This window comes from Parambassis ranga, chromosome 6 (assembly GCF_900634625.1).
Source record: "Parambassis ranga chromosome 6, fParRan2.1, whole genome shotgun sequence".
NCBI lineage: Eukaryota > Metazoa > Chordata > Actinopteri > Ambassidae > Parambassis > Parambassis ranga.
The window spans coordinates 13,096,681-13,225,299 of NC_041027.1; the positions used below are offsets into that span (position 1 = coordinate 13,096,681).

The following is a 128,619-nucleotide window of genomic DNA, read 5'->3' on the forward strand; positions in this document are numbered from 1 at the left end:
TTTTCTTGCTTAACAACTTCCACCTGCTGACTGACAGCACAAGCTGACATCAGTAAGACAATGAGAATGCACAGTGTAGACAGAGGTAGTGGCTATGAGACAGTCAGGAGTTCATGTCTGTCAAGCATCACTAAAAGATCTGTGATATAAATATAACCAAGGGACCTCACCAAGAGCTGGGTTCATACCAGCATCCACTCAGCCTGCTCTGTCTTTCCTTGATCCTTTCAGTGGTCTCTGGGCCATTCACTGACAGAGGCCAGTCCTATGGATGGTGGGTGTACCCCCAGTCTTTCACCCTGGACTCCTCTGTGTGAACACATCCACTGGAATAAACAACACATCTGGCCACAAATACAAACACAGGCTATGGTCAGGACAGCTCAGGCAAGGTCTCTTATCACAGGAGGCATCAACTTGTGTGGACGGATGATGGAGATGAACGTTTACAACCAGTCTTACTGTTCAAAAAACTATTTCTTATACACTCACAGTGGTGGAGGAAATACTCGAGTAAAAGTACAATTACCCAGCAAAATATATACTCAAGTAAAAGTAGAAGTGCTACATCAACAATCCTACCTAAGTAAAAGTCTTAAGTACTTTTAAATGTACTTAAAGTATTAAAAGTAAAAGTACTCACACACTGAATATATATGATTGATTTCCATTGCAAAGGATCTGAACAGGTTGAAATAATCAAAGAAATCATCTTAAATGAAAATGGACCATGTGTAGTTAATGTCCATGTTCAGTCCAGAAGCAGCTATGGACAGGTCTGTGTGTCATGAGGCAGGCTGTGGGCATCAAGTGAACAGAGAGGCTGCTGATAACAAACAGGCATTCAGCATGTTTACTGTGTCAGTGTTCCTGCTGTAGATTCATGTTATGATTCATGTTCATCAGACAATAATGGATGGACCTGTGTTAGCAGACAGCAGCTAACTAGTTAGCTCACTGAGCCAGAGCACCGGCACCATGACTGAGGCTCATTATAGAAACACAGCTGGCAGCGTGACACCACCTCCATGCAGAGTCTGACCTCACATCAGTCCAGCACTGTGTTCATCACATGGAACAAGGAACTACAGACACTGTAGAAATGTAGTGGAGGAGAAAGTACAGGTGTAATGGAGTAAAAGTAAGAAATACATAAAAAAATATACTTAAGTACAGTAACAAAGTACAAATACTTAGTTACTTTCCACCACTTTACACTAAACAGGTCACAGTAAGACTGATCACACTGCCCTTTTGTTGCTGCTCTAAACACTGATAAAGTATCTGGTCCTTTTGAAAATATAGTCTGTAGATTTGTTTTTAAATTACAATATCAGCTACTACTATAATTCTTGCAGCATTTCCACACAAGCCCCGGTGTGAATGAATTCTGTGATAATCACTGCCATTATGGGCCGCAGCGAGCTGCTAACATGCGCGGTAGGTGCTGCTGCTGCTTCTGCCTGACTGCTCAGAGAATGTGCCCCAAATCGCCATCCTCTCTCTCTCTCTCTCTCTCTCCCCCTGCTTATCTCGCCACATGCAGGACCCAACCCCAGTTATTTGTAATAATCCACAGATTGTAGGCAGCTAACAGACATTTGTTTTACGACAGATGCCAGATTCAGATAAACATTTAATTAGCAACTCATCAGCTCTGTCAAAGCTAATTACCCTAGTCTCCAGCCCTTGCCAAAAACTGCTCCTCTCGCAGTTGGTGCCGCGCAGCAGCTGAGTCTGCCGGCTGCGGCGGGGGTTACGAGGAGCCAGAGGCTGCGAGGACGCCGAGGCCCTCCCGCCAACAGGATCACGATGGCCTAATCCAGCCATTCTGCCTCGGCTGACTCTTGTAGGTCAGAGCGGTGAGACAGAATTACAGGCTGAGACAACATGGTGCCATTTATCAGCACTTTACACGCCTGTTGTGAAAATTACAGCCAGAGAGGCGACTCTGCAGCGCTCGCTGTTGTCACTACAGCACATTTATTAGTGCTCACAAGGAGTGTGGAAGTCTGGGATGGGAAGCAGACACCGTCCGGCTGTCAAGTGGCTTCTGGTAGAGTTTGAAGCAAAGAAGAAGTATCAGAAACAGCTCAGCAGGAGTCTCTCCACTGGAAAAGTCTGTGGATGAGAAACAGCTCAGCAGGAGTCTCTCCACTGGAAAAGTCTGTGGATGAAGAACAAATTCAAGACATTGTCTGCATGATTATCACAAAATTCGACTCCTGCATGCTTACACATTAAACACACCAAGGCAACATTCACATTAGTAGCTTCCCTGGACTGACCTGTAACCTAGCAACCGCCTGACGTCTCACACAAGCAGATGATTAAAGGTTCCTTCTTTTCCATTCCGAGCGTGAACCCTTTGATAGATCCCCTCCCCACACTTCCACTTCGACTGCATCCTCTCCTCAGTAGCACGACGCCACAAACACTCATGTTACCTACAAAGATGAAATATGAGTCTCTGTGTTGTTTTTAGCCTTCTGAGACCAGGGGTCTGCGGCTGCCGCAGCCCGCAAAGCCCCATCATTGACCGGAGCTCTGGAGAGCTGTTACGCATCCGGCTTTTCATGTCACAGCAGGAACGGCGGCTGATCTACAGGCAGAGCACTCTCTGCTACAAGGTGGAGTGAATATTTTGGGCCTGAGCTGAAGTTTGAAAGGTGACTCCAACAAATATTTAAAAACCATACAACACTGCCATGACTCATATTCATGGAGCACACCATTAGCTTAAGCATAAGAAATCCCTGCAGTGTCTGTCTGAACTATTCAAAAATATTGAAAAGGGAGACAAGAGACGTCTGAGGACAACATCATGGATCATCAGGAAAAATGAAAACACTGAACTCCTTATCCAGCTTGTGAAGCACGGTGGTGGTGGTATCATGGTTCGAGCATGTTTTGTTGGGTCTAGCCGTGCCATCATTCAAAATTAAAAATTAAATAGATAAATAGAGATTGTTACGTTGCTTTGGGAGCAAGCGAGTGCTTTCAGTCCTTGTGAATCACGTGGTGAGTTCATTCTGCATAGAGACATATTTTGAGGGTAACAATTTTTGGATTTGGGAGAAATATCACAACCTACTCAGCAGAAACTGTGAGACCATGACACCGGCTTTAAAGGTAGGGTAGGAGATTTTGAAAACTCAGTGAGAGTCAGCCAGATTTCAAAAGTAAACACACACCCCTTTCTCTCGGAGCTCACCCCGAAGCCACGCCTCCCAATCACATGGACGCACATCACCTGAAGACGAGCTGCGGTCTGTGACTTCGGCCATCATGGAGCAGGAAGAGAGTGACAACCAGCCAACACTCCGTGCAGGGTCCACCCGAAGGATTGGCTGATGTTTTTAGTGTTTTATAGCTTCCACAGATGATTCATATTCTTCGTTTTAATGCGAAACTGCCGAACTAATCGGTTGCTATCGGATTGTAAAGAGAAGTTACACTAATTTAACAAAAAGTGCATCAGAATGAAATCTCCTACCCGACCTTTAATTTAAGACAAACTAAGTCTGTTTTGGTAGAGGATTAAGATAAGACAAAACTTTAATAATCCTGAAGGAAACTCTTTTGCCAGTGGTATCAAGTTACATTAAATACAGTGAGTGTCAATAAAACAATGCAAGAAGTACAGTAAGCAGAATAACTGAGCACAATATATTATATATTACATATATATATATATAATATATATATACATATATATATATATATATATATATATACATATATATATATATATATATACACATATATATATATAATATATATATATAATATATAACTCCCACATCTGTGTCTTATAAGCTGCATTGTAGAAATGTAGTGGAGTAGAAAGTATAAATAATAGCTGCAAAATGTAATAGAGTAAAAGTATAAAATTAAAAAATTATTTTTACTTAAGTAAAAAAGTACAAATACTTATAGTATTAATAGTTAATAGTTAATAGTTATATTCTACCACTGATGGCAGTGATGTTCAAATGCCCAAATTAACCCTTCAGGTATTCAATATGGCTTTGGAAATACTCAAAGAAAAGCCTGTACTTCCTGTACTCTGGGCACTTGCTGCTTTCCTGTCACTGTAAACAGTTTTGTGCGCTGAAAATAGCACGATTCCCTCTATGTAGCTGACAAAGAGAACACAGCTTTATAAAAGCCTGAAAGATTCAGACACACAGACGGGCTTTTCCTCTTGCTGCTTGTATCTACAGGTGATAAAATGATCATGAAATCTAAGGGCAATGGCTTCAAATTAAAGTGTCTAAAAAAATTCAGCGCTGTGACACATTTTCCACAGTCACAGTGAAGAGAAATCCAGCGCCAGTATGTGAGGAAGAAGAAGACAGGGTTTAACAAAGGGTCAACTGGATGTGTTACATCATTACTGCAGCTGCACTACAGGCCAAACAATTCTCCCTGAGAACACACACACAGACAAACACACACAGAGACACACACACACAGACACACACACACGGGGGGTATGTGTTCACATTTAGGATGTTTTCACAGAGCCACCTGAAGCTATAATTTGGGAGACCTTCATAAATTGCCTCAACCTGCATCAATGCTATCCTCCTCCTCGCCTACTCTTCCTCCACACGCCTCTCTGTCTCTGAGCGCATTGTTAAGGCTCTCCAATAACCAGATAAATGAGATGGCGGGGAACCTGGGAGACAGCAAGAGAAAAGGGAAAGAGAGGGAGAGAGAGAGAGAGAGTGTCCCTACTGTACATGTTGTTGAAGGATATATCTATGAGGCTCCACACTTTCTGCTTTGGAGAGGGTTTTTTTTAATCTCAAATGGGGAGGAGGAGAGAAGAAAGGAGTGAACTGGAAGGAGGAGGAGAGAGTCGGTCTAAAGACTTGGAAGAGAAGACGCAGGACTGGGGGACTGGAAGCAGGAGATAGGGGAAATGACTGCGTACTGGCACTAAAATGGGATATATATGAAAATAAAACCACATGCACAATCTGGAAAGGCAAGATAAAGCATCTTTATTCTGGAACTTTTCAGAAAAAAGTAAAGATGAGTGTCAAGTATTTCCACACACACACACGTATATAAACATACATATATAAAGGTATTAATTAAGACGTGATTATGAGTGTGCTCAGTGTAGGTAGTTTTACTGCTGTTGTGGATTCAGCGGTTAATTTTATTCTGTGATATTCCCCAACCAGCTCCATGGTTATAACACCTCCTCACACAGTGACTCACACATGCATATTAACAGAATGTCTCCACAAACTCTTTATAGACCTTCAAAGTACGAATCATGCATGTGCACAGAAAGATGCAACACACTCAAAGCAGCGATTGCATACAGTGCTGGAAAGTAACTAAGTATTTGTACTTTACTTGTACTGTACTTAAGTAAAAATAATAGTGCGTACTTTATACTTTTACTCCATTCCATGTTGCAGCTGTCACCTGTACTTTCTCCTCCACTACATTTCTACAGTGTCTGTAGTTCCTTGTTCCATGTGATGAACACAGTGCTGGACTGATGAGAGGTCAGACTCTGCATGGAGGTGGTGTCACGCTGCCAGCTGTGTTTCTATAATGAGCCTCAGTCATGATGCCGGTGCTCTGGCTCAGTGAGCTAACTAGTTAGCTGCTGTCTGCTAACACAGGTCCATCCATTAATGTCTGATTAACATGAATCATAACATGAATCTACAGCAGGAATACTGACACAGTAAACATGCTGAATGCCTGTTTGTTATCAGCAGCCTCTCTGTTCACTTGATGCCCACAGCCTGCCTCATGACACACAGACCTGTCCATAGCTGCTTCTGGACTGAACATGTACATTAACTACACATGGTCCATTTTAATTTAAGATGATTTCTTTGATTATTTCAACCTGTTCAGATCCTTTGCAATGGAAATCAATAATATGTATATGCGGTTAGGGCGGGGCAGTTAACCGAAAATATATCGAAACCGACATTTATGCCCAGTAACCGCTGCAATGCAACGCATGGTGATTAATCGCGGTTTTGTGGTGGCTTTTGGTGCCGGCATAATAACCGATGAACGAGGACAAAGCGTCAATTAATTGCGGTTTTGATTTCAGGCAATATCGCCCAACCCTATACTCGGTGTGTGAGTACTTTTACTTTTAATACTTTAAGTACATTTAAAAGTACTTAAGACTTTTACTTAAGTAGAATTGTTGATGTATGACTTCTACTTTTACTTAAGTACCAAGCTTCAGTACTTCCTCCACCACTGATTGCATATAAAGATGACATGCATGTTCATATAAGACTGTGTGTGCATTGTCTAGGACAATAACGTGTTCTCAGCATCACTTTGAGTGTAGTGTTCTTAGCCCACTTTAACCTGAAAGAGTCTCTGAAAGCTCCTGTGATATTTTTTTTCCGCTGTCATGGTCGACATAAATATCTGACTTAAAAACAAGTTCACAGGGTCTCCTGACATCTTTACAGCAGAAATGAAGACGGGAGAACATCTGTCAGGCAGCCAGGACCCGCAGCTGTCACAGATGACGAGCTCAAAACGAGAAAGAAATAGAAAATGAAACACAGGAAATTATTCACAGCGCCTCATAGGAGAGAGCGAGTCTGCGACTTATATAAAAGATACATTATTGTGGTTTAATGTTTTATTTAAGCACGCATTATAAATGTTTACTGACAAGACGAGACAAGGAAGGTGATGGTCCACAACTTGCAGATGTATCATTAGCAATCTGATCAAACAGACTGGAAATAAAGATGGATGAATCTTCACTATATCTATAGAAACCAAAACTATGTTTTAACATCTTCCGCCCCAGAAGTTGAGTCTTAACCCCAACAAACTTTGTTTTGTGTTTTAGGCTATGCAACAAATGAGTAAAAATATGTCTTCCTGCATAGTTTCAGTCCAAATATGATGCCGAACATATGTAAACTGATTCTATGACTCACAGTGCAAATAAATAAACATGGAGGATTAAAGAAAACAGAGACACTGCAGGGCCACCCTGCAATGCAAGCAAGCTGGAGGTTCTAATGTTTACCAACTTCAAAATATGCTTTTGGACTTGTTTCAGTGTCAAATGACTAATGAGGTGTTTTTGCTGCGGTAGCATTGAGCTGTCCGTGTTATGTTATGAGGGTGTTTGGACCCAAATGCAGACACGAAGGCTGAGGTGAACGAAAAGTGAGCTTTTAATAACAAAAGCCAGAAGGTCAAAAAACATAACACATGACACGGTTGAGACACATCAGGGCGGGGCAAGCAATCCTAAAGGCGGGAAACACAAGGAGAAGTAAAACACACAGGAACACACAAGGGGAAACATGGACTTTCAAAATAAAACAGGAAACACAGAAGAAGACACAGTCCCTCCTCATTATCTGGTTTCTGTCCAGACATTCTAGGTAGTGCTGGAGGAGCAGACACACATGAAAGTGGTGATAATAAAACTGTTAAACAGTGTAGAAACACACCTGAGACAAAAAATAAAATGTGATTATCTCCTCCTAGATCTGCAGAAGCAAGGCCACGCCAGCTAATGTCCACTTGGAGGGTTTTTCTTTGGTCTTCAGGTTAAAGGTCCAAACATACGTGGGCCCCCTCTGGCGGGTCTTGTAGACGGGACACTGGTAGAGGTTTCTGGTCTCCTGCTTGTCCACGGGGATGGCCTTGATGAACATTACTGGCATGGTGGGGGTGAGCTCTTTCAGGCGGGCATCTACAATCATGCCAGTCTGAAAGCAAAAAAAAAAAAAAAAAAAAATGGAATGACAGAGGGGAGAAGGGGAAGGTAGGGGAGGGGAGGAAGGGAGGCAGTGAGGGGGCGAGTGGCAGGGATGACAAGCCAGTCAGCCACAGACAGAAACATCCGACAGAGCAGGAGATAAGTTGGAAATTAGTTTAAAGTTTGCTCAGAAGCTGCGTTCGCCTCTGAAGCTGCACTTTGCAATAAAAAAAAATACAACAGATCTCAGACTAATGTCGCGCGGCGGCACGAGCAGCAGAACACGGCGACGTTCGCCTCCTTGAAAAGTGGTGAAAGTCAGCGGAGTTTGAGTGGAAGTGCAGCCGCCCTGCTTTAGAACAGGCGCTCTCTCTGAACACAGTGAAACAGAGTGGTCCGTCTCATTAATTAATCCTCCTACACTCGGCGCCTGACAAACACAAGTTTCTCCATGCGTGCACAGTGACTTTCAGGAATGAATGTAAATCCTGTCGACTTTGCAGAGCTCAGAGGACAAAGCCCCTAATTGCATCTGCAATCGCTATGGAACTTTAAAGCGCTGTTAAATACCAATAAGTGTGGTGTCTGTTTGGGTAAATACAAACGATGGAGCGGGCTCGTTATGAATGAGTTTATGACTGATACTACAGTAGCAGATATCTGTTGTTATTGTTTGAACACATTGAGGGAATAAAAATGCGTTCGGCAGCAGAGCGTGGCGTCCATCACATGCTTCCTCTGTGTTATATCCATTCAACACACAGGGTGTTTATCATACACAGCATCCAGCAGTCTTTGATGTCTGAACCCCCCCCCCTCTGAATAAAATGCAAGGTTCATTAATATAGATGAGTAGGTTTATCATAAATCTTTGACTTTTATTGCTGCACAGAGCTGTGTCCAGATGGAGTGCTGCTTATTCTCCTATTCACACTCTGCTACTCCCCGCCGCCAGTGGCACAGAACTGGCCTTGGGGCTGAGAGGAGGAGGAGGAGGAAGAGGAGCAGTGAGAGGAAGCCGTCTGTCCGCCTGTCTATTTGCCTCTTTAATGAAGGAAAAAAAAACAGGACCCACTCCTCTAGAGGGTGATCTAAGTGTTCAAGTGCGCACTCTGCACATTCCCTAATTAAGAAGTCTATAGGGATGATCCCTGAAAGCTGGGTGCATATACAGAAGTTGAATGTATGTAAATAGACAGAGCCCAGGGAAGCTGAGTAATGCAGTGTGTACTGAGAGCTAAACACAAGCAGAAAATGAGGCCACAGAGGGAAAGTGAGGGGCCTTTAGGTGTGAAATATTAAAGATACTTTGCTCAGAGTAAAGATGCATTTTGAGGTTCGGTCGCCATATGTTCACAGATCTGGTCTGTACGTACACGTTCCCCCGGAGACGTCATGTCAAAATCATCTGCTCTCTAGCTCAGCTAGGAGGAATCAGTGTGTAAGGCGCGTGCGTACCTGTGTGTCCCAGCGTGCACCCTCCATGTACAGCCCATGGACGTAGGCGCCTTCGCGCGGCGGCGAACTGAAGTCCTCGCGGTTCTTCTTCGTCACGTCACACTGCAGGGTCATGCTGTCCAGAGGCCACTCGTTTCTGTCACCAAGGCAACGAAAAGAGGGGGTTACTCCGTCACACGTGAGCGCTCTGTGTGTTTGTGTGTCACATTTTTCAAATGTCCTGATGAGGCCTACCTCCGAGCCATCGCCTGCATGATGGCTGTGAGGAAGGACTGAGGGTTGAAGAAGCCCGCCAGCCACACCGCTGCAGGTAGAGAGAAGTCCGCCGACCAGACCTCCAGCTCCTTGATCCGGCCCAGCAGGTCAGTGAACCACAGCGCCAGGCCGCACATAGAGGGGTACGCCCGTTTGGTCCAACTCTCCGGCACCATGTCCAGGAAGATGGCGTTCTGAAGGTTCTCCATGTCAGAGGTCATGGTCAGCTCTCCCTGGTGACAGACAGCAAGAGCTGGAATCATCGATCGCCTTATTTGCTTTAACAGAAACTGATCAGTAATGCTCCCTTTGAGGAAATGGTACAGAGGATTTCAGGCAATGAGCCTCCTCTTTCATAAGCATTTGCAAAAGGTTTAATAAAAGTGGACTGAACAGCACGGCTAATAAGCTACAGGAGCTTTTTCTGTTTTGGACGCTGACTCTCAAAGGTCAACACTGTCAAGATCATTTGCTGCTGGTCAAGCGCACAAAGGATTTTTCTGGTTGCTGTTCACCGAGAGGGTTCCACTGAGATATCCAAGCATGCTGACACACACGCTGGCTCAGGGGACCTCCTAGAAACTGCAGAAGAATAAATTTCAGTCAGACTGAAAAGTTTAAAGTTAAAATCTGAGTTTTCCATTGTTTGCTGCACTCTGATGAACAGACTGCCTGCAGATATCAGACAAATCTGTTGTATAATTTGGCTCTTTCTGATCATCTGGAGCTCTCTATTTCAATTAGAACGACTGTTCTCTGCGCTGGCAGATGCCTCCTCAAAAAAAAAAAAAAAAACAACTTCTCAGCAGGAAGGAGCCGCGGAGTCCAGCGTGTCACTTCCTGTTCGGCATCTGCAGACAAACGTTGGACGGTAACAAGCCGGACAGTAGTGAGGCATGCATAAACACGGGGACAAGCATGTCACGCCAGATAAGGAAACAAGCTTGTAAAGATAGCCGAGAGAAGAGTAATGACAAGGGAAAAACAGCCGCGTCCTTCACCTACTGATAGCACAGCTGATGTATAGATAGCCATGTGTGACAGTCATAAGAATTCTTTATGAGGGAGATAAGGTTCTGTAGATTTATCTACATCGGCGCGTTTGTCGTGAACCTTTCACCGCTCAGCGCTCCTGATCCATCAGTTCAGCCGCAGCACTGCCCGACACGCTGCAGCGCCTCCTCCTCACCAAGGCTAACATTCTGATACTTCCTATTTTTTTTCCACTATAAAGACGAAATATGATTCCATTTGCTGCTACAATTTCTACATGGCTTTTAAATCACTGAGGCGATTTATTGAGGCTTGTAGTGCAGGGGGATCGAAGCCTCATAACTCCTGACAAACGCATTTACACACCCCCCCCACCCGCTTTTTTTTTTTTCCGTTTGTTGTTAACACATGACTGAGTCAGGCTTGACACAGAGAGCGCAGACGTCTCATTCCTCTCTGCTCCCTCTGTGAGCCAGAACTCTGAGTCACTCTTAAGACTGGGCCCCTGAAGAAGAAGAAAAAAAAAAAAAGGTTTAGTTATGCAGGCACACTAATTCAGCAGCCTGTTGGTGTCAGCGGCCGCCAATGCAGCGTGAATCATCGCTGCTGAGGGTTTTTCTGGTGGGAGTCACAGTTTGCTTCAAGTTCACTTGTTTGGAATCGTGGCGCCTGCAGGGGCCGGCGCTTCTTGGATACACTGTGGTCGTTTAGAAGACGGATGATTTAGTCCCCAGCACTGTGTAAGATCACACTGTGTTGGCTTGTTGAGCTCTTCCTGGCATTTTTCTCTTCTCGCTTTTTAGAGACCAAGGGAGAATACACGGTGTGCCAGCGGGCGAAAATTAGATTTTGAACCCCATCAACAACCCAACAAGTTCAGCGTTTAAGCACTGTGTTCAGAGGACTGCTGGAAACTTTCTGCAAGTGCAGCTAATCCTGCAGCTGTCTGTTCATTCCACACACTTTCCCTATTAATCCCATTAGCCAGTGTCATGCAGTGAACCTGGGAATCAGGGTGGGCCCATGGGAGCGAGGACCCTGGGCCGTCAGCTTAGTTTGCCTGCCTGCTAATGCAGCCTTAGAAGGATAATAGCTCACAGGAGTTCCTAAGCAGTTATAATCATCACCCTGCGCCTCTGTTAGCATCTCCTAACCTTTAGTCCAAGGTTCAGCTCATGGAGCGAGCGTCTCATCTCCTGGGTGAGCATGTTCATGCGCTCACACTCCTGCAGCGCCACCACCTGGTACGGAGTCCTCTCCTCTGCCCTCCCTAGAAGCTCAGCCATGTTGAACTCCTCTGGGAGCTTCTCCATGATCTCCTCCAGCACCGCACGCACCTGATGATGTGGCAAAAAGAAGAAGGTACAAATGAAGAAAGAATACACCTTTAAACCAGACGGAGTCCTCTGTCAGGCTGAGAAACTCTTAAAGTATGAAACAGACACTTCCATAAATATTCATGAAGACATACCAATTCTGCAAACGCCAGCTTTTGTTTTCAATAACAGTCTAATCCCTGCAGAAAATCAGAGCCCACATCATATTTTTTTTGTGGGTAAGCGATGGAAGCTAATGTCTGTGTCAACATTTTCCCAAGACAGCTCGCATTAGCGATCAATCAATGGATTAGGTGCAGAAACAAAGGATATGAGGTCATCATATGTATGGATTTTTCTCAGTTCAAATATCTGATGTGGGTTTGGCAGCCTGAATACAAAGCAGACCTCGTTGTTGTTAGGCTCTGCATGGCTGTCATCTGTTAAGACAGGAGAACCTTCAGGCTTCGGAGCCAGAAAGGTCACACCGAGCGGAAACACCCACACACACACACCACGCAGGGGCCAGCAAAGTAAAAACGCTTAGTTTAACCTAACCTGGATAAGTAAACACATGAAATCTCTCTATTCTCCTCTACTGGCTGGATGTTGCTGTTTCATTTGTACAAGCAACATAACAGCCTCCAGATGGTGGAGATGCTGTTTTAATTGGCTGTCTGCTCCTCTGCTTTTCACTGCAATTAACTGATTTTATGTCAGTGATATTTAAAGACACACCGCCGGACAGCCGCTTCAGATTCCCATGAAAATAACCTTAATAGGCATTTCTCCCCGGCTATTCAGACACCGCGGGGTGTTTGTTCGTCAGAGAGACTGATGATTACATCAGTGATTTGTGATGTCATGCTAATGCTAAGGAATGTCCATTCCAATGTAGGGAATAAAACGCAATTACTTGGATTAATAGAGTAAGATTCATGCCCGAGAAGTAGCCTTTATCACAGACAGCAGAAGCGGATGCTAATAAAAAAAAGAATTCTTGCTGCTTGTTTCAAGCAGCAGTGACTTTTTAACAAAGCTCACACTCAGACAACCAAGACCCCTTTATTTATGATATTAAAAAAAAGTGACACTTGCTCCATTGAGAGAGTGCGCTAGGCTGCACCCTCTCTGACAGGATATTTGTTTGAGCTTTAACACTCAAATAAGCTTTGTTTCAGAGCAGTACTGAAGCAGAAAATGCAGCCGAAAATGTCATCCTGCTCGAAAATCACACGGGGTGCTTTCAGAGGCCCCCGAACAGTTGGTCTGCAAATTATTTTCAATTCAGTGTGCAGGAGCAACAGAAAGTGTCACCTGTTGTCACCGCGCGTTTAGGAAGTGCCGCGTTCGCCTGGAGTTCGCTCAGACAGTTGGAGGGAGGCTTCGGTTCACATGCTCTGCTGCATGCGCGAGCGCTCGACTTTTCATCATGCAGAATAATATATTAAAAAAAAAAACTATCATCCGAGTTCAAACGCTGTGGTTTTATCCTGGTGAATACCACTGACCTGCGAACAGGTCTGTCATGGGAGATTCACGCAGTCAAACCCAGACAGCCAGTCACTTTTATACCCCGTTCACACTGGGGAAATAAATCTGGCTAAAGCGGGATTAGGGTGGCATCCAGATGTATCCAGATGTTTTTTTTCTGAGTGTGAACACCTTGAATCCGGCTGTATCCAGTTTGATTTCAATCTGGCTAGATCCACCAACGAGAGGTGAATCTAGCCGGATTGGCTCAAATGTGGCTAGCGAATCCGGCTATGGCGATGTGCTACTTCCGGTTAGCGATGTGCTACTTCCGGTTCACGGGGCGTGACACGGGACAAAAAAAACGGACTCTGTATATTACGAGGCGCCACCTAGTGGTTTGGAGGACAACAAACACGCTGGATGAAGCCGGATTGAGCGCGGACACAAGTGTGCGCTAGCCAGATTTGAAAATAGGTCTGAACGCATCCAGCTTAAAGGCTGTCTGGGTTCAATCCTACTCTAGCTGGAATGACTTTCTCCAGTGTGAACGGGGCCTTATTAGCTACACCGGCTAACACTGGGCCACCGTGCAAGATGGTGGCAGCAACACCGATCACCACCGTACCACCCGCGCCTCTCATATCCAAACACACTATACATAATTCTACTGATGTCGCATGTTCAACATCATATTTTAACCTCGAAACAGCATTAGAGGAAAACAGAGGTTGTTTTTTAAGGGTTAACATCTCTGGATGGCACTAATGAAATGAAAAGTTGATATGAATAAAGGTTTGAAGCAGCTACAGAAACAGAGACAGCGAGCAGCCCCGAGCATAAAGGAAGCAGATCTCCAACTAGGTCTTGAATGACTTATGAATGGACTCCAGAGGCAAGAAGAAGAAGAAGAAGAAGACGAATGAAAGAATATTTATGTTTTTGTCGGAGTGAAAGGAGTCACACAGCTTTAGAACTGGCATGTATCATTCATCTTCGTCATCTTTACCTTCTCCTCTCGGGTCATCCCGCCCCCTTCGCCGCCTCCTCCGTCTCTGGGCTGCATCTCCAGCACGGTGCGGAACAGCGTCTCCGACGTCTGTGTGAGGAAGCCGATCTCAGCGTTGGGATGAAGGCCGTACAGATACGGGGACTCGGTGGGCAAAGTGTCGTCGATGTACTGGAGGAGAAGACACATGGTGGAGAAATTAAGAAAGGTGGTGTTTTTGTTATTTTTACCTGAATGAGATAATATTTAAGCCCAAGTTCCAAATTAACAGCGTGGAAGAACTCCACTTACATCCTGCCTTAAAAAAGCCCCGTTTTCTTCTAAAGCAATGCTGACAAAGGACGAGAATGGAACCATTTAAAGGATGAGATATTTCTGGGTGAGATTCAAACACTCTGGATCAATTGACAGGCTGCTAATGACCATAACAAGGGGGAAGGAAATGTGGCATTTTCCATCTGCTGGTTCATAATGAATATCAATATGCTTTCAAGTTAGTGCAGATGAAAGTGGAAGCTCAATTGAAAAGAGGAGCTTTTTGTGGGGCACTTACATTAAATAAAAAAAGTTCTTCTAATCATAATGTCCTGATGAAAGTTCTGATAGAAAATATCCTGGCCTTTAATACAGGAACACTTTGTAGTCGGCTTGTTTGATCTGCTCAGTACTTCTCTGCCTAACTTTTACTGATTGCATACACCTGTAATATTGTTGAAAGAGGAGTAAAACTGCTGACTCGTTGTTTCTTTGTGCTCGTCTCCTCTGTCAAATGACTGTAAGTTTGCTCCAGATGGCTGTGAGGGAGGTCTGACAGACCTCCAGAGACCCACAGGGGGTTTAAAGGCCCCAGTTTTTGGGGTCAAATCTCAGCCCCCTCAGCCCGACAGCGAACTGTTCAAAGCCGCAGTCCGTCCCGCTGGAGCTGCTGCTACAACAACCAGGATGCCCCCGCTGTACAGCACCCCGACCGAGGGGAAAAAATGAGATACAAGTCGTGCTCCCCGCTCCCTCCGGCTGCCCGGGGGGAGCCTGTGGTGGGAAACCTTGGATTGATGAGTATTATTCATATAAACGCTGGCAGATGTCAGTGAAGCTGGTTGCTGCTGTCACAGAGTGGAGAGTTAATAGAAGCTGAAGTGACCACAGTATGCTCGGCCCTGCTTATTCATTCACATGAACCTTTCCCCCCTCCCCATTCTGGATTCCGCCCTGTCAATCAAGGTGTGTGTTAAATGATAAACAACAACAGATGACAGACGAGGTGAGACAGACGGAGGTGAAGCGGCAACAGGACGGACGCCGGGAGCTGTCACGACTCGAAGAGCAAAGTCAGGCTTTATCATGCACACACACACACACACACAGGTGATGGAGGGACCGCACTACAGTATGCTGCACGAAATCTTAATGTTGAAGCATCAGAGCAGGCTCAGGGTGAGTGCAGCGGGTTTGTCTGCTCACACCAGGGCGTGAAGGATATTACTATGTACAGCAGAAGGTCCTTCCTGATGTGGTGACGCCCAGTTTCCCAAGGCTATGAAGAGAGCTGTGCTCCTGCTGAGGCATTTGCACATGTGCAGAATGTAGTTCACACTTTGTGCAGTGAGGTCTGAGGACGCTAACCACGACCTGTACTTCCATTTTCTTCAGAATCAAACCCAAATCATGCCCAAACTTTTAGCTGCTTCCCATCCATTCTGTTGTGCATGTATATAAATATTTTCATGACTCACTTAGTTTCACTCAGTTTGACTTTCAAGTCAGACGACTTTGTAATCAGACTCACTGGCAACAACTCTTTCCACCCACAGAGCGGCTCCACCTCAGCAAAACATTTATATAACTCCAACTACAATCTGTTATTTCCCAGGGAACCATATGGGAATAACAATTTTATTGTTATTGATTTAGCATTGAATTGTACAACTCCACGCTGTACATGGGGAATAATGATGGTAAAAAACCTTTTAATTATAGTGATTCAATTACAGCCATATTAAAGTGCCATTAATTTACAGCAGGCTTGGTAGCACCGAGACAACCTGATATTTCACCGAGTTAACACTCTGGTTGATTCCACCATGTAAAGTCTGGGCATGGCCTCACCTGGTGGTAGCTGTTATAATCCATGTTTCCAGGCAAGGGGAAACCAGGCGCCAGGAACAGATCCCCCTCCATCATCTCGGGCATGATGAACTCCTCCAGGTAGGTCCGACACAGGCGGCGGTCCCAGTCGTCCGTGATGTGACCTCCGTACATGATCTCCCCGAACAGGTAGCGCAGGTCATCATAGGGGACCTGGGAATCAGAGAGCGAGGGGTGGTCTGTGTGTGGTCATGTGCTCTGGTTTCCAATTAAGATTTAGGCTTCATAACCCTCTACACGGGAATAACAGAAACACAGAAACACAGGTGTACCTTGGGGTTGGCCTCCAGGTAGTTGTAGAGGACGTTAACAGAAATGGTGAGGTCCCCCGTGTTAAAGGGATACGATCTGTTCCAACCCTGGGGACCAAACTTCCTCCTCTCTGCCACCACTGCATGAAAGTAGCACAGGGCGAACAAAATGCTCTTAAACTCGTTCTCCCGTGCACACATTTCCAGCGTGTCCTGAAAAACAAAAAACACATAAAGAGTGACACATTTGAAACGCTTCCTGAACTGTGCGGCCGTGTTACCGCAGCCCTGTCGCAGGTTAAAAAGATGTGGCAGGCCGCCCTCTCATCTGTTTTAGTATGTCACGTCCCCAGCGGTGCGGCGTGGCGCGGTGGCGCGCTAACAGACAGACAATGAGATGACTGGATGGCACAATAAAGGCGGCGATGAGATTCCTTTTTAATTGTCACAACTTGTCAGGAGCTTTCAGCCTCCAGCCGTCTCCTGGTCTCATTATTCCACACAGGCAAATAAAAAAAAAAAAAAACTGGACGTAAATGGCATTGTAATCTCCAGGGGGAGAGACAGTTAAATAAGCATGCCAATAACCCCCTATGGAAACACAGAGGCTAAATTCTCTTTATTCCTGCATGTGTCATGGTGAGTGCCGGCGCGCTGAAGGCCCTTTCACTTCCCCTGCTGCAGTGCCCTGGGGAGCTGACTCCTACGATGCACACGTAGAGTGCAGCCTGACTAACCCGCACACACACACACACACACACACTTTTGGAGATTTAGTTAATATTCTGCATGGTGCCCCTCTGCTCAACACAGCTGAAAGACATGCACAGCCTCCCTATTTATGACCTGTGGACTGGAGAGAAACGACATGCAGTCAGACCACTGCGAGAAACACACACACTACAAGCTGCACAAAAATACACCACACTATCTAGAATCTGAGTGCTGAGATTAACATCTGGCAACAAGTCAGATAAATACACTGATCGCTTTCTGCAAACAGGGGAAATTGTACATAATACACAACAACATTATACAAGCGCTATCTGAGTAAAGGTGTGATATTGTGCCACATGTTGCTTCAGCCCACCAACCAGTCATTTCTCTGGCTTAGCTCTGGCTTTAGCCGTGCGGGTGGGCTATTACAGAGCGTTAGCCTAACATTGATTAGCTCTCACTAGGAACACATGACTGGAATATTCTCCCCATGCTTACCTCACAGGACCTCCCCACGGTTCTGCATAAAGCACGGCTCACAAGCACTTATCAGGCAGATAGACATCGGCGAAATAAGAATGGTGGGAATGGCGAGTGCTCAGGTAATGGTGCGGAGGAAGATGCATTGGCAGCAAAGCACTGAGGTAATGGTGAGGCTTAGATAGAGACGAAGAACTGATAAGGTAAAGAAAAGCTAGGAGAGGCTGATCCACTCTAACCACGGGGGCAGGAGCAGGGCCTTAGGAGCATGATATTATCTGGAAGTAGCAATTTGACTTTGCCGAGATGTCTGTCCTAAAACTTTTAGCACATCTGTCCTCCGCAGGTCAGAGGCAATTCCAGGGTGAGCGCAAGGTGACTCCACCAGCTGCTGGCTGCAAACACTTGTGCAAATTGGTAACTTGATGAGAAATCTGGAGTGAAAATTGGCATGTGTTGTGTCAACCGTCACTCTAAAACTAAATGAGCGCTCAGCTCAGAGGGAGGACCAGAGGACCAGCACTGAGAATCTGTAGCAACCACTTCTAAAATAATTTCATACAGATGTATCAACAACTTGTGTGGAAACCACTTGCAGCAGAAGTGCCCATCACGGTGGCACCAGACAACAGAATAAAGGGCTTTGTTTACAAAGAGGGAAAACGGAGGACTCCCAGTGGCTGGAAACCTGATCACGGCCAGGTGGCAGCTGAAAAACCTCCACATGAGACGCAGAGCAGCTGGAGTCAGATTACACTGGACCAGGATGATTTTGTATCAAAACAAATGCAGACAACCTCAATATGAAGATGTGTATCTAATGACCACTGGAGCTGCTCGTACCTTACCCTTTAAAATGTCCAGCGTAGTCATTAACAACCACATTTACTGCCTGTCCTCACTGTGACGCCCCTGACTTGCACTAAACATGTGCCAAACAGGAAGGAACTGATCACACACAGCCCTCCGGGTTACCTGGTTGAAGTTGTCCAGGGCCTTGTGCAGGTTGGCGTGCATGCCTGTAGGTGGCTCATTGGTGATCTTGATGGAGTTCTCCAGGATGCCCTGGGGGATGATGTGGCCCTCGCGGCTGGAGGAGGGCTCGGCGCTGACGAACACCCTGAAGTCCTGGTGGCTCCCATCTGCGTGCTGCTCCAGGAGCTTCTCCAAGGAGCCCAGCCAGCGGGCCACCAGGTGGATGTTCTGCAAGAGAGATGAGACACGATGAGCCCCGTGAGCAGCTAATCTACTCAAAGATCATTTTTATATCTCTGCTCAAATGGATAACACCCAACAGCTTAATGAGCTACTTGATGCTGGGATCGCTGGTAGAATTTATTTCTGTAATAACAACTAGCCAAAAAGGAGCAATTAAACGGCTGCGTATCCCCCTCCTCTCGCTGTGACTTTGATGTGGCACCAAATTAAACGGTACACAGCACTTGAAACCCACATCCAGGTTGCTGACATTGAGACAGTTCTTTGGCGTCACTTCAGCCCGACTTTTTCTGCATATTCATCTATCGGCGCCGGGCGGGCAGAGGCACGGACTTGTTCCATCACACAAGCACGGATAAGCTCAATTTTCCATCTCGACCGTCCTGACACTTACAGGATACCCCCGTGAATGATAAGGAGTCGGCCACACATCTCAGCACGCGGCGCTGCCCGGTCCCTAAATCTAATTACAGCACTAATAACTCCAGTCATTAATTCATAAGCCTCTTTACTTTCTCATTTCCCTTTGCTCTCCATATTTAATCTTCCTTATGATGGCTGAAGTTAGCCCTCTTTTCCGAATGACGGGACATGACAGGGAGCGGAACGTCAGTTTTTGGGAGGAGGTGCTGAAAGAAACATGAGGGGGTGAGAGTTTCACATGCACTTTGAGAAGTCCAGGAGGAGCTGGAAGCCATGCAGGGGGATAGGTTAGTTTGCCTATTGATGCCTAAGAGAATAATGGACGGTATACAAATTAAAAGTCGGAATTCAAGCCCTTTTTCATCAAGCCAGAGTACAGGCCTTTCTCCTGGCATGTAAATAGTTTGGCAATAAAGAGAGCCAACAGAAGAAGTGAGCGACCGCCGCAGAGCTTGTCACTGTAATGAAACCATTCATCCTCTGGCTGCAGGGGGAGACGATGGGGGGAGAAAGGAGAGAGAGACAGACCAGCAGGCTGACAGACAAACAAACAAGACAGAGGAGCAGCCACTATTTTATGGCTTTTTAATTAACTTTCAGGTGCGACATTTTTTTGTTCCCTCAGCGCCTTCTTGATAAAGGCCTCGCAGCCCCGGCGATGACTGCACTGATACTACATCAAAGCGTCATCTATTTACATAATAATAATATAAAAGTTGAATCTAAAACCCATTAGAAGACACCACTGGCAAGGTCTTTGATGCATTGCTATCAAACAGAACCTGAGGGTGGGTGGGGGCTCGCACGCAGGCAAACATCGACACCAGCAGGTGCACGAACGCGATCGTTCTCCATCACACATGCAACAAACACACATTGGTCAAGCAGCAGCATGGAGGGGGGTGAGGGGGTGCACAGCTGGGGCTCCAGCACTGAGGAGGCGGCCCCCGCAGTGCACAAGCACTCGACACTGAGGGACAAGCAGGACCGCCGACATACTGCAGGGACCGACAGCGTGACAGGCTGCCGAAAAACTCACACATGTGGAGGACGCGCTGCATGTGTGGATGGGTTTTGAGAGACAAGGAAGGACAGATAGAGTGTATGCATGTGGAAAAACCACACAGAGTATGAATATTGTGGTTCATTTGTGTTGTCATCATTCTGTGCTGAAGGTTGCCTTGGTAACCGTTGCAGCATCTCTTTTTAAACGTGCGAACTTGAGATCAAGTGTGCGTTGTGAAATGTCACAAATTAATTAATATGCTAGTTCCAGGTGATAACTGCTGTTGCCTCTTATGTGCAAATAAATCACATACAATAAATAACACAACAAGCTGCAACACAGAAGGAACGCCTGACGATGGGAGGCAGCCATCTTACACTACGTTTTGCATTACTTTCTCTGTAGCTATACAGTTAGCCAATGCTAACCTAACGTTGAACCCAACGTTCAATGGCAGAGAACGTAAATATAAAGGTGATTATTAACATTTAAACACATAGCGACAACAATAGATGAACCTTTTGCATTTGTGTTGCGGGTTGTGTATTCATTTTGGAGGTTTTTTTATTCACGTGTTGTGGCCCTTCTCAGCCACCGTAGATTTTGAGACCTCGGGGTGTAACATCAGGTGTGTAGTAGATGACGTTTCGTATCGAATGTCCATATAATCTGTTTGAAGGATGGGCGACTGCATTAAAAGTCGATCATTACAAGCTTAATTAGTCTGAATCTTTAGTCGGTTCTCTTTTAAATTTCTGGCGTTTGGATTTAATTTGAGCCAGAAAAAGCAACACGGAGCCGGCTCAGGCAGATCAGTGAAGTCACGCTTTGCGTTCTACTGTACGACGCGACCCAACCTCCTGCTTTATAGTTTTTATTAAAGGAGGATTAGCAGGACCCGTATTGCTGCTTGGATTAGTCTCAACTCTGTTATAAAGAAGATGAGTCACTCTTTCACCGCAGGATAATTCAGTAATTACTCAAACAGGGCTGCAATATTGATATTCCAAGTACAGTTTACTCCTTGTAGGTTAAAGAGGGTCATCTCCACATCAATACTTAAAATGAATCCTGTCTCTGTCTCCAGGTAAGATTTTATTTCTCATCGAGGAATGCATGAATCATTTAGCTTTCTATCTGGCCCTGCCTCACAGAGTAAAGTGAGGAGAGGGCTCTCTGAGCGTTTTCCTCAAATTGTCTCTCCTATCTGCACTTCTTTCTGCCGCTGCCTGCAAATGGGGTGGCTTTAGCAGTAAATGTGTGAAGAGGCTGGCTAGTTTAGGCCACTCGATTCTGACTGCCCGGCCGATGTGGGATATTCAACTCCAATCTGCCCGACTGATTGCCTCTCCACCCCCGCCACCACCCCATCCTTCCTCCCTCCCTCCCTCCCTCCCTCCCTCCCGATGGGCTGCTTCAAAGTTTCTGCATCCCCCTGTCTCCCAGGCCTGTCTGAGCAGGAGCTGCTGTTCTGCAGTATAATTACCCGTCGATGAAAAGAAGCAAGGGGGCCAACCTGCCATTGAAATGGCCCTCCTCGGCTGATGGAGCCGGGGGTCTGGCAGTGGCGGAGTAAAAGGTGGACTTGTGAGACGACAGGGGAGGAGATCGGACAGGTGGGAGGACGGCTGAGATGAGATGGCAGAGGGTGAGAAAAGCAGGTTGGCGTGGAGAGGTGGGAGGACACGAGGATTGATAAGAGGGTAGAGAAAACGATAAGAGAAATGTATGAAAGGGTGGGAAGAGGAATAAAAGAGAGAAGATGGAGAAGATACTGTTGCAAAAACAGCAGAGAGAGAGAGAGAGAGAGAGATGAGAATATGATACCTCCCCTCCATCCCCGACTATAGTGCCACGGGGGTGGCTCTCAGCGGGGCAGACAAACAGACAGTCGATGATAAAGCGAGTGGGAGGTTTGTTGCCACGGGGACAAGGCCTTCTTAAAGCCTATCGATTGGGATTCTTATGCAAAGGTAATTAAAACAACCGCTTGTCTGTGCTATCCTGGATGTGGAGCAGAGTGATGTCGTCCCAATCTTTTTTTTTTCTTTCTTTTAATTCAACCAGCTGTGTGAATAAAAAAGAAAAGGAATGTCCCACAGCGCCCCCGGTCTGCGGTTCATATCTGTCGATACTTCCCATTAGAATTCCACCAAGGTTTCCACTTAAAATGCAAAAGCCAGCCTTGCCCTCCAGATAAGAGAAGAACAGACACCGCGGCTGTAGATATTGTACTGTATAATGCCGCGGCCCCCTTTTCAGTTAGGAAATTTCCGCGGAAAATTAAATTCACTTTTTCCATGCAGACAGACCTGGGAGGAAAAACCAAACATCCCGGCGAGTCTTGCAGTGGGAAAAACAATGCGATAATACACCGCATTCACAACACGTAGAGATAAGGGAAATGCCACCTCAAATCACTCCCGAGCAGAAAATCCTTGACATGAATGAACCCTGTATTCATTTTGCAGAGTGTGTTTTAGATACGAGTGTTTGCTTGTGTTTTCCGTGCGCCCTACTGTATTGTAAATATCACTTTTTATTGCAAACATATTTTTTTGTGTGTGTCATTTTCTACATTTCATATTCAAATACTCTCAAACTATAATTGGATCTACCTGATATGATGGATGGACCGTTCTCATGAAAACAAATCATGTGTGGTGTGTGTGGGCTCACTGTGAATGGTGACTATATGGCACTATAATAACACAACAGTCCCTGCATGGCTGTACTGTACCTGTAATATGACCCAGTGGCCCTCTTTAGCAGCCAGGTTGAGCGCTTGTTCGGCTATGACCTCCTGACCTTGACCCAGAGACACATTGTGGAAGTTGTTGTTGTCAAATGTGAAGCCCAGCTTCTTTCCTGAAAGATGAACATGAAAAAAAACATCGTGTGGGATTCATACATTATGTAAATTTTAAACAAAAGAGGTAGCTGTGTAAAGTGTGTTTAGCCTAGCTTAGCACAACAGCTAGAGTCAGCGTTAAAGCCTTAAACAAAGCTTCCACGGATCAAATGAATGAATGAATACAAAAAATAAAACACAAAAGACCTTCTTTAACTAATGCTAAAGCTAACATCCAGCAAGCTAGAGAGGCAGTGTTACCATGGCGACTGGTTGGGATGCTCATCTTTACATCCTGCAAACCCGGAGCCTGAGTATGTCAACATCTGTAGCAGCTGCTGTTTCGTTTCAGCATCAGTGACGACATGCATGCAAGATTTACTCACACCCCACTCTCTGCAGAGCTGTGCCAAAGAAACCGACGCAGAAACACGATGCCCTACATGGTATGAAATGGTACTTACTGTATTTTGCAATACACAAAAATGAGCTAGCTTGGACTTAAGCTGCCAAATTTTGCAACACTGTGACTGATGAGGCGACAAAAATCCTCATCTGAAATCATGTTCACTTCTCTAATTGGAATCAATAGACTTAAGGATTGCTCTGCTAAAAGGGGCGGGGCATAAAAAAGCCATGTGACACAGATTCAGGAAATGTCTTCACAGTCTGTGGTTATGCTAAACAGTTACAGTAAAAGGGGTCAATCCATTTACAGGACACAGAATCTTCAGGATTCCTGGTTCCCTGCATCCTTTCAGCCAAATGCAAACAAACAAACAAACAAACCATCTTTTCTTGATTAAATGTTCAGTGATAGACCACAAAAAAACACAAGACAAAGGCTGTTAACCCTGAAAAATCAGCTTTGCATCACAGCAGGCGGTGTGTGTGTGTGTGTGTGTGTGTGACTCAGCCTGATGTTCCCACCATGAGTCTGCAGGTGGAGGTGTCACTCAAACGTGACAATGATTGCTGCCTGTTTCATTTAAACTCAAGCTTAAAACTGTGAGGCTTTGTCTTAGAGATATCAGTCCCCTGGAGAGCATACCAAATCACATCATCTATCTAATGAAAATCTAATTGAAGCCTAATACCGATGAGAAACCCAATAGTCACAGATATAATAGCTAAAAAGCTCCTCCCTCTCCACTGGGCCCGCTGCTGCTGCTGCTGCTCATCAGCACCGCTCTCTTTCTGGATACTTTTCGCTTTGATGTGAGTGACTACGCTTAAAGTGAGGGCGTTGATAATCAATAATCACACCCCTCACAGGCAGTTCCAGTAGGAGAGCTCGCTCCCTCTCTCTCTCTCTCTCTCTCTCTTATCATATTAGGAGAGGATTTCACATAGGGTCCAAGGTCTGTCTACGGCTGATTAAACCCCCTGCTGCTGTCTGAGGCATCGCACAAATAATACAGCGTATTATGGATAAAATAGCATTAACTGCCATGCTGGTAGTGAATGGATCTGTTTTAAAGGGACCTTCACGATGGAAGGGAAAGTCAAACAAAAACAACAAATGAATGGTAATGATGAAAACGGACGGGGATTTGGTTTATAGCATCCCTTTGTTCCAGTAACTTGATACAATGTGAATATTTCATCGCGCCGACTGTGACTTCAAATACCAGCAGACTCAATTATTTGGCTGTGGATTCAAAAGTGTCGGGCTGTGATGGTGCCCCGTTCCAGGTCAGTACAGAAGCCTCGACTTTTGGCATATTTCTGGTCACAAATCAAAACAAGCCCCGTCCTGCTGCCGTCCACATTATTCACACCGGAATGTAAAGTAACTCTAAAACCACTGACATTTACTTTCCGCTGCCCCCTAATACACCAATGGTGTCGTCTCATATATTTGTGACCTTTCCTATAATCCCTTCAATCTACCCGGAGTCTGTTGTGCATTGGCACAGTGATGGCTGATATCACAGCAGAGACACAGAGCAGATGTGTCGGGACGGCTGCTGTTCCGACGGATAATCCTCTGCAGCAGGAATCCTGCATGCAGGTGTGTATATATACGCTTGCACTTGACTTCAATAAGCTGTTCCAACATGAAGAAACGGCAGAAATGGTACACTGGAGATATGCAAGACCAAGAACATGGCTCTTATTAAAGATGAAACAAGTGAGAGAATTACCATGTTTCTCCACATCCTTCAAAGGGTCAACTCCGGGAGAGAGGATGAAGAACATGGGCGTAGCTGGAGCCGATTCTTCAAAGGAGACGGCGAAGTCCAGCGATCTGCCAATCACGTACTTGCTTCCCAGTTTCTCCTCTACAAAGTCTCTGCAGGGGGAGAAGAGCACTGTTTTTTTTAGCATCTCTGACCAACACGTTGAGTAAGTTGGAACCGTCTGTAGTGCAGAGAAGAAGGCGAACAGCTTCTTAGGAACTATTAACTCTATTCACGGCTGTGAGGCCAGAGGCTCCATGTGAATCCATTAGCTCTGTTTATGTTTCATTTGGCCACAGTGATGTAAACATCCTGTCTGTATGGTGTGGTACTTGTTATTGTTGCTGCTAACTCTGTCTGCTGTTTGGTGCTGGGTAGGTGTTTAACCCTCCTAAAATGGACATGCACTGTTCAAACCATAGCTCAGGTTATGTTCGCACTATTGAACGGATTCTGAAAGCTGAGCTCTTTCGATCGCTATTACATTCATTACGGTAATGAAAACATTGCCTGTGTACCAGGGGCGGAGTTTTGTGGAGCGTAGGAGAGTTGATGTAAAATAGCTTGAGTTGAATTTTTGTAAACTCTTGTTGTCTTGTTGCTGCACATGTATAGTTGTTTTTTTGACTTTTCTTGTTATTACACACTGTTCTGAGCAGTTATAACATAATAGCAAATATGTGCCAGCTTTTTTTTTAATCGCAATCACTCCAAGCGGTGACCTCTGGGGCAGAGAAATGAAGCAAACGCAGAAGTGTCAACAACTGCAGTTCGACCTCTGACCACTGGGGGCTCCATAAGTGGGAGAAATAAACGTGTTCACGGCCTGGTACACGTAACACCTGTGGGTAATCATGTGTAAAGGTAAAGCATAGCATCATCCAGATATATAACATGAGTTTTATTCTACCATCCTAATTTAAATTTAAACAATTTCCCCCCGGGGATCAATAAAGTATTTCTGATTCTGATTCTGATTCTAATGAGGCTGGCTGATGGCACCTGCTACGCTGTGTAATGTCTGAGCACATCCACCTTTAACCTTTCACAGAACAGCACAGGTCAGGGAAGATCCTCCACCATTCACGGAGCCAAAGGCCAAAGCAATGAGTCTACCGCTCACCTGACAGCGTACGTCATGCGGTCCGGCCTCAGAGCTCTCATCATGCACAGTCTCTGCAGCGAGTTTTTGCTCTTCCACTCCTGCGGGAACTTCTCCTTCTCTGGACACTCACACTCTGCAAACTTCTTCCATCGTTTGGCCGAACCTTCGATGTCCCTGTCCAGGTTTCTGAATTCCTCCATGGAGCACAGGGACTGGTGGCGAAGACAGAGAGGGGAAAAAAAATGATTGGGGAAGGAAAAGTGCTGCTTCACTGTGATCACTGATGTACAAGAAAGATTCTGACCGCTTCAGAATTTCACAATACGCAGCAAAATGACTAACTTTGTTTGCAGAAGTTGAAGGAGGAAAAAAAAAAAAACAGATGACTGCTTATCTTTCCTCACGCCTATACAAATAATATTTATTCAAACGGAAATGCTGAGTAAACACGATCTCTTTCATAACTTGGGGGGGGGGGGCACTAAATATGCATCCGCTGCAGAAGCAGTGGGGGCTTCAGTACGACGCCCCAGCTGACAGACACCTTATCTCATCTGTAGGGAACAGCGGTGTCACGCAGTGCCGCCTCGAGCAGGTATAGACTCCCTGATGAGCGCACACACACACACACACACACATAATAATAATAATAATAAACACGTGCAGTGCGCCTGCTGTCTCCTGTACTGTATGAAATATGAGGAAATCTTCCCACGGCAGACACAGACAATACACGGTGTCACAAAATCCCAACTGAATCCATCAAATCTGCTCCTCCACCAGCAGCCACGAGGGGTTAAAGAAGGTAGAGAGGGAGACGACGGCACACAGGCCTCCTTCACTCAGTTCAGTTTGTTTAATTAGCAAAGGTGTTTGGCAACCTCCCAGCCCCCCTTCCCCCCGGTAAGGTGGGGTGGGTGGGGGGGCAACGCAACCACGTCCCCCGGGGACTCCTGCTCTGCTAATATCATCAAGAGGGGCCAAGTAATCAGAGGCATCTCATCCTCCTTTAAAGCTTTCCAACTGATTATGTTTCCAACTGCGATAAGAAAAATCAAGTGACAGTATTTGATTAGCAGGACCTTAAATATCCAGCATGCAGCTTCAGAAACGCTGCCTCTGAACTCTCAGGAGGGTTTAGGTTGAGATAATATTGTAGGCGGCGCAGAGTGAAAAATTCATGAGGCTAAAAAAAAAAAAAAAAAAAAAAACATGCTGCCGTTAGGGGTTTAGTTTGCTGCTAAACTGATCTGACAAGAGAAGGACCCTCTGCTGTCGGACGTTCACGGGGCCTGCATTTCCTGATGTCTGATGTTCTTTAAGAGACTCTATGAGTATGCAGGGCCTGTTCTGGTGCCCCTCTCCATAGAAACCAACAGCAGCAGGGCCCCCACCCCCCCTGGAGGATCACACAGCAGCCTGTCCGACCGGGTGAAAACGGAGACACACACTTAGGCCCCGTTCACACTGGAGAAAGTCATTCTAGCTAGAGTAGGATTGAGCCCAGACAGCCTTTAAGCTGGATGCGTTCAGACCTATTTTCAAATCTGGCTAGCACACACTTGTGTCCGCACTCAATCCGGCTTCATCCAGCATGTTTGCGGTCCTCCAAACCACTAGGTGGCGCCTCGTAATATACAGAGTCCTTTCACGCCGCGGTAGGACCGCGTGTGTGCATGCGTCGTGCGGTTTTTTTGTCCCGTGTCGCACCCCGTGAACCGGAAGTAACACATCGCTAACTGGACGTAGCATGTCGCTAGCCGGATTCGCTCGCCACTCGTGGGTGGATCGAGCCGGATTGAAATCAAACTGGATACAGCTGGATTCGAGGTGTTCACACTCAGAAAAAAACACATCTGGATTGATCTGGATGCGGCCAAATACTGCTTAAGCCACATTTTTTTCCCCAGTGTGAACGGGGTATATAATTATCCTGAGTGTGTTTTCACTTGATTTGTTGCTGAGAGACTCAGCTGCACAAATTACATCACAGGAAGCAACAGCACAGTCTGCAGCGAGCAGCTAGAGGCTAGAAGAAGAAGAAGAAGCAGCAGCGGAGAGAAATGGTGGATATCAGTCAAGCCTCTCGTACATGACAGGCTGGAGGAAGATGTAGTTTGGAAAGACACGGCAGTCAATTAATTTTTTACTATCTCTTAGAGATTTCAACAAGATGAGATTCTAAAAATGGAGCCGATCCACAGTTTAACACTTTTATGACTTCTTTAAGAATTCCATTTTCAAGAACATTTTATTTGGATGAATTTATGAACATCCTGTTTTGTACAGATGAGGCTGGAAACTTTTCTACTTTTCTTTTTTTTTTTGGCACTAACTTGTTTGCATTTCAGCCAGCCAGCTCATATGGAATTATCTGGATGTACAATATGTACAGCATTAATATTTCCCATGTAGTCTTTGACCTTGTCGCTCCCCGAACAGAATTGCAAAGCTCAGCACAGCAGGCAGGCGGTGGGGAGTGACGATAACACCACCCCCCCCCCCCACCATCCCTCCACCAATCCCACCCAGCAAAGTAGACTCAGAGTCAGGGTGCACTCTAATTAACCGCATTAATTAGCTCACAGCGACCGCCTCATTCAGAAAAACAGTTTACTAAATGAATGTAAACAGAACGTGAGTGGAAGAGTAAATCCGTTCACAGAAATTCACTTTTAATGCACAGATTTTAACCACGCAGGCCGACAGCCAATAATGTAACAGTGGCGTCTTAACTTTTCCTCCAAAGCACTGTTAATATTGTTGACGAATCATTTTCGTCATAGTTTTCGTTAACGACCTTTTTTTGCTGATAAAAATGGGATGATAACTAAATGAACGGAGACGAAATGTATTGACACTTTCGTCATCGAATAAAAACAAGACGAAGTTTTGTTTGTGGAAGGGATGGACGAATCAGGAAACGGCGGCAGAGAGCCAATCAGAAGTGATCTTTCTGCGTCGTAAGGATGTTACGCACACATTTGACGTAACCCCGCGATTCTGGAAGAAGGCGTACTCATGAACGGTAACACAGAAACGGGAGAAGAACAGACACACGGACACGTTTGTCAAGACAAACAAGGTGGTTTGCGAAACCGTGTGGAGCGACCATCAGCTGTAAAAACACAACAAACCTGAAGCGACATTTGCAGACGAGTCATCTTAACATCCGTTCAAAGATCAACGTGACAAAATCTATAAATGAAGACACCGCTGCTGATGGTTTTACAGCACGTGCACTGTTTCTAAGTTGTTTCTAAGTTGTCATAGAATTTTAGATTTTAGATACATTTTCGACTAAATCCACGGCAGATTAGGTCGACTAAAATTCTTTTAATAAAAAAATATTTTAGTCACAAGACTAAAATAAAAACTAAATCAAAAATTGCTGCCAAAATTAACACTGCTCCAAAGTACAGCGTAGAATATGATGAGCTTGCAGTCATCACAATCACTGATGTTCTGCTATTTTAAGTGCTCATCCCAGCGTTGAGCGTGATGATGGATGCTTCCCACTCTCAGTGGTCACCATAGTCCCATAAATCTTAACATTAAAAGACGGATTACCCTTTAACCCTCTGGAGTCATATGTATAATGGTCCGTTTTGACTACTTTTAATTTTATCTTTATATTTCAGCTTAAAAATGGTTCACCTTGCTTTGTTTAGTGTCATTCTTTTCAGTACAACCCCACAAGTGTGACTATGGTGTTATTTTTTCATTTTGACATACTGTGTTAACACACTGGACCTAAAATCACACAAAAAATATAAAATCCGAGTGGGAAAAAATTAGATTTTTTACTGTGCAAACCACACAACATGTTTAACAAACCATTTTTATAACTTAGAATGCTTATGCAAATTGTAAATGTCAAAAAAATATGTACAAATGTAGCAAAAAACAAAATTATTTACAACTATTTACCCTTGAATGCAGTAAATGCCTCAGGCGTTTTTTTGTACAGCTATTTACAAGTATTATACACAGTACAGGTGTCACACAAATTATTTGTGCCACTTGAAAAAGCAGTTCCTGTCCACCACAACACAGAGGGGCACATCACAGGCCTGACACTTCCAGGGTGTGTCACTCCTCCTGGGGAATGGGGAATCGCTATCACTATCTGTCATTCGCCGGCTTTTCTCCCACAATCTTCCCTTAGCAACTAAATACCACGTGGTCCCATAAACATTTCCTGATTGGTTGACGTGGTGCATTTTTCCACCAATAGCAAAGAGGGTGTCATGTCACGTCATGCCGGTCAGAGCTGCTCTTACGCCGGTGTTTCCTGTATCTGCTCGCATAAAACTCAGCAGTAAACACCCAGCGAATGTGGCGAAAATGTTCATGAAAAAACGTTTATATTTTTTTATCATAACTCGGGTTTTACTTGACATATTAAAACAATTTAAAAACCTGTATATAGGTTGAAGTCCCCACTTTTAACACAAACTAAAACAGAGACTCAGCGACGCTGTTTCTTGCTGCCACGTGATCTTAAATTGGCCATGTGAAAAAGACGCGCAGGCGCGTCAATTGACTCCAGAGGGTTAAACATTGTCTGTGAGGCAGGATTAAAATAACTGCGCTGGCTTGGTTGCCATAGAAACAGTGGCTAGCATTAGCTAACCAGCAGTGACAGCTTTGACATTGACTGCTGAGCTAAAAGCAATACAAGGGAGTCGCATCTGTGCTGCCACTGGATGCAGGGAAGCATTTTAGAGTCAACAGCCAGGGACCGACTGTCCACCGTCATGCTTTGTCTCTTTTATGCCAGTTTTTTTTTTTGTTGACATGAGAAAATCCTTCTGTTATTTCCCACAATGCAAACGCAGTGGTCACTACAAATGCTAGCATTGTGGCTAACAGAAGGGCTCTCCCTCTGTTAAGAGACAACGGGATGAGCTTTTCCTGGCTGCCGACTTTAAAACATTCATCACTAAAACCAGTGTCAGTACTAACGTGACCTAGCTTGCGTTGCTTTTAGCGATGCAGTTATCATCAAAGCTGTCACTGCTGGTTAGCTAATGTCAACACCAACTAACCCAGTGATGCTACCGTACCCGCTACGACAAGATGGCGCTAAACATGTTATTGTCATTATTTGAATCCTGCCCTTTTGCTTGCAGCAGCTAGCGTTAGCTTGGTAGATTAACCAGTTGAATGTTGTTGTCATCCTTTCCTGGTAATGGCTGGTTTGCTGTGTTCAGTTTGAGATGAGTGCTGTTGTAGGTAAGTACAGTGCACACACAGAGCGCTGAGGGAGCACTGAGTATTATGATGTCACAGTGACCTTTTGTGTTATAAAATGTCATCCCACCATCATTTCGGTCATTTGTGTGACTGTGAGTCATAATTAGTGCAGGAATTATGTGTAAAATTAATGTGTGAGGTCACAGTGACCTTCGAGTCTGAACATTTGTACCAAAACCAAGGTCGAGCCCGATGGTCACGCCGTTAAAATGATGACCTTCAATTTTTCTTTCAAATATTTATGCTCAACCTTCTGATCCGACATCGCTGCTCTGCCCAGAAACTGTGAGAAATAATGATGTGCCGGAGCCCCCGCCTACCTTGATCCCTCCCCAGGAGTGATTGGATAGGAAATCCACCGGCGATGATACACCTGGTTGGACAGGGTATCTCAGAAGGAAGTCCAGCTCTGCAGGGTTTATTTCTTTATTCATCAGCAGGATCTGGGGGACACAACAAACAAGGAAGAGCACTGCAACAAACCACATTTCCTTTCCACTTGATTAGATCCAAACAGGGCCGCTGCTCTCAGGAGCAGCTGATTCAATGGCGAGCTTGTTCTCAAAACAAACCATGCAGAAGATGAAACCCCGGCTCTCCCTACCTTCCCCCCTCCCTCCCTACCTGGAACGCGAGCTGAGCGATGTACGTGAGCTTGTCACACTCGAAGAGGCCCCTGGTGGTGTACTGAAAGACTGAGGAGGTGATGTTGTCAATTAGGTTGGACACCCGCTGCTTCAGAACCTCGTCCGGCTCGGCCTTCAGAACTGCTTTCTGGAAGACCACGCTGAACGCCTGAGGGCACACACACAGGAACAGGTACAGCACTGACTCATGTGCTTACTGACACGTACACATATCCAGAATAACAACACACACAGGTCGGAACACCAGCCGATAAATCAATAATCATATTGTAGAAATGAGATGTCGTCTGTCATTTCTGCCCAACGTGATGGATATGATAAACTAATCAATACTTTATTATAGCCCTGTGAGGGAGGCCTTCAGCTGTAACTGATTGAAATGTGTTAGTTCATATTTATGAATATTCCAGTTTCCCTATGAAGTCCGTCTAATTAAAAAAAAAAAAGCACCAAAAGCAGCCGAACAGCTCACTGTGAGCTCAGCAGCTGCACAGGCTGATCCTTCACTCCCACGCAGTGGTGGAGGAAGTACTGAAGCTGGTACTTAAGTAAAAGTACAAATACCCAGCAAAATATATACTCAAGTAAAAGTAGAAGTGCTACATCAACAATCCTACTTAAGTAAAAGTCTTAAGTACTTTTAAATGTACTTAAAGTATTAAAAGTAAAAGTACTCACACACCGAATATATATTATTGATTTCCACTGCAAAGGATCTGAACAGGTTAAAATAATCAAAGAAATCATCTTAAATGCAAATGGACCATGTGTAGTTAATGTACATGTTCAGTCCAGAAGCAGCTATGGACAGGTCTGTGTGTCATGAGGCAGGCTGTGGGCATCAAGTGAACAGAGAGGCTGCTGATAACAAACAGGCATTCAGCATGTTTACTGTGTCAATGTTCCTGCTGTAGATTCATGTTATGATTCATGTTAATCAGACATTAATGGATGGACCTGTGTTAGCAGACAGCAGCTAACTAGTTAGCTCACTGAGCCAGAGCACCGGCATCATGACTGAGGCTCATTATAGAAACACAGCTAGCAGCGTGACACCACCTCCATGCAGAGTCTGACCTCACATCAGTCCAGCACTGTGTTCATCACATGGAACAAGGAACTACAGACACTGTAGAAATGTAGTGGAGGAGAAAGTACAGGTAACAGCTGCAACATGGAGTAAAAGTATAAAGTACGCACTATTATTTTTACTTAAGTAAAGTAGAAATACAAGTAACAAAGTACAAATACTTAGTTACTTTCCACCACTGCTCCCATGACACTCACACATGTAACAGGAAGTTTCCTCTTGCACCTCTAACTATGCTACATCCCAGGCAGGACAGATATGAAGCACGTGTTACTTCTTTATCTACATTATTAGTCAGAGCAGTGCTTATCTTTTGATGTGTGGCTTGAGGAGTCAGCAAGTGTAATACATCCACATTTAGCTGCTGAGGGAAGCGACTTATGTGGATATTATTACACACACACACCCCTGGTGTTTAATTAAACAATCTTTAGAATTATTTATTTATTTAACTTCTTTATACCTCATTGTGCTGCAGTTCCTCTAATGATTTATGATTTATTGATCTCATCTTTTTTACTGGCTCTCCTTTATTACATTAGTATATAGTCATGGAATTTCTTTTAGGTTTTATTGATTTAGACTTTTTATTCTGTACGTCTTATTGATTTTATTATTTTAATGACTTTGTTTTCTTTACTTTAGGTTTTATCCCAATCCTCTCCCTTTTCTTTAGTGACAAGCAGGTGATGTTATTAATGATGAGGTATCCTCGGACCCTGTTGTTAACATGGTAACATGGTGTGTGTGTGTGGGAACTATCTCTGGAAAACACTTGTACTGCAAAGTTTATTGCATGTATAAATAAAGATGGCTGGTTGGTTGACCAATTAAAATTAGATTCTTCATGGATACAGGATTTGACAACCTCTAATAAGGTTATATGTCATAACCTGTAACATGTGTGAGCTGTTTTCACACTTACTGAAACTTTAACCAAAGGATCGAGCAGAAAGAGGCTAAAACTCAAGAGTCATGCTTCAGTGTCTCTTAATTCATTGATCGTTGTAGATGAAGTAACACCTGTGCGGCTCTGCTGTCTGCTAAATAAGCAGGTTTACCTTTTTAAACTTGCTGCTAATGTGAAGTGTCAGTATCAACAAGACCAACCCTAACCCTGTGAGGCTGCTCTTTAAGGGTGGGGCGGGGCTTCTGGGAGTGAAATGATGGCTCAACTGCCCTTGAAATGATTTCATTAGATCTGAGTTGTGGCTGTTCTCTGTTGTGATTAAAGCAGCACACAGATGTACATTTCACACACACACACACACACACACACTGTTAGCAGTTAAAAGAGAATTTTCTATACCTCAAATTGAAAAAAATACTAAAAAAAAAAGATGTAACTGTATTGTAATGTATCATTTCTCTCAAAAATGAGTCCCACTGTGCTCTAACCCGACGTGTGAGGAACATATTATAATGCATTTCATTCCATTCACAAGGTCAAAGGTGTGCACACACTCTAAATGTGTTTTCATTAGATTATGCTGGGAAATAACTTGGACCGGCGCAGCTACCTGCAGAGTCGGGAGTGATTGCAAACCATATCTCAGGCTGCCTTCTCTCAGCGCTTGCTGGCTGACAATATGAAAGACATTACGCTCTACATAACCACATTAGGGAGCCACAAACACAATAAAAGCGGGGCAAAGAGCATAAAACACGGCGAGCAAATGGGAAGAGGAGGAAGGAAAGGAGGAGGAGGAGGAGAGGAGCGAGCATAAAGAGGGGTCTCAGTGGAGGCTGCAGAGGCTGGTAGGGAACACGGTGGGTCAATAGACGGCCTACCTTGAGAGAGAACTGGTACATGGGGTGGATTTTATTGAGGTCGTTCATTATGAAGTACAATAAGGAAGCCCGCGCTGCTGCTGGTCGGTAGTGCTCCCGAGTCTCATTGATTTTGGCCTCCGTTACCTTGGCTTCTTTTACCTACAGCAAAAACGGCATCACACCCATATGAATGCATCTGCAGAGATACTCAGTGTTCATCAATCAGATAATCATGAACATGCTCAGCATCCAATAAAACATAACAGCAGACATTCCAATTTCACGCTTTCAGCCAAAATGTTCTCACACTGCACCGAACATGACGATTAAAAAAAAAAAACTAAACAGCAAATGTCTTTACAATTATGTTTAACAATGAACATCTGCAGCACTCAGACAGGATCACTCTCACACCCTGAAGTGCACTGAAGTACCAGAACATGTCTGAGGGATTCGCCAACATGGCTGCCACATGTGTGGTCATGCTGAGTGCTGCAGCTGTGTGAAAGGTTTCTGGAGCCATTTAGACCCCGTTCACACTGGGGAAATCAATCCGGCAAGAGCAGGATTCGGGCCGTATCTGGATATATCCGGATAGTTTTTTTCTATGTCTGAACAACGTGAATCCAGATACATCCGGATTGATTTCAATCCACCTATCGGGGGTGGATCTAGCTGGATCGGCTTACATCTGGCTCAGGTCTGAATGCAAATGCAGCTAGTGAATCCCGCTAGCGACGTGATACTTCTGGTTCAAAAAGACAGTTTCCGGGTTGTGTACAAAAACCATATGTAAACAACCGTCGAACTACGACAGGCTTGCCCAGAGTTTATTTTCCACAGGGCTACAAAGGAATAAACTGCTTTTGGAACCGAAAAAAACATGCACACACACGGTCCTACGGACTCCGTATTTTATGAGGCGCCACCTAGTGGTTTGGAGGACAACAAAGAAGCCGGGTTAAGATGGATTGAGCGCGGACACGTGTGTGTGATAGCTAGATTTGAAAATAGGTCTGAATGTATCCAGTTTAAAGGCTATCTGGATTCAATCCTACTCGAGCTGGATTGACTTTCTCCAGTGTGAACAGGGCCTTAGAGTCTCTGTGCGAGGCTCAGATTGTCACTATGTTGCCCCCACAGTTCACCTAAACTCTAAATACAGGCAAAGAGTTGGAGTGTAAGTGGAGAAGCTGTCACTCAGAGTGGTCACACCAATACTCATGCATAATTTTAAGTGTCTAGCACCCAGTAGGCTGATGGCTGCAAAGATCGTAATAAAAAGCCGGACCTTCTCTTCTATCTCAGCTGCAGTGCGCTTGGTCGTCTCCAGGTTTTCCACCAGCTCTGTGTCACCCAGGAAGTTCCCCGAAGCAGAGGACAGACGTGACAGCAGGTTGTCCTCCAGCGTCTTCAGCGTGATCTTAAAGCCGTTCTGCTGCTTCGTCAGGTCAGACTGAAACACACAAAAAAAAAACATATCCTCAGAGGCACCGCCATCATTGTCTGAGGAGGACGGGAGATGTTGAAGGTGTGGGTCAATATGAGGACGTGGATACTGAAGGGCAGCTCAAAGACAGAACTGATCAATACGCTCTGCATCAGCTATCCGGACACATGAAGGCAGCGCTCTGGGCTGGATTAGCTGGCTTCCGCCTGGGTGCCAACATCAAACCTCTGCTGAGCGACCTCGCCCTCCGTGTGATGAGACCGTCCATTCCAACAAGAAGCAAAGGAGCTTTTGATGGTGACTCACACACACACACACACACACACACACCTATATACATCTATTATGAATCATCTGTTATGAGATATTATGTTTTCAATTACAAACCAATTCACACACACCACTCAGTCATAATGGGTTTTACTCCTCGCCATATGGATTAGTGCGCCCTGTTTTTTTCTGTCTTTTCTGGCTGAAAAAACAAAAGTGAGACAAACGTTCACTTTTTCAAAGCCGGCTTTTCGAGTGGCGTTTAAGAACAAAGTGGACGGGGGGCCACACGTTCTCCTCTCTTTACTGCTTCATCCCGCTCTGCCCTTCATTACTTTAGCTCCTTGCTCCTGCTCGATAATGACTTTGCTTTATTGAAGCTTCCTTTAACAGAAGCCTTTGTGACCTTTGAATCGTCGTAATTACTGGAGGGTTGTGAGATTCGCCTGCTCTGACTTGTTGTTGGTGACTGTTGTTTTTTTTGAGTGGCGTGATTCCAGACAGGCGGCGGTGGTAATACAGCGTTTTCACCCGTGTAATCGCAGAGGTTGCCATTGGGATTGGCGGGGGAGTTTGGGGGGTGTAGCTGATCTTCCTCCCTGCAGCATAATGCGCCCCGTGACAAAAGACATACTTAGCTCAGATCGCGCCAGGGGAGCAGATAGCGAGATAGTAAGAGATCACACTGCTTAATTGCTCTCTTTATGACAGTATTTCCTATTTCGGTGATGAGAGGTATTTTACACCATTGTTAAAACTAATTGAGCCTCTGCCTTCTTCAGTCTAACATGCTCTAAAATTGATGTTATTACCCGCTCGGCAGTCTGCACATGAAAGGAAAAAAAGGGAGGAGTGGCATGATATGTGTGTGTGTGTGTGTGTGCTCTGGGAGTTTAAAAAACAGGTCTGAGTGGTCGGACATTTTAAGCGGAGACATCTGCCTGCTCGAGTCAACTGTGACCTTCTGCTCGCCCGCCCTCGCTGCTCTGGAGAGGAAGAGCTCTCCACACTAAAACATTCCCAACTGGATCCAGTAATGAGTCAGTTTTTTACGATTAGCTTTCCTCTGGCACATTGTACTTGTAATTACCCTTGCATGGGAAAAAACAAACAATTAACCAGTCAGCAGAACACCCTAATTGGGATTAAAATGAGATTATATATCTATCTTTTTTTTTTTGAGTCCCTGTTTAAGGTAATTTGGGACGTGGAGCGTTTTTAGTTCTCATTAACACCGAAGGTCTGGGTAAAAACTGAGCAAACACACAGTCACACTGGTGCAGGGGGAGGGCCAGACGAGGCAGGTCCTTGTGGTAAAAGGTTGTAGACTGATCCCCTGCGCACTCTCCAAAAAGGCAACTTGACATTTTAAGCTCCTTAGCCGTGTCGTTGGCTCGGTTAAACGGGGGTCCCTTCACCCGGCAGTCATCTTACGGCTCAGTAGCAACGCTAACCTCATTAAAGGTATAAATGGCACAGAGTCATTTAAAGAATATAAACAGGTACAGCCAATTTGCACCCCCTCCTCCCCCCTACACCTCCACCTATCAGTCTGATGATTGTTATCAGTCCGGGTTGTTTACTGACAACAAAAAGCCATTCTGCTCTTCACTCATTCTGCAGGGCTGTGTTTTGATAGGAGGCAGTGTACACAGCGACATCCCCCCTCCCCTTCCACACACACACACCACCTTCAACTTTTCAGTGTTAATTAAAATGATAAGTGAGTTCCAGATCTTGTTTTTTCCCCCTCATCTTCCCATCTCAGTGAAATGCTAATTAAACAAGCTTCATTAAATCACATTTTACTTCTTCTCCCGTGGATTTTGCTGAGGGGACATAAGGCTTTAAATAACTCTGGCATTTTGGCACTTTTTTTTTCACTCCCCCCTCTTTCCATTTATTAAAAATGCTGATTTGTCCATGGATGAAAGCCTACAGGTCTGAGTAAAGTGCTGCCTACAGAGGCCCAACGCAAACATGGACGCCTCCAGAAAACCATCAAAATGCAAATCGGATTGTGTTGGTGTAAATCTGCCTGACCCCCTCAACAGAGTTCCCACAATATCTTCCGTCCCAGTCTCAGTGCGACGCCGTGTTCTGAACAACGAGGAGGTTTTTTTTTTTTTTTTTCTATGATATCCTCCTCGACTAACAAGAGCTGCGTTTAAAGAACAGTGGAAGTGTGTCAATGTGTTGTCTAATTGCCGCGGTACAGTAGCACCACCGGCCAATCCGATTCAAATAGCTGACATGAAAAGAGCAGATTGTCGATGAGAAGAGCGGGAGGCATCATTAAGAGCCGCAGCTTTGATCAAGTGAATTTCCACTTAATTGCGAACATTTACATTCACTCCGTGGATCAGGCTGCGGGGCTGTCACGCTGCTCATTACTTCAGGAAAGTTAGCCGGGAAACCTGCACTTACTGTACACATGGTACTGGGCCGACCATTAACTCTAAGCAGTGATGACAGCTTAGAGCTGCAGCCTCGCTGATCAACAGCTTCAGAACAAAGGCAGGCGTTTACATTACAACAAACACACCTGAAAGTGTCTCCTTTACCTGCCTCGGCTTTGATTCTACAGACTTGGATGTGAACAAAAATGAGTTCTCCAAAGTGGCGATTAAAAAAAAGAAAAAAAGGATGAAACTCCCTTGAGGATAGCATCAAGACACAATTACACAATTCCTGGAGCTTGATGATAAATGGCAGCACGTCACAGCAGCAGAACCCGGAGTGACTGCAGCACCATGCTCAATTGTTAGCGCTTCAAAACTTAATAAGATTTTTTCATGATTGCCTTTATGGGTGATTTTTCATGCTATATAAATATAAATACTTTCATACTGTCCATCATGTAATGATTTATTGATGCTGCTAACACCAAGAACCAAACCAAAACCCGCTGGCTTCCACATCACAGACAGAAATTCTTCTGTCTTTTGACCTTTCGGGTCCTTTTAAAAACTGTTTAACATGAATCATTTGCACTAAGAAGAATAAACATGTTTAAAGCCGCAGAGAAGCATCATCAGCTTTGCAGTTCTGGAACTTTTTACAGCGTATATCTCTCCCTCCCGGCTGCCTTGTAATACACTTGCAGGAGCACACATGGACCGCACGGACGTGTTTGATGCAGAATTGTTCCTATTAAACGTCACATGACCACAAATCATACAGACAGACTATAATGTGTAAATAAAGATGGGGTCTGCCTCCACCCACTGCACAAAAGCCAGAGCAAAAACACACCATGTTGGAGCCAGAGGTGAAGCTGCATCACCAAACACCCACCCTGTCAGACCAATCCTCCACAGACCCTCCTCTAACTCTTCATGTGGTGTGGCTGCTTCCACTTCTGACATAGAACCACATCAACTGATCGCACTTTTATGCTCTGACAAATACTCGAACTAAAACGTATCGTATCTCTGGTTTTACTGGGTGTATCAACATAAAAAAACTGGGTGAACGTTCGAAATCTGTACTTTCCAAAGATGGAAAGATCGATGGATCGACAGCATTGTAGATGGCAGGGGTTTTTCTGTTACGACGTGTTGAAAATGTCACGTAATACAATCACGCCGGCGTGATCTGGGACTATTGAGAGCTACATATATTACACTGCAGCCAGGCACCGGGTGGTCTCAAAGCTGGAGTCTATGCCAGCTATCCATGGGCGACCAAACAACCGTTTACACCTGCACGCACACCTACGGGCGATTTAGAGTCTGTTGTCATGTCATCCATCTTTATATATATATATATATATATATATATATATATATATATATATATATATATATATATATATATATATATATATATATATATCTGGCAGACATCCACACAGAGGATCTCACTGACATCCCACTCCTGTGTACTTTAAAATGTGAGAAGTGTTCACATGTTGTGGCACTGGCAGTGTTTGATGTGTGTGTGTGTATCAGGGATGGTGGTCTGAGTGTGTGTGTGTGTGTTTCTGTGACACTGAGGGTGATGAAAAATAATTCAACAACAAAAAAGCCAAAGACTGATTTCTGCATCTAAAACGAACTGCGTCAGTATCATCTGATCATTTGGGACGTGGCTTTGGGCAATGTTTGTGTGTCACATTAATTCAAACAACTCCCACAAGAAAAAAAATGGATGTTAAGAAATTGTGAAGTCATGCATAACTATTTGAAAATTGATGTTAATATACTTTGAATTTAAAAACACCAGTCCGTGCGCATTTAAAATCTAATCTAATCTAATTTTCTGATTGCTCCGTGTTCATCCACATGCCACGCACGCACGCAGCGTCCCCGTCTCTCTCTCTCTAAGTGAACATCCTAAGACCCAGAATTATCACACATCCAGCAGCCGTTAATCAAAGGCGCCGGCTGATTGTTTTGGAATCAAAGAGCCAGAACCTGCTGCCTCTTGTGATGTTTAAAGGCAGACGGCGTAGCCTTAAAAATGGATAATGACGAGCTGGAGTGCTAACGCCCGCTTTCTGGAGGCCCCTGACTCCTCTGACTGTTCCTTTTAATTACACCTGCACAAAAGAGATGTTAGAAACTCAGCGTGGAACGCTTGTTTATCCTCTGATAGCGCCCGAAGAGAGTGACAGAGAGACTCCCCCTTTCATGTCTGCTCTGGTTTTACACATCCCGCCACATATCAGATGAAAACCAGCCTGTCAGAACTGCACCGGGGTACAAATGCTGCTCTCCGCCTCTTTACCTTGAGCTCTTCCAGGTCAGGTCTCTCCATGCTGACCACCGCCGCCAGCAGCTGGTCCTCCAGACCGTCTCTGGTCACTGTGAAATTAATCAAGGTGCACTGGGCCTGCAGCTCCGGCTGGTAATGAGGGCTGGCCAGCTTGGTGTGCAGAATGAGGCGGAAACTGGAGTTGTACTCGCACTCCTTGTCTCCAATCTTTATATACCTGTGGAGGTAAATGAGAAGCAGAACACTTTGATCACTGGGCACCGCAAACAGCAGGAAATCAGGCTGTTACCGGTGCTGACTGTAAACTAAAGGTCCTGACCTGATACATGTACGTATATATTATGGAGTCCATTATAGCTGCTAAGTTACTCAACCTCTTGTTAATGTATCTGATAAGCACCTGTTATGGTGTGGGGGGCTGTAAATGGTTTATTGATCCAGAGCCAGATGCGGAGACAGATGTTGACGATTAATAGGGATTGATCAGCAGGGGGTTTGAAAACTTCATTAAAGCTGTAATCACCTGACGTTTTGTGGCACGGGGGTTTTCGAGACAGCTCGATATCTATTTTGGGTCATATTTATGTCGAAATTTTACAAAAGGTGTAGGAGTGTAAGTGTGGAAATGGCGTCCAGACATGATATAATACTGTGTAGTAACCCTAGTGTCAGTTATGTACATGACAGGCCATTAGAGCAGACCGGCCTTTTAAAGAATGCACAACCCTGTTTATTCTCAAAGCTTTTTTTTTTTTTTTTGATAAATTTGACAAGATAAAAAAAAAACCTGGATACATTTTTAATGAATTCTGAAACTGTTAGATCAAAGAAAACATCAGCCACATTAAAAATGAGTGCCAGAACCTGATGGCAGCTGTCGATCAGCTTCGTACCTGCCCTTCTTGATGGTTTCTCTGCCCAGCAAAGGTCCAAGAACGGGATCCAACGTTTCCTCCAAGTTCTCTATCAGAACAACTTCACCGTCAGCCAGCGCTCTCTCTATGGCATCCAGGTACCTTTTCAGAGCAAAAGGGCAAAGAGATGATCCCACTGATGTTTCCACAATAATTCATGATAATAATAATGATAATAATAATGCATTGGTCTTATATTGCGGGTATATGCGGGTAAAGTGCCTTGCCTAAGGACACACAACAATGACTAGGGAGGAGCTGGGGTCGAACCGCCGACCTTCCGGTTGTTGGACAACCCTGCTCTACCACCGAGCCGCTGCTGCCCACCATGACATTAAAAAGCTCCTTACCCACGCTGTCCGATGCGGATCACACGCAGGTCTTCCCCGTATTTGTTTTTGATCCATTTGATCCCCTGCAGCTGGGGGTCCACCATGAGGGGCCAGCGCTGGCAGGAAGTCAGAATGGTGGCGTTCTCTGTGGACATCCTGTCGGCAGGAAGACCCTCGTTCTGCCACGTGGCGATGTCGGCGTCGTCAGTCAGCATGGTCAGCGGGTCCAGGTCAGGGGTGACCGGGATGGGAACCTAAGGTATGATATAACAGGTTATATTTTGTTGTGCATCATCCCACCCCACCCCCGAGCTCACACACCACCCACCGTCAGCTGACTGAGATAAGGCCTCCAGGTGCTGTCCATGAGCTGGAGCCTGTACCGTTTGGTGAAGTATCCCAGGTAGGAGATGAAGGCGGTGATGAGGAGGACGTCCCCACACAGCGTCCTCTCCTGTTTCTTGAAGTTTTCCACAGCCTCTGCCCAGCGAACGTTCTCTGATGCCAGCCCACCCACCTGAGGACAGAGCAGGAGCACTGAAACATACATCTCTGCAGCACACTCCGCTGTGGGCAGACTGTAAAATCAAATCTAAATCAATCCATGGCGGCCATCATCGATGCACCAGTGCTTGAACATCAGGAAATCTCCGAACAACAATGACTTGCTACCTTTCAAGTCCTTTTTTATTAGGTTTTCATATCCTTTATAACCTCTCTGCTCGTGTACCAACACCTCGACTTTTTACTGCTGCAATGATCCAATTCCCCTCTGGGGATCAATAAAGTTCACCTTAATATCTTATCTCGTCTAAACTTGAGAGGCCGTGCACTTTGATACAGGCAGTAACTTCTCAGCACACATCACACAAACACCGTGCACTTCAGCAAGTTGGCTGCATTTGCATTGATATTTCGGATCGACTAGGAAATGAGCAGACCCTCTCGTCCTTTTGTTGCTCCCGTCAGGCCTTTTGGAAGCTTTCTTTGAATAATTTTAATTATCATACTAACACTGTCAACACTCATCTTTTGCTTTTGCAGCCGTCAGCAAGAGATTTACACACCGGCAGATGATGGTGGGATTTAAGTATATACATATATATATAAGTGTGTGTGTGTGTGTGTGTGTGTGATTGTAAATGCATGTTAGTGTGCACCCGAAGGAAGCGACAGCCAGCCAGACTAACAGACAGAATAAAAAAATAGTTGGCATGTTTATGAGTACATAAAGCTGCATTCTGTTTATTTGGGATTATATATGTACTTGGATTTACGGTGGATGCAGGTGGGATTATGCAGGATTGCAATTCCATGTTTTTTATTATTATATTATAAGTTATTTTGTCATTTCCTTCAAAATGATTTAAAAAAAATGTGCCTATGCGTGTATACGCACTAATTATTGTGCTGAGCCAGCCTACCTACGTCCTGTTTATACCCGAAATGGGCTGTAATTTACCTAGGGGGCGCTCTTGAGATGAGAATATTTCCATTTGAAACTAAAAAAAAGGCTATTTTAATTTAAATTTGGCAGCATTGATAACACAAAAAAAGATAAATGTCCTTTGGTCTTTCATACAGATAATTGATTTTGCCCCTAAAACACATATATTCTGCTACCGGATGCTGATTGGTCGGTTCAGACTAGAGTCCTGAGTCCAGATATCTAGCACACCTCTATGGATGAAGTTGTAGAATATGAGTCTCTTAAACTGGCCTATACAAGAGGACGGCGCCCTCCATGGCTCATTGCTTTTATTGGATATCACTTTAGCCATGTTGCAGGATTAATGCTGCTGACCATCTGTATCATCCTCTAGATAAAGACATGTCATTGGATTAGACACTGAACAGTGTGTTAATCAACAGGTTAGTGAATCATCTTAGTGAATGAGTGCTAAGGCTAGGCTAGAGTTTGGATTCAAGGAGGAGAGTCAGAGCGTAACCGTGGCGACTGTACCCAGGTGACAAAGAGGATGATAGGCAGCTGGAGCTACAAGGTAAGACATATTTTGTCAAACTACCATTGTTTTACACTCCTATTAAAACACAACCAAAGCCACACCTAAGAAGAAATTGGACACATCTGTGTCGAGGTGAAGCAAAGCGGCTTGTGGGACAGATGGAAAAACAAAGTGTGTCTGTGTGTGGAGCCGATGCAGTGCGTGACCCTGCTGTTGCCCTCCTTACCAGGCGGTTGGCCAGGGAAATGATGCGTGTGGTTGCTTCTGCTTCCTGTTGGCACTTGAGCTTCTCTGAGGTGGCTTTCTCAAACTTGGCTGTCAGTATGGCCAGGTTCTCATTAAGGAGCTGAAAGGACGGACACACACACACACAGAAAGAATTGGCACTTGTAATAATGCATAAAAAAAATCCTCAAAGACAGAGAACAAAGACGGCTGAAGAGAGACTTAGGACTGTGTGAAAAGTTGGGTAAAACTTCATCATCCCTTCTCTGCTATGGATTTATTTGGCATACGGAAGCAATTAGCACAAGGACAAACAGGATTAATTGGTGGAGAGGCACACAGGTTCAGTAGATTAGTTTGAGGATGGCTAATTCCCCTTGGCTCTGAACCCACTCTCCGCTCAAGCGATCTGAGCGAGGGCTGAAAAATGACAGCGAGAAGTCACGCTGGATCTTATTAACAGTCGTCAATCTGCGCTCTGCAGGTCATGATGTAAGCAACCGCTGCCGCCGCCGACTCCCCCTCCCCCTTCCCCCAAGCCCTGCAGCGCTCTGATGTGCTGAATGTCAAACGGCGCTGAGAAACAATTATTTACAGCTGCTTTTATCAATAAGGTTTTTAGGTTGATGGATTTGGTTTTAAATTAATGAACAGCAAAAGCCTTTAAAAGCACTTACACCAGCGTATTGTATTGATGCGATGCTGGTGGTGTATCATTACTGAGAGAGCTCATGTGTCAACTGTCACTCAGCTGTTGATAAAATAATTCATATCCTGAAGTTTCCCTTCAGCCTATAGCCTCGGCTCGTCTTTATTTTATTTCCGTAGCAACGCGTTCTATTTACGCTGCATTTCGTCAGGGTTTGATGGAGTCGCTGATCCATGCTGATGTCTCAGGACTCATCTTTAGTGAGTCATTTCTTCACTGTCTCTTTATGTGAAGACGTCGAAGTCATTGTGTGTGTGTTTTTCATCAAAGAAACCGAAAAAATAGGAACAAACCTTCAAAGAACACTAAAGCCCTTTCTCTAACGAAATGATAATACCATTTCAAATAACATATCCTCTGGATTTCAGATGTTGAAATCGACTTCTTCTCTTGTCAAACACTAAATCAGATTTTAATTTCCTGTATCTCTTATTGGCTTACGTTGATCTTGCTCTTGATGGCAGAAAGCTTATCCTGTGCAGAAGCCAGCTCGGCGTTGGCCTTGTTCAGAGCCTCGCGCTTGGGCTCCACCTCGCAGTAAACCTCGTAGAACTTGACGATGTTCAAAACCCAGGAGCAGAGACCCGCCGCCGCGTTGGACTTGGCGGCCACCAGTTCCGGCTGAAACTCTTTGTCCTGGAGAGAAAAAAAAAGAAAAAAGAAAAACAAGAGACCACATGAAGCCAGCAGGGAAGTCCCAGAAACTGCAGTTCCTCGAGTGGCCACCTTGTCTTCTATCTTTATATACAGTCTATACAAGCTGCTTTCTAACAGCCTGTTCAGGACATTATGAGTTCCAATTCAACCAAATTTAATACAAACTGTGTTTCTGCAAATTCACAAAAAGTCATTCATATGAACTCTTCCAGGAAAACTGAATTCCGGTGTCTAAATTTTGGCTTTATGTGCTGCACTGACACACCTACTATCCGCTCCACTGAACCTCATCATCAGGGCGGCTGTTAAATTTGCAACGCTTCATTGACTGGATGATTTTCTCTGGCTGTCATTCCAATGCTCACCAGCCATAAAACGTGTCATTGTAATCACGCCCCTGCTAAATTTATGACTCATTAGCTGAAGTTGCCGAGCGGCTGAGGCTAATTGAAGGTCTCACCTGAAGGTAAGGCTGGATGGCCTTCAGACAGGGCTCCGGGATGTTTTCCTTGTTGAAGTTTATCAAAGAGTCCAGGAACGAGTCCACCTTGGCCATCATCACCTTGGCCGCCTTCCAGCTGCGATCCTTCGGGACTTTGCCTCCGGGCGCCATCAGGACCATGACTGCCGCCGTGACGTTTGTCACCGCCGCCACTGGAGAGCCGAAGGACTTCAGCTCCGTCAAATTGTTCTGACGCAGAAAAAGACAGAAGAAGAAATAATGGATGAAAAATGAAAGAGTGGTGATTTTAATTGAGTCTGAGCAATGGCACATCTCTGTGGTCTTCTGAGAAAATGGAAAGGATTAGAATAAAGGGAGAAGAACCTGTGCTGACTTTGAGAAGACAACAGAGAATTCTAATTAGGGCATCTTTAGAGAGCTCTAAGCAGTGATTGAACTGTCTGTTCTGCTTGTTTGAACAGAGAGCACCTTTTAAACACAGAGGGTGTTTTTGAAAATCCCTTCAGGCTCTGCTCATAAACCTACACGGGATACAAGGATGAAGTGAAATGTCTGCAGAACACAGAGAAGACATTATTTCTGCAAAGACCCGGCTAAATCCTGTGATTCAATAATCTTTTCTACAGTTCAAGGCCTGTGTGGACATAACTTATTCTTCTGAAGCTGGGAAAACGAAATCAAACAAAGAAAGGAGGAAAAAAAAAGAACAAAACCGTGATAGAAAAGCATAGCGGAGCAGATCAATAAGTCGCAGCGAGGGATACGTGCGTAAGCTGACCTTATTTAGAGTGCCAAGGGCCTCCTGAGCGGCTATGAGAGCTGGCTCGGCCTTGGCTAAGTCGGCTTCACAGTCTCTCTGTTTGCCTCTGACCACCACAGCGATGGCCGCCACCTTTTGCTCCTCGTCGTCGGCGATCGCCTTCTCCTTGGACACCTTCTCCGTTTCTACCCCGACCACCTGGGGACAGCGCGCAGGATTTATGGCTGGGTTAATGGTGCGAGTTCAGACAGTGGCTTAGTAAACACAGCATGGATACACTGTAAAAAAACAAAAAACACTGCAGCATGCTGATGTTTCCTGATGTTTCCTGATCAGAGGTTTGATCACTGATCAGGAAATATCTGTGCATGATTCACAGTGATGGACACTGTTCCAGCAAGGACAAGTGGATGGTTAATTTTTGTTTTAACATCAGTTTTTTTTTTATAGTTTTGAGCACCACAAGTGAAATTTCATTCACCTCTATTATATCCAGGGTCACTGGAGAAATCTCACAGAGAGATAACGAATAAAAAAACCAGACTATCTGCTCAATGCGAGAGAATACTGTCTGTAATAATGTGCTTGCCTGGATCAGCTTGTCTGCGTCCTCATTCTTCTGCGTGAGTTCCACCTCTTGAGCAGCCAGCTTGGCCTTCAGGTCATCCACCTATCAGAGGACAAGGAAGGATGTGAATGTGAATAACTGAAACATCAGTCTGCCCTTAATTCAAAGCCAGGGTGCCCAGCTAGTGTTCAGCTCTGCAGCTCTGCAGCAGCATGCTGCAAAATAAAAGGCCTCCTTAGACTCTTTTAACCCTTTCACTACTATAATTACAACAGTTCGCCTTCTTTTTTCAATGATTCTGTCAGAAAATGTTCTTTGTATTAATTATTTGACCCGTTTTTTGACAGATGAAATATTACTTTTCAAGTTTTACATCAACTCTCCTACGCTCCACAAAACTCCCGCCCCTGGCACACACGCAATTTGGTCATTACCGTAATGAATGTAACAGCGATCAAAAGAGCCGTTTCTCAGCTTTCAGACTCCAAGGTAGTTTTAAACGCATGTCAATTTCTGTCACCGACAACAGCTCAGTTTTAGGAGGGTTAATAGGGTTTAAACTGGCATGATGACGGCTACATTCCACCCCAAATTACCACCATTAATTGTCCATTAGTCATGATATTTGTGCCTTTAACAGACTAATATGTGAGCTAAATATGCTAAAATATATGCTAAACATTCTGTAGTTCTGGCCGTCTGGTCTTACACCACTGACATCCATCTTTAAAATAATCTAAGACACATAGATCTGGGCTAAAGGCAGAGCCACAACCAGTATCAACAACAGATCCTAATGAAGCATCGCTATCATCTAATTGAATCTCTCTCACCCGCTATAGGAGAACTAATCATATATTTCTATTTGATGTCTCCCTCCTTGAATCTTATTACCAATACAACTGAGCTCAATGACAATTCACCTGAAACCTCAACATGTCGTGGTTTAGGAAAGTTAGAGGGGCCTAAACCTGCATGTGACCTTTAATCCAATACTAGGAAGGAATCTTAGCCTGTCCAAGCAGATAAAGAGGCAGAAAAAAGATGAATGGAGCAAAAAAAAAAATAAAGGCTTTAGGCTTTAGGAGCTGGTATCAGTGCACTCACACACACACACACACAATGCAAAGACCAAGAGAAATCCTACTGGTCGTAAAGAGAAATTAAAGCTGTTACAAACTCCTCATAACTCCCCGACAAATAGGGCTCTATATTACCCTCCGACTCCATCAAAATGTTGCACTGGGGAAATAAAAACAGACTGTTTTTCATGCTTGTCTTTCAGCTAATTAACAAACAGGAAATCAGGCCGGAGGGAAGACGGCCCTTTCGGGTTGTGACGATCCCGAGCAAAAAAAAGATTCAGTCGAACGTTAGACGAGCACCGAGTGAGCCATCAACATGATGAACAGGCAGGGAGGGAGGGAGGGGGGGAGACAGGAGCATGGGGGGGGAGGAACCAGGGAGAACTAATTGGTGGAAGACATGGGTGATATTCAATACATCTGAGCCGCTTGTGTGTTTATCTACTGCAGGAAAAAAAGCACGTCTCTCTGCTCCTGTCTGTCTTTATAAAAACAGCCCACTCTCATTCACTGCTGCTGGAAATGTAAATTAGAACAACTGTTTCTGGAGGCAAGGTAGGACTTGACACCAAAAGCAAGAGAGACGATCCCCATGCATCCACATGTGTGTGTGTGTGTGTGTGTGTGTGTGTGTGTGCGTGCGCCATGGCTTATGGACTTAAAGCGTTCGTTTAAATTCAAACAGAGTTCGGCTTACATCGCCGTGGTGACTAAGTACAGCTTCATTCATGCAACAAAGAGACATCTGGCTGTGCGTGTGTGTGCGTGTGTGTGTGTGTGGGGGGGGGTATCGAATGTTTCCACTTAGAAGGGAAGTTCTTTCCCCCCGATGCAAGTGAGAGATGAGATTAAAGCAATTACATGTAACACCTCCACTCTGAGCTCAGAACTGCAGCCACGGCTGCTGCTGTGATTACTCCTATATTACTACGGGCACTTTTCACACTACTGTAGCTATGCCTGCCTGTGTGTTCTGTTATTGGGGCACTGATTAACCACAGTAATCAATTTCTTTTCATTACATGACCAAGGCCCCGTTCACACTGGAGAAAGTCCATCCAGCTAGAGTAGGATTGAATCCAGATTTAAGCTGGATACGTTCAGACCTATTTTCAAATCTGGCTATCACACACACGTGTGTCCACGCTCAATCCAGCTTAACCCGGCTTGTCTGATGTCCTCCAAACCACCAGGTGGCGCCTCTTTTTGTCCCGTGTCGCTCGTTCTTTCATTTGTTTTCCGGTTCAAAAAGCAGTTTATTCTTTTGTAGCCCTGTAGAAAATAAACTCGGGGCAAAGCTGTCGTAGTTCGACTGTTGTTTACATGCGGCTTTTGTACGCGACCTGGACACTGTCCCCGTGAACCGGAAGTATCACATCGCTAGCTGGATTCACTAGCCGGATTTGAGTTCAGACCTGAGCCACATTTGAGCTAATCCAAGAGGCTCGAGATCTATTCGGATATATCCGAATTTGCGTTGTTCAGACTCAGAAAAAAAACTATCCGGACATATCCGGATACGGCGCGAATCCTGCTGTAGCCGGATGGATTTCCCCAGTGTGAACGGGGGCACCCAGTAAAGGATGCATGTGTGTGCTCTCTCCTATTGGTCAACATCACTGGAAGTTGCTAAGGAACAGGAAACATTAGCACAAAGCTACCTCTGCTACAAATTGCTGCCTCCTATCAGTTTTACAGATGTTATCGTGACTCTACGAAAGCCATCACATCCACTTGTTATGTATTCAGCCACGCCCCTACAGGCCATAAAGGAACAACACCTTTTAACTTGAGTGTCTTATTTACCTTGAGTTGACTGTGTCACCCTGTTCAAACACATTGACCTGTATTAGTACTACTTAAACTACTAAGACACCTATTGTTACTAATATAACTACTGCAGCACACACACACACCTCACTGCTCAGAACTAAAGCAACCGACAGGAGGACACTACCTCCACAAAACTGAAGAGGAAAAAAAAATCATGCAACTAATGTGTTCTCAGGGGAGCAGATGACTCATAGACGTATACAGCATCTCTTACAGCCACACACACACACAGATTCCTTGCTTTAACCCTCCTGGTCCTTGTTTATCATGACCACAGCAGCCCCTGGTGAGCTTCTCTTGCACAGAGTGTTAAATAACAGTACTTATAATAGGGCAGCCATCAGTGTGAATGCACTAACAAACACAGGATGCATTAATGGTGGCTTGCTGCTGTAAGGGCTGTGCTCTCTAATTACAAGGCTCCTCAATTACCATACAAACCCTATATATGTGTGTGTGTGTGTGTGTCTCCCTGTGTGTGCTGGCTTCTTCCTACAGTAAATGGGCGATGGGAAACAAAAACAGAGGACATTCTGTGGCTCTCAGCACTGACGTCTGTTGTGTGTACGGGCTGTTTATGCATGTGTGATTCGGTGCGGGTGGCAGTGTGTGGGCCTGTTTATGCAAAGCAGCAGAGATGGTATGTAACAGTGCAATTATATATATGTATATATATATATGTGTGTGTGTGTGTGTGTAATAGGCCCACTATAATTAGAGCTGCTGCTTCACACACAGACTTTGCATTATTCATACAGCTCTCCTCTGCAAAGGTGTGGAGATGGTAAACATTTGAACAAATGGATCCAGGTGTAGATATTAAAGAGGGAAACATTCCATGATGCAAATACTTAATAACCAGACGGGTTTCTGTTTCTGCTCTGCACATCACTTCATACATCCTGAGGAAGTAGCACGCAGCAGCGTGCAGCTGCAGCTACGACTTCACTGTGAGCATTATTAGCTGTCTATTAGCACAGTTTCTTATTTACTGCACCTAGCTCTATGAAACACCAGCAGATCCACGGCAGCTCCAGCCCTCCTCTCTCCTGCTCTCCAGCCTTCTCCACCACCAGCAGGGCAAGAAGCCGGGGGCCTCTCCTCCTGCACTTTCCCCCCTCTTTTGATGAGGATATCACTATCACTATCAGCACAAGGCCTCAACCACTCTTATGGCGTTACTTTTAGCCATAATGCTGCTCTCATCACCCCTACGTAACTCAACTGCTAATGGATTTTTGGGAAATATACAGATTTTTTTTTTAATATTGATGCCCTTTCTCCCAAATGATCAGTCTACCTGCATGCTGCATGTGTGGCTGACACATGACGTAGCAAACACTCAGTCAAAGTGAACAGATCAGGGAATTACTTGAAAACTAGAAAAGGGCATTTCCTGAAGAAAATGCAAGTTTGATTGCTGCAGCTGAAGCGTTGCTTTGAACGCTGATGTGAAGGATTGATCTGAATTGCTGGAGAATCAGAGCAATTCAGAGCTTTGAGAGCCTGGCGTGCGGAAACGATTCGGAATAAGAAAATTCTGAATAAGTTTGATAGAGCAGCATCTAATGAGCGTTTTAAGACAAAAATGGAGTCTGTAGCTTGAAATTTGTAGGAGGAGATACATTTGGCAGATGACCCTTGTTGAAGGGCTCTCTCATAGACTCCCATGTTAAAAATGACGCCAAAATTGCTTAATATTTTAAAAATTATAATTTTTTGAAAAAAACTTGAAGTTGACCTGGAATGTCCTCTGTGAGATGAACATTTTGATAGTTGAATGGCTGAAATTGGTCAATGTATGCTGAAGATACGCTGCACCAAAAAAACATACGGAAGAAGAAGAAGAAAGAGGGTGAAGAACAATAGTTTGATTGTTGCCTAGCAACGGCAATCAAACTAATGACATGTTTATAGGGGGGGCTAATAATTTTGTCTCCAACTGTATTTAGCCAATATCTGATACTAATCTCAGGATCAGTGCATCCATACTAGCTACCTCACTGACCCGCAGATGGGACGCTAACGCACTTTATATGCTTCAGATTCACACGCACACTGGGAGCGACTGCTTTGCCGCCTAAAAGTAAAAAATAGTTTCTCGACTACGACTAACAAGATCTTCTTCTACATGTGCTGCAGACAGTGCTGAGTGGAGTTGATGTGATGACACCACAGCATCTGTTTCTGCACAACATCCAGTAAAAACGTATCATTGTTGTCAGTAAAATAGGAAGCCTCATCCATCCATCAACAACTCACTCAACACTGGGACACCTTGGCTCCAACCGCAGTTTAACCTTTAAATCACCTGATTGGTGGATAAACAGTTGCATAATCCTGCAACACAAATTGTCCAAAACTCATTAACACCTGTCATCATATGAGAGATTAGAATAAGCCACAGTCAGACGCCAGCAAGGCTGCTTTCCTGCTGTGCAAATCAAATAGGAGTATTTAAAAATAAAACTGATAAAAAAGGTAAAAGGAATGTAGAAATGTAACAAACAGTGCAGAGGTAGTGCTGCAGTTTAATGCAAACAAAATCAGTCAGTCAAGACAGAGATTGTGTTCTCAGGCTTCTGCAGACGGAATACTAAATGGAGTGTTATAAAAATGCAGCACAAAAATGACTTCTTGACTTTAACCAAGACTGTGTAACAGCTAAAAGGCCTAACCCAGCAAATCCTGCAGGCCCTCTGAGCAGCCTGATGAAATCTGGAGCCAGCTTATGTAAAGTCTTATATGTAATTAAAGAGACTCTGACACACATTGTCAAGGAAAAACTCACAAGTGCACAGAAGCTACGATCAGGATGATGTGGGAGCATCTGGTCTTTGTCAGTGATTCTACACACAGCTAGAGATGAGCTGCAGCCTGAGCATCAAGGCATAAAAAAAAAAAAAAACAGGCAGGCGTGTGGTATTGTTTAGAGATGAAATGGAAATAATGAGCTCTATATTCCAAACATGATGTCAACTAATAGATGAGCAGCTGACACGATGATTGTTGGCTGTAGTCTCTGTTGTGTGTATTCTCATGGCTCTGTTCAGGTTCAATGTGCAGTCTCCACTTCCGTTACACTGGGTTTAGAAGATGCGGTTAGGAGGCTGGCTGCCTGACAACAAACACACAGCTGGCCAAAGTTGCCGGATTGTTTATTTATGTGTTTACTTCACTTTTTGAGACCATTTGCAGTCTGAGAAAAGTTTTTAGGAGTTGTTAAAGCAGAGGTAAAGCAAAGGTGACGAGCCGCAGTTGCAGACCTGATTTGGCCTTCTTACCAACACTGTCAGCAGTTAGAGCTACAATTAATGATGGTGAGCAGCCCCATTACCACAATTTGTGTCAAATTGTCAAGCCCTCCCCGAGTACAACTTAATCAAGACTTAATACACAGAAACGCGCACAATCTTTAATAACTCACCATGCTATGATAGATAGATAGATAGATAGATAGATAGATAGATAGATAGATAGATAGATAGAATTGCTGGAGAATCAGAGCAATTCAGAGCTTTATATGCCTCTGTGTGTCAGCCTGTCACCATGGTAACAGCAGAGGAGACCTCAAAAACCACTCCAACTTTGAGAGCCTGGCGCGCGGAAACGATTCCGAATTAGAAAATTCTGAATACAGGTTTGATAGAGCAGCATCTAATGAGCGTTTTAAGACTAACATGGAGTCTGTAGCTTGAAATTTGTAGGAGGAGATACATTTGGCAGATGACCCTCGTTGAAGGGCTCTCTCATAGACTCCCATGTTAAAAATGACACCGAAATTGCTTAATATTTGAAAAATTATAATTTAAAAAAATGGAATGTCCTCTGTGAGATGAACATTTTGATAGTTGAATGGCTGAAATCAATCAGTCAATGTATGCTGAAGATAGGCTGCGCCAAAAAACATACAGAAGAAGAAGAAGGAGGGCGAAGAACAAGAGTTTGATTGTTGCCTAGCAGCAATCAAACTAAATATACAATTATTTGTGACAAAATGTGTGTGAAAAGGAGGAGGGAGGCCGCCTTCCTGCTTTTGCATGTGCACAAATGTAAAACCTATGGTTCAGAACAGACCATTTATCATCTCCTCTGTTTACAGCTCTGTAAACAGAGCTTGGATGGAGGCGAGCTGCAGAAAGTTAGACTGAAGCAGATGAACAAAGAGAAACGCATGAACTGAGATGCCCTGTGATGAAGACACTGGAGGATGGGTACCTGAGCCGAGGTGCTGTTGAGCTTCTGCAGGCCATTCTCCAGCCGCTCCATCTTGCCGGTGAGCTCTTTGCTCTTCTGGCCCAGCAGGCTGCGGTACAGGTTGATCTGCTCCAGGAAAGACTTGGGCGTGGTGTAGTTGTAGCGCCGCTCGTTCGTCAGGTACTCTTTGGACATTTGATTGACACTCGTGTGCACGTAAGCCATGAACTTACTGACTGACTCCTTCACTTGGAGCTGCAGGAATGACAAGAATCACAGAGAGTAACAGAGCTGGTTACTTCACATTAAAAGCAGATGACTGTGCAGATTTAGCTGCAGAGCAATATTTCCTGAGGCGCAGGCTCGGGAATTTAATTCTCGGCGCCTCCGGTCTGCTCCTGAAATTAATATCACATTGGTTGTGTCACGGTGGCTGACATTCGAAATTATATTTTCAGAGTGTGAACATCATTTTTGTGGGTGGCTTCATCCCTGTGTGTATATATTAAGTATGAGCCTTTCTCACATCAATATTCTCCACCTCCTGGAGGAACCTGAAGCTGACCGACTCCAGCGCCACCTGCGGCCACTCGTGGAACCAGTCGATGGCCGTGCAGTTGACCACCGCGGGGAACTTCCTGCCGCGAACCCTCAGTTTATTCCCCACTGGAGAGAAGCACAGAGCGACCTGCAACACATGGACACAGCAAGGTGAAGGAGGACTGAGTGCAAAGTCAAGACACAGGAGATCACAGTTATTTTCCTCTCTGCATGGGGACGAAGAGTCAGGCTGAGAAAACAAAGGGAAGGCTGCTCCTGCTCCGATTAGCACTTCTTCTTGGTCAAGACGGGGGAACGGAGAGCTGTGAATTAATTATCTGCAGCTACATCATTAAGCAAATAAAGCCTGCAGCAAGCGTGTGAATGAAAGCATTGTGTTGAGCTGTGGGCTTCGTCAGACTGATTTTCACTGCTGGAGACCAACAGCTGGCTCGTTGGGAGGCTCAGCCAGATGCTCGGTACCATTAGTGAGGAAACAAACACACAGAAGGCACACCCAAAGACACCGTCCTTGACTATCAACTTCAGAGAAACAAAAGCGGCCCGCACTCCCTGACAGGTCTGACATTTACACACTTCAGGCAGACATCATGTGTAATGGTAAAAAGGGTCAAACCAGTGGATTCAACCCTTGTTTTAAAGCTGCTGACCCAACAACAACAACAACAACATCAAGTCTGCTTGTGACTTCTTCTAGAGAGCTACTTTCATTTATTTTGAACTCCATTACAAAGAACACAGCTGTGACACTTCCTGACTGAAGTCCAAAGAAATAAGGAAGTGCCAAAAAAACTGCAGCTCCTCCTGAGGCTGGCTTCAAACACGAGTCAGTTCCAAGTAGCAACCTTCAGGGCTGAGAAATGAAGCCAAGCAGAAGTGCAGTTCACCCCTGCAGCCTCTAGGGGCTCAGTTCTTATAGACTACCATGTTAAAATGTAAAACTTTACAGCAGAAATAAACATGATTAGACAAGATTATGCATAATTATGATGGACAGGTGCTGTCCGCCTGCCTGCCTTTAGCTCCACCCTTGCTCCACTTCTTTGCCTGTATTTGGAGTCTAGGTGGACTGTGATGCCAACATGGCACTGGAGCCTCCAACAGAGACTCGAAACCTACTGGTGACATCACCAGAAGCTACATAGATAGTTATATATTGAGAAAACAGGGGAGGACTGTACTCCCTCAGCTCCACTCATGCAGGGTTTTTGAGCTTTGTGGTGCCATCGTCTGACTCTCGCACAGGTTAACTTTAGCGTCAAGTTTACGTGACGTCACTGCAACTAGCCACCAAGGATAAAAAGCAGGCAGCCGCCTCCTAGCTGCATTCATCAAAGATGTTCATCATGTTGCCATCATGATGATGGAGACACAATGAGGAGTACTGCAGCACAAAGGGAAGTCATCTTTCACTGTTTTCTCACATCTTATAGAGTGCAATTATCCAGCCAGTGTATCCATGAACTGCCAAACTAATCCAAAGAATTTCAATAACACTCCAGGAGCAGAGCCTTCTCTAATGCTGCACCATGTCATCATTCCATATCATGTCATTTCATGGCACACCTGGAAAAAAAAAGCATCTTCTGCTCCGAGTTGTGACAGTAATCATGAAATAATGCTGTTACATTCTGGCTAAGTTTGCTCGACAAACAGCATTACATGCAGAGACACACTCGCAGCTAATTCCATGCAAACATTGTGAATGAGATTAGCCAGCATTTTCTAGAAAGGCAGACAGACGATTCTGAGACAGAGAACCACATAGTTAGGAATAAGGCCGTGCCCGTGGGAATGTCTGCCTTATTTATCCACTCCCCAACTAGAGGAGGTTAGTGCTGGGAGGTGGTGGTGCACTGTAATAACGACAGGATAAGCAACCCTGTGGAATCTCTCCCTCCCCAGAGGGAACAAAGCGGCTACACGTTGGTGAAATTATCTGCAACTAAACGCCGGCTTTTCTGCTCACGCTGGTGATTTATAACGACGTCCACAGCCGCCTCCCAATGTATTCAAGTTCATCTGCAAGTGTCAGGCAAGAAAATTGTCTGGGGAGAAGCTTCATCATAAAGTCAGATGTTTATCCAAGTAAGATTTTTTTGTATTTCGGAATGGTAAATGAGAGTGTGAGGCGGCATGCTATTGCTATATTAAGAGAGGATGGAGATCAACTACAGACAAAGATTAATGGCAAACTTTCCTCCCTGGTGAGAAGCACTGAGAGCAGCCCATCCTGGATGATTACCTAATGAAATTCACAGTAAGAAAGAACACGCAGCTCTTTGTCCTGTAGCTGTCTGACTATCTACGCGCTTCACCTTGAGCTGTCTGCGAACGCGGTCGATGAAGAACTTCCAGCAGTTTTCCCGCGTATCCATCAATCCTGAGCTGCGGACCTCTGACCTCATGCTGCCGATGACGCTCTCCACCTCGTCGTCTGGGAACAGGTCGGGAATCTCTCCTGGAATTTAATAAAAAAAAAAAAAAACAATCACATTACAGCAGAGCTCGCAGGCGGCGCCGCTCCGCTGCGTGTTTTAAAGTTGTGTGACGACTCTGGAGAAGTTTCTTATCTTGTTAGAATCTGAGCTGACACCGAGCGCCGACACTCTTATATCAAATCTCAGAGTGTTAATGGAGGTGGTGGCTGCAGGAGTTCATACAGAGGACTTATGCTAATGCAGAGATCAGAGCCGCACAGGAGCACAGATGAACGGGGTATGGAGTGTGTACGTCAATAATATGCATTTATATATGTAAAATAATTCCAGGATCAACGAGCCTGAACTCCACATCATGTTTCAGCCTCAGTGAGCAAGGTCTCCTATTGTATGTAGTTAAAAAATTATATATATAGTTACTTCTCACTGTTGTCCTCTGTGGATCTGTCTCATCATCACCTGAATTGCACCACTTTATTCTTACAGACTACATTTCTAAAAGTCCCACTCATGATATTATGCATCGCACCCTTAAAAAAAAAACCGTCAAGTCAGAATCTGGATGTGAGTCTCAGCCTCGCCTGCAATTCTTCACAATGATGTGTTGATGCTGATGAGTAATGGTGCAGAAATGGCACTGCGGTGATTTGTCGCCGTGGCGACGCACACGCATTTTTCCTCTCGCAAAAAAAAAAACAAAACAAAAAACAACATGACATGCAGTAATTAGCGGAGCCTGCTGTTACCCGATGCCAACAGATCGTTGACCAGAACGAGGAACTTCTCATCTGCCACTTGGGCGTCAGTCATTAGGAACACCGTGCCAATATTCTTCACGCCAGCTTTGATGTAGAGGGACGCCAGGTCAGCCTGGGTGACAGAGAGAGAGAGAGACATAATGAGATCTGGCTGTGAGCGGGCCAGAGATGTGTTACTGTGCAGTGCTACATGCTGTGAGGGTATTTCCTTTACAAGTCAAATCTCACATTCAAACATATGAACTGACTTCAGATGTTTTTTGTTTTTTTTGTCTATTTAATCCTCTCCAAACCTTCAGGTCCTGGATACCGTAGCCCTTTCTCAAGGTGATCTGGAAAACCTCCAGATTGGAGATGAAGGCAGCCAGTCGGGTCAGACTCTGCTTGCCGCTCCCGCCCACTCCGACCAGCAGCGCGTTGCCCCGTGGAGACTCCAGGATTCGGTTTATACGGCAGCTACATATGGAGGGAGCAGACAAGCCGGGGGAGGGAGGGAGGGAGGGAGGGAGGAACAAGAGGTGTGAGATAAAAGGTAGAGGAGGCAAAAGCTGGATAAAGACCGACTGACTCATACAAACAAAGAGAAGAAGTTTCTGCCTCTCTCTGCTGCGTCACTGCACCACCACTGCTACAATGAAAAGCACCGAACATCAGACCAAATTGAGCGGCGCTCCTGAGAGTCTTTATGCCTTTAATAAAACAACACGCGGCTCTCTTCATATTAAACTGCTTTTTCATTATCACTGTATCTGTGCAGCTGAAGGGGAACACAGCCCCACGCCTCTGACACGTCGCCTGCTGTACACACTCACTGTCATGTTCCAGTTCCTCTGCAGCTGAGACAGCGCGGCTGACGTTTCACATTTCATCTTTTACTTCTGAAATGACACCTCAGCTGCTTTTACTGGTGAAGTTTCACTCGACAAACATCAAATCTTCACATTTAGTTTCACTCCACTGCTGTTCCCATGCATTGTTTGTGTAATTTAGCTTTTTTTTTTTTTACATTTAAGCTGCCATTTTCAGCTCTTGTCTTTAAATGCCAGTTGAACTACCGTCTTTAAGTACTTTCAGTGTTCTGAAAGCCTCAGAAGCTCTCATTGTTTACACCTCAGACAGTACAGCTGCTGTCATTCCTTAAAGTCCAACTGCCACCATGCCTCCGACACAATGAAATCAAATGTTAAAGCTTTAACTGATCGTGTATGTACCACGCCTGACAACAACAGTACTACAGCAGGGCTCATCTATTCTCAGCAGCTACTTCGGCTGACATTAAAACTCATGTTACAGTGTAAATACACACTCAGGCTTTTCTATTTTCATTTGTTATCTACTTTAAATGAGGAAAACTGGAAGATAAATCTGCTTCATGGCAACATCCTAGAATCACTGAGTGTGATATACTTTGGCTTCTATCAAATCTCGTGTTCTCCTGTCTGAGTGGCCTCACTCTGAATAAAGAGAAACACAGATGAAAACAGCTTTTCACTGTGATATCAGAACACACAGCTGCAAACATCCAAAAAAAAAAATGCTTGAGACAGAACTATGAGAGCCTGTGGATACGTTTCATTCTTGTTTGTGGAAAATGGCTTCGACTGAAGGACGGTGAAGTGTCCGAGGACGCGACCTGAAGGCCTTTAAAGTGCTGTTATTGTTACGTTTTGCACTCGAGGCTGTTTGTTGTGGTGTTAGCGTGCACACAGGTCACCGGCTGGACTTGAACCAGCTGCAGCGTATCAAATAAAAAATTGGATAATTGTTTGTTTTTCATTGAGCACTGATGCTCCTTTGATGCTGCATGTAGCACGATGAACAGTGTTTATGTGAGTCTAAGACATTAGACCGTCTCTGAATCTCTGTGGGAGACACAGCCTGAACTCAGTTGGGAAAGCCGGACCACTTTAACATGTAGGTCTATGGGGATTGACTCATGTTTATAGACAGCCCCTAGAGGCCGTGGGGTGAACTGCAATGTTTAACAAGCGCCATTTCTGAGCCCCGGAGGTTGCAGCTTGGATGATACCAACAATTACTCACATGTGAGCCATGGCATCCTCAAACAGCACCAGGTTCAGGGTGGCGTTGACCTCATTGTAGTTGTCCAGCGCCTCCAGCAGAGTTTTATTGACGCTGCTCCAGGACTCTGCAGCCATGTACTTGGACTCCCCGAGCCCACGGGCGAAGTGGCAGTACAGGTTCATCTTCTTAGTCTGCTCCAGAGTCTCATCCATGTCCTCGGGTGGACCACACACACACACACAGAGAGAGAGAGACACACACATTGCAGTGGTAAACATACAGCTCCCCCTGTCAGCATAACATTAGTGTTAGGCTTAAACAGTCTGGACAGGGACACAGCTGAATATCACAGCTGTGCAGAGGGTGACCTACTTCATTTTCACTCTGGCGACTGTTCACTGGGGAGATTTTGTGTGTCTCTCCAGAAACAAAACACTACACTACTCCATGTGTTTTAGCACAACATGAAGAAGGTGTTCAGATGTAAAAATAATGCAGGTAAGATGCAGCTTACTGCTGTGAGGCACAGAGGAAACCCACACGTTTACATTAGCTGTGGAAAATACATTGTAGAGCGGGTGAGACTCTCCTCCTCTCTCTCTCTCTCTCTCTCTCTGTGGTGCACATATACTTGTCAGGTTCTTCATTGTGGCATGACTAGTGTGCATGTGATAGAGCCGGAGAGGCTAGTGAGGGAGCAGTGGACAGAAAACCATTAAAATGTTTTCCAATTTGCTGGGCTGACAGCGCAGACCCTGACAGCCAGACCCCCATACACACTGATTAATATTCTCTCCAAGCCCTCTCTCTTGGTCCTCTGCCCTCTCTCCTCACCCTCAAACATCCCTTTTTTTCCCCTCTCCTCTCCTCTTTCTCCTCGCTGTGCTGGCCACTGATGTCCAGGTCCAGACTCAGTGCAGGCAGCCTAATGATTTCCCCTCCCTCTACGCTCCTCCTCCAGCCTCCCTCTCTTGTCTTCCTCCGCTGAACTTTGTAAAACTCTCACCTCGTAGAACTTTTTCACTGTGTCCTCCTGCAGCCTATCAAGGAGCTGGAAGTCCTGCTCCTCCACCAGCTTGTCTCTGTAGACCCGGTTGGACTCGTGCAGGTAGATTTTCAGCAGGTCCGGAGGGGCTTTCAGGCACTCGCTGGTACAGAAGAGAACGCCCTGGGCAATGAGGGGAGAGAGAGAGAGAGAGAGAGAGAGGGAGACTTAGAGGTTCATTCCAGATGACACAACGAGGCGGGAAATACAGCACAGTCACTGCGGGTGAATCGATGTATATTGAGTGGGCAAGCTGTTAGTAGGTATGTCAGAGAAAATAATGGCAAACGCTTCTCTTTCATCTCACTGTCTCAGATAAGCTGCTGCATGTGGAGAAATTCTTCGATGGAAGAATCATTTAAACAAAAAAAGAGACAGAGAGAGCGAGTAATAAGTCCAAACATTTTGTAAATGTCTAAAGTATTGTCACAAATTTGATTCATTCACAGCTTTTCTATCCTGGATATCACTGCGGTTCATCCTCTGGGGAACAGCAATATCTTTCTTAGCAATACTTATATCTCTATCTGGACTAAAACGATGATCCATGGAGCGACGCAGCTTGCATGATTGAAAACAATAATTGTTTTTACTATTCATCTCTTCATCCTCCTTCAAATTAAAAGAAGAAAAAAGAAGTCAAGACAATGAGCAGATGAGCATTTAGTGGATGATTGATGATTAATGTGTCTCTGGAGGAGGCCTGTGTGACGCGCTTCCCCCCACAGGGACATCCGTGACGCAGCCAGGCAGAACTCGGCACAATCTAAGTGCATCACATAACAGGTGCCATTTAGGATGAGGACGGGAGGACGGGGGGACGGAGCGGCGCCCAGGCGCTATTTGTTCCCCTCTGCGGCGCTGTCACCCAGGAGGCAGAGGCAGAGGCAGAGGCGGGCAGATGTTTGTGTGTTTCCAGCCCCAGAACTTATTGTAATCAACAGAGTCATCTCCAGGGGTAAAGCCAGCTGAATCCGATCTGCTTTCATATCTGAGCCCACTGAATGTGACAATTGGCTGCTAAATCCACTGTGTAATGGTGCAGATGGGAGGTGTGCTCTGTGTGTGTGTCGATGTGTGTGCCGAGGATTCAAACTGAGCCGGAATCATTGCCACTAGTGTAGCTCTGTTCTAACAGCGTGTGTGTGTGAATGATGTCTTCCTTTTTCTACTTCATTTCATGGCTTAATGGCGTCAGTCATGACACTTTGCATTTATTTCTATAAGTGTGCAAATCAAAAACAACATATGGCGCTCTCAAACTATATAAGCGTAATACTGGGAGGCTTAGCAAACAGCAAAAAGAGCTAACAAACGGAGACAGAACTTTGTTTTGCTTCTATCCAGCTGACTTTGGCAGACTATCTCATCCTCCCCGTCCCTGATCTTTCATTGCTTTGTTCAACTCAGAGGAGAGGGATTAGAGAGTTCTGGGTGTCGGCATGTATCTGTCTGTCTGTCTGTCGGGCTGTCTGCAGCAAGGCACGCTTCCCTCGCAAGCCTGACAGCTGCTCGGAGCCCAAAAACGATGCTTCCCCTGCTAACAAACGCACCCAGCTGACTATCTACAGAACATCATGCAGACATATTGTGCAGTCAGTACAGTTTGCCTTTAGTCTCTGTGCACCACGAGACTTTCTTTCCCTATCCTCCTCCATCACTACGTCCATCTCACCCCCCCCCCTCCCCACCCAATCTCATCGTCCTCCCTCGCCTCTCTTGAGCTTGGAGCAGCTCATTTAGGCTGACGTGGAGAAGACAGGCCCACAGATATACCCGCTGGTCATGGCAGAGAGCGAACGCTGGCAAACAGAGCGCTTTGACAACGCTCCCAGTCGGACGACAAACTGTTTGTCTTGGCCTGTTAGTGGAATTTGGCTACTGTACTGTGCTTCACTGATAGCATGGCTAATTTAACATCCACAGGGCGTCATGCGTCACAGCTCGGATGCAGAGAGAAGAAGAGATTCATGGAGTCATGGCGATGGATTAATGCACAAGCTAGCAAGGAGAAAGAAACTTTCTATTCAACACAACACAAAATTTGTAAGCAAATAACAAGGCAGATCATCCTGAATGTTTCCTGGCCCTTCTTTTGTCACATTTAAAAACACCTTTACAAGCTCACACAAAGCCTCTCTGAGCTCAGCATGCTGGCTCATTAGGGTTGATCATAATGAGACACTTTCCTTTGGCTACATCTCCAGGTTTAAAAAAAAACAGAGAGAATCACAAAAAGTCCTCCAATTACTTCAGCTGTGGAAAACATCTGAAAACGTCAAGTGAGAAAACACTGACTGACAACCGCTTAGGCCTCACGCTCGGAATTAGAGGGAGGCAGCGTTTGTACCGTCTGCCAAATGCGTCCCCCACTTCTGAAGGAGCAGAAGCACGGAGGTATGAAAAGGGGGGGAACAGCAGCTGAGGCAGAGCTCTGAGCTGAGAGGCTGCTCCCTTCCTCCCACCTGTCCTGAGGTGTTAAAGCCAGCAACTGAATAAGTTAGAAAGGAAAACTTCAAACGAGCTCCACGGCTCCTCTTTTTCTGGCTTTTCTTCACATTGTCTGTGGAGAGAGGAGCAGTGAGGAAGCTCTGACATTGTTTCCTGGCTGTAGTTATTGGATGTCCGGTCTCACGGTGCAGACCAATTAAAGAAACACAAAGACTCTGACAATCAGGCAGAAGGGTCTCTGTTCAAACACCCGGCTTCAAAGTGTTACGGTGAAGCTAAATTCCCCACTGTTTGAAAGCAGTGATGTGTGTGATCAAGGGGCCTGGAAGGGAAGTCTTTAGGTCATCAGGACTTGGGCTTTGGGATGGCAAGTAGGCTTTCATCTCAAAGTGCAGAGGGCTCCCAAAGGCTCAGAGTGCTTAAGATGAAGAGCATGTTAGATGGTCTCTAACTCTATCTAACTGTATCTGAAACACCTTTTTTAATAGGTGACAAATGGCAATGACACCATCATTAGGCTGAGATTTTCCAGGTGTGCGAGAAAGTTTTCTTCAAACTTCTTTCAATGTTCATATCTACCAACATTTTAGATTGATCCATAGACAGTTTAGTGTCTGTGATGCCACCTGAAGAGCCACTTTGAGTCTCTGTGGGAGGCTGTGACATCACCAGCATCACAGCGTCTGCCTAAACTCCGAATACAGGCAAAGAGGTGGCGCAGAGGGCAGCAGACAGTTGCCGTTACTCCACTAATAACTATTAAAAGCCAACAAAAATTGCTTCTCACTTACGTAAACGTAAGTCTGTTTTGAGCAGCTTGGTCCTGTTGACTTATTTGACGATGGCTACATCGGTTAGCATTAGCACTGTCCAGTTGTGGACACTGTGTGTAGTCACTATCATCTGCTGTGCTATGTGCGTGCTTTAGTGCAGACCAGTACAGCTCGGAACAATTTAAATAAGAGGCTGAATACATAATGAAACTGGCTGCTGGTTATCAACTATTATACGCACAGAGTGATCAATTTATCTGTCTGTGCTTCTTCTTAATATTTAAAGACCAGCAGCTGGATGGAAAAATGTTTGGACTCTACAGACACTCTACAGGTTGTTGTTAGAAAGTCACTCATCAAACAGAACAGCATTGATGTTTTCTGCAGAGCTTCAGGTCACCAGACGACACTCAGGTGACATGCGGATGATGTCATCGACCCTCACTCTTTGATGCATCTGTCAGCTCTGAGGTGGATGGAATTATCTATGTGTCTGTCGCTAGCTGAAAACATGGAATACAGGTGCATGTGTGTGCTCAATTAAAGCCACAGAAGTTGCCCTAGTTTTGTGATATGAAGCAGTCTGAGCAGTTTGGGACGCAGAACAGCACAGAATCTGCTAATTAGTATAAACAGCCTGAGCTGCTGCTCCGCCCATCTCTGCACCAACACATGCTCAGCCCTGCAGGTCTGGTAGAAAAAAGTCCTAAAACACCTGGAGAAGCTCGTTACAGACACTACATGCCTGGTCGATTTATCGCACATATATATTGATTGATTTGTGCAGCTTGGATATATAAAGTAGTGCAGTATGACTCATGCACTGTATTCTCTGCATAGTACAGTACAGTTAGGACTCAGGGCTCCCTTTGCAAACTCCGAGATGGAATTATGAAAAATGAAGTTCCTATAGCTGAGTGGCTTAGAGCATTAATTATACAGCGGAGTGTGTTAAATGAGAGAGCCTGCCCTCCGTGAAACCGTGGAGGATTCTGACAGAAATATTGCCCCAAAAGCTTCTCCCCTGACAGCCCTCCCGCTCTGATATTATATTCATTTAAATACATTAAATCATCACTAACACCCGTGGAAGTGCAAAGCCATTCTATTTTCTGTTACACTTATTTTAGACTTATTTCCAGCTTTCAGAGCCAGCTCTTAAATCAATAATCATTTAGATGAGAAATTAGTGATAGAAGCCTGGCTCTCTCCACACGGGAAGCAGAGAGAATTCTCTGACTGCTGTTATGAAAAGTGTGAAAACTTCACTGTGCGAGGTGGAGGCCTGAGGCTGTCCTCCTAACACAGTGTCTGCATGGATGCGTTATTCCACGCCATCCGTGTGTGTCACCTGGAATATGTTGGAGAGGTCCCTCAGGTTGAAGATGTAGTGGAACTTGACTGCGGTGGGCAGGAAGGTGGAGGAGATGCGCTGGTGCAGGGCCAGGGCTAACTGGACCAGGGTGGGGCAGTTCTTCTGCAGGGCGGCAGCGAAGCCTTCTCCTTTCAGGTGCTGAGACAGGATGGAGGTGTAGATGGTGCTCAGGGCTTCGGCTCCAGGAAAGGACAGGGCGAAGACGGAGAAGTGGCGCTGTGGGCGGAGACGACCGTTAAAGGAATGATACGAATAAAAGGTGAGGGGTCACCTTGTGGGTGTCTGCGGTGTGTTACTTAACATACACAGAGCCCTGACCTCACACATGCACCTTCATTACAGGCATGTATGAACAGCTTTCACCCGGACTTCAGGCAGTCTTCATCCCCCCCTTACTTGAATTGAGTAATCCTATCCCTCCTCTGCTGTTAAATTATACACTCCTAACGAGAGTGATAACATCTTCCTGTTCTTGCAAAGAGAGAGAGAGAGAGAGAGAGAGACTTCACATTCTTCTCTCCACTCTCTTGTATCTCAGCTGAGCTCGTGCTCTCAGCTTTTCTCTGAAATACTGTGTTGTTGTGATGTAGCAGAGCCACTTGTGGAGCTTCTTCTAACACAGCAGAACAATCAATGTGGCATTTCAACCGTTCAGTCCGATCAAATAAACGAGAAATAAATGTGGCACACCGCCCCCTCCCCCTTCCCCCGAGCCAACCTGTGTAATTTCCTAAATGTTAAATCATAACGGTGGAATTTACATTTGCTTCAAGTTTTGTTAATCAAATGTGTTTGATTGGCTGAAGAAATGAAAACAAATTGACAAACACAACAAAACAGACAAAACAAAAAATACAAATGAAAATGAATGTAGAGCACAGTGTAACAAAACATGTGCACATGTAACCTCAGCAATGAGTTGCATAACCAGTGGAACACAATGTGATCAGAGGACAAGCTGTGTGTGTGTGTGTCTGTCTGTGTGTGTGTGTCTGTCTGTGTGTGTGTACGTGTCTCTGTGTGTGTGTGTCTCTGTGTGTTTGTGTGTGTCTGTGTGTGTGTGTCTGTGTGTGTGGCTGTGTGTGTCTGTGTGTCTCTGTGTGTGTCTGTGTCTGTGTGTATGTGTCGTGTGTGTCTGTGTGTGTGTGTATGTGTGTGTGTGTCTCTCTGTGTGTGTGTGTGTGTCTGTGTGTGTGTGTCTCTGTGTGTGTCTGTGTGTATGTGTCGTGTGTGTCTGTGTGTGTGTGTGTCTCTGTGTGTGTGTGTGTCTGTGTCTCTCTGTGTGTGTGTGTGTGTGTGTCTGTGTGTGTGTGTGTCTGTCTGTGTGTATGTGTGTGTGTCTGTGTGTCTGTGTGTGTGTGTGTCTGTGTGTCTGTGTGTCTGTGTGTGTCTGTGTCTGTCTGTGTGTGTGTGTCTATGTGTCTCTGTGTGTGTCTCTGTCTGTCTCTGTCTGTGTGTCTGTGTGTGTGTGTGTCTCTGTGTGTGTCTCTGTCTGTCTCTGTCTGTGTGTCTGTGTGTGTGTGTGTCTCTGTGTGTGTACCTGCAGTCGTGGATTGATGGTGAAGCTGCCGGCCGTGGGGTTCATGCAGGACACGTACTGAACGTTGTGTATTTCCTTCAAAATCAGCTTATTACGGTCATACCTGTGAGTACACACACACACACACACAGACCCACACACATGGGGAAAAAAAGAAAATCATTATTTAACAGCCTCACATGCAGACATTCCCCAGCTCACACACACTTTTGCCGATATGGACGCCTGAGCTCCCGTTTAAGCTGGCGTGGCTCAGCAGCATCCTCCTTCCTCTCAATTTCATACCTGAAATCCTCCCAGCATATCTCTAATGGGCTGACCGTGTCTAAGCCAGTCAGCCTGTGTCTGACGCAGCGGAACCATGTTCAGAATGGCCTCACTGTGTCAGACAGATGAGCAACAAAATCTTTTTATGGGGGGGATCACACCACCCTGCTCCCACATTTGACTTCTGACACTCATAAAAAGTTGTAGCATATTGATACTGAGGCGGGGGAGGTTGGTGAATGATCACACCTCTCAGCTGCTGGCACTACATTATCTGAGTGATCCTTTTCTATGTTAATACATGGTAGAAACTGTCCATCATCTAAGCAATTAGACTGAGTCCCACTGCTTCTGAAAATAACCCAGAAAGCCCCAATCTGTGCATATTGCTTCTCTTCCAAACATCACAGGCACGCACTCCTGCTGGCTCGTACATCTATACACGCTAAATGACATGAGAGCCTCACCAGTGGGTGTAGTCCATGTGTTGGCGTATGAGCGTGTGAGGTTGGACCGTGCCGTACTCATCCACCTCAGGCATGTTCATGTCGTCTATGAAGTAGATCAGCCTCCTGCTGCCTGGGGGGCCGTAGTTACGGCCCGCTTTCTTCTCAAGGGGTTTTTCCAGCACGGCTGTGTGGGAGATGAATGGATGAATGGAGGAGCAGAGAGCAGAGGTGTGGGAGGAGAGGAATCGATACTGAGGAACGTGAGGAGCAGTATTCATGGAGAAAGTTTACTGGTAAGGAGTCAAGAGGTCAATGTGGGGACACGTAGAAAGAGCTCTGCTACAGAGCACAAGGGTCGGGGATTAATAGCAACAACTGGAATTTATCTGATTTTATTTTATAATCAGCCAAACACTTTTTTTGTCACATGACTGCTGGACACAAGTGACTCAATCGTGGCTTTGTAGTTATCTTCTTTTTAAATTAGAATGTGGATTAAAATTGTATTTTTTGATGACTAAGCTTAGATTTGGTTAGATTTTACACATGTGTTGCATTCAGAGGCCACTGGAGGTCTGACGCATGTATTTCTGACACATCTGGGAATTTTGTGATTTTATAAAAGCGGTGTATTTCTGTGACATATAAAATGTTACTGGTGCCACAGCTTCCTTTTAGGCTCCTACCTTGAAGCATTGCAGACGTGGTGTAATAGTTAAAGGGGACATTTTTGATCATGTATTTCTCCGGGTCCAGTGATCCCAGCTTGTCCCCGACCAGAACAGACTTCCCAGTTCCGGCATTCCCGACCAGCATGACGGGCCTGCAGTGCTCCAGGAGGCGGTCCATGAAGTAACGGACTCGGATGGTCTCTGCAGTGGGGACCAGACATGCCTGCACGAGGACAAGAGAAACATGCAATGCAAGTTTGATTGCTGCAGCTGAAGCATTGCTTTGAATGCTGATGTGAAGGATTTCTCTGAATTGCTGCAGAATCAGAGCAATTCAGAGCTTTGTATGCCTCTGTGTGTCAGCCTGTCACCATGGTAACAGCAGAGGTGACCTCAAAAACCACTCCAACTTTGAGAGCCTGGCGTGCGCAAACGATTCGGAATTAGAAAATTATGAATACAGGTTTGATAGAGCAGCATCTAATGAGCGTTTTAAGACTGAAATGGAGTCTGTAGATTGAAATTTGTAGGAGGAGGAGATACATTTGGCAGATGACCCTCGTTGAAGGGCTCTCTCATAGACTCCCATGATAAAAATGACACAGAAATTGCTTAATATTTGAAAAAATATAATTTTTTTTTTTAAAAAAGTTGACCCGGAATGTCCTCTGTGAGATGAACATTTTGATAGTTGAATGGCTGAAATCGGTCAATGTTTGCTGAAGATACGCTGCGCCAAAAACCGTACGGAAGAATAAAAAAGAAGAAGAAGAAAGAGGGTGAAGAACAAGAGTTTGATTGTTGCCTAGCAACGGCAATCAAACTAATAACACACAGCAAAAACAGGCTGACGTTGTACCTGAAGCGGCATGTCTGCATCCATCTCAAACTTGGGCACCATCTTGGACCAGGGTTCGAACTTCTTGCTCTCGGGGTCGATGTAGTAATCAAAGACGGTGCCCTGGGATGGGAACTTGATGGTTTTGAACTCAGCCACCCACCACTTGCTGAACTCCACTCTGTAGTCGACCAGCTGCACTCAGACACAGAGCAAACATGCAGAGACACAGAGGGGAGGCGACTGGTCAATACTCTAAAAAATGACTTCCTCTCTGCTTCCCCTGCTCCATACAAAAGCTATGGATTTACACTGGTGTGAATACAAATCAGAGGATAAATGAATGGCAGCGGTATAGAGATACAGCGTCAGCCGCTGAAGGGGAGAAAATGAGAGATGGCAGGCCCATCTATCCATCCGGGTGATTCAGACAGTCAAGTAGCCTCATCACCTGCTGGCTGGCAGTTCCTCGCCTTCCTCTCTGCCTCCTCACCCCCTTGGTACCTGTCTCCTCCCATTCACTACCAACTCTCCAGTCAATAAAACCACTTAGCATTTAAATGCATCTGTGATGGGAAAATAAAGTGGAGTACATTTGTACCGAGGGGAGAGCAGTTTTATCCCATAACTTAGATGGACGCGCTTACTGTACGGCACTAACTGGATTGCTTAGCAACCACTCACCACGGCTCTCCTGCTGATTTAAATTCAGACAGCCTGTGTGTTGTTGGGGGGGGAGTCCACTTCATTTTCAGATTGAGATCTCTCCCTCTTTTAAAAAAATAAGCCATTTCTTCAACTGAAAATAACATTTAAATGACTTTTCATAAATAGAGACAAAGTTGCATAAGAGCCATCAAGGCTTCAATAATTCCAAGGAATTCCCATAATGCAGGAGAGGGAAGCTGTTTCAGTTACGTCCCATTCTTTCCCTCTTTTTTTTTTTAATGCAACCACTAAGGCCCTGTTCACACTGGAGAAAGTTAATCCTGCTAGAGTAGGATTGTATCTGGATAGCCTTTAAGCTAGATACGTTCAGACCTATTTTCAAATCTGGCTATGACACACACTCAATCCGGCTTAATTCAGCTTGTTTTGCAGTCCTCCAAACCACTAGGTGGCGCCTCGTAATATACAGAGTCCGTTCAGGCCGCGGTAGGACCGTGTGTGCGCATGCGTCGTGCGTTTTCACTCGCGTCCCCATGACTGGAAGTATCACATCGCTAACTGGAAGTAGCGCGACGCTAGCCGGATTCGCTAGCTGCATTTGTGTTCAGACCTGAGCCACATTTGAGCCAATCCGGCTAGATCTACCTACGAGAGGTGGATTGAAATCAAGCTGGATATAGCCGGATTTGCGACATTCACACTCAGAGGCCCCGTTCACACTGGAGAAAGTCATTCCAGCTAGAGTAGGAATGAGTCCAGACAGCCTTTAAACTGGATGCGTTCAGACATATTTTCAAATCTGGCTAGCACACAGTTGTGTCCGCACTCAATCCGGCTTCATCCAGCGTGTTTGCTGTCCTCCAAACCACTAGGTGGCGCCTCGTAATATGGCTAATAATGTGGCTAGCCGGATTCGCTAGCCACATTTGCGTTCACACCTGAGCCACATTTGAGCCAATCCTGCTAGATCCACCTGTCGAGGGTGGATCTAGCCGGCTTGAAATCAAACTGGATTCAGCCGGATTGGAGGTGTTCACACTCGGAAAAAAACACATCCGGATTGATCTGGATGCGGCCAAATCCTGCTTAAGCCACATTTGTTTCCCCAGTGTGAACGGGGCCAGAAAAAACAGGATATATCCAGATACGGCCCGAATCCCGCTCTAGTCAGATTGATTTCCCCAATGTGAACGGGGTATTAGTAAAGCCTTTCACATGCCCAGAGGCAGGTGCAGTACCTGGTCCTGGAACATGGCTCCCCCAAAGGCCCAGACCGCAGCAAAGACAAAATACAGCTCGTAGAGTTCTTTGGCACAGTCAGAAGGGGTGTTTTCCGGCGTCAGAAGACACTCCAGCAAGTAGCACAGCATCTGGACCAGACTCTGCTCAGGGATAGGGATGATCTTCTTAAACCTGAAGAAAGACAAGACAGACACAGGATCCGAGCGAGTAAATCACAGTTCTTCAGCTCAGCTATATTTACCTCCATATGAACAGATGACACATCTATGAGCTACGTTATGATAATGTTTTCACCCAGAGAACAAAATATTCCTCCTCTGCTTCCTCTTTTTTGTTTTGTGCTCCAGCAGCAGTAGTGATGGAGGTGTTAGAGGAGGCGAGCGGTCCTGAACAGAATGCAGGACAGCTTCCAGTTCTTTCTGAGTCAGTCCCTGTTTGCCCCGGTCCAACACACCCACTTAGCACTGTTCCTCCCCGTGTTATGTCACCCCCCCCCCCCCCCCCCAACATTCTGCGTCAACAACACGACTGCAGGCACATCCTGTCACGGTGACACAGAGCTGCAGGGTGGGGCTGTTACCTTGTTCTGAGGGCGTCCAGGCAGGACGGGAGGTACTTGTCGAACAGTATGGTCAGGTTGGCCTTCTCCGATTGGACTTCCCTCTTGTCGATCCAGCTGGCCACAGGAGGGTTCCAACCAAGGTCTGCTGGGTTTATGTACAGGATACCTGGCAAGAGGAACAAACAACATTTTAAAATGGAGAAGAAGAAGTTTTTTGCAGACATAAATGCACCTTTTAAGATATTTATTTTTGAATTCTGAGACAATGAAAGTCAATCTGTGAGTACCGGCTCTGGAGACAGTGGCTGGGGTGGCGGTGCGAAGGTGGCTGATCTCAAAAACCAGCCTCATGGTGGGATTCAGGGGGATCCGCTCATTACTGGCCAGCGTCAGCACCTGACAGAAGGAGATTCACACACGTCAATATCAGTGGAAAAAGAGATGACATCGTGTTCTTTCTGTGTTGTTGTCTCTATTCTTAGCATTACACACACAGTCATCTATTCTCTCATCCAGACAGTACACATAGTTTACTACACTCTTGCATCACTGATGAGTCAATCATGATTCCTTTTTATATCTGAATGCTCATTCAGTGAACAACAGGCGGTGAAAAGGCCATTTGATGCTGAATAACAGACTCAGTCAACGCATTCACACAGACTGCGCTCGCACCTTGTTGTCATCCATGACCGTGTTGAGTGACTCAATCCACATCGGGTCAATGTCTCCATCCAGAACGATCCACTTAGGCCCACTGTGGCTGATGTTCGCCAGATCACGCATTATACAGGAAAACAGGCCTGCAGGAAGCACAGCTCACATTTAGGATATTGGAAACAGGTCATTAAACGCTCGTTACGCAGCGCTTGGGTAATCACCGTCTTTCCACTCCCTGGTTGCCGGGTTGATGATGCCGAAGAGCTCGTCGTTGGTCACAGCTTTGGGGTTGAGGTCCGCCCACACGGGGCGACGCTTCATGTTCTGATACGTCCTCTGCAGTGACCTCATCACCTGACTCTTCCCGGTGCCCGCGTTCCCGATCACGAACACAGAGTGGCGCACTGCCAGCAGCTCCTCCAGCTGCACCACCTGCACACACACACACACGGCAGGTTCATTTGGTGCACAAGAGCTTGGATATCTACATGCACAGTACTCATAACTAAAAGGCGGCTGCCACTGTTTTACACTGGAAGATTTGTTCACCTGTATATAAATCACTGGGAAAATTAAAAAAGGTCGTTTCATTCAGTAGAAATTGATCAGATTTGAAAAACTGACATATTGATTTTTCATCATATGCTTCGTCTTTCATCGATCAGTCATGTGACCAGCTACTGACAACACTTTCAGTATTAAAACTTGAGTGTGCTGATGATCTGAAGTATCATTTTAAAATGGTCAAGGTCTCCTCTAATCACAGATTACTGGCTGTCAGATGTTGCATGTGTGATGTTCTATGTTCTTATAAGGATGGGACCATATGATGGACACTTGGTTAGGTTGAGATAACACTCACCCCGATCTAAGGACTCGTTTTTGTGCTTGCACTTTTTTCTCTTCGTCTTACATTGAGCTAAATTAAAATAGAAACCGGACTGGCACAGGGTCCCAAATCCGTGAGTGATCAGCCCAGAGATGGCATTACAGACCATAAGGACCGGGTGGACATGTCTTTATTTACTCTGCCTCAGAAGAGTCAATAAAATGAAAAGCCAAGAGTGTCTGAATGGTTCCAACTTGACGCTGCAACAACTCCCAAACAGACAGCCAAGAGTCAAGAAGTCTATATATCTATGTCCAGCAGCAGATGGCCTGACTGCACAGAGCCCTGATCCCACCATGACGGAGCCAGCCTGCGATTATCTTAGTACCACTGTGCTGTAGCAACCTACTGAGGCTGTGCACATGGTAGCATAAAGCCCCATTACTCCATCTCTGAACTCAGCTAATTAACTTTTTTAGCAGATCACACGTTTTATGTGCAGCACAACAATACAATAAAATCCTCCCTGCGAACTGCTTGTAATGTAACCAACCAGACGCCCAACAGGGAGGCCATTACACAAAATATTGAATATATCTGTGCTGCACTTTGCACACAGAGACCAGTGTTATTTATTAGAGCAGCTGGCACAACTGTAAATGAGGTAAGAAAAGGTGTTTTAACAATGCTTTCCTTATGAGCTTATTTATCTCGGCTGTTGTAAATTATAATGTCTGCACCTTTATGTATTTATGATTTATGTGCATAGATTGTTTATAATTTAGGAGCAAATGAATGAAAAGGAGCCTTACTGGACATGCAACAGATGTTCTGAGTTTGCTCTCCGTGTATTTTTTTTGTTAAAATAAGACACTCCAAAAAAAAAAAAACAGCCCTTGATTGGTGGGGTAAAGAATTTCCAGGGGAGGTGTGTAAGGTGACACTGCAGAGTGTGTAACAAAGAGTAACGGAGAGCGAGCGAGACAGAGGATGAAAGAGAGGTTTCCTCTCCACGTCCGCTCAAATGTACAGATGGCGAGCCCAATCAATGCCATCGACCGGGCTCCTGGCGGCTCATTCCCCTCATCCATTCAGCCGGAGCGCAGGCAGCGGTACGCTCTCAAAGGGCCCCGGCTGATTACTGTTTTGATGTGAGGAGGACTAATGCTAGCACAGGCTAAAGCTAATGCTATGCCCAGCCCCCCCCCCCTTTTTTTTTTGTCTGAAATCAAAAGGTTGGTCGTGCAAACAAAGACAGTAAAAGTTCAGGCTCTGGGGGTGGATGCTTGTTATTGACCGCTCTGCCATTCTCTCTCCTGCTCTCTTTCTCCTCGTTTTTGTTTATTTCTCCGGCTGTCTCTCACCATGTCAGGGTTAAGTGGCATGGAGCAGCGCCGGCGTCCATTGATGGAGTGTTATTATGTGGTTCCCGTGTCTATTTGACCTGAGGCAGCTCGCACTTATTTCCCCTGGTCCTGCGTACATCTGTCTCTGACATATAACGCCTTCCATTGTGTGTATGTGTGTGTGTGTGTAATATAATGACTGGAATTAGGTCATCAGCTCAGGCACCTGAACTCTCATCGCAGCCAACCATTGGCTTTCGGCAATATTTGCACAATTCATCCAGATGCTGCAGACTTGTTTGACACTAATGTGTATTTCCCAGCGGAGCATTATGACGTGAGGTAAATAGCTTTTGGAGAGAACTAAGATAAATCTGAACCAAAGCGCTACAACTGTAATATCGGTCTAAATTGTTGAGATGAACATCCCCCCCCCCTCTCCCAATTTTGGGACTCTGGTCGTGCTTCTCGAGACAACTTGTGATTACGTTTGGCCCTGTGCTCTGTGTTTCTGTCTAATCAAAATACACTTTGATACACTGTCAGGAGGACATACTCTACCTTCAGAACAAAATTGTCCTCCGCCTGCAGCTTCAGGTCCAGGATGGAATTCTTCACGTGCTTCTCAAAGTCCAGGTCTCGTTTCCTCGGGACGTCCAGCGCGGGAAACAGGTCTCCTATCAGCCCCATGAACACGGGCATGTCGTCGGTCACGATCTTCGGGATATTGAAGTCTCTCAGCGCTCGCATCAGGACCTGGTCCTCAGCTCGGCCGGGGTCACTTCTCTTCAGGGAGCCGGCCACAACCAGGACTGATTTGATGGCTCGGAGACCCCAGTCATAGTGGTCCTACAAGGACAGGCAGGACAGTGGGAGACAAAAGGATTAGCATGACCACGATCCGAAACTCAGACAGAAATAGAACCGTGCTTCCATTCTCACTTCCATCTCTGCGTATTATCTCTTTGATATTCATGATGTCTGGTTTGGTAGATTTAACAGCAAGTTTAACATCCTTTAAAGCCTTTATGTAACTTCTTAAATCCACATTGTTAAGCAGTCCTCCTGTGCTTCATGATGTTTCAGTCAGCAGCAGGTTGGCACACACAGATAGATAGATGTACTTTATTGATCCTGCAGGGGGATCACACACTCCGAACAGGAATCACGACACAGTTTTTGATTGTAAAGGACATTACTTCTAATCTAAACCACCAGAGCACTAATTATACCAGACAATAAATCCACTTCACAACCAGGTTTTCCCCAATTAGCCTCCCTGTATAAACACCGCTACCAGCCTCTGTGTGAGGACCATGACACACACATGACCACAGTTTCCAAATCTTGTCCAGTAACATGAAGCAATCTGCATTTCAAGGGTATAAAAACATGGATCTGGCCATGTACAGCCTGGGTGGAAGAACTCAGCACAAACAGCTTAAATGACGCTGCTGTTTGAATGGTGACCTGACCGAGAAGGCAGCAGGAGTAAAAACAAAATGGTGGCTACGTCCTGATAATGTAGAGGAGAAGAAAAGAAAACAGCGAAAAACTAAAAGGCATCAGGAGTGACAGCGAAACAATGAACCAGGAGCAGCTGGTGGTGCAGGCGTCTGCCAGCAAAGACATGAGAGAGACCAGGGACTAAAGTCTCAGTCCACACAAGAGGCATCTTTACACAAAGCTGTTGTTCCCAGACTGAAAGAATCTTGTACTAAAATAATCTCTGAGAACCACTAAATGTGTCGGCAGTATGAAAAAGAAGCTGTAGCTGAACTCGTGGCAGCCAGATGTTTCAGGGGTCACAAAGGCCCCGTTCACACTGGAGAAAGTCAATCCAGCTAGAGACTGAATCCAGATCGGATACGCTCACACCTATTTTCAAATCCAGCTATCACACGCCTTGTTTGTTGTCCTCCAAACCACTAGGTGGCGCCTCATAACATACAGAGGCGGTTCAGGCAGTTTATTCCTTTGTAGCCCTAAACTCGGGGCAAAGCTGTCGTAGTTTGACAGTTGTTTACATACGGCTTTTGTACACGACCCGGACACTGTCAACCATGAACCGGAAGTATGACGTCGCTAGTGGATAGATCGAGATCTATCCGGATTCACGTTGTTCTGACTCAGAAAAAAAAACTATCCAAATATATCCGGATCCGGCCCGAATCCCGCTCTAGCCGGATTGATTCCCCTAGTGTGAACGGGGTCAAAGAGTTCCCACAGTGTGCTGTGTACACACACCGACATAGAAAAAGTGCGCCAATAATACTTTTCGTCCGTTTCGCCGTCATGTAACTGGAGGTTAATCAGCGTTCTCTGCAGCCCTCACACGCTCACATTCAGTCTGCTCGGCCCAATGCAGCAGAACTTATGTAATATTAAATCCACAATTATGAAGCAGTTGTTTAAGGGGAGAAAGTTGCTCTGTGCAGCTGCACTTTGCATTGATTTGCACTTTCAGCCCTTGTGAATTTAGCTTAGAGAAGCAGCCTGTTCATTATCATTTGATTTCATTACCGCTAAGTTGCTAATGTTGGGAAACTTGTAATGAAACTCGGGCAAACAACTTGGAGGAGGCTAAAAAAATGGATAATTAAGGCGATTTTTAAAAAATGTCTGAAGACCCAGAGCTTCATAAAACAGCCATAAAAAGAGCATGGAGTGCTATGACACTTAGTGTAAATGGGCCTGCGGTCATGGGACACTCATCCAGTACTCAGGGCTCATAAAATCACTTACCTAAGCGGAGCCCCGCTGTAACTATTAGTCAGCACTGTGGCTGATTTTATTGCTTTTTTTTAAATAATTTATCTAATGGCATGACGTGTGAAGGAGTAAAAATATAGATGTAATAACATCTCTTATTCACTCCTTTTATGAAAAGCCTCAAGTATAAACAGAACGCTGCTTCACTTGTTTAAAGTGGAAGTGGATCTGGCACCATGGGACAACAAGGAAGCAGCTATCATACCTGTTTGGACAGCAGCTCTTTGCACAGCGTGTAGAGCGTGATGAACTTCCTGGCGAGGACCCGGGCGTTAAGGAAGCCTTCGGCCACCAGCATGATTTCACAGATCAGCTCGAAATCCGGCACCACCATGGCACAGGGTCTGCGGACGGACACAAACGAGGCTCACGTTCAGGATCTGGTCTCCCTGGTGACACTACATATGCACGCTGATGTGTGTGGTCATTACCTCATTTTTGCAACACACACACACACAGAGCAAAAAAAAGGCAGCTTCAATACACGTCACAATCCATCACAATTAAACAAGTCACACACACACACAAGCTGCTTTATTAACGCAGGGTTGTGTCAGGTGAGATTTGAGTCAGCTACAGAAGAGAAAACTGTGACCGCAAATCATTTCAAATGTTCCTATTCATCCATCATCTGTTTACCCTGTTAAATTAGCATGAACCTTTCTCAAATTCCCCTCAAACCTGCCTTTTAAAAATGACTTAAATAAACCAAGCGTTGCTGTACTTTCGCCTACCTGAACAGAGCCTTGAGGTTCTCAGGAAGCTCGGTTCGTCCAGCATAGCCCGGGTTCATGGTGATGAAGATGCCCACAGAGGGGCAGAGGTTCACCTCCTCACCCATGAAGTTGAACCTCTGCTTTTTATCGCGGATGGCATCCTGGATACTTTTGACCTGAACACAGCACACAGAAGAATAATCAGTACCGTAACACTGTGTATAAACGCGCATCTTAAATCCTGGCTGGACCGAACTTTTTCAGGCTCAATTTACTGCATTAAAACCTTCATATTGATGAAATACATTGTATTAGTGACATAAACATTCACTCCTCCCATCATCCACCCACACATACACATTCAACATTGATGCCGGTGATCAGGACTAAAAGTGGAACGTCTTTATGTTATAATATATATTGTATGCACCTCAGAAACAATACCAGGGTCTAGGCTGCTGCAGCTCACAGCGAAAGGATGGCCGGGCAGTTCTGGCTGGTAGGCGGTCTTTTGCCCAGGATTGGTCTACTACAGCAATCATATCAGCCTCATAATGACTTTATTAAAGGTAGAGTAGGAGATTTCATTCTGATGCACTTTTTGTTAAATTAGTGTAACTTCTCTTTACAATCCGATAGCAACCAATTGGTTCGGCAGTTTCACTTTAAAACGAAGAATATGAATCATCTGTGGAAGCTATAAAACACTAAAAACATCAGCCAATCCTCCGGGTGGACCCTGCACGGAGTATTGGCTGGTTGTCACTCTCTTCCTGCTCTGCGCGCACCAGAGAGGTACGTGCATGATGGCCGAAGTCACAGACCGCAGCTCGTCTTCAGGTGATGCGCGTCCATGTGATTGGGAGGCGTGGCTTCAGGGTGAGCTCCGAGAGAAAGGGGCGTGTGTTTACTTTCCAAATCTGGCTGACTCTCACTGAGTTTTCAAAATCTCCTACCCTACCTTTAAGACAAGTAAATGTTGCTAGGATCAATTTATGGACATGTAATATTAAACACTGATCATGAGGATGTTTATCTCAGTTCACACAGGCCCATCTGGAGGCACAGAGGGCTTTATCAACAACAAATACATAAAAAAAAACAAGGAAATGACACGTCTTACACACGCTCCCCCTGCAGCCATGCAAAAAAAAAATAGTTTTAGAGAAACTTTGGTAACTTTCAAAAACAGTGAATTAAATCTCCCAAAAGACGCTTCCAACACTTATTATCATATCATTAATATCACTAAGCACACACCAGAGTCAATTTGTAACAGCCTGTCAAATTGTTATGCAGCATGCACCTTCTTTATAAAGGGACGCGATTTCATCAATAACACCAGTCTGCCATCAGCCAGGCTTTACTGGATGGATGAACTACAGAGGCTGCGCTTGTCTACATTATGATTGAATGAGATATCATAAATGAACTTTCTGTGTGTGTGTGTGTGTGTGTGTGTGTGTGTGCACGTGTGCGTCTTGGCCCTAAAACTCTGAATCCCAGCCTGGAAGAGGCTTTATGAATTTAACATGCCGCCAGTGGTAAAAGAGCGAAGCAGCGAGTCGACAGCTGGAAAGAGGAGGAACATCTCTTCATGGATGAGTACTCGGCTACAGATCACTCAGTCATACTAACACAACAGGGAGAGGGAGGGGAAGATGCAACAAAAACTAAAAAAACAAACAGGGCAGCTGCAGCACACACACACACACACACACAAAAAGAATAAAAGTTTTCATGACAACATCACTGGAGCTTGTTTTTTTATCTGAAATGACAGCGGCTCACCGCTGCTATCCTACAGGGAGGTGAAGGGAAGTAAAACACCACAAACACATCTTAAAAAGTAAAAAAAAAAAACGAGACTATTGTGAGGTGTGATCCAGCGTGCGCCGCAGGCTGTAACAGAGGCAGACCCTCACCGATTTATCTCCATGTTATGTCTGGCAGCCTTCTGTTTGTCTGCTTTATTTAATGCTGCAGAGATGGTCCCACCACCTGTGTTGGCGGCAGCCGGGTATGTCGCCGTGCAATGCTAGCTGCCTCCGCTTTAAGAGGATGGATTAGGCACGTATGCTTGTGGTGAAAGATGGCTCAGCATTGGCTCTACCAAAAAGGTAGGATGAGCGCCGGAGCAGGCTGCTGCCAAGCTGTCACGGAGCCGGAGCGCCTGACGCTCCTCTGTTCTCAAGGTCTACTTCTCCACGTATAAAGCCACCGTGATTTATTATTCATCACGCCACGTAACACCTATTGATTCTTCTGGCACTTTAAAATTCTCTAAGTACTGTTAGACTTCCACAGCTTATGGAGAAAGGCTGGCTGACTTTCATTTCTGCTAAAGAGAGAAGGGCAGAGATGTGAGTGGTAGGTGTAGCGGTGAATAATGATCCTTCCAGGAGCTCTATCTCCATTATCATCGCGATCACAATCAGCATCCCTATCAGCCAGCTGTACATACATGTTTTGCTTCGACAGTACTGCACATGCATGGAGATAGTCCCACATGATGCAGGATTTGAATACACCGTGGGGAGAGGAGGATCTGTTTGATGCAGGATAACAGAATGCAAGACAGCAGAAAAGCTCGCATCAGCTGAAACACACAGAATATGGCTGCTCTCTCGAAAGAGTCCTGCTATCAAAGGCTCAGCTGTTGTAGGTCATCCAGAGTGTACAACTTTCAGCAAGGAGGAGGAGGGGGTGGAGACAGAAGAGAACTTCTCCTGCACTTATCTCTGGTTACACCGGGGTAAAGATTTAACCTGCTTTAGTGGAACATGGTCTGCCACTCAGGATCATAGACTCCATATAAAGACGGCTGACGCGGTTCTGCCTCCACCCACTGTACAAAAGTGGCATCTTTGAGCTGGAGTCCCACCCACTTGTGCATCGAGCACATCCCTCGTTAAATTACTTCCTACATTTTCAGCCACCAATAACTAATAAATACAATTAGGGCTGGGAAATTAACCAAAAATATATATCGAAACCGACATTTAGACCCTCTAACCGACGTAATTTTATCATAATTTCATGACGATTAATTCGGTTATTACGTTTCTGTGCTGCCCCCTTGCTGTAAAAATCAAATTAAAGTGCTTTGTAGAGCTTGTTTCATATCCAGAGAACAGAGAAATCTGTTCGTGTTCCAGAGGTGGCAAGAACAATAACAATAACACTTATCATACTTCGCGAGAAACGTGTGTGTGCGGCTCTCCCACTGCAGCATGCAGCGCATTTCATGCGCACACACACGCACATACAGGTTCTGATGTTTCGCTGCTGAACGTCGGCAGAAGCAGCAGTATAGGTGAGCATTCGAGGCGGAGATATTTGAGTGAAGCCATTAGCGAAAAAAGTAATAATCGTTCATTAATCGTTAATCGAGGAAAAAGCTTCAATTAATCGTGATATTGATTTTAAGTAATATCACCCAGCCCTAAATACAATTAGCATCAAAAGTTATTATTGTTTTTTTTTTTTTAGTTTTTGAGGAGGTGGAGCTTATATCCATCCTGCAGCCACCCACCAGGGGCCAATCCAGATGTTTTGGCCTCACTTATGGGAAGGTGTCATGTCGTCCATGTTTGTATACGGTCTACACTTACAATGTATGCAAAAAGATATCAACACACAAACATATGACATCGTCATGTTTGCTGGCGTGTTAGCTCTGAGGCCCTCTGACTGTGGACTCACTGGAATAGGGCTCGTTACATCACTAAGATGATCAATTCAAAATAGAATATACGTCCTAATTACAGGTACAAATAACGTGCTATTTGTAAATGAGCGCTGAACAAACAGAGGTTTATCCAAATCACTGCAGCGCGCCCTTTGAGACTTTGTCCTGTTATTAGCATGAGCAACATGACCGGCACCACAGGCGGGCGCAGGTCGGTTTTCCATCCTCCACTCTTAAATCAGATCAGAGAAGGCTCCAATTATGAAGAAGCTCTAGGGTGCAAAGGTGCCAGCCTTGGTGGATTAGTCTTATAGCTGAAGCAATTTACGCTCGCAATCTGTGATGAAGAGGCTATTTACTTGTGCAGAGCTGTTTTCAAGGGCTTATTTTTACCACAACTTGATTTGGATAGAGCACCTTTAATCACATTTAGCTCCACCTGGGGTGCAAACAAACACACACACACACACACATGGCAGCCTCGCTGCGGAGTCCCCACCTGACTTTGGGCGGAGCTGCGCTTGTTCTTACCTGTACAGCCACAACAGAAAGCACCTCCACCGAGATCCGGTTGAACTCGTCAAAGCAGCCCCATGCCCCCGTCTGAGCCAGGCCTTTGTAGATGTTCCCGCAGGACTGGTGGACAGAGAGAGAGAGAGACAGTTATTCAGATGGACACAGTGGCTCAAAGGTGGAAACTCAAGACGTGGTGCAGCTGACGGAGATGCAGCAGCAGCAATTAGACAGAAGATATATGGAAAACATTCAACTGCATCAGAGCAGCACCACGCCGGGCTGAGAGTCCGTGAGTAATAACAGGCTGATGCATAAACAAGGCCTCACACTAATAAAAGCCGGCACTGACAAAAAAAAAAAAAGCAAAGCTAAAACGTCTACCGCCCACATTTAAGCTTCCCCCAACATCAACTGGAGAGCAGGTGAACAGCCCTCCAGAGAGCAGCTGGACCAGGATGAAGCAGGCGGCTGACTTTTCTCTCCAATTACAGGGCCACGGAAACCTTCTGTGACGCAAACCAGAGCTGACTGGAGGATTGATTTAACGTGTGTGTGTGTGTGTGTGTCTGTGTGTATATAACAGAATATGAGCATGCTTCCTCTGAAGCCAGATTCTTGTGCATGCGTTCCTACTGGAGTATATTAGCACTTCCCTCTACACACACCTTACAATGGGGTGCACAGCCAGGGGTGCCATATGCCTCTATACTGTAATGATGCTCCTGTCTCAGGGAGGCAGGATTATGTTTATACCAACCTTGCAGAAGGTGTGAGAACGCATATACATAATAATAACGCAGGGCAGGGAGAGCTTTTCGACGAGGTTTAGTAAAGAAATAATAATCAGGGTTTAATTAATCGGCTCCTCCGACAAGAGGGAAGCCAACAGAAAATAAAAGCAAAGGGATGAAAAGAGAGGGGAGTAAAGGTGACAACTTTAATGACGAACGCATACCTGATCGCTGACAAAGGCAAAGATGAAAAGCAACATGCATAATGAATGCAGATACAGTACGTGTGCATCCGCTCACCTTGTAGTCCATCTGCTCGGAGCAGTTAAACACGTAGACCATGATGCCGAGGGCCCGCCCCAGATCTTTGGTAGTCTCAGTCTTCCCCGTGCCTGCAGGCCCTGCTGGAGCTCCGCTCATGGTTAGATGGAGGGACTGGGTCAGAGTGATGTAGCATCTAAACACAGAAGACACATGTTATATGTTCCATCTATTAGCGTGCTATTATGGGTGCAGCTCACATGTGGAGTTTAAAGTATTTAGACTGCATATAAACATGGATATATGACACCACCTACAGGTTTGTAAAAGGGCCATCACCATGTTAGCAGTGTCCGACCCCACCTAAATTTAAGGTTAATCCAAATACAGGCAAAGATTGGAGTGCGGTAGCAGCATTGACAGTAAAAACTATGGACAGAGCTTCCGTGACATCTCCCGTTTGTTTCTGAAGAGCCGTTTTGAAGCTCGGTGGGAGGCTCTGACCACCATGTTGGCAGCATGACATCCGACAAAACTCCAAATATGGACAAAGAGGGGGAGCCCGAGCGGAGTTTAGGGGGGCGGGCGATCGTGGAAGCAGGAAACTCACGCTGTGTTATGGCAACCGTCTGTCACTCAAGCGGCAACGCCCATAATTATGTGTAATTTTAAGTCCGAATATAATTAAAATGAGTGAGTTGTAAAAATATTTACCCCCCCCCCCCCCGTACAATTGACACTAGAAGGGAACTTATCGTTTGAGACCAGAATGTTTTTTTGTACCAGGCTGTAAACATGTTCATTTCTGCTGTGAAGTCGGCCATTTTAACATGGGAGTCTATGGGAAATGACTCGCTTTTGGAGCCAGCCCCTAGTGGTTGTGGCGTGAACTACAAGTTTTGACACTTCCGCATGGGCTTCAAGTCTGAGCCCCGAAGGCTGCCGCTTGGGTAGCAAGTATTGGTCGCTCAAAGATTTGGAGTTTACCCCCTAGAGGCCACGTGAGAAACTGCAGTTTTCTCAGCTTCATCTCTCGGCCTGGGAGGTTCCTGCTTGGACTTCTACGTTCGATGTTACAAGTGTGTCTTGATGTTAGCATGCTAACTAGCTAGCCATAGTCCATTCTGTCACATAATACCACTTTGCATCAGGTCAGTCCAATAACAGAAGAAAAAGCAGTGATGTTATTAGGATCTGTTGAAGATATATTTGCCACAAATGACCAATCAAAAGTGATCAAATGTTGGGGCCTGTCTCACGACAGGGTTTGAATTGTCCTATAATTCACTAATTTCAATTAAAAAAGCCTTACAAAGGCTGCCAGCTTGGATTTCCTTTTTTTCTACCAGAAGAGAAATTACAGAGAGCCCTCTCCAAACCACGAAACCAACCATTCTTTTACAGTAATTATGAATGAAGTGGAGTGCGCTTTTAATAAGAGGGCCTAATCAGGCATTCAAACCTTCAGTGGCCAATCAGAGTGTAGAGTGGCTTTCAATAGAGAGTTCCTTAGCCATCAGTGAAGTAACAATCAGCTTCAAGCTACAGTAACAAACAGCGTACAACAAACTGTGATCAGACGGTTTAACTCCCTGTCAGGACTAACAAACAGTCTGCCCGTCCCGTATCAATAACAACCAGCAGAGACAATCAGGACTTTATTGATCATGCAATAAATAGAGTGGGTTTGCCTTGAATATCCATACAGTGATGCCTTTAATAAGCTGCTGGTTAATAGATGATGTATGAAGGAGGGAAATATTGGAAGGCGTAACGAGAGACAGAAGCTCGCAGAAGACAAATGATCCCATCTGTATACAGTGTATCATCCGGATACCAGTGCCAACAGGCTTTATGGCTCTGCATTGAAATACGGCCAAAAATCTCGCAATCAGTCGTGAAGGAGGCCGGATTAGGATGTCCTGCACAGAACGACTGAGGCCGGAGAGTGTAGCTAAACTGGGCTGTGACAAGGCGACGTGTTTTATTACACCGTCAGTCTGCCTCTGTCTGTGTGGACTGAGTGAAATATCCCTGACATTTTGCACAATGGTGCAGCTCTGCAGATCCTGCAGGAAGTATTGAGTGAGTGCTAACACTGTGCCCATAACATTTCTGCTCTTATAGATTAGGCCGAGTTCCTTTAGCCTAATTATGCTGCTGCAGAGGGTGAACTCACCATACAGATGAGAGGCAGCCTGTAAGCACACACAGGCTCGGCGTCAGTCTACATGCATTTGCACGTGTGGTTTCACGTGTCTATTAAACTGTGTTGGTGATTTTGTGTGATAATAATATTAAACGTTGAGTTTTGCTCCAGCTGTGCATCGCTTTTAAAAAGCAGGAACACAACAACTACATGAGTCATGGTTCCCTTCTGCTAAGTGACCCAGTAAGCCATGTCAGTGAGTGAGCATGCACTGCCCGACCCCGGAGCCGCCTCAAATAAATGGAAGGCAGCCATCATTAATGTTATCATCCATCCTCCATGCTTTAGCCAGATTATCCTCAGTGCAGGGCTGTGGGGTGGAGCTGCACAAGAAGAAAGTCCGAAACCGAAGGACATGCATGCATGTTAACTATGAACAGAGCATCCTGAAGAACCACTACAAGTCTCTATGGGAGGCTCAGACCGGCGCCATGTTGGCACCTGTTCACCTAAACTCCAAATACAGGCGAAGAGATGGAGCGTGAGTGGAGCTGAGGAAGCAAAAAGGCTTGTGCTGAGTCTCGCCACATGCCTGCCAATTTAATTAGGGGTCTATGGGGATTGACTCACTTTTGGAGGCAGCCCCTAGAGGCCACGGGGTGAACTGCAATGCTTAACCCTTCCACATTGGCTTCATTTCTGAGCCCCGGAGGATGCTGCTTGAACGTTTCTTGTATTTACCTATTTTGAATCCTTTGTGTTTAATAATGTAATGAGTTGTGAAGGAAGTTAACAATATCATGCAGCAAATGCACTTTCAGCTCTTTATCTCAAGTCGTGGATTAAAGGATTTGACACCTAGCCCTCTGGCCCGCGGTCCATTGTTGCAATGAACGCCGGTGGCAAACTGCATGAGTCACAGTGAGGGCATGCACCATATGGTGCATACACGGCTGCTGGTCTGGCCATCAAAGCCTATTGTTTCAGCTTTGTTCAGGCTTCAAAGGGAATTCGTACTGGTCAGCCTGGAATAACCGCACAGTCAAACTCTGCAGAATGAGAGTGGGACGCATGTATTCATCTCAGTAAATCTTGTGATAAACGTGTGCCTGCGAACAAACAAGCTGCTGGCAGGGTGCCCGCTCTGAGCAGCTTTAAAAGGCTTTCCTGGGAATACAAAATGATTTTAATGAAGATTCTCAGAGGGCGTCAGATTATTATTGATCTTCTGCTCAATTACAAGACTAATTCTCATCAACGGAAATGATTTTTTTTTCAAAAACGTGCTTCAGTTTTACAGTATGAAAGAGTTAAAAACAAGCTTTTCTTGCTGCTATCAGTCCGACTGAGGAGCATTGTATCAATGCTGCCGATCATGTATGTTCCTACACTTTAGGATTCTGACTTTACTGTGAGTCAGCATGAAATATTATAAGGTCATTTGCATTTTCTTACTTTTGCCTTTCCATCCAAATTTGACAGTAACATCTCAGTCTGCTGCCACTGCAGTGCAGCAGAATTAAAGTCACAGGCCACGCTTCATCATTAACCTGCTCATCCTGTCTGCACTGCCCTGTGTTACATTTTCTTCTTCATATGGGAACACACACCTGATAGCAGAGCAGCTCCATGTGTGACACACGGAAAGCTGAGACAAGCTAATGGGCAATTAAAACAGCCATAGCTTCACTCCAACACAAAAAAAAAAAGTCGTTACGATGGCAGGAATGACGGCTCATACCTGTCTGTTAGCGGCGTGATGACTAATCGTGGCGTGTTGCCCAGGTATTCGTAGGAGTAGAGGAACTGGGCATCGCAGATGTTGGCAAAACAATGCTTCTCCTTTTCACCCCAGCGGTGCCTCAGCTGGGAGAGCCACACGAAGGCCTGAGAATTCTCCACCTTAATAAAAAGGAGAGTTTAACACGAGGCCAACGCTCGAGATAAAGTCTAAAATTATCTATGCTTTTCCACCCTTTAATTATGGTAATGACGTACCCTGCCTGAATATTTTGAGTGCATTACTCACTGGTAATAGCCCTTAAAAAGCAGCACAGGAATCCCTGCAGCACAGGCTCACCTTCTGAGCGATCATCTTGGCGACGACGTCTCTGGCGTGGACGTCGATGGTGCAGATGGTCATGACCTTCTGCCGATCGCCCGGGGTGAGCTGGCCGATCAGCATGGAGATGAGGGTGTTGAGCTGAGACACCTGTTTTTTATAATAATCTTTCATGGCGTTGTCGTAGCCCTCCTCCAACCGGGTGAAAGCCATGCCCACGTCAGACGTCCACCAGATCTGAGTGCAGGTCAGCGCCACCTGAATCAGACACAACGGAGGAAATAAAACAGAGCTGATGAGGACTTCTTTATGTAACTTTGCTGGACTGCAACCATTATTTTTCATGATCAGTTATTCATCCATCCAAGAAGGGAAGCCCAGACCTCCCTCTCCCTAGCAACTGCCTCCAGCTCCTCTGGGAGGATAGTGAGGTGTTCCCAGGCCAGCTGAGATATATAATCCTCCCAGCTCGTCCTGGATCTGCCCAGGGGGGGCCTGCTCCTCCCATTTTGACCACCTCAACTGACTCCACTCAACAAAGAGTAGTAGTGACTCTACTCTAAACACCCCCTGAATGACCAAGCTCCTATCACTGAGACCCTGTTCACACTGGGGAAACCAATCCGGCTAGAGCGGGATTAAAGCCGTATCTGGATATATCTGGATTAATTTCAATCCATCTCTCGGAGGTGGATCTAGCTGGATTGGCTTACATCTGGCTCAGGTCTGAACGCAAACGTGGCTAGTGAATTCGGCTAGCGACGTGATACTTGTACGTGTACAAAAGCCGTCTGTAAACAACCGCCGAACTACGACAGCTTTGCCCTGAGTTTATTTTCCACAGGGCTACAAAGGAATAAACTGCTTTTTGAACAGGGACAAAACTCTGTATATTACGAGGCGCCACCTAGTGGTTTGGAGGACAACAAACAAGCCGGGTTAAACTGGATTGAGCGTGGACACGTGTGTGTGATAGCCAGATTTGAAAATAGGTCTGAACATATACAGATTAAAAGCAATCTGAATTCAATCCTACTCTAGCTGGATGGACTTTCTCCAGTGTGAATGGGGCTTAAGAGACAATATGGGCACCCTGTGGAGGAAATCCAGATGTTACAGCAAATAATCTGCAGCTCCACTGTTTGCACTGGTTGACTGGAAAATAGTTCATTAGTGATGAAGATTTTTTTCGTCTTCGCCACTTTAAGACAGCCTGATATATATATAATGTATTAAGTTTTCTGTGGGTCTGAAGTCTTCTGTGGGGAGAATAACCTTGTTGGCTCACGTACAGCCTGCCTTACAAACAAGGGGAAGGAGACTGAAAGACAGAGAGGATCAAACAGCTCAATAGCATCTAACAATAAATGCTAATGAGCATATGTGGACTGTTCAAGTCAGGATTTCTCTGGCGGCTTTGATTTTGACCGCTCTGAGTTCTCAAACTTGACCAGCATGGAAAGAATCTATTTATTTAGTTTACTACATACTGACCTTGACTTTATTACCCTGAAGAATGTTCTTTTACTGAACAAGCACTTTTGAGGATTCTCCGGCGGCTCTAACTTCCCGATTTGTAGACATGAATCAGGGATGCCCGGCACATATTCCACCATTCAGAGCATCAAATACTCACTTTCAGAAAACTGTTAGCATTTCCAGGTACAGATAAGCGTCCTGCTATCCCCAACACACACACACCCATATTTGTTCTCTATCACCCACTCTATTCATCCCTCCTGTTCAAAACACTCCACAGAATCTGGCTCCAGGACTGTGTACGTAACGCCTTAGTGAAGCACAGACATGAATGTGGCTGCAGTCCATCAGATGTGACGCCAGTGTGAAACGCCTGTTTACCTGAGCCGGATAGTCAAACAGCCACTGCTCTCTGGGTTTGTCCTCGTAGGCCGTCACTGCCTCAGTCATCTGATGGCGGACAGTGGACCGCATGGAGTTCAGCAGCCGGTTCAACCACATCTCCACCTTACGCAACAACAGACAGAGAGGCCGTGAATACAGAAAAACATTGCAATGTCTGTCACATGAGCACCGACGGCCCCTCGCTTATCTGAGGACCCTAATGAGGTCATTAATAAGCATTAGAGTGGAAGAGGAGTCAGGCAAATACTATGGGATGTAATGGAAAATTAATGGATTTATGGGCTTTGATATGCAAATCCCCAGGGGCAAAGACAGACTCAATTTCATTTGTCTGCTTTATTGTGGGTTGTGATATCTATATTTGATATATATATATATATATATATATATATATATATATATATATATATATATATATATATATATATATATATATATATATATATATATTCCTTCCATTACAGAAAAGGTAAGTGAATTGTTTTATCTGTAACATCCATCTCCACCATCCTGTCAAAGTCTAATAAGTCTAATGAAGGTGAAGATCATAAACGTCCTCAGCATTTAGCTCAGAAGCTAGAAGTTATAGTTCCACAATTTCAGAGAGAGACATGAATGACAGATAACAGGTGTATTTTACCTGTCCAGTGCAGTCACAGTGCTGGTTAAAGGGGACATACTCCTCCTCTTTGCTGTACATGCCCAGACCGGTCTTTGAAGGATTCCCCTCTGCATCTGGTTCAAATTCCATCTTAGCCATGTTGTCAAAGAGCTTAGACAGATGTTTCTGGACCTGAACAAACACACACAGAACACACACTCAGGTCAAGCTCAATTTACACTCGGGCTCACGGTCTGACTGCTGGTTTTCTTTGTACAAATAAATTGTTAATGGAAGGGCAGGGCCCATGTCCTGCTGCATGGCTGCTAACTTCCTCCTAAAGAGATTAAGTGGCAGCTTGTTCTTAACGATGATTTATCCCTCTGAGGTGGAAATGTATGAGAATATGTCCTGATGATGCAGGTGGAAGCAAAACTATGAGCAACATCGCCCCTGTGTGGGCAGCAAAGGTATTACACGACACTACTAGTCTGTGTGTATCAGAAACTGCTGTGTGTGTAAGTGAAGCCACCTGGTGCGGGTTAGTGCCGTTAGACAGGATGTCCAGCAGGTCAGCTGAAGAGATGAAGTAAAATCTGGGGAAGGTGAGACGCTTGGTGTCCAGATACTCTGCCAGAGCTTTTTCACACAGAGACAGCCTGCAGTAAAAAACACACACACACACACAGGGACGAATGAAGGCGCAGAGACATGGGGACAGGAAACAGAGAGACGTTCATCTCTGCTGAACTCTCACCTGCCCTGGATGTCCTCCAGTTTAGCAAACAGGCCCGGTTTATTGGTGGCCTCCACTACGTTGGGCGTTTGATGCACGGCAGTCGCCAGCTCTTTGAAATCATTATCAATCCCCTCGAAGCGCTTGGAGTCCTGCAAAAGGGATTTCATGAAGGAGCCAGTCCAGAGGATTTAAGATCCAACAAAAAGAAAGAGAGAGAGACAGGGGAGAGTGTGAGGTTTAATGGCAAACATCTGGACACGAGCACAGGCTGAACATCACGGGAGCGATTAAGAAGTCGCTCCGAAACTAGCAGGAAGACCAATGAATGAATTAATCGTGTAACCTCAGGCAGCTGAGAGCGGATGTCCTCCGAGCCGATGAAGATGCTCTCCAGGTGGGACCAAGTGCGCTGCACCTCGAACCAGATGGAGATGACGGAGTCGGCCACCGACAGCTTGCTCTGCCACGAGGACACCTCGTCCAGGAAGTGCGCGATGTACTTAGACGACATGAGGTTCTGCAGCTGGACCTGGTTGTCTTCCAGCGTCTCGATGAGCTCCTCGTCTGTGCGGAGTAGAGGCACCTGGGTCCTGTGGTGGGGCTCGTACTGGAACTGCATACCTGGATAAAAATAATAATAATGTCCATTAATAGGTCATGAGTCATCATCTTAAAAGCCTGGGTGAGATCAAGTGCTTCCTTCCTGTACCTGTCCAGGTGGAGTTGAGCTCGGAGAGCACTTTCTCCATCCCCATCTCTTTAACAGACTTGTCTACGATCCCTCTCACCTCCTCTTCAAAGCAGTGCAGGTTGAGCTGCAGCAGGTCAGCCAGAGTGGTCTCCTGCTCACAGACATATCATATCAGTATGCTCCCCATAACTCATATAAGCTGCATTATATAACACGAATAAAAGGAGCAACGGGCATGATTGCTGGTTTCACACACGGTTATTATTACCAGGAAGCACCCATAACTGGTTATTATGATAAAAAATACAGAGCAGCAGTCACAGGAGGGCTCAGACCTGCACTCACAGTCCAGCTTCAGGCACGAACATGGTTTTGACACATGTGCCACCTAAAGGCAACACTGAGTACTACAGCAGAAGCACTGTGTCTTGTTATATTTACTCTATATATTATATATTATTTTGCTTTCTTTTCCAACATGAAAATAACAAAACTGCAGTTCCTCTTGTGACCACTAGATGCTGCTTAAAAAAAGTGAGTCATTCTCCATAGACCTCCAGGTTAAAATGTCCAACTTTACAGCAGAAATAAACACGTTTACAGGCTGGCACTAATCTGACGACTATATGAGGGATGATTTTTAAAATAATATTAGGTTACCGATAAGATCACAAGCTGGGAGCATACTTTTGAATTTGATTTACTTATCAATATATTCTTCTGTTAAACAGGATTAACTGTTGGTTCTCATTAATTGTCATGTTAATAGACATTTTTGTGTATTAAAATTGATACCGCAGGTAAACTGGTGCTCAAAGTTTTCTGTAAAGACTGATTACGCTCTCTGCTTAGTGACGGACGTGTTTGTAAAAAAACACAAAGCATCAGTGTTGTGCTGTGCTGTGCAGACATGCTCTTTTCTCTAAAGCCTGCACATCAAAAGCAGCCTCGGCCCGGAGGCTGCAGATTTTTAGTGGTTTTAGCCACAGGTAAATCTGGTTCGGTACATGCACTGTGTGCAGCACACCTGTTCAGTGAAGTCTTAAGAAGAAAGTTTATAATCCTCTGATTCCTCCAGGCTTTGAACTTTTCATTCATAAAGCAGCTGCAGCGCACACACTGTAAGCTAAGCACAGAAATGTTTTTGTTTGTGATCCTTACAGTCAAATTGTGCCCCTGAAACAGAGCTGTCAAACTGCAAATGTAGCTCCGCTTTGATATTAACTGAACAGATCCCCACTGTGGAGAATCACAGTTTCCGAGAATATTACAAGCTCAGCTCTGTAAAATCGTGAAAAAAATAATAATAAAAAAAAGATCAAAGTGGACCAGTTAGCCTGTGTAATGCATTTCTGTACAAACTAAACAGCTGCTGGTGCAAACAGCTCTCATCTGATCTTCCTCCTGCAGAACAAACCGGCCCAATGAGGACGCGGATCGAGCTGAGCAGAAGAAACTGCCTGGTCTGTGTGATGCAGAACTCTACGGCAGGATCTTATCTCTCACCTGGTCCATGGTGAAGCGGACTCCCGTGGCAGCCATGAGCTGATGCCAGTGTCGGGCTCTTATGGCCGGGTTCTGGAGGTCCGCCACAGCCCGGAGGGAGGTGAGGAGGTTCTTCACCCTGCTGTCCAGACCTGTGAAGGCATCCCACGCTCTGACCTGTCACACCGACACAAGGCCAGGAGTCACAACAACAAACTTCTGACACACAAACATGTGCAAGCTCTGGATTTTCCTCCTCCTCATCACCTCTTTATCCTGCCCTCTGATCTCTTTAGAGAAGCGTTTGCACTCCAGTTCCATATCCTCCACCTGAATCTCCCTCCATTTAGTCGTCTTCCACGCCGCCATGCTGGATTCAACCACGTTGATCATGTCCCACAGCTCCTTCAGAAGGCCCACCTCCCGCCTGGGAGACACACACACACACACAATCCAGCATGAAACTGGCAACTCTGCCACATCGGCTCATTAGTTTCAGATTTGGCCGGCCTCCGTCTTTACCTGCATTGTCTGAGCTGTTTGTACTCTGAGACAGTGACCTCAAACAGGCTGGCAGACTCCACCAGGGAGGCCATCACCGCCTCCCGCTCCTGGATCTGCCGGTGGAAGGAGTCCAACATCTGGTACGGGCGCTTACTGTCAAACCTGGACAAATGCATGAGCACGCACACAGGCACTGATCAATACACACATATACACACACAGCATAAAGCAGCCTGTAATGAAAAGCTGCAGGTTTGCCAAACCTGACTTGGCTGCAGCGTAACCAGCACTGCAACAATTAACAATGACTTCCATGACATTAATGGGAAAATAATCACCTGGTTATTAAGAGACCAATTACACACGTAACTAATCTGACAATTAGACACTATGACAAAGCATCTCCACCTATGAATTAATTATCATTATGTTAAGATTCAATTAGCCTTGTCGGGATGTAAGAGCCTCGAGATAACACTTCTCTATTATAAAGTGAGGAGGCGAGAAAAGGTGACATTCTTATCTTTCAGCTCAGTCATGGAGAGACTACGACCACAGGAAGTGATGTCCAGGCCATCGATGTGGAAGACTCACATTTTATATGTATCAGCTGTACAGAATAGGGATGTCCCGATCCGATCACGTGATCGGAAATCGGGCCCGATTACGTGATTTCAGACTCGATCGGAATCAGACATTACCTCCCGATCAGGACTCATATATATATTTATCAGGGCTGTCAAAGTTAATGCCTTCTATGCAGGGTGGCTCTGTGTCTTGTAGTGTAGTAGTATGACAGCTGCTTTTGGCGCGAGAGGTCCTGGGTTTGAGACTTCGATGCGTGTGTGAAATCTCCCAGTGTGGCGGTAGCGCGACACACACACACACACATGTTTTGCTGCAATGATTGCCTTTATAGAGAGTCCTGAAAGTATTGGATCGGGACTCGGTATCGGCAGATACTCAAAATCAAATGACTCAGACTCGGACTTGAGGGCAAACAAACCTGATCAGGACATCCCTAGTACAGAATATTGAATTTATGATATTATTCTTATGGAGTTGCACCTCCCCTTAGGGGGCGCCAGAGAGCTTCAGGAGCAAAAAAAGTTTTAAAAAAACGTCACGTCGAGCAGAAAACGAAGGAAATTTGCAGTTACTGAGCAAATCAATGAAGATTTTAAGCTCTGTAAACACCAACTGAAGCGTCATACAGTGTCACGTTACAGTGCACATAAAGCCACAAAGAGACCTGAAGGGGCCGTTTTTGCGAAAGTGCTCCCTGAAGGTGTGCTGCTCCACATCGAACGTGGCGCACTTCCTCCGTAGGTTGGCGACCTCGATGGCCTGCAGCGTCGCCACCTGCTGTTTGACCATCGCTGACTGCTTCTTCACGTTGTTCCACTTTTCCGGCAGCTCCTGCAGATAGATGAACAGGTAGATGCAGAAAGAGGGAGGAGGGTGGGGGCAGGAGATGAGATGAATTGCCAGAAGGAACAGCGTGAACAGAGACGGGTGATTGGAAGCCGCAGCAAAAAGAAATGGTTCTGTCTCCGCTGCAGGAAATGGAACAAAGAATGTGCGAGAAAATAATGTGAGCTGACTGAAGTTCAGTCCCTACCTCCAACTGTTTGTAAACCACATCCGGCAGCTCCTGCTCGTACTCCTTCAGCAGAGCAATGGTCTGCTGCAGAGGCTCAAACATGGTGTCTGTGCTTTTTTCTCTTTCCTTCAAGGCCAGCAGGTGACCCATGATCCCCACCAGGCCATCATAGTCACCCTCCTCCACCTGTCGGCCCAGGCCGGCCTTAGCAACCACGATAAACTTGTCAAGATCCGACAGGCTGAGGACAAACGGGGTTACAGAGTGGGTACCAGTGTGCACTGTGTAAAGACTTCATGTGCTAACTGTGGTACAATGCACATTAACATGCAAATTGTAAATTATTTTGATGATTTTTTTTGTTGTTAATGTGGTTAATGAGCCTCCAGTAATGAGTGACAAGCCAGGACTACAAGGAACATGTATCATTTGGAGTTTTTGGACCTATTTTAAGGACTAATCTTTGCTTCTGCTGCCTGAATTATTCATTACAAGCAGGCCAACAAAGTGAAGTACACTACAAAAACATCAAGAAATATCAGTGTAACACAGAATTACTGAATCAGAGACATAAAAAAATGAATTGATAAATATCCTGTGATTGGCATGAATGCATTGCTGCTTTGAATAAACAAAGAAAGGAGTCATGCTAACCCTTTTAGCCTTCAAAGCTAACCACCAGCAGGCTGGTGTCTCACTAAGCGGAGTCATTCACGGCGTACCTGTTGGTTACGAGATCGATCAGGTGTTGCTTGAACATGAAGCTCCACTTTTTGATGATGTTGAGCAGGGCGCTCTTCATGCTACGACCGTCCATCCTCAGCCACCCGTGAAACACCTGCACCAGCTCCAGAGCCTGCACCTCCTCGTAGATCTTCTCATAACTACGGAAGAAAGGCTTCATGTCAGCACAAACAGTGATGTGCTTCATTGTGTTGACTCACTCTCCTTGTTGACTTGTTGACGCCCACCTGTCCACCTGGTCTCTGAAATTGTCCAGAGTCGGCGGAGTCTCGGGGACTTTGTCCCCGTAAACCTCCAGGTCCTGGCTGGTCAGAATGTGGCTATACAACAGGAACTGGCGCATGAACTCCTTCCTGTCATCCACGTACAGGTAGCTGTAGTGCTCCAGAGAATAGCGAAACTCACAGCACGCCGCCATGGTGCTCTGCACACGGTCCATGAGGATATTACGCATATCGGCCAGGTCGGCCATGTCCTCCATGTCAGCCTGAAGAGGGTATTAAAATGAGAGTCAGCTGCATGTGAGACACTACAATGGAAATAGCAGCGTGCCATACCTGGTAGTGCGGGAAGGGGCTGTGCTGGGCGAGGCGCGGCACCAGCGAGGAGATTTTGAACACGTCATTGATGAGGTTCTCCACCAGCACAAAGAGGTTGTTTGCAACCCCAAACTCCAGGGGGGGACTGAAGATCAGGTCGGGGACTTTCAGATCCAGCTGAGCCTCGAACAGAGGGGCCACAGCAGCTTGCTGGTCTGCAGCGAAAACAAAGGGGAGACACGATTATCCAATCTCACTGTAAGGCTGTTGACTTTTGCATCAATCAGAGCATGGTGCAGCACATGAACCCCCTTCTACAGCTCTATGAAGTCACAACAGTCGAACCAGCACAAACGTCTTCATCCCGTCACAAACTGTCTGCTGTTCTCTGCAGTAAGTGGTTTTGGGGACACACCTCCTGCAGATGACTCAGTCTAAGCCTCCATCAGTGTGTTAGCACGTTACTCCCAGCCACATCACCACCTCCAGCGTCTGAGCTTCAGGGAGGGATGTCTTTCTCTTCTCTTTCCTGCTCCAGCTCCTGCTGAGGTCTAAGTTCATTTCCTCTGTTCACATTAAAGTTTCTCTTTCTTCAAATTTTAAAACCATTTCTCCCAGTTTAGGCTGGATTCAGCTGGCCATGTGTCCACAGACACACCTGCCCTGCCTGAAGATGGACTATAAGTCAATTCCTTTGTGGAGGGATGTATAAGTTAGACCACCAGATTATTTAATGTGTTTCATCTCAACAGTAAAGCTGCTAGCCGTAACATGGATGCTAAAATGCTACATTGAGCTGAGGGGAATTGCAGAGGGCAGCTATTAATTCTCTCATGAGTTCTCCCTTCACACTGCAGTCATTTGATGTACTGCTGATATAAAAAACATAGATTAGTGCCGCTTCAAAACGACCCTGACTTCTTCTTTCATTTCAAAGGACAGTTATGTTTCCGAAGCCAAACACGATACTGCAGGAACCGAAGCTTAATTCCTCAGCCTTTAGAGCGCGGACCTGCTGTTATCATGGCTGCCCCTGAGATATTTCCTGGGTCGGTTCACTCAGTTCAGAGCCATCCTAATCATGAAAGAGGTTTTGAACCCACACAAGGAGAAGGAAAGGAGGAGAGGATGATGAAGTAGAAACCAGCGAGAAGAAGGATTGGACACAGTAGCAGTCTGGCTACAATCCATCTCATCTTGAACCTCATCCCAGTCCATCTAAACCAGCTGACAAGACTCATGCCAGCAAGCAAGTCCAGAACTATTTCATGTCCTCAGCCAATAGAGGCAGGCACTCAATTGACATCAAAACCCCCCAGAGGAAGCGTTGCTAAGAAGCTGTCCAACTCAGAGCTGGCTGGAGGATGATGTGGAGTCACTACTAGTTTCTGATATTTACTTTTCGATTGGCAGCAGCTTCCTGGCTGTGAAAAGACACAACAAATAGTAAATGTGTCAGTCATCTTACCGGTGTTATCCAGGAAGAACCTGAGGGAGCACTCCACGCTGTTGAAGAAGCCATCTATGATCATGTCATCGATGTACTCCACGTAGGCCTTCCACTCCTCAGAGTGTGGCTTGGCTCTGAACAGTGTCTGATTGGTCTACAATATAACACACACACACACACACACACACACATCTCAACCTCATTTAAAAAAAAAAAGGATTTCAAAGCAAATTCTGAAACGCTGACTTTAGAGTGATGAAACATGAGTGACACTTAAAAGCCGATTTAACCCGTGAAAGCACCTCAAGCAGGGAGTGAATCTTTTTTCCGGAGGACTGGATCAGACCGTAAAACCTGTCCAGCCTCTCCGTCCTGTCGTCCAGACTGAGCAGCGCCTCCTTCTTGCCCTCCTTCCTGTCGAACAGAGGGCAGGCCCAGGACCTCATGCAGCTCTGGATCTGCTCTACGTTGTCCTTGGCGCTCTGGAGTCGGCTCTCCAGGTCGCACACAGAGTTGCGTACCTCCTGGATGTACTGCCAAACATCTGAAAGATAAGCAAGGTCAAGAGGGTAAACAAGAAAAAAATGGTGTGACAAAGACACCAGAATCCAGCAGCAAAAACAAGGTCAAAGAAAAAAAAAAAAGCTCCTCAGTCTGAGCATATATATATATATATATATATATATATATATATATATATATATATATCTGGTGCATATATACATGTACATGTACATATATATATATATATATATATATACATATATATATATATATATATATATATATATATATACATACATATATATATATATATATATATATGCACCAGAGAGGTACATGCATGATGGCTGAAGTCACAGACTGGTTGGGAGGCGTGGCTTCGGGGTGAGCTCCGAGAGAAAGGGGCGTGTGTTTACTTTCAAATCTGGCTGACTCTCACTGAGTTTTCAAAATCTCCTACCCGACCTTTAAATATCAATAAATTTCACATGTTGTACAGTAACAAACAGTCTGTGTCATCCTACAGAATTCCATGCTTGTCATAGTGTCACACTGAGGGGAAAAAAATGGCCGTCTTTCGCCCCTTCACCACATCAATCTACAGCGCACAAGAAGCTGGGATACACACAGACTACAACATAAAAGCTGTATGTGGTGCAGAGGGACCGAGCGCTCGTCCCCACAGACAGCCGAGTGCATCGGCCTGTACCGTAAACACTCTCCTCATTTGTGCCGCGTTCCTCTGGGGAGTCCCGGAGTCGGAGAAACTGACAGCGCGCCTGCCAGCTCTGCGTCAATCAGAGCTTATCAATGATTGAACGCCGCTCCTATTCTTATTTCATATGTTTCTTCAAAACGCAAAGCTGCTCCGCTTTCATTACGTCTCAGCCTGAGAAGGATGGAGCAAAGAAGAGGAGGAAGAGGAGGAGGAAGGACAGTCTAATAATGCCTGAAAATTGTCATCAGTGACTCAAAATCTGCATCAAACATCTTATTTTCCAAACAAACGTCTCCATCTTGATACAGCAGCAGTATTCTAGGAGAAGTCTTTACAGGATTCTTAGTTTACACACCAAGCTGACAGGCTCACAGTGGCAGCAAGAGCGCTAAAATCACCTTCACCTTCTCAGTATCGGCGTGTTCCAACTCCTTGTTGAACCTGCATCGTGTTTACATGCAGACAAACAAATGCTTTTTTCCTCTAAATGTGCACATACTGTCCCTCTCTCCGCTCCAGACAACTAACAACTGATAACACTGAGGCTCTCACCTAATCCCAGGAGAGAGAGAAAATTAACTCTCATATGTGCAAAAATGTTAAAATAACTGCTGCAGTTGGAGGGTTACAGCCCAGATCCCGAGCCGTGACGGCACTGTAACTGAGAGCATTAAGGAAGCTGGGCAAAGACTCAAAACAAACAAGCCGCCGCCGCCGTGCAAACTTTCCGCATGCTGCAATTGCTGCTTTCTGTGACAGTGAATCAAAGTACATAAACACAGCCGTGGTCCCATTCAGTAATGAGAGCAGGCGAGCGGGACCGCTGCTGTAATATAGCAGAGAATAAAAGACTGTAAACACAGTCTGATCACGTACAAAACATCCATCTAACGCTGCAGCCGTGGGCCAAAATCAGACCTACATCATCATCATCATCATCACCTCCATTGTATTGCATAGTGTAAGAAGAGGACTGTATGTTAGGTGAGACAGAAGGAAATAAGACATTTGAATGTGTCATTTCTGTGCAGCTGTTAGGGTCCAGACCTTCGCTGTTCCAGTTCAGACTCCTCTCTGCCTTGCTGAGCTGAGCATCGAGGTCCCTGAGCTGGCCCTGAACTAGAGGACGCTCCACGTCGAGCAGCGAGTGCATCACCTGCAGCCAAATGGTGGCGGAGGAAAGGAAAGAAAGAAAGAAAAATTAAAAAGACAGACAGAGAGATGTGCGGTGTGACTTTCAGCTCCTGCTAAGTGTGTACAAAAATATCATTATATTATCACTGCCACCGAAAAGGCCAAGCAGAAGCCCAGAGCGTCAGGACAGGGTGTCGTCCTCATTAAAGTCCCCATTTCTGCATTCTTCCATGGCTTTAATTGGACCTGGATGTGTAGCTACCTGAAGCAGTGAGCTGCTGGATTTTTTTTTTTAAGCTATAATCACCTCATTGTGCTGGCTGTGTATGTGTGGCTGGGTTAATTACATCGCTGATTGCTCCGATATTGTCTTATGCTACTACCATTTTGTCCCCATGCTCAGTTGCTGTTAGGAGCTGGATGTGTTGGTGGGTTCGTCCTTTTCCTCAGATTTATTGAAATAAGAGCCAAAACACAAATTATCCGTGTAGCAACAGTGAGGACATGTAAAGCCTGTGTGGTCTATTAGCATCAGGCTTACAGAGCATATTATATGAATAGTGAATGCTACGTCTTTCCTTTAATTTAAGTATGACCCAGAGACGGTATATAACTGGATGTTTTAAATTTCTGTAGGAGGCTCCAACCATCTTGGCGGTAACCGTGTGCCTAAACTTCAAATACAGGCAAACAGGTGGAGCATGGGTGAAGCTGAGAAGGCAGCGTGTACTGCAGTACCTCAAATGGCCACCTGAGGCAGCCAACAGCATAGATTTGGTCTCTACGCAGGATTCTGTAACACCTAATCCACTAATATGTGATCAATGTCCTGGTATATGTGGCAGCTGCTAACTTTCCCTTTGTTGGATCAATACATGGCTGTTGTATCTGAACTCTGGGAGGCAGCAGACTGCGGTACAAGCAGCAGCCACACAATGAACTTCCTCACTTTGATTCAGAAAGCAGTGTATGATGTCAGAGGAGGCCTCCATCTTGGTTCTCTTTATCTCTTTATCAGTGATGGATATGGATTGTATCTGAACACTTCCACAGCTGGAAGCCTGTTAACCTTGTTGTATCGGCTCGTGGTGAGGTCCAGGTTGGCCACGTAATCCCACAGCTGCCCCCTGGTGGTGTAGAGCTCCACAGCAGTTTTAGGAATGGCCTCTGTCTGCCTGGCGTCCAGGTACTTCACCTCCCTGAGTACAGATGCCAGCTGGGAAGTGCATCATAAAGTGCATTAGAAGGCGTGGGTTCTAATATATGACACCAAAAGACATCATGTATTCCACTGAATGACATTTATGAATAAAACAGATGAGCTTGATACATCAAAGTAACTAGAAAAGGGCATTTCCTGAAGAAAATGCAGGTTTGATTGCTGCAGCTGAAGCGTTGCTTTGAACGCTGATGTGAAGGATCGATGCTCTGAATTGCTGGAGAATCAGAGCAATTCAGAGCTTTGTGTGCCTCTGTGTGTCAGCCTGTCACCATGGTAACAGCAGAGGAGACCTCAAAAACCACTCCAACTTTGAGAGCCTGGCGCGCGGAAACGATTCCGAATTAGACAATTCTGAATACAGGTTTGATAGAGCAGCATCTAATGAGCGTTTTAAGACTGAAATGGAGTCTGTAGCTTGAAATTTGTAGGAGGAGATACATTTGGCAGACGACCCTCGTTGAAGGGCTCTCTCATAGACTCCCATGTTAAAAATCGCTTAATATTTGAAAAAATTATAATTGTTTGAAAAAACTTGAAGTTGACCGGATTTGAGTCGGAATTTCCTCTGTGAGATGAACATTTTGATAGTTGAATGGCTGAAATCGGTCAATGTATGCTGAAGATACGCTGCACCAAAAAACGTACGGAAGAAGAAGAAGAAGAAGGAGGGTGAAGAACAAGAGTTTGATTGTTGCCTTGCAGCAATCAAACTAAATAAATCACTCAGAGGCTGTACATGTAAGAAAAGTAGCAGAAAAACAACCTGCGGGCTGAAGTTGACTGAGATCAGCTGAGTGTCCGGGTCCCTGCAGATTAATGGCAGGCTCAGGTTGTGCTTGGAACTTTCGCCCACGGTCTCCGTCCACGCCTCGTACAGGCTGGTGGAGTATCTGCAATGACAAAAGGGCTGACGTTTGTATTTCAGCGGGGCCACATAGAAATTAACATAAGCAAAAAAAAAAAAAAAAAGCCAAGCAGCTAAAAGGAATGTGATTGAGCCATTTGCCCCAATCCTCTGAGGTTGTAAACAGAACGAGAGGCGTGATTGGCTCGTCGGTATCAAGCAGACAATAAGGGCAGAGGGAGCGCGGTGAAGGTGCCGGCGTGGTGGTGGAGGGGGTAATATGAGGATAAACGCTGATTCATCTGCGAGAGTCTGGGAACAGACAATATGTCAGGGCTCTGTACAGCTATATCAATCTGTAAATAGCCACGATTATGATGAGAACTTCAGTGCGCGCCGTGTGCTCCTTATTGGATTTCTGCTGTGAGCTTCATTTCCTGATAGTGGCACCGCAGACGCAGAGGCAATCAAACGCCTCGGTCATGGCCATAAATCACGCTGCATTTTGTCTGTGGGGGTAATGAGTGAGGATGCCCGTCCTGTTCCTGACTAGAATATGTATGATAATGGTGCCGCTCATCGGAGACAACGGCCACGATTATTGCAGCATAACAAGGACTCTAATTTCTGATGGGAGTAAATTGAGGGCAAAGAACCGGTGTTGTTCATCATGCCGTTACTCTGCCGGGGCGACATAAAGTGAAGGAGTGATATTGAGCCCGTGAAGCATAAAGAATGGCCGTCTGTCTGTCTGGGAGCGGATCCGCATGTGTGCGTACAAGTGCGACGTCTGTCTCATTCACATATTTACACACACGCATTTCCAGTCGCGCAGACAAAAGTAATTCAATCTCTGTTAACCTTTTGCACTGCACAGTGAAAACACACAGAGAGCAGACTGTATATAAAGCCGGACGACATGACAGCTCCCCGGCTGGTTTTTATCACACAACAATCTCTGTTCAAATGCTCCATTTTTTGCAGATGTGTTTGTATTTTATCGGCTATTGTCGGTTAAAAACGGAGGAAGTGATGTTGCAAAGAGCCAAGATGGCAGCGCCCCCTAAGGAAGACATTTTGGTCTTACTTTGCCATATATGTGAAATACAACGGGGCAGAGGCGCCCTCGAGTCCGAGTCTGAGTCATTTGATTTTGAGTATCTGCCGATACCGAGTCCCGATACTGAGTCCTGATCCGATACTTTCAGGACTCTCTATAAAGCCACTCATTGCCTTTACATTGTGTGTGTGTGTGTGTGTGTCGCGCTACCGCCACACTGGGAGATTTCACACAAGCATCGAAGTCTCGAACCCAGGACCTCTCGCGCCAAAGGCAGCTGTCATACCCCTACACTACAAGACACAGAGCCACCCTGCATAGAAGGCATTAACTTTGACAGCCCTGATAAATATATATCCGAGTCCTGATCGGGAGGTAATGTCCGATTCCGATCGAGTCTGAAATCACGTAATCGGGCCCGATTTCCGATCACGTGATCGGAAATCGGGCCCTAACCCTAACCCGGTGGGCCGGCACACATTTTTGGGCCGGAGATGTCATAATTTAATCAAAAAAGTATATTTTAAATATTTTTATCGGCCGTGATGGTATTTGAGAGACATAACACGGCCCATTGGATGATTTTCTTGAAGGACATTCAGCTAGTCCAATGAAATCTGTCAGCGCCCTGCTCCCTCCTCCGCCCATCATGTGTGTGTGTGTGTGTGTTTTGAAACAACACAATGAGTGCATATGTCCCCAGGTGTGTCGGATGCCTCCATATAAATACTGATGGTGGGCCGCCATGGCCAAAAATGCCAGGGCCAATTTTTAGACCCAGTCCGGCCCTGGGCGGAGCCACGTCATCCATCTTTATACACAGTCTATACTACATGCAGTGGCTGAACTTGTGATTTATATCTAGGTTATAGTTACATAGCATGTTTTTTTTTTATTTGCTGTCTTGTTTGTTTACTGTAGTGACTAACTTTGCCCTCAGGGATTAACAAAGCCTCATATTTTCTGTTGCCAACACTGTAAACAAAAATATTAAGCAATAAAAAAAACAGTTAGGCGTCAGAAAGGGTGATTTTCTGTTCGAATAATTAAAGAAATGTTTCTTTTAACCACTGCTCCGTGAAGCTAACGCTCTGACCTGGCAACAGCAGCGATTTCCTTCAAAAGTGCAGAAATAGAACGTCTTCCTTTTGATTTTCACAGAGCCGAGTCCGACTCCATACACACAGCATCCCCTTCCCTATGGGATGCTCTATCTTGCGTGTGTGGGGTTTTCATGTTGGCTGTGGGTCTATAAAGGCCATTTCTCACTTGGCATCAGTGAGCAGTGACAGAGCATATGGGATTATGGGAGCCCCGTGAAATAATCTGCAGAGCAGCGGCGCAGTAATGAGAACATAAATCACGCCCGGAGCTGCGTGTCTACATGCTATTCCACCAGGGGCTGCTTCATAACTGTTATACACTCAACTAACAAAATCACAAATGTTCGGTTTAAAAACAGCGCCGGCTTTAAATCGCAGGGGGGAAAACAACATGTCATGGGTGCCGCTGAAATCTGATGCATGTTGATTAGGTAATATTAATCCCACTTTCTGTGCTTTCATTCAGTACATACATAGTTTGAGTCTATGCATGATGACATGTAGTGTAACAGACAGATTAGACCCCTCACACACACACACCTGTCCAGCAGTTGCATCATCTCCTCATACTTCTGGATGACCCGCGCTCCCTCAGCAGATTCCAGGCACCTGCAGAGAAGATGAAATATTACAATCCATGCAAAAAGGTCACACCCAGCAGCCGTTTAATACTACAAAGCCGAGAAGTGAGCGATTAATTCACACTGCGAGCAGCGGAAATGCATGACCACATCAAATTTCATTTTCTTCTTATTATTATTATTATGTGATGGAGACTCACGGGGAGGAGAGGTGTTTGAATTTGAAGAAGAGGGCCTGGATGCGCTGCTGCAGCTGCTGAGCCCATCGCAGACCCCCGGCTACTGCCGGCATGTTCTTATTCACCGGAGAGGAGCCTGAGGAGGACGGAAATCATTACACAGAATTACAGGTGGATGCAGACTGGGCAAAGAAAACTAATTTTAAAGGAAGCAAACAGAGATTAGAAATGAAACTGAGGAACTTTTTATTTTTATTAACTTAAAAGGTAATTGTGTTACGAGCTATGTCGACACTTAGCATTCTCTCCTGTGGCAGATACAAGAACCTGCATGCCTGCAGATTAATGCACTGCCACACATTTTTCATTTTTAGAAGGTTAGAAGTGATGATAAGTCTTCGTACAGCAGGCTTTTTGTTTTGCCTCAGTGCCAAGAAAATGTTCAGTTTTATCCAAATATTGTGTTCATCAATATTGTGTAGTAATTTCCATAATTCCATTCAACTGGCATTTCTTAGTGTTACATAGAACTTGCCTTGTCACACAATCCACCCACAACAGTGAACACTGCCTACATAACATGTCATTTTAATATCTTTGTCACAACATAGATCAAGGTTATCAATACATGACTTAAAAGCCTGTCAGACATCTGAAGCTATGCTGAGAATGACGTGGTGTCGCTGATGTGCTCCTAAGAACAAAATCCCAGACAAAACCATTGACAGTAAAAACTATGGACAAAGCATCCATGACGTCACCCGTTTGTTTCTGAAGAGCCGTTCTGAGGCTCGGTGGGAGATTCCAGGACATTGATGACCGCCGCCATGTTGGCAGCATCACGTCCAAAACTCCAAATATGGACAAAGAGGGGGAGCACGAGCGGGGTTTAGGGGGGCGGGCGATTGTGGAAGCAGGAAACTCACGTTGTGATACGTCAACTGTCTGTCACTCAAGCGGCAACGCCCATAATTATGCGTAAGTCAGAATACCGTTGAAACGAGTGAGTTGTAAAAAAATTCACCCTCCCTACAATTGACACTAGAAGAGAACCTATCATCTGAGACCAGAGTGGTTTTTTGTACCAGGCTGTAAACATGTTTTTTTCTGCTGTGAAGTCGGCCATTTTAACATGGGGGTCTATGGGAAATGACTCTGGCTGCTTCTGGAGCCAGCCCCTAGTGGTTGCAGCATGAATTACAAGTTCTGACACTTCCGCATGGGCTTCAAGACTCGCTCTCAAAGTCACACCCTGGTCGTCCTCGACGGAGGTCTAATTGTGTATGTGTGTTTGGTTTCAAAGTCAAACTTTCCAAAGATCTGACTCTTTTTAATTAACGAGGTTTAAAAATCACAACCAAGTTTAATCCCTACAATAACTTCCACAGTGTCCTTGAGGCGTTCTAATGAATCACACTGTTCACTGATCTCAAACTTCTTTTCCCCAAATTATATTTTAAGGGACATTTTGCAACAAAAAAACTTAAAGGACTGTTTCACCTAAACCACAAAAAGGGACGTTACCAACTTAAGCCACAACAACAGAGGTTCCCCCTCTCCCCCTCATTCCTCATTCAGGACGCCCCATCAGCCCTCTGAACCCCAAACGACACCACTCATCACAGCCAGAAACCAGACTCTCAGCTTCACTGTGTTAATTTTCACACCTAATAGAAAAAGAAGAGAGACGCCCCATCTGACCGCAGCTTAAACTGGGTAAGTGTTGTGTAGCGTGCATTGTCATGAATCTCACCCAGCTTCTCTGCAGCCTGAATGTGTTTGTTGTAGAGGATTCTGCAGCCGTCCAGCTCTTTGTCAAACATGGACACAAGGAGAGGGTATCTGTCCAGAGCATCTGCAGCCACTAACGGCCGCTCCAGCAGGCTGCCAAACATATCCACGACCTGCAGACATCACACAGGTGAAAGGCCTTTATGCTTGTTTGCCAGTGTGTGTGTGTGTGGGAGAAAGAGAGATTAAGCAAGCAGACCTTGAAGGCGTGCTCCAGTCCGGAGGCGTCCTCAAAGGCCTGACAGAAGACGGCTCCTAGCCGAAGGTCTGTGTCATCCACCTTCAGTTGGAACTCCCTCACATCTTCTTCAAACTCCTGCAGGGCAGATAGCTCAGCTTAGACCGACAGCCAAACCACTGCGAGCCAACACCGAGCTGGCACAGCACAATTCTCTTCACATCTCACCGACTCAAAGACGTGCAGCAGAGAACACCGACTGTTTCCTACGAGCTAAGTAAATTGCTTTTCTTGCTATAACTCGGGAAGATCTTGGTTAAGCAGCTAGATGCCATTTTTTTTTTTTAAGAACAAAGCAAACACAATCATGTGTTGTTTGCCGGGCTAAGAAGTAGTCAGCACTGTGAAACTAATCTTCACCTTGTTGATGACGTCCAAGCAGTCATACGGCTTCTCTGTGAACAACTTGTGAACTTCCACAAACTCTTCGTGAAGCTGCTGCACCGTCTGGCTCAGGGCTCGGCCTCGGACGCCTCCGATCTCCACTTTCTCCAGCTTCATCAGGTCCTCTGCTGTCGACAGGATGGCCTGAAGTAAAAGACACAGCAAAAAAAAAAAGTTAATCGACAAGCTAACATCTATTTTTAGAGCTGGTGGAAGTGTTTTCATGCTCACCTTAATGGTTTGGAGCCTGTTAACGAATTGATCGAATCCAGAGAAAACCAGGAGCGGCGAGAAGTCCCAGGGCCTCACTGAGCTCCCGTTCTTCTGGTACTGTCTCAGGTTGGCCCGGCGGTCCTCATAGGTGCTCCTGAAGAGCTGCAAGACCTCCAGGCTGGTTTGAACCTTCAGGAGACTCTCTGAAAGCTCCCCCTTCAGAATCTCCTCTGGAACTAGGTACGCCCGAGCCTGGTGTCAGAGGGCAGTCACAAGTTAGCCTCTTTTCAGTGCAGCCAATCACCCAAAGGTCCCTCCATAAACTTCAGATCATCTCTAGAACTTCCACTGCTGAGCAAATTGTTCCTCTCCACCCTCCTGCAGTTGTACCCACCCTTCCCCACACTCACTTCTTCCTCAGCCCTCCTCTTCTCCACCAGCCCACCTGTTGGTCCCATAAGGGGCATTCTTCCTGAAACTGGCCCATCATATAGGACACCTTTTGTGCACTTATCATGTGAATCTTTCCACACAAACTTACACAACAAATTGAGTGAAAGGCACTCTGGGGAGGGGTGGAACGGGAGCCAGCAACAGCAATTTCACCGCAGCACCCCCTAGTGGGTTAATCCAGGCCTGACGGCTGACAGGTTTTTTTCTGGCAGGGTACTATACATTTTTTGGCAGCCAAAATGGAGGCTTGCTTCCATTAAAGCGAACACAAAAGAAGGGAATTTGATAGTATAAAGGTGAAAAAAGTTCCACCCACAGCCGCCCTGTGGTGACAGGCGATAAACACTGAGCGCTAAACCATAAAATTCACAGATTCACAGAGGAGAATGTGCAGCTGACCTGCTGGATGAGGAGGTTACAGGTCTCCTGCAGCAGAACAGTTAGGCGCGCTGGGGTGTTGTAGTATCTGGAGTTTGCCCACACCAGGCACACTGTGTGCATCAAAGGGCCGATCTGACCCTTCACCTCGGGAAACTCTGCGCTCTCCATGTCCTCAAAGAGGCGCTGCAGGGGCTTCAGGTAGGTGCAGATGTCCTTTGCCTCCTCCAGAGCTGGCGAGAAGAGACCGGATCAAAGTCAGCTCAACAGCAGTTAAGTAAACCACGACAAAGCATCACAGACATTCAGAGTGTTATCACCTGCAACGACGTCTTGCTGCATTTTTGTGAACCCTGGGGAGTAGCTGCTCTCCAGAGCGTCCAACAGCATGGCCATCTTATTCACTTTGGAGGAATGTAACTGTGAGTGGATGCACTTCAAATCTGCATGTCTGTAAAGAGGTTAACATAGAGAAAAGTAAGAACAGAAGAAGCTGCAAGCTGCAGTAATCATCTGTCAATTGACTCCGTTATTATGGAGTCAAGAGCAACCAGGCTCGGTGGCTTTGTCTCATTGTTTGGGGCCAGGCGCCGCAGCAACATCACACATAAACACAATTACCCCCAAAGCATGAGGAATACTCTTATAGGTCATATATATATATATGTGTATATATATATATATATATATATATACACACACATATATATACACACACACACACACACACACACACATATATATATATATATACTGTAAGATAATGCTGGTTCTGTCATTTAGTGAAGGGAGCTGTACAACAGCTCCACCTAGAGGGTCATTTTAGGGCTACAACCATCACAAATTAGAGACTAAAAACACCCTTTAACATCAAGGCAGACAGCAGGACAATGCAGGTCATTTTACATCCAAATGTTATGGCATATATTAACAAAGAGAACATAAAATAAACATTGAAACCTGACCAGATAAAATCAAACTGTATCCTCAGAGCAGACAATAACCTCCAGTACTGTCCACTGAAGAGGCTCCAGTACAATAAATAAAATGTGTATTTGTAGGAAAGAGAGAACTATTATTCAGAATTTCAATTCAGAGCAGTCAGACTCAAATAACGTCTACAGAAGTTTAGAGTTTACACTGTACAGCTACTGGATGGTCGCTCTGAGAGCAAAACTTTAAAAAACACTACGTCTTCACTATTAGTATAAAATAAATTGGTTTTAAAGTCTGAACTTATCAGAGGCGGGTGAAACCAAAGCGAGTGCACAGCCTGCACACTGTGTCGGAGTCAGAAGCGAGTGTTTGTCTCATTTGTTTATCAGACAAACAAACAGTAAAGGATACTGGCCTCATAAGATTTAATTCTGCCGTGGGAGCAGATTTATTTCAACAAAGAAATAAAGAGCGTGCTGGGCCGCAAATTACATTTTTCACTTGATAGCACTGGCGTTCCGAAGCTCGGAATAATCAGAAGCAGCAGAAACTTGTAAAAGAATCAAACTTTAGGATCCTGTGGGGACGTGTTATGCTCTCTCTCTCTCTCACACACACACACACACACACACACACACTCTCTGCCAGTGGCCACTGTGTGTCTAATAACAGAGGTGCTGACCTGTTCTTCCAGAAGAGCAGCTCTGTGTACGGGGTCGGCTTTTTGCCCTCCAGCAGAGCCTCAGATGAGTCTTTCTTCAGGATGGCGCAGATCTGATGGCTCCACTCAATCACTGCAGACTCCAAAGAGTGGATAATGCTCTTATCTGCTATTTCCCCCCTGTGAGGTTTCACACAAAAAAAAAACCCTTTAAGGATGGACACGCAGGAGAAATGATGCATGCACATGATGTTTTATGTCGGTGCTGTCCGCTTACTGTTTCTCTGTCTCCAGGGCGGCTTGTTCCATCCTCTCTGAGCCTGCAGGGAGAGGCAGCAGAGTCTTGCCTTGGACTTGACCCGACACCACAAACACGCTGGTCTTGAGGTTGTGGACGTGGCGGCTGATGTCCTGGCACATGACCTGCGGCCACCGAGTCTGGTTCTTTCCATTAGAGAGCAGTGGGGCTACGACCTGGAGGAGTGTGGGGAAACGGTGGAACAAATGAAAACAGGCCTTCAGGTCTCAGGAAGCCTTTTTAGCACAAATAACAAAACATGAAGTAAAAATGTCCATTAAAGAAGATATTCACTTTTACTATAACTGTTGTAAACTCTTAAGTCTGAGCCATTTCCATCATTAGCATTACAAGTAACCATGTCAGCCCCACTCATTTGAGCCATTTGTACTTAGAATAACTGGAGCTTACATTGGAGGAGGTAATGTCAGGTGGTGGAATTGTCAGCGAGTTAGAAAATATGGCAGCTCTGCTTCTCTGTTTTTGGTTTTACATTATGTAAATATTGCTGGAGAATCAGAGCGATTCAGAGTTTTGTATGCCTCTGTGTGTCAGCCTGTCACCATGGTAACAGCAGAGGAGACCTCATAAACCACTCCAACTTTGAGAGCCTGGCATGCGGAAACAATTCGGAATTAGAAAATTCTGAAAATAAGTTTGATAGAGCAGCATCTAATGAGCGTTTTAAGACTAAACTGGAGTCTGTAGCTTGAAATTTGTAGGAGGAGATACATTTGACAGATGACCCTCGTTGAAGGGCTCTCTCATAGACTCCCATGTTAAAAATGACACCGAAATTGCTTAATATTTGAAAAATTATAATTTTTTGAAAAAAACTTGAAGTTGACCCAGAATGTCCTCTGTGAGATGAACATTTTGATAGTTGAAGGGCTGAAATCGGTCAATGTATGCTGAAGAGACACTGCGCCAAAAAACATACAGAAGAATAAAAAAGAAGAACAACAATAGATTTATGGTCTTGCAGCATACATCAAACTAATAACTAGAAAAGCATTTCCTGAAGAAAATGCAAGTTTGATTGCTGCAGCTGAAGCTTTGCTTTGGACGCTGATGTGAAGGATTGATGCTCTGAATTGCTGCAGAATCAGAGCAATCTGAATTTTATTTGCTGAAACACGGTTAAGAATTTAAAAAGATGAAGCTCTTATTTTGAAAAGCAAAAAAAATCTTAATATGAAGATATGAAACAGACACTGCTGAAGACAAGAGCAGTATGAAGTCATGACCTTAAAGAACAGCCTGTGAATAAAATATATGAAAGTTCTGAGTTTGATTAGTTTATAATAAAAAGTTTAAATAAAGACGTAGAATCCCAGTCTGCAGCGGCCCCGCTTCATTAACCATCCCTCTCTGCGGCTTACCTCTTCAACCAGAGCGGAAAACTGCTCCAGTGCCGCATAAGACAAGTCCCCGCACACCAGGTCTTTCATGGACTCTGGACGCAGCGCTGCGCCGCTCTGCTTCATGAAGAACACCGCCTTGTTCTTGAAGGCGCCGGGGAAGGAGGCGCCGGGCTGCAGCAGCCCGGCTCCGGTCACAGACACCACCAGGATCCTCTGCTCGGTTTTGTCCAGGAAGTCCTGCAGCACCTGCCGGCTGTCCTCGGTGCAGACGCATTTCTGCCATTTGTCCTGCTTCAGTTTGAGACTGCGCAGCACGTAGTCTCCTATGAAGTCCAGTCTCTTGTCCTCAGCTGCGGGTTGCTCCTCCATGTTGTTGTGTCTCCCGTTCCGGGTCAGCGCTGGTGAGTGTATGAAGTGATTTGTTTCTCGGCTTCCATGGTAACGCAGTGTTTACAATAATCAGGCCTGTTGCCGAGGGGACACGAGCTACCAGGAAGTGACCCAGGACCAGGGACACCCCAACGACCACAGATTGTTCCCTGACAGGGTTTGTTTGAGTTTCAGGGAAGTTGTTGGCAGAGTGTGGCCATGGGAGGCGACACAATCAACACGAAGGCCGCATTAGAATAAAATGACTGTGAGAGGTGACAGTTAAAGGACCAGGTCACGGAACAGGGTTTGAAGAGTTTATTTAGGGTTTGAAAAGTGCTTCATTTATTTATAAAACTCTTGAAACATGAATCTATGTGGTGGTTTTTCTCCCTTCTGGAGAACGTTCACACTTTGTTCACATTTTTTAATAAGAACATTAAACGGTTACTTTGAGCTTGTCTAGCAGCAAGGTGGAGAGATCATGTGGAGTCTGGTGGGCAGCAGGGAGCACAGGGGGAGTCTGGTTTCAGCCATGGCTGCCCCCTTTGGTAGACAAAGTGGGAGTGATCTTGAAAACTGGGACCAGGGGGGAGAGAGGTGACATGAGACGAGGCCACTGCAGGGTCCAGGCAGCAAAAAGCTGACACTGTGTGGAGTCAAGGTGATGGAGATAAAACCTCCGCTGGAGAGGGAGTGGACGAGGAGGGCGTCATCTGTCTTTGGGCTGAGTCTTGGGACTTTGGGGGGGGGGGGGTTGACGTCAGACTGCAGGCAGGGCATCATCTGACACACGGGTGGCGTCACCTGGGGAACAGACTGAGGAGAAGCACCGGTGACCCTGGAACAGCTCTGAGGGACGCCACGGCGACCACCACGAAATCCTCACAGCAATCATGGCAGTAGGATGAACTGAGATTCAGCTTGTTCATGTTAGCAGCGAAGTGGATCATACTCTGAACACATGAACACATAGCTACTGCTCGAATAAATCAAAGTCTCTTCCTGTTACAGACACACGCCAGGCTTAACGGCTCTGTGGCCTTTTTTTTTTTAATCCAGATTTCTCACAGGTTGAAATGATGAAAAATCTGCAGCACACAGAATGAGAATGAACTAAAAGACTGCGTAAAAAAAAAAAAAAAAAAAACATATTTGCATTTTAATTGAATAGCTTGTGCAGCTTCTGGATGCTGGAGGAGTACCTGTGCTGTAAGGGGTCGGTTAATTAGTTTTTATGATTGGAATAAAAAAAAAGAATGATGTTTACAGCTGCACCCTGTTAGCTTCACTTTTAATGAGCTCACACTGCTTTTGTAAAATGTCCTTTAATTTATCACACAGTGAGGATGTTTACCTTTTATATTATCCTCATCAGCACCAAGGGAAGGAACTGATTAGATTTTATTATTGAAACAAAAGCCTGGACTGAGGTTCAGATGGTTTCTGTGAGGAATGTTTTGCAGCTTTGAGTGTCTCACATGTAATTGCTAAATCTGGCCACAAGGTGGCAACAGGGGACTTTATACAGCCCAGATAAAGCAGAGCAGGACAAGCTTCTTTGAACATGTGGGCTCCTGGTTTCACTCAATTACACACCGAGCAGCTGTTTGAGAGGATCTGATCATCAAATGACATCAAACATCATGTCTGGTGTGTTTTGTCTCATGGAAGTCCAGAACATGGTGGAACAGCACCTCAAACGGAGGTGTGTGTGTGTGTGTGTGTGTGTGTTGTGAGTCCCTCAGATTGTTCAGAAGCAGCGGTGAAGGAGGCTCCGTTCCTCAGAATGACTTTGAAGATTAAGATGACAGAGCAAACAGAATCATCGCAGCCAGACTTTCCATTTCAGAATCAAACGAGCCGCCCGGTCACCGATAGAGACGGAGCTGCTGGCCCAGGGGGACGCCACAATTCATAAAGCAGGAATGTCTGAGCCACAATCTGTAGATTTATCCTGAGTCTGTCCCAGCCTGGACACGCTGCAGGTCCACCGACTGAGCAAGAAATAAGACATGAGGACACATGAAGGCTGCAAATTCAAATAAAACAGGGCTGAGGTGAGACCTCTGATGGATGAATCCCCCATGGATCCTGCCTGGGACAAGAGGAACCAGGATCTGCATCACAAGGGGAGCACATAGAAGCTAGTCAGAGGCAGCAAGGTGGGGAGATCATTGTGGGGAAGACTGGGGAGTCTGGTGGGCAGAGAAGGGACCCAGGGGGTGTAGGAGGGGCTGAAGATTCACCTCAGAAAGGAGCTGTGGACAAAGACACCTGTGCATCTTCTCTTGTTCTACCACACAGACAGACTTTGGACAGGCTGGCCTCCATCAGTCCAATCAGCCCTTGTAAAGTCTGATGAAGGGTGAGGCGAGCAGGAACCAGGTGTCTGTGAGGTCAGAACAGACCAGTTCTTCCACAGCAAACTGGAGGCTGGTGCTCCATGTGAAACCATCCAGCCAGGTTTAAGCCTTCAGTGCACGGCCTCTGCTGCATGTAGGTACCTGGTGTTTGCTGCATGGGGATAACTTTTCCCATAGAATCAAAACATCCCCATCTCCAATAGTTTGGGCGTGATAAAGGCCGCGTCAAAGCATCATGACTTCAAACACGCTGCAGTCCGTACGTCTCCAAAAACCATAACAATCCAACCACCTTTCTATAAAAGAATTCATAATTTCATAAAAGTGTAAAAAAAAAAGTATTTTTCAGCTGCTGCAAACTTCACTCATCAAACCAAAACAGCGTCCCTGCACACAGGTGGCCTTATTTTATGTTTTAAAGACTTTCAGGGGAACAAAACACCGTTGTTGTTGTTAAATCACACACAAAAAAAATCACAAAAAACACAAATAACGGTTAAAATGGAAGTAATAAAAGTAATTCTCATCATTATATGCTGAAATAAGAACCTCTCATCTCATCACAGCCCCTTTAAATCAACAGCCACACACACAAAATTCACACAAATGGTCACAAAACACACGACTGCAGATTCTGTACCGGCCCTAGCTGCTGTCAAATGGCATCATAAGCTCAACAACGTAGAATATAACCAGAAAATGTGTCTACAAGCTTTCATTACATGCACTTATTTGTGATATTATGTTGTAGTTCCTCATTGTCACCAGCAGAGGTCTGTAATGTTTCAGCTGAGTTAAAGAGTTCAATTCAAACAAAGTGCACGTTGTGAAAATAACACACTGTATTGTTTGTGATAATGATAAGACGCAGAAGAATGAAGCGCTCATCAATAAATAAGTCATGGTTTTCCTTTAGTAGGGTTGAATGTTCTCTGACCCTGGAACTTCTGAGCGAGGCCGTCATCGTGTCCTCAGGTCCTCTGGCTCGCTCTCATAACATCTGTGTCCATGTTAGCTCAAGCTCAAAGCATGAATATGGATTCAAAAACAGATATGACATTAGAACATGAAGGGCACACCAAATGCATGTCCCTGAAGGCATCACAGGGTTATGATAATGAAGCGTTCTTTCTGCTGCCCTGGCATCAGTTCTCTGTCTCAGCTTCACATAAACCCTTGTAAACAGGTACAGTATAAAAAGGTATTTACGAACCTGTTAAAATTCTTCTCTCTTCCTCGTTTTATTGCTTTCAGATGTGTATCAGCACCACAACAAGAGCCCCGTTGGATTCAATTCAGAACCAATAACCAGTGTTGGTGTTTGTCCTCTACGGTCCGTCCACACGTCTTCGCTCCTCGCAGCCTGGGGACGTGACCAGAAAAGAAAACATGTCTTATCATCGCTCTCATACAACGATGTAGAGCTCCGTGGACATTCCTACATCTTAAACTAGAGTTTAAAAATGTTCTTGATCCAGGTCCAGGATGTTTAGCTGTGTGCAAACTTCTCATTTAAGGAAGACACAGCATGTTTCCAGCGTCCAAACATGGAGGCCTTTCATCCTACAACTAATGAGATTCAACAGCCCGTCCTCAGCAGGAAAACACAACACAAGTTCAACATTTCAGTAATGTCTGACTTTAACCTGTAGTTATTTGATGCTGCAAGTAAAACTGAAACTTAACCACAGGTGAAAACAAACCAGCTGGTGGTGTCAGGGGGACTCAAACCCCAGACTCCTCCAGAATGAAAGTCCGCCATGCTGCATGTGGCTGTATCTGTTCTATGGTCAGAGGACGTCGGGCCCTACGTCTATATGGTCCTGTTAGCATAAACTTAATTAACGTGTCATATCTGGTGGAAGTTATTGAACAAATGTGTTTATTTTCCACTGTACACTGAAAAACAAATGGAAAAAGTGGCAGCGGTAGTTGATAGATAAATACAAATGTAAACAACTTCACAGTTTAAAACTTTAGATTTTACTGAGTGTGTATCAGTGTCGCCACAAGGAAACATACAGCAGTCAGCTGTTAGCTTGTCACTTAGCATATAGCCCTGCAATAGACTGCTGACCTGTCCAGGGTCTAACATGTTGTGCAGACATTTAAGGTCGGGTAGGAGATTTTAAAACTCAGTGAGAGTCAGCCAGGTTTCGAAAGTAAACACACGCCCCTTTCTCTCGGAGCTCATCCCGAAGCCACGCCTCCCAGTCACATGGACGCGCATCACCTGAAGACGAGCTGCGGTCTGTGACTTCGGCCATCATGCACGTACCTCTCTGTGCACAGAGCAGGAAGAGAGTGACAACCAGCCAATACTCCGCACAGGGTCCACCCGGAGGATTGGCTGATGTTTTTAGTGTTTTATAGCTTCCCCAGATGATTCATATTCTTCGTTTTAATGCGAAACTGCCGAACTAATCGGTTGCTATAGGATTGTAAAGAGAAGTTACACTAATTTAACAAAAAGTGCATCTGAATGAAATCTCCTACCCTACCTTTAACACAAACACACTGTTAGCTCATCGCCTGTCAACAAAACAGTCATCCGTTAGCTTAGCACTCAGCAGCACACCTGTTAGATTGGCAGTAAAGTGAGGGAGCATGACAACGCCAGCAAGACAACATACCTAAATCAACACCAGGCCTCAGTTTACCCTTTATCACAAGGTTTACATGAAGTGTTATACACTGCCACAAAGACACCACATGAGTGGAAAAACAACCCACCTGAAACTTTAAATACACTCTTTCTAGGCACGTGTGACTGACATGAAGTCACTAAAAAAAGCATTACAACACCAGACCTTTAATACCTCTCACACACACACACCATAAACATGTGGCTTGCTACCACATTAATGACGCTGTCAATTACCACAGGAGGGGGCTGCAGTATAACACACCGACAGCTCCTTTTAACACACGCATGCCCTCACGATGCCTCACACATGAGATAAACACGAGTTTAATGCCTGCTCGCCTGACAATGACCTCACACATGTTGCCGCGGTGCCAAGCAAAACCTGTTCCCTCAGTGATGATGGAGCTTACTGGGACTATTTGATTTCATAGGAAGCAGTTTGAAAACACCAAAATCATGCAGAGACCACAAGTGGACGCAGAAAATGTGATTCATATTGCATCCGGTTACACTCTGTGCAGTCCATCTACGCTTCACACACACACACTTCCCCCTTATTGCATGTAGCTTTTGTGCGCCGCTTCCAAAGCATTCCTGGCAAAAGCTGGCTAACCGAGAAATGTGACGCAGAGTCTGGTCCTGAGGATACGCCACATTTTATAAAGGCAAGCATCTGTTTCAGTAAAAGCCGGTCTCCTGGTGAGCTGCCAGCTGCCCCTCAAACCTTTTCCTAATAATCATAACCTGACACTGGCAGGACTGGAAGCAGCACCTGACACCTGACGCTGTTTGTGCATGAATGTGTTTGAGGAATCTGGCGAATACCTCAGCCTCTCGGGAATGCCAAGTAATCCTGAATGATGCTTTTCCTTTTCAGTTTGGATGGAGTTTGATTCATTTGTTCATTTCACGTCAAGAGCAGCAGCATTAATCATACCTGACTGAGTCTGACAGGACTCTTATGGTTTGCTAAAATCAGAAGGGGGGGCGGGGGACTATTCTTATGTTTGGCTGTTTTACTCGACCTCTGGCTGAGTCGTCTTGTGTTTGTCAGTAATGAGGCAATGCTGCTGCTCTGAAGGCCTCATCAGACTCCAAACTGACAATTGAGCCGCACTACGACGAGTGTTCAGTTTACTGCACACTTGGAAGAAAATGCACAGTCTGTGGTGTCACAGCGAGCACAACCCAGCAACAACATGTCAAGCTATTTCTGGGGCCAGACACTCCAGAGAGATGTGACACGCTGAGTGAGTCGGGGGTAAAGCGCAGGCCAGCGGGTGTATGAGAAAGCTGATAACAGGCTGAGAGGAAGCTGACGCTGTTTATCTGGACTTTTTGCACAGCTACAATCGCCAGGCCGCGCGGTCATTGAATTATGCAGCCATACAAACAGCTCTGAGACCCTTTGTTCCTCTGAGGGGAAAAAAGGGGGCGAGAGGTTTTGTGGTGGCGGTGGCGGTGGTGGGCAGAACTGCCAGTCAGGTCTGGCTTCTGAGCCGTGTGGAGGTTTGTCAAAAGGAACGCTGATGGCTTTTAAAGAGCTGCAGGCCACGACTGGATGGGTAATTTTCATACTTTTGTGATTTGGTTAGGGGCCAAAAGCAACATGCTGGAGGCTCACTCTCTCTGAAACAGGATATTGGGTTAGTAATGGCTGTCAGGGGACCAGCAGAATGACATAAATGTGAGGCTTTTTTCACACATATTACTGAGAGCGAAAAGAAGCCTCGGCATGTACGAAACTCATTCTGAACACGGACGCTCAGGCACATGTTGGATTGATCTTGTGAACATGGCTCAAAGTTTGGGTCGCATTTCACAATCTGTGGTGGTGGGAAAAGCAAGTATGAGCAGAGGTTTGGAATATATTAAAGATTCCACATGAAAAAAAATGGGATTTGATCAACAGATAATCCAAACAAACCACCGAAATAATGAAGAAATAAGCTTTTCCAAACTGTTAAAGACTCATAACCTCGCTATTACACAGCTAGCTAGCTAAGATTAGCATGCTAAGTGAAGAGAAAATAATGGAAATGTTCAAACTGATCAATTAAACTCATGTTTGCATGAAATTAGCATATTAACATTGTTATGTGCACATCAGTGACCAGCTGGCTGCGATAGGATTTATTAATAATTATTAAAAGAGCACCAGTCAAACTTCAAACAATGAACTTTTGACCCTTTTTTTTTGCACATAAATACATAATAATTGTCCATTCACAGTAATGAACCCCCGGAATCTGCAGCTCCTTTCAGCTTCAGCTGCTTTTATAGCAACTTTCAGTTTGAAGTTCTGGCAGTGATGTTTTTGTTCACACTTTGTGCTCTTATACTTCATTTATGGCTGTTCATATTGTTAACACAGCAGCCAGAGCTAACTGTTAGCCTCAGCTATTCACATGCAGGGTGGTTAAAGCAGGTCCAGGGTCTCTGGTTTGATCCTTTCATTAATCCTTCCATAGGTGTGTCTTTATGTTAGCCCCTGCAATAGACTGCTGACCTGTCCAGGGTGCGTTGTGCAGACTTTAAGAAGCTACAGAGCTACAGAGGCATGATCTGCACCTAACTACTGCTCTAACTACAGACTCCTGTTCTTGCATCAGGTCGTTTTTTTTTGTAATCCTTTAAGAACATTGTCTCTTTAGTGATTTTTCTTCTTTGTCTGCTATTAAATTGCATGAAATTACACTCCATATAATAGCCTCAATTTGAGCTCCGGCTGAGGGCCCCGCTGGGTCTTAGCCTTGCGGTGACACCTTACCTGGGCTTCATAACAGTATCTGGCAGCGGTGTTAGCCCCCACTATGAGGCTTTGGCCTGGTCGGGGTTCAGAGAACTCCTGCTTCCTAATAGCCGTGCAATCAAGGCCAATTAGGAGCCAATTAGAGGCAGGGTTTCACCTATGAGGTCACAGCGTCCACATCGATGCTCCACAGCTTATGGTTTTATAAATCATTTCTGTGCTTATTACAAGCCGGGTCGGGAGTTTTTCTTTTTTTTTTTTGCCTCCTCCAGTTGAAAATGAACCACAAGAGGTACTGCTGGCGAAAACAAGAGCGCTGAAAACACCGTGGCCTATAGCGCTCTTTGAGGCACAGATGTGTTATAAATCAGACGGGGCTATGTATAGACTGAGATTTGAAGGTCTTGAAACAGTTTCTTGTTATGTCATGTAACAGCCACAAATCAGCCCACAGGCCACCAAGGCGTACAGTAGTAAGTTTTTCTAACAGGCTAACAGAAAGGCTCCGCTGTTGATGAAAAGACGTGACATGACATTAAAAGATACGGTCTGGCACGGCTGGTGAGTGTCCTTTACCTCACAGATGCCTGTGATAGGGCTAAAGTAAATTTGGGCCTTGTTGTATATGCCTTACAGAAGTATACTGTTTATTTAACATCTCCAGCGTGCTGAGTTATGACTAGTAATGATTACTCAAATGCCCAGTGTTTGGGCTATTGTACCAGGAGTGCCTCCAAACAGGCCCGCTGGTGTTTATTTGAATTTTCCATTTTATATTGCCACGTGTCATTAGGCTGTTTAGAGTTTACTCTGAGTGATGGATCATTTCCTTCACCCCCTCTCCACTCACTGAAAAACCTGCCGGATGGCGCAAGCTTTGCCCTAAAGGTGCCGAATGTGTGTGTGTGTGTGTGTCTGTGTGTGTGTGGAGATAATGGCACCCAGAGTGTGTGACAGATGTCTCATCTCATCACACACAAAACCTATATACAATCAGTGCAGGACATACAGAGTCCACTACGTCCTGATCTGTCCACACCGGTCCCCATGTTTGGTCTTCGGTCTTGATTTTTTTTTTTTTTTTTCACACCTGTGTTTAGTTTCGTGACTGCATCACTGCACACTTTGTGACGTTATTGCATTGACAAGATCTGTACACACACACACACACACACTCACACACACAGAGACCTGCCCAAACTGCCGTGATGACACACACGTACAAACTTACAACATGACTACACTGCCTACACAATTACATCACTCTGATGTTCTCTCTATAAAATGTGTTGGTTGTGACAAAACACACAAGTATAGGTCCTGATAAAGACTTTTAGCCTCTTTTAGCTCATTGTTTTGGCAACAATCTTCAGATTGTCAGCATTTTATAGTACATACTAGTAAAAGCAGGACCTTCTGATAATGGCTAGAAAAACAAGCTACTACGCTAACATGCTAATGACCACTGATGGTTAAGTCGCTTTAAATATAAACACCAGGAAAACGTTACGTGTGTGTGTGTGTGTGTGTGTGTTTATGCAGGCGGAGGCTCATCATGAGCAGAAAGAGAATAATTTAAGCTGCTTACCTTTGTGACTATATCGGCCCCATGATACGTGATATCAGGTGGATGTATTATTAATCAAATGTGGTTTTGTTAGGAGGTATTGATCATCTCTGTGTAATGGATCTGGGACACTTGATAAACAAACATTTGGAAGGAGGACAGTGGTAGATTTTCATCACTGTAAAAATGCATAAAATAAATATAATATGCCCTAAATATGTTATGTGACTGGCCCTCAACCTGCCAGTGTTCACCTCAGCTTCACTAAAGTTTCACCACTTCGAACAGAAAAGCTTCCTACAGGACAATAAACCCTAGTTTCCACCCACATCATTTAAATATAAACCTGCTGTTTCTCGGATCAGGTGGAGGATTAGGGGCCTGTAAATCAGCATGGCTAATTTCTACATTATTATGATGGAACACATGTTTAGCTGTGTATGAGCAGTGACTGTAACTACTGTAGCTGGATCAGAACATCGGGGGGCTTTGCAGTGTTTCTCCTCAGCCCTGAAACCAGCAAGTCAGATGGAGAAAGGAATCATAAATTAGCTTCTCCTGTAATCACCGCGGCCTGACCGGCTGTCCCGAGATGTCCTCCCAGATTTAAAAGCAGCGGCGTAATGTTTATTTTGGCTGAAGAAGAATATGCATCAAACTTCATTTGATGTATTAAAGACACCGCTGGACATTGTTTACACACGCAGGTGAAAGCTCGGTAGATGAAATCCTATTTTCTCTCCTGTTTGATGTCAGCGCTTTGAAGGCGAAAATCAATCCTAAATCAAGATAAGAGTTCAGGGTGAGGGGTCTGTGGAACCACTGTGTGCTTTCACTGCATGTATTTCAGATATTTCTGCAGAAAAATAGGTGCTAAATATCAACTGAATTCATTGCAATTTGATTTCCCATGGAGCTTTGCAACTACTCAAGTGAGCGTTGCAAAAAAACAACAACTTAAACAGGCTTAATTTATTGGTAATTTGATATTTTCTCATTTAACCGTCGTCATCCTATCAGGGAAACTCAAGTGAGTAATCTTTTGGCGGCCGCTGCCGCTGATAGATAACCCCTTTTTTGTGCGCTGTATGAGCGGTTCAAGCTTGTTTCATGGGAAATGAGAGCATGCTTATGTTTGAAAGTCACGCCTGACACCAGGAACACGCCACGCTTCCTCTGCGTCATGTGCGATGAAACACGTTTCCAGTGCTCATTATGCACGAGTTATGTCATGAAATATTCATGTCATCTGTGGAACGTGTGAACGGTGTTGATTGCAAGTCTTCTAAAAATAAAAAAGTTTTCCCTCTTTGTTGAATTCACCTGCGAATCCTGAAATGAAACAGCCTGAAATGTGATGTGCACGATACACCGGCTGCAGAAAGAAATACTCTCGACATAAACATGACGTCGCCGCACATGTTCACACGGGATTCTTTCATGCTATTTAAAGTGTGAAACACAATAAACGCGTCATGTTTTGCAGAACGGGACCTCAGGTGTTGACGAGGTTTTAATAAATCTAATCTCAGGACACTCAATCATTCATTACAAGCACATTTTTTGCTAGTTTTAAGCTGCTAACATCCTTGCTTCTCATATATAAAGCACTGCTTGCCGTCCCTGCTAAAGACATTAAGACACAGTGTGGAGGGAGTCTGGCATGTGTGTTTAGTTAGTGGGTTTGGGTTTAAGCTTGTGGGAGCAGTCAGTGCAATGGAGGAACATGAGGAGTCCAAATCCACACTGTTAAAATAAAAATTCAAATTTATTACAACTTTAGTGTTATTTACATACTTTTGGCTCCCATTCCCATCAGTTATTATAACACTGTACTCATGAAAGTAACCGCTGAGATCTGGGAACGCTGGCGGCTCGGCTGTCATGCAGCCTCTCGTGGGGTACGAGCAGTCCGACCTGCCAAGTGAATTTAACCAAATTACCCAAACCACTTTATTTACTGTCAGTGCACATTGTGCATGTGTAAACAGCCGTGGTGAGCGTGGCAGTTCAAAGCCAAAGTCAGTCTGTAAACTGTGATGGATGTTGGAGCAGTTATTTTACGTTTGGCTTTGTCTCATCCTCCTATTAGAGTTTGGCTAATGGAACATCTAAGGTTCTCCTTCAAAGATCAGGAGGTAAGACGGCGAGTTACTGAGAGGAATCAATGAAAAAAGTAACACTGTTAAATACTCGAACTATTCTTCAACCCTGCAAATTTCTGTTTTTTCAAAATGCTAAATTGCTAAACTGTTTAGGCCAGTTTGAAAGGTTAGGGTCCTGGTCCAGCTACTAGTCAGCCCTTAAGTGCAGAAAGAGTCCCAAATCGTTCAGTCATATTCTCACATGTGGCTGGCTGGTGTTTGGGTCTGAAAAAACAGCTGCAGTTCCTCAAGTGACCACTTGAGGCTGGCTCATGATGTGAGTCAATTCCGATAGACTTCCATGTAAAAATATCTACTTTTACAGTAGCAATAATCACATTTATGACACCTGCATATGGGTAAATGTTTTCATGGCCATGCAAACCACCAACCAACCAACTGGTTTGCCGACACTTGGAATAACCAGGCATCAGGCAGACATTGGGCATCAAAACTAGGGATGTCCCGATCAGGTTTTTTTGCTTTTTATTTCAGGATTCTCTATAAAAGCACTCATTGCAGCAACACACTGGGAGATTTCACAAACGCAGCAGCTCATCGAGGTCTCGAACCCTAGACCTCTCGCACCAAAAGCAACTGTCATACCCCTACACTACAGGACACAGAGCCACCCTGCATAAAAGGCATTAACTTTGACAGCCCTAATAAATATATATGCGAGTCCTGACCGGGAGGTAACGTCCGATCGAGTCTGAAATCATGTAATCGGGCCCGATTTCCGATCATGTGATCAGATCGGGACATCCCTAATCAAAACCTACAGGTAACATCAAAGGGCTTTATTTTCAGCCTATGGTTTTACTGCCAACTATGTGACCTTGACCTAAAACTAAAAATAAACTAAAGAAATAGAAAAGGAAAACTCTGAAAAGAATTGAATACAGCCCGACACGGGACTTGAACCTGAGTGTCCCACATGGCAGTGCCTCTAAATGAGCAGGTCAAGCTAATGTACTCCTCATATGTATGGTGGGGAGAATGCATGGCGGCAAGAGTGATTTCTTCTGGGATTGGAAAACCAAAACAATAAGCTAAAAGGATCTAAGATACATTAAAGACAACAAAGTTTGCTGATTATTCACACACAAACACAACCTCCTGATTTCTCCTATTGGGTATTATGTGACAAGCTGTTTGTTTCCACCACACTCACCGCACCACGTCAGTGTGTGAGAACAAATGCTCTTGACAACCCATTTATGTATATGTAATGCAAATGAAATCCTCCTTTAATCCCAGTGAGCTCAATAAAGGTGCATGTCATCATCTCTTCTTTCAGTCCTCTCTTACATCAGCCCACGGCTCATACAGCAGACCTGACGCACTGTGATTATTCACAACAGGAACATTTGTCAAAATGCAAATAAAGGTATAGTGAAGGCTTTGAGGAAACCCAGACCACCTGGCTCACTCTGGCTCTCCCTGCGTGAACAGGCCCGGCACAAACATGTGCATGTTTTCAGTTTGCAGCGGTGGGAGTAATATATCTGGATGTGAACAATTGTGCTTGTTTTGCCATTACACTGCAGGCTGGGCTCCGTTCTACATACCGATAGTTAGCTGTTACGACTGGAGGACAGCAGCTTCTCTGCCCGATGTTCAAGCGCTCACTCAGAGCTCTGCGGCTGAGGTAATGCCTGGGTCGCAGGCCAGAAATCCATGCTCAGAACAGGGATACGAAATCAGATCTAAATTTAGAGGATTGTTAAGTAGACGCTGTAACAATTCCATCAATCAAACGGGCTGACTTCTCCCTCTCATGTTTTACAAAAGAGGATTTTCTACATTTTATTGCTGTGTGTCATGGATTACGTCACGGCTGAGGCTCATATGTGTTCTGCGGTGTCACATTTGAGCTGGCTGACTTGGACGTCATGTTTGGCACCCCGCGATTTCTTTGACATGCTTCATTTTTCTCTCTGACCACGGTCTGAACCCCTTCGGCGGTAAGCAACAGGCGCTTATCCTCGGAAGAGATGCAGGTTCAATGCTCATCCTCTGAATGTTTTGATACTTTTCGTCTTGATCTGCAGCGAACGGTACAAGCTTCTGTTAAATACCAAGCCGACTGTAAAATATTAGCCCCTCTCTTACAGGGTATCACATGAGCCTGCCTTGGGGCGTCGCTGAAAGCTCTTAATGCCTTCGACCCTGCTGCAATGCCACTTTTCCCAGGAGCTGGACTGTCTATCAAACTGACATGGAAGAAACTTGGCTGCAGTCAGTCTATAATTATACATTCATCCAAAGTAAGTTATACATACACAGATAGACACATCCACCAAGTCTCATAAAGCAGAAAACAAATTACCGAAGGTTTTAAGTAACGCACTGTTTGAGGTCGCTGAGGTCATGTCCTCTGCAGCATTTACGGGTTTTTTTTAAAGCAACCTTGGCGCAGTCCGTCTACACTTTTACACATATTTTATGAGAAGTCATTAGACACTATTTTCCAGCAGGATTCACCAGAATTTGATTCCTGGCAGAATGGAAGGAGCTTTAAAATCTTTTTAAAAGGCAGTTTCCTGACGACAACTATCAAATCGAGCATTAATTATAGTGGAAACTAGCCTGGCCAGCAATTTCAATTCTTCTTCTAGTCTGGTCTATAGTCATCGTATAAAGGCCCACCAAAGTTTAGATAAACGGTTACGATGGGTACGATAAGGTTTGTAGTAAGTGGAAGTGGCTCTGAAGGGGAGAATCTCCGCTGAGTTTGTAGCTTGCTAGTATTCAAAGATTCTAATAAAATGAATAAACAATGCTCTAAATATGTGAAAAATTAAAAGAAGAAACTAGGGATGCACCGAAATGAAAATTCTTGGCCAAAACTGAAAACCGAAAATGAGGAATCCAAGGCCGAAAAACAGAAAAAAACCTATTATGCCAATTATTAGTACCATTGCATTTATGGCTATAACTGTGTACTAACCTCACTAAAATCAAGGCATTGCAAATGCACAACTTAACATTAATGGTTTAAAGAATAAAGCAATTACAAAATTATGAAAATATTTAGCACAAAAAATAATTTAGCTTGACCCCACTGTGTACATTATGTGTACTCAGCTACGACTGAGTACTTTTTAACGTTTTCACTCCGTGGTCCGTTTCAACCTCTTTGCTTAGAAGACGCTTTAGTCCTGCGTTTAAAGGAATAACGTCAGCTGCAGATGCATCAGACGAGCTGATCTCTGTAGTTAGCTGCTCAAATGGAGCAAGAAAATACATGCTGGAGCGTCCAGACAAGCCCGTGCTGGTTGCGTCATGACAACATCCTGTTTCGGTGAAAAAAGCGTTTTTTCGGCCTGCGAAAGTTTTCGGCCGAAAATCGCCCAAAAGTGCATTTTCGGCCGAAAACTTTCGGTGGCCGAAAATTCGGTGCATCCCTAGAAGAAACCAAATAATTAGAATAATTGAGAACATTACTATGAATTCTAACCAAAAACCAAAGATAGCATTAACTTTTTGCTTCCAACTGAACGAGTGGTGTAATGTGTGTAAATGACTGAGCCATTC

At 45.1% G+C, this 128,619-nt stretch overlaps 1 protein-coding gene across 2 annotated transcripts; it reads right to left on the bottom strand.

Annotated features, from left to right (window-relative positions):
* Window positions 1-7,514: 7,514 nt before the first annotated feature.
* dnah9 (dynein, axonemal, heavy chain 9) lies at window positions 7,515-118,975 on the bottom strand. Of its 2 annotated transcripts, XM_028408172.1 has the most exons (79): window positions 118,961-118,975; window positions 113,253-113,579; window positions 111,850-112,046; window positions 111,594-111,752; window positions 110,296-110,426; window positions 109,997-110,208; window positions 109,163-109,396; window positions 108,908-109,075; window positions 108,509-108,625; window positions 108,272-108,422; window positions 106,540-106,654; window positions 106,299-106,367; window positions 103,515-103,641; window positions 102,599-102,745; window positions 101,443-101,551; window positions 99,476-99,717; window positions 99,192-99,327; window positions 97,742-97,938; window positions 97,412-97,671; window positions 97,163-97,324; window positions 96,459-96,681; window positions 96,090-96,256; window positions 94,856-94,999; window positions 94,601-94,760; window positions 94,355-94,510; window positions 92,867-92,999; window positions 92,501-92,778; window positions 92,176-92,306; window positions 91,951-92,077; window positions 91,458-91,610; window positions 90,794-90,919; window positions 88,952-89,191; window positions 88,613-88,773; window positions 84,762-84,918; window positions 83,746-83,850; window positions 79,542-79,699; window positions 79,013-79,151; window positions 76,597-76,884; window positions 74,082-74,292; window positions 73,876-74,003; window positions 73,488-73,596; window positions 73,219-73,366; window positions 72,635-72,809; window positions 70,749-70,922; window positions 69,905-70,112; window positions 69,237-69,402; window positions 68,503-68,605; window positions 66,939-67,178; window positions 62,325-62,486; window positions 61,337-61,533; window positions 59,587-59,749; window positions 59,282-59,405; window positions 58,413-58,555; window positions 56,060-56,221; window positions 55,555-55,788; window positions 48,440-48,520; window positions 47,869-48,048; window positions 47,088-47,318; window positions 46,412-46,606; window positions 45,263-45,382; window positions 43,398-43,586; window positions 43,088-43,323; window positions 42,717-42,839; window positions 41,836-42,040; window positions 36,676-36,840; window positions 35,403-35,543; window positions 32,499-32,669; window positions 32,195-32,317; window positions 26,634-26,827; window positions 25,475-25,623; window positions 23,217-23,344; window positions 18,805-19,032; window positions 16,654-16,845; window positions 16,343-16,534; window positions 14,237-14,407; window positions 11,593-11,775; window positions 9,425-9,678; window positions 9,191-9,326; window positions 7,515-7,742 (listed from the first exon to the last, which is right to left on the bottom strand). In XM_028408172.1, the coding sequence occupies exons 1-79, from the start codon at window positions 118,973-118,975 to the stop codon at window positions 7,515-7,517; spliced, it is 13,383 nt and encodes a 4,460-aa protein (XP_028263973.1). The 2 variants fall into 2 exon arrangements, with proteins under 2 accessions (XP_028263973.1, XP_028263972.1); XM_028408171.1 differs by lacking the exon at window positions 118,961-118,975 and having other exon boundaries at window positions 113,253-113,618.
* Between the last annotated feature and the right edge of the window lie 9,644 nt (window positions 118,976-128,619).

Bases quoted from the DNA above. Each gene is read 5' to 3' on its own strand.
- dnah9 (XM_028408171.1), bottom strand. From the start codon at position 113,603: ATGGAGGAGCAACCCGCAGCTGAGGACAAGAGACTGGACTTCATAGGA. The intron at 110,427-111,593 runs GTCAGCACCTCT...ACCTCTTTACAG, and splicing joins CTGCTCTTCTGGAAGAACAG to ACATGCAGATTTGAAGTGCA. The intron at 109,076-109,162 runs GTGAGCATGAAA...CTTTTACTTCAG, and splicing joins ACAGGCTCCAAACCATTAAG to GCCATCCTGTCGACAGCAGA.